We start from the raw sequence: 102,306 nt of genomic DNA on the forward strand, positions 1-102,306 counted from the left end.
AACAACATCAACAATAACAGGATAAACAAGAAAGCATTTCAAAAAATCCCGAATAAATATTCACAAGGTATAAAACATTGGATATACAAACATTGTTTGAATTTTACCCATGTCTTGGAAACTTATTGGGAGCATCACAAAACTATCAAATCGTCATGTTTCATGAAAATCTTGTGATTTGTTTTGCTTGAAATTGTTGTTTTATTAAAATAATTGATCAAAGGTCTTATTTTTGCGACTTTAATTTTATTATAATGTTTTGGTTTGTATATTTTACAACATAAAAAAAATAAAATAAATGTTTGTAAAAGTGAACAGACATAAAACGCATATATTTTAATACGTACCAATGCCAAATTCACAACATAATCTCTAAAAAACAATTTTTCTTTATAATTTACATGAATTTGTAGTACAGAACAGTTGCATCCTTCAAATGCCTAAATTAATCTACTCTTAAGTCAGCTTTAAACTGCTTAGAAGCTAAAAGCATATTACAAAAGCAAACTTACTTCTTTACGATCATGCTAAACTTTACTTCATAGATTGCGTTTTTAATGAAAATTACTTACTGGTATTAAATTATTCACCGGTATCAATGTGATCCTTCAACATATCGTTCATATAACAGTAAGAAAAGAAAAAAAAGAGTTTTTGTACATAACTCATTTATCATCGCAGTACCTAGTAGTTGCGTCGTTCGTTTATGTCAACTTGAAAATCGAGCATTCGTAACTGATAGTTCCATTCAAGAGGAAGTTGAAAATTTAAGTTTCATACTGCGAACTGAGAATAGTGAATGGCATGTTTCGTTGAAATTTGTTATATATGTGTAATTGATTCTAGCTTTGCAATTTTCTACATTAAGTTTATCAATGAAAAACGTTCCATAACATCACAGTGGACGACAATTTATTGAATCAGTTTGAAAGTTATAAAAAAAATCATTTCATTAGCAAATTGTGAAAATGTCCAAAGTAGCCCCTTTTTTGTCTTGAAGGACACGCTTTTTTCGCTATTCTAGCATTTTTGTTATTTCTTGATGGATTTGCCTCATATTTTGCACATTTGTTACGTACATATACAACTTAAATATAGGCAAAAATTATCAACATCTATCCATAATTCTAAGAGTTACAAATCCTCAAAGTTAAAGAATGTGGAAATAATGTCAAAAGAAGCCCCGTTTGACGGTAACTCAATCATTTATCGATAGATTTTCAATATTTTCCCACCAATCGGTCGGAAATGTATACAACAATTTCCTTGAATGGAGAAAACTATTGAATATCGACAATAAACTATTGAAAATTGGGAAAATGTCGACCCCTTTCTTACGCAACCAATCACGTGCACGTAATATTCCCTAATGTGTTTACCACATACTTGCTATAATCTCTTAATTCATCTCATACAATAATTGATTTATTACGAATAATTGACAATACGGCAATTTGAGGATGTTTCCGAGGACGCTGCTGCTGTGTCGTTGGAATGCAACATATTTTTTTTTTTCTATCTTTATTAACGAGATTTTTAGCCCTGGGCTAGTTTATCTCGGGACCAACGGCTTTACTTCCCTTCCGAAGGAAGTCGTCACTGAAATTTTTGTGACTATTTCGGGGATCGGATTCGATCCCAGGTCCTCGGCAATGCAATATATTGACGTTAACTACGTCTTACGGCAATATACTGGGTGTCAATTGAAAATCTATAATGTTGCGACCGTTACGATATTATGTTAGAGTTTGAACTAAAGGAAGGCTGCAACTGTGACAATCGACTAAAATTCAAATGCAGAAAATCACTTGGCGTAGTTAACGTCATGCGGTCGTGTCTTGTACACAACCCCCCCCCCCCCTGATTTTTTTCGATGGTAGAATTCTCACTTGCTCTCTTTTCATGTAATAATTCTGCCCCAGGTATGGATAGAATTAAGTTCAACTTGCTGAAAACCCTTCCAGACGTCACAAAGAGGCGCTTATTCAATGTATTCTTCGAGAGCAACATTGTTCCGGAAGATTATTGAGTTATTGCCATCCAAAAGCCAGGAAAGCCTGCGTCGGACTACAACTCGTACCGTCCTATTGCGATGTTGTCGTGTCTTCGAAAGTTGTTAGAGAAGATGATTCTCTTTCGACTGGACAAATGGATTGCATCGAATGGCCTTCTCTCAGATACTTAATTTGAATTCCACAGAGGCAAAGAAACGAGCGATTGTCTTGCGTTGCTTTCTACTGAAATTCAACTGGCCTACGCTCAAAAGGAACAAATGGGCTCAGTCTTTTTGGATATTAAGGGGGCTTTTGATGCAGTTTGCGTTGATGTCCTTTCAGACAAACTCCACGAGTGTGGACTTGCCCCGATTTTAAATAACTACTGGTACAATTTGTTGTCTAAGAAGCACATGTTTTTCTCACATGGAAATTCAACAACTTCTCGAATAAGTTACATGGTGACCAGGGCTCATATTTAAGCCCTCTTCTTTACAACTTTTACGTAAGAGAAATTGATGATTATCTCATGGAAAATTGCTCGCTAAGACAGCTTGCCGATGACGACGTTGTTTCTGTTACAGGACAAGAAGCGGACAGCCTGCAAGGACCATTGCAAGATACTCTGAATAATTTGTCCGTTTGGGCTGTGAAGCTGGGTATCGAATTCTCTCCGGAGAAAACCGAGTTAGTTGTCTTTTCTAGAAAGCGTGATCCGGCGCAGCTAGAATTTCAGTTTTTGGGTAAGGAACTGACTCAAGGTTTATCGCATATGTATTATGGGGTCTGGTTTGATTCTAAATGCACCTGGGGAAAACAAATAAGGTATCTGTATCAGAAGTGCAAGCAACAAATCAACTTCATGCGTACACTCACAGGAACATGGTGGGGAGCCCACCCGGATGATCTGATAAAGCTATATCGCACAACGATTCTGTCGGTTCTTGAATACGGTAGTTTTTGCTTCCAATCCGCCGCGAAAACTCACATCCTGAAGCTCCAGCGTATTCAGTATCGCTGTCTTCGGATCGCGTTAGGCTATATGAACTCGACTCATACCATGAGTTTAGAGGTATTAGCAGGAATACCTACTACCTTTATCAGAGCGGTTCGTGGAATTGTCGTTAAGGTTCCTCATCCGCTGTGAAGTGTTGAACCCGTTGGCAATTGAACATTTTGAGAAGCTAATCGAACGAAATCCTCAAACAAGATTTATGACATTGTACTACGCGTACATGACACTGGAGGTTCACCCCTCTTTGAATCTACCCAATTACGGTTGCTTCCCTGACTTCTCAAGTTGCGCTGTAGTTTTTGATCTGACCATGAGACAAGACATCCGTGGAATTCAAGACATTCGTTCGGAGCAAATACCAAAAATTTTTGCTAGCAAGTTCGGTCACATCACCTGCGACAGAAGGTTTTACACCGACGGGTCAAAAACAAATGATTCCACTGGATTTGGTATGTACATAGGGTAAGTGTACCAGTTATGGACATAGTGGTTCTCTATTTCGCCATACGCGATTATTTTAATGTCTTCAAATTTTGTTAATGTGTGTGTGCTGTAGTAGTTAGATTTAAGATATATCTTGATGTTAAAGCATCCAAAAAGATTTAAAATGTGAAAGTTATCAAAATGTCCCATATGGCCAAATAGGGAACCACTATGGCCATAACTGGTACACTTTCCCTATAACGAGTTTCATTGCGCCGCATATAAATTTCAGAACCCTTGCTCCGTATATGTTGCTGAATTAACGGCGATACATTACGCATTAAAGCGAATTGCCTCTCTTCACTCTGATCAACATTTCATTTTTGGGATAGCCTTAGCTCCATAGAGGCTATACGTTCAATGAGGCCGGTGAAGCACTCCCCGTATTTTCTAAGTGAAATACGATCTAAATTGAGTGCTCTATCGAATGATTCATATACTATCACCTTGGTTTTGGTCCCTTCACATTGCTCGGTCCCGGGCAATGAGAAAGCGGACTCGCTCGCCAAAGTGGGCGCTATGGAAGGTGATATTTTTGACCGACAAATTGCCTTCAATTAATTTTTCTCAGCTCTCGTCAACATGCATGGGTCAGCTGGCAACAAAAATGGAATACCAGAGAATTGGACAGGTGGTTACACTTTTATTCTCCCGTAGATATCGAAGAAGCCGTGGTTCACGAGGTGGACTTAAGTCGAGACTTTATTAAGGTAATATGTGGACTTAAGTCCAACCACTACTCTCTAGGCTCTCATTTCTATCGAATAGGGCTCACAGATAGCAATCACTGCAGCTGCGGTGCAGGTTACCAAGATATCAACCACGTAGTTTGAGAGTGCCTCGAATACGGTATTGCCAGATCTAATTTTTGTACATCCCTCAGGGCCCAAGGGAAACCAAAAAAGGAAGACATTAGAAATGTATTGGGTAAACTTGACCTTGTGTACATGAAGCTTTTGTACGATTTTTTGAAACTAGCTGACATCTGTGTTTGATTCCCTCGTCTGTTCGGACTACTTGTCCACCTTGTGTCCCCTTGAAGTTCGTCTTGTTGTATCGTTACAGGTTGTCATTGTCTACTCTACGTTCGACCAGCAGCATAGCAAACATGTCACAACTTGAAGCTGCTGAATATCAACGGAACGATCACATTGTCCTATCCCTTCCTTGAAATTATTGTTACCCCTAACCTCGACCAAACCGCGAGTTTTACGGTTCCCCAAAGCCAAAATAGTATATTAAGAAGATATCATGAAATTGTTAAAGCAATTAAAAGAAGTCGGCTCCGTAATGCCTTAATGAGCCTGATAAATATATGATTAAGTAATAAAAAATGCTTTTCTTGCAAGTAATTTCCCACGCATCGAGAAAGGCGATTACTTTTCTGTTGAAGTGCATATCTTATTAATTATTAAAAAAAAGAAAGCCTTTGGCGATGATGGAATTTTGTACATCCTCATCAAGAAACTTCCAGAGAGTAGCTTATCATTTTTAGTTGATATATTTAACAAATGTTTTAAGTTGGCATATTTTCCTGACAAATGGAAAAATGCCAAGGTTGTTTACCCATGAACAGTTCGGATTCCGCCATGGACATTCGACCACTCATCAGCTTTTACGTGTAACAAATTTGATTCGTTCCAACAAATCTGAAGGCTACGCTACTGGTTTTTCTCGTCTAGAAAAAACATTAGACGGTGTTTGGCATGACGGCTTGATTTTATAATTAAAAAACTTTAATTTTCCACCATACATTGTAAGAATTTAAAAGTTATCTGTCAAATCGTACACTTCAGGTTAATTATCAGAACCTCCAAGTCTGAAAGACTACCTGGAAGAGCTGGTGTTCCTCAAGGCAACATTTTGGGACCAATATTATACAATACTTTCACATCTGACTTACCTGAGTTACCTCAGGGATGCCAGAAATCTTTGTTTGCGGGTGACACAGGCTGGCGGAGAGGCCTGGAGGACAAGGACAAAGCTTGCTTGTCATCTGTAGTAGATTGCAAAATGAACTTAAGATATTTTTTCTTCATACTTGCAAAAATGAACGATTTATCCTAATGCATCCTAAACTCAACTTATAATATTTCCGCATAAACCTTTCCAGGCTAATTTAAAAAAAAATCGGTGGTTCTTACGAGTTCGAAAATACGTACTTTCCAGCACACCGTGTCATCCCGCTCGATTGCGAGTTTGCGAGGGACATTCCCAATCACCCTTCATTGAGAAGTCAGTCTATCCAAAGGCACGGGCCTGCTTGGACTTACTTTTTTTCTTTCGCCTTGAATCTTTCTCCTCGCGGTTCCATTCGCAGTGGTGTATTGCGTCTGACGTGCGTTCGTTTTTTGCTTCCATCACTTTACCTTTGGAACTTTGCTTTTGGTGAGTTTATGGCATGCAATCTCAGCAAGCGGGCGCGTGTTTTCCGAAAGTTGGTGACATCTCTCGGACAGTTTGATGGTCAAAGTTTAGCGAAGAAAAGAGCGCCTTCTTGGATGATTCTGTAATAATGGCAAAAGGTTGCTATATGTAATCTCACAGCAGATGATAGCAATAAATAAGGAAGTGTTCGTTGTTTATGTTCGTGAAGTGAATCAGACTCGGCGAGTTGACTTTTGACCCCGTTCGAATGCTTATCACGCAGTTTTCATAATCCGTGAAAAAAGGCACAACAGTGATAGACGTTTCCACTGATAAACACACTGTTTCAATTCCAAGAAATCGTCGTCGCAGCGAAAATATTGTAATTGAAGAAAATTGATTGATGACTCACATTGCTGAATGTTTACCAAGGAGGCGGTTGATTGATAAATGAACAGTTCATTCGGTTCTATTGAATTTACCGCGGTAGTCGGGTTGACTTTTCTGGGCTGGTAGTTGATTGCGAGTGTCTGGTACCAGAACAAGTCTTTTTGCAATTCCATTGTATATTAGGCCTACTTTTCCCACCAACAAAAACAGTATGCTATCTGAAAAGTATACTTTTCAGCACTGTTTCATAACTGTGCTGAAAAGTAGTACTTTACAGTTCTGTTTTGGAAGTTGGATTAAGTGCCTTCATAGAATTGCTTGAAATTTCTCAATGCCTTAGCCTGCAACTGTTGAACGAATCGAATTTGACTCAGGTGATAGATTTTGAGTGCTGAAAGTTATTATTTTTTTGGTCGATACAAAAAATGTTGTATGTAACTCGTTGAAAAACTCGATTTTTTCATACAGAATCCAAGAAAATAAAAAGAATTCAAACACGAATCAAGAGATAAGCGTATTCATTAGGATTTTTCAGAGAATTCAGCCAGACATTTCAGTAAGGATATTTCTAAGAGATTTTTTTATTACAACAAGTAAATATTAGTGCTGATATTACTCTATGTTTTTATGCTGTATTGTGACAGTAATTTCATAAGCAATTAATTTAAATTCTTACAAGCATCAATGCCAGTGAATCAAATTGTAGGCTTGTTAAAAATGAGACTTTTGAAATCTTGCAATAAAATAGATACTTACAATTAAATAGTAGCCAGTCATTCGAAAAGGAACCTGCTACCAGCCCTATTTCGCCCGTCAACAGAGTGAAATTCAGCCGCCTCATCATGTTTCAATTTGGCATGCAAATGAAGCTCAACGAATTTCAACGGACTAACCGAACCTCTTGGCCTATATTGTGCGCTAAACCGAGTCACTTTGCAGACGATTCCCGTTACTTACAACATCACGGCGGAAATCTTCTGCCTTCGCTCCCTCCTGTATGTCAACTTGAACCGGCTTTTTCCTCGTGTCCTCTTTCAACAGAAAACAAAACCTCGAACAAGCAGTGCGGCATAAAAAAAAAGCGTGAATCCATCAATAAAGTGCGCGCAAACCCATACCCGCGGGAACCGGTTGTCGCTCCATCACCCATCATCAAGTTAGCCATGACCTTGGCCAACGCCAGCGGCCCTTCGATGGCCGCTTGGCTTACACTTCTTCTCTGCTGCGGCACAATTCAGACACCGCCTACTTTGGCGGCAGCAGCAGCAGCGGCAGGTGAAAGCATCTTCGATAACATCATCAACCAGCTGATGTCGACGGCGGCCACGGCTCAAAACTATCTGGACGCCACCGCTGGACCACAGCAAAATGTCAGGGAACCATCGCTCGCTTCGGTGGACGTTTCGTCGTCGTTTCTGGGCAACGGATTGTCGACGATTGGCTCCTACGAGGAGAATACGCCGTTCTGGAATCCGTTCACCTGGCTGAAACCGAGGGCCGTTTCCATTCCGTACAATCCCGACACGGATTTGACTACGGTAAGTGGCATGAGAAGCTAGATTAACTCACGTTTCCATAGTGATCATCGATGACTTAAAAGCACTGTGTTAAGACAGCCCACTGTGACCATATTTGCATTTGCATTTGAATAATTGATTGCATGACGTGATTTAACAAATAGAACAACTTTCACTGGAAGCACTAAAAAATAATGGGTTTAATGATTCCATGTGTTTCTGGGATCATTGAACTTTTGAAATAAAAAAAAAATGATGTGAACAAACGTGTCAGTTTTAGTTTATCTCAATAAATCCCATTGGCGTAGCTAGGATTTTTTTCTGGAGGGGGCCTAGGGGGGGCCTAGCAAATACTTGTTTTACAGAAGTAATGTTGATCCCAAAAATCACGATTTACACAAATTTCGTAGTTTTGACAGATTTGTATTGATTTCATTAATTTGTTATTTTGTCTCATTTCGCGGCTCATCAGTAATATTTATAAATTTTAATTTTCGCTACGAAAAAGATTCGTTCACTGGATTATTAACCAGTCAAAAATCTTTCAAGAATTCTAACAAAAAATCTCACAAGGAATGTCCTTTGTGTTCCTTGCTTGAATTTTCAGGTATTCAACCATGTGCTTTGAAGAGATTTCTCTGAGAACGAAATTTCTTCATGAATAATGTTCGTCATTTTCAGTGCTTTCTCTAAGAACTTCTTTACCAGTATTCACTGAGTTCGTGCTGGGATTTCCACGGAAAATCATTCCCAGACTTTCTGATTTCACCAGAAAATTTTTCGAAGAATCTCTATCGAATTGCTTAAAAAATCTCTTGAAAAATTCTACCAGAGAATGCATTAGAAATTTTGTTAGTCATTTCTCCTTGAAGGTTCTCTAGATACTTAGTACGTATAAATTCCAATTGCTAGTTAAAGTATCCTCCTGTGTTCATCAATAGTTTGTTTAGGATTTTCAGGAATTTCTGAACATTTCTCAAAAAAATAGTACAAAAAAATCAAAGAGTCTAACCATAAACGTTTTCAAAAACACCAGCTGGGAATCATTTCACGAATTCTTCAGAGAGTTCGTCTACAGTTTTTCCAACTTTGCTTTTGAAGTTTCTTCTAAAGTTTCTCTACAGGATTGTTTGAAAAAGTCACAGCAAAAATTATCCAGACTTCCTACAAAAAAAACTAAATAATTCTTCCAGGTGGTACTTTAAGGATTGCTCGTAGTATTTCACAAGAATTTTGAAAGCACAGATAATTATTTTTTATGTTTTAACTAAAATCAAAGAGCAACATCTCGCGTTCCCTCAAAACACGAAAATATTAAACTAAGAAATGTTCAAACAATTCTAACATTCCTATAAAATTCCTAGCGGAATACGTTCAACTATTCTTTCAAAAACTCTCCCGCGAAAATACTCAAAGATTTCCCAAGTAATTTGTTCAGAGATTTCTTATAAATTATGTCATTAATTCCCTAACATTCTTCCAAAAAAATTACCAAAGATTAATCTAAGCTATTTTCCAGAGATTTTTTTTCTTGAAATCGTACTAACGATTTTTTTTGAAGAAATTTTTTACCAGATTTATTAAGATCTTGCAATTCTCTCTTTAACTTCTCAAAAAATTCTCCAGAAGTTTCATCTTGTATTCTTTCAAGTTTTATCAATTATTTTATTTTTTGCGCATGGTAATCTCAGGGTTCTTTCATAAATCACAATTAAAAATTTATCCACTCTCAATTTTTGGTTCAATAAACTAGTCCAGGAATATCTCAGTATATTTTAGGGATTATTTTATTGCGCAGTTCCCACCTTATTGGACCCCGCACTTCAGAAGTGCGGGCGGGTTCATAAGTGCGGAAACGTCAAACCCTTTGTTTTCGCCGTTGGCAGGCAGTGAATCGGTTTCGCGCCAACGAAAATTGTTTACGTTTTTGCAAAAGCATGTGCTCTCAGCATGGTTGCTAGTTTGTTTGTTTTATTTGTTTCACGAAAACTTGCTTGTCAAACATTTGTAAAAGTATGTCAGCCACTTGAAATAGGCTTGTTCGATTATAATCAATTGTGGCAATGATGCAGTCAAGTGCAAATCTGCATTTGAATAGAAAAACCAGTGTAATTTGTCGCGTAAATGTACATTTGAATTATTTTACCGTAATCCGTGAATTTCACCGTAATCTCAACAGCTGAACAGTTCGGTCAAATAAAACACCGTAATTCCGTCGAAATTTAACGTATTCCGGTGAAATTTTACAAAATACTGTAAAAATTTACCGTACTCCGTTAATTTATTTCACCAAACTTTTCAGCTGTTGAGAAAACGGTGAAATTGAAGGAATCCTGTAAAATAATTATAGTGTGTATGATGCACGTATTGATGTAGAGCCCATTTACCTACCTCTATAAATTCCAAGCCAACTTTTCTGAAGGGGTTATTATCGACTATTTTGACGTGAAAATGTAAGATTTTAATGAATTTAAATCTTAGTGGAAACTTTTGCATCACTTTGAACATTTGTTGAGGAATTCTTAATAGACTTTCAGAAATCAGGAACCATACGTATAAGAATCCTACAATTTAAAAAAAAAACTCCTATAATTTACCTTATTTTAGGTTCTATAAAATGTTCATTCATAAATTCCCTAAAGCGTTGTTGAAGCAGGTAGAACAATAGATGAGCAATGGTACACGGAAAAAAAATCCGTTGCCGGATTCATGAACAAAAAGTCATGATTTCATAAAATTTTATGTTTCATGATATCATGACTAAAAGTCATGAAATCGTGACTATTATGCAAGAATTCGTATGCTCAAGGCGTTACACAAATCTAACTGTCACTTTCTTCACTTTAGTTAACGTGTCTCATGGCGATCGATGATCTTTTCTTGTGAAATTATAAAAAAAAGTTGTGTTTTTGAGAAAAATTCAATTCTTCGGAATCTTGTCATCATATCGATGACATTCTTGGTGAAATTCTCGTGAGTTCCCACATTGTTTCACGGTACAATCAATGTACTTACTCAATCCTGACTTTGCAGAACCGGGCAATGTTCGACTTTGAGCGAAGATTTTAATTGTCAATCTCGTCGGCGATTTGAACTGTTCGGAAGCGATCCATTCCCGACGTCCTATAACAGAGCAGGTCACAAAAAGCCTTCGGCAGCCGGATGTTCCAGTTCCACATTCCACATCCGCAGAGTTGTTAAGGAGTGTTCCATGACTCATGCAATCCATCAGCCCAGGGAACATTTACCAATTCAATTGATGCTCGAAACAACATTTTGCATACAAACCTAGCCACCGAATGTTCGCGTTCCTGCTAAAGATGTCACACTCGTAAGGTTGACATTTGTGGAAAGTTTTAACGGTTTATTCGGCACAAAAGCAGTAACAATTTTAATCTTTATTTTATTTGTTTATCAATGGCAAATATAAACTGGGATCTTAATTGACGTATAATGTTTCGTTTTCATGAACTGAGTTCATGATTCAGGGATACTGCTTCATGATTTCATGACTCAACTTACCACTTTTCAGCACCAAAATTGGAATCATAAATGACAGGCATCTGAAAACATGAAAAGTGCTTCTATTTTCATGACCTGTGTTCATGATATCAGATTCTGCTTCATGATTTCATGACCGAAATTGCCACTTTTCGTATCAAAAATAGGAATCATTAATGACAGACGACTAAATCCATGAATAGTGCTTATGTTTCCATGAATTTTATTCATGGTTCCAGTATACATGCTTCATGATTTGAGGATTTTTATTGCCATTTTTTTTCGCTAAAAACAGAAAACGTAACGTACAGCAGGCGTTACGGTAAAATGCTTCATAATTTCATGACTTTTGGTCATGGTGTATTTTCATAACATGAAAACACACTTTCCTCCCGAAATCATGACTCTTTCTCCTGTTTTGGAGTGCCGCATTTTTACCCGTGTACAATGAGAGATAATTTATAATCTTTTCTCAAGAAGTAAGTTACAGGATTAAGAAGTTTCTCAAGAAAGTTCATTAGAATCTTCTTCAGAAATTATCCTTGAAATATATGCTTTTTTTCTAGAATTCTACCAGAAAGCTTCTAGAAATCCGCCTCGTATCACACACAAATTCAAAATATGGATTCTGGCAATAATTGGTAAAATTTTTAAAGTGTTTTAATGAAGATCAATACAAATATCTTTATGAATATCATAATAAACCTTTTCCCCTTCCCAGTGATTTTGCTTCATGTTTCCCAACAGATTCCTTTACCGCTATGCTTATTTCGGAAACAAAAGTACCCTCCAAGAAAATTTTTGTTTCCGAAATTAGTATTTAGCAACAAATTTCCTCTGGAGATACGAAGGCAAGAGACATTTCAAAAACCGTTTTCTTTCTAATTCTTGATTAATCCGGGGATTTAAAGCAAAATTTCTAAAAAAAACATAGCAAAATTTTTGAATTTGTGAAGTATTTTTGAAATATTTCCTAAGAAGTTTCGATGAACTTCGCGGGAGAATTTGTAATAAAAGGTTTGGGAAAACTCTTTTGAAGAAATTCACAGAAAAAAAAATTAATAGAACTTTCTGCGAAATATCTCTGTAAGGTACCGTGGGGCAAGTGGGTAATGGAATTCGCATAGTTGAGATTCTTCCAATTCTGGAGACTTAAAATTGAAACAAATGAGGTTGTGTATATTTTTTAGCTTGACTACCACCATATATAAGCAGCATGCTGAAATTGATTTTAATGAAAAATTAAAGAAAAAAATTCAGAAAAAGTTTTTGAAAAATGTCTCCTTACTTTTCACTTGCCCCAAAAGTGGGGCAAGTGAAAAGTTTACCGTTTTGAACAATAAATTCAAAAACAAACAGTTATATTCACGATTTCTATTAGCTTTAACACTTGTTAAGGCTTCCCAATGAACAATAACATAAGTAACATGTGAACAAAGAAAATGTTATTCTTTTCACTTCAATTTTCTTCTGTTCAGTTATGTTAGTTGAAATGATTCGACAACATTATAACTGCAACATTTCCAATGTTAGTTCTTACATTATAGGACAGCAATTGCATTTCTGCTCTGTAGAATTTCCGCCGCTCGTTATTTGTTTTTGAGATAGTCGGATATGACGTCGGATAACTCTTCGGGAGAAATCAAACGGAATCCTTCAATAACGTATTTAGGGTCTTTTTTATGTGGATAGACCTATACCCTATTTTTATGTTTTGAACTAGTTTTACATAGACATTCCACGAGATTTCCATGTGTTCTCTAATATTGCAACTTTTCAATCAACGTCTTCCTTTTAATTGGCTGCCCGAAGTAGACATATTGATATTGTAATGTTTGGCAACATCTTTTAGAGAATTTCCATGATTTCTAATAGCTTTTAACGCTTGAGTATAGTGTTTCTTGAATTATCAGCACGTTATGTTTTTCTATGATAATTGCGAACAATGTTTACTTATGGCTACTTAATGAGAAAACACAAATTCAATCTCTAATGATAAACTTTTCACTTGCCCCACCTGATAATAAAATTAACGGTGTTTAAATTTAGTTATTTTTAGGTCTACGTCAAATTAATTCTAAAACTTCTTTTATTGCAGTTTGAAACTGTCACAGAGGACAACTAAGAAGTGGTACAGGAAATTATTTTCCCCAATTTTTTTCCACTGAAAATATTAAAATAAGATTGTACGCTGCCAACTTGTTACGGAGTAACAGTTGACAGGTTAACAATTTTTCCCTCTATTATGCAATAATGGTTGAAAAATCTCAGAAATCTCTTACCTATCTTAATGTTCTCAATGGCCTCAAAGATTAACGCACGAGTTTAAAACGTTAATTCACATATTCATTAAAATATATCAATTGTTTTCACTTACCCCATTTACCCACTTGCCCCGCGGTACCTTATAAGATTTGACAGAAATAATGATTTTTTGGAATTTCGAGGAAAACTTGATATTATTGATTACATTCAGGTAAATCCGGGAACATTTCCGGAATCAATTTGCTGATAAAAAGTATAGAAGGAATGGATGTTCACCAAGATGAATTCACCTTGAAAGTATGAACAAGTCCCACAATATCATTTGACTAATTTCGAAAAGATTTGCATAGTTCTGAGGCCACTCTTAAATATTCCTCGAGGAATTTGTTTAAACTAAAATTCTACAAAGAAAATTGAAAGGTTTTTTTTTTTGAAAACTTTTGCTACAAATCTGTTAAAAATTAATCAAATAATTAATAAAATATTAAGTTTTCTTGGTAAAATATAGCAAATAACAATATATTAAGCAATAAATTTATTCATGCGAAAACACTTAAAAATTAAATCGAAATTAAAGAGAGCTGGAATAAAACACTATGATCGATTTTGTTACATTTTTGCACCAGGTTATGTTCATGCCATTCATCTAAAGAAAACTTGGCCATGCCGAAATTCCTTGAAAGTTAACCCTCATTTTCCAACGAAATTTCCCGCTATGTACTGTCTGAGAAATTCCTTTATAAGTTCTGTCTATTTTTTCAATTATTTTTTACGGACATTATACGAGTTAATGTTAATGTATGGATTGTTTTTTGTGAATTTTCATAAGGGATATCATCACCTCACACCTCGAGCAGGGTATCCTCCAAAAACATGAGAAAGTAGAATGCAGTGAATATGCTGCTTTATGCCGAAACAGCATTATTTAGAATATTCAGAAAAAAAAAACGATTTTTTGGAATCAAACTTCCGCTTTTTTGTATCATGGTAATTTTGCAACGGAGATGTTGAAAAATTGCGCTTATCGCATACAGCAAGAAGCTAGTTTTAACAATAACCAATCGATCGACAGCCGGACGATTAAGCTTTCAGTTGTCGCGCAATTCACCGAAGTCTGAATCGCCACGCTGATGCTATAAAAGACAAGCGAGGTTTTCTCACTATTGTGTTGTACAACATAAAACAATGTAACTAATGAAGAAATTTGTGTCTATTACAAGAGTCACGTAGGTACATTGATTCAGACGATTTTGCTTCATGTTATTATATATTTTTTATTGGCATCAAAAATTCTGGGGGGGGCCTGGATGATTCTGGAGGGGGCCAGGCCCCCCTGGCCCCCCCTGTTCCTACGCCAATGATAAATCCAATCAAAATCAGTATTGAATGTGAAAAAGCAATGGAATCAATGAGGATAAAAAAGTGTGCCGATAAGTTTCATCTATCGTCACTTGTAATGGTAAAAGATTTAGATGGATCATGTACATCCCGATTCAATGAAAATTGAATTTTTCAATAGAATTGTAAGAGGTTTTTAAATTATAACCGAGTGTCACAGGATTTTTAGATTTTTTTGTGTACCCAAGTAACATTTTCATAACCATCCGGTTTTACTTGTGTTTTATTATGCTTTTCATAAACGATAAACACTTTTCATGATTTCTGGTTTTGAAACAAACTACAAAATATATCAAAGGTAATTAGGAAACTATTTGAAAATGAAAGTTATTTGACTGGAGACAGATTTTATTTTATCATTCTAGTATCTGACTAACCTGGCTTGATGTGAACTTAAATACGGTCTTAGCTGTCAACAAGAAAAAAAAACTGAAAAGCTTCCTCATAGAGAAGCATTGAGGATTCTCCAGAGATAGCGCGGTAAATGGCTAGGCATGGCGTACCATTGGTACCAACTCCTATCCCTACCTCCTCGTGGTACTGGCCGGGGTACGAGTAACCCCCGGTGGGAACTTTGGTCGTATGCTGACAGGGAAGGGGTGGTTTGCTTTTGCTTTTGCTTTTGCAAACCTGGAGCGTCTGTACTCCATGTTAGGAGCGGCTCACAACAGCGTCTGTTCCCCATGTCAGGGGCGGCTGATCATCGGCCGAGTGCCAGAGAAGGACTCTAAGCTAAACTGCGCACTATGGCCCTCTGAACATTTAGGGGAATGGTCCTCCGGAAATCTAGGGGTTTGGTGTCAGGCCCTGCAAGCCAACCGTAAATATACATCAGCACAGGAACGTCTTTAGAGGAGAAGAATGCAGCGCGGGCTGCAATGCTGCAGCATGGTACGCGGCAAAACGTGGAACGATACAGACTGAAGCGGAAACAGCAAACCCGCCTATTCCGGGACAAAAAGCGCCGCCTGGAAGAGGTGGAATGCCAAGAGATGGAGTTGCTGTACCGTTCTCAAGAAACACGGAAGTTCTATCAGAAGCTCAACACATCCCGCAAAGGCTTCGTGCCGCGAGCTGAGATGTGCCGGGATAAGGATGGGAGCATCTTGACGGACGGACGCGAGGTGATCGAAAGGTGGAAGCAGCACTACGATGAACACCTGAATGGCACAGAGAACACTGGCACAGAAGGTCAGGACAACGAAGGCGATGTCTACGTCAGCACAGCGTACAGCGGAAACCAACCAGCTCCCACGATGGGGGAAGGTAAGGATGCCATTCAACAGCTCAAGAACAACAAGGCCGCTGCCAAGGAGCCGAACTAATCAAGATGGGCCCGAACAGGTTGGCCGCTTGTCTGCATCGGCTGATAGTCAGAATCTGTGAAACGGAACAACTACCGGAGGAGTGGAAGCAAGGCGTTATATGCCCTATCTACATAAAGGGCGACAAACTGGAGTGTAAAAATTATCGTGCAATCACCATCCTAAACGCCGCCTACAAAGTGCTATCCCAGATTCTCTTCCGTCGTCTATCACCTATAGCAAACGAGTTCGTGGGAAGTTATCAAGCAGGTTTCATCGACGGCTGCTCGACAACGGACCAGATCTTTTCCGTGCGGCAACATTTATTTAAGCAATCTTCCTGGGAATCATCTAAAACTTTCTCAAAGATCTAGAAGTTTCTTCGAAGATCTTTGCAGGTGTTCTCTCCTGCAATAGTTTATCGTGTACATCACCGTTGATCTTAGATTACTTTAGAATTTTTTTTTTCGGCATCTGTCGTAGATATCCTGAAGAAATCTTGGGAGGAATCTCTAAAGTATTTCCTGAAGGCATTGCCAGAGAAATTTTCAGTCGGAATCTTAAATAAATTCTTAACAAAATGTTTAGATAAAACTCTAAGAAATCCCCTGAAAGATCTCTGGAGTATCTAGGAGAGGCCTGTCCAACCTTTTTGAACCGCGGGACAAATCTTAGAAATGCACTCTATTGAGGGCCATTTTTAAGTGTACAAAGAATTCCATCATTTGCTAGAGAAGTTAGAAACAAGAAGATGCTGCTGAAGATCTTCGGGATTTTTCAAATTTACCTTCGGTAATATGTGATAAGCTTGCTCGAGATTATGTAAGGCTTTCTTTACTCAGTATTAAACCATAATGTAGCTCAGAATTCCTTTAAAAATGCTGCCTGGATTCTGTGAGATGTATTGCTTATGAGTTTTGCATTTAAAAAATCTTTCCCATTGTCTTTTTGTCTTCATGTTAAAGGTTTTACGCAGAGTTCTGTGAAAATTTTTCCAAGAATTGTTAGAAATTCTCCTAGATTCATGACATGCTTAGTCAGAATTATGTCCCAGTATCAGTAGAAATTACGGTAAGGAGTCTGTTAAGCCATACTAATGATTATCCAGCTTTTTACGCTAGCATGCCATAATATTTGAATCACCCCTTTTTGACATCTCTTGGCAACACTATAATTTTTTATAGTTGGATCACAGCATCCTTCGTGACGGAGCAAATTATTGTTGTTGACGAACGTGTTTCCAGGAGATCAAATCAAAAAGTGTTTCCTAAAAAAATCATATTATATTCTTAATTTTTATCCATATTATTTGATTTAATTCATATTTATATTAGGTGCCCGTTTTCAGAAATTGATTGATTCTATAATAATAAATCTTCGAGCTGATTCGCCAATGATCGAAGGAGTGAAGTATTATGCTCCACTAACACAAAAGACCATCTGAGCCTTGATGTAGCCTGGATCTGAGCCTGGATGGATAATTTTCATTAATAATCAAGAAAACTGATTTAATTTGTCTTTGACTAGCAGAACTGTTAATGTGAATAGGGACGAAAAACAGGTTATTCGTTATTCGTAACTTCGTGTGGGATCTAGTGCCATCCATTGTTACTAATAATGTTAGAATTTAATATTCATCTAGGAAGTTTGTGGGAATAGAAATAATATTGCGATCAGGGAGGACTTTCTTGGCCTTCACAAATGCGAGGAAGTTGGCGCTGAGGGTTTCGGTCGTTCGTTAAAGTAGAATAAGGTCGCAACAGCATAGCGCACGGCTGCTTGCCATGAACCTTAAAAATTGATAATACTTTCCTTGCTTAGAAAATGAAACCTGCAAAGCTATCAGTTTGTAGTGGGTTCAAGCAAAATTTTAGAACTTTAATTTCTCGATAGCCAATTAATTAGGTAGTGCCTTGCTTGCGTAGAAAAGCGCTCAATATTCATATTTGTATGTTTTCCGCAATCCACACCGAATAGTTCGACCATCCAAAAATTGTATGGGAACTCGTTCACACCAGGAAACTTTCAATGGATCCTAATCATTGGTTGCCTAAAATCATACGAAATAATTAAAAATTATAAGAAAATGGTTTATCTCAATATAAAAAGTTGAACACGAAAATAATTTTGTTGCAAAACACATCGGGTGAAAATTAATGACAGTTCAATCAACAACATAAAATCATTGCCTGCTAAGACTTAACTTTAAAATTTGTAGCCAAGAAATGCCAAAATTGAAACACCCCTTGTTGATTTATAGCTAGCGTAAAAAGCTGGATATGAAAATTTTGTTCAGTATTCTATGACAACATGTTCAAGGTTCTCGTGAAAAGTTATGAAACATTTATTTTGCACTTAACTATCCTAAAATGATAAGAAGCTCAATCCTCATGATATAAAATAAACTGAAAAGAATCGTTAACAATAGTAATTAAAAATTGAATTTATTTCTTTTGACATGTTCTGGGCCCTGTTCTAGGATATGGATTACGGAAAACCTTAGAACTTCGTAGTTAAATTTGCTGAAGAATTAAACCTGTTCCATATAATTTTAATATACACATACCTTTCTTTTTTCGTCTTCACTGAAAATAACCTTTGAATAGTTCGACATTATGAATATCGACGTACTTTTTTAATCTCCTACCAATATCTTTTCACAACGAGACAAAAATGCAAAACTATTTTCAAGTAAGAATTGTATTTCCCCTTCTTATCCATTGATCGCATCACCGACCGAAGGTGACCACGAGATCTCCATCCTTCCTCATTTATCAATACCCTTTCCATGATGATTGTGGAGATGCAGAAGTATGCTCGGTAATTACACACTAATATTCCTTCCCTATCCCATCTGACACCTGTAGCGTAGGGAATAAAACAGTTCTGATTCGGATTTATACTTTCACAAGAGTCACGTTTATTATGGACCTATGCACGTGTTCACTATTTGACGTTTGAGCGGTGCCGTGTTATTTACGTGACCATGGCAACGAGTGAATTCGGCACCGCTCAAACGTTAAATTAGTGAACTCGTGCACTGATCCATACTCAATCCTAGCTTGGCCTACTTGGTGAATTCTCATAATGACAGCCTACTACATCTTTCCCTTTTTCCAATATGACAAGATTTTCTTTTACATGTGTCAAGAATATAAAGAAGATGATATTTATAATCCAGTCTATAGGGAAAGTGTTCCAGTTATGGCCATAGTGGTTCCCTATTTGGCCATATGTGAAATTTCGATGACTTTCACATTTCTAATCTTTTTGAATGGTTTAACATTAAGATATATCCTATATCTAACTGCTAAAACACACAAAACTTTTCAAAATGTGGAGACATTCAAGTTATCACGTATAGCGAAATAGGGAACCACTATGGCCATAACTGGTACACCTACCCTACTATGCATTTGTTTTAATTGCTGATAACCCTATATTTCCATGTCATCTGTATCTATTTTAATCAAGCCATTTTTTTCGAGGTGGTTTCTTGATGCTTTGGATCTTCAAACAGGTTGATAATCCTGCGTGAACATCCGAGGGACCCATACTTCTTGTTTTGCATGTTCTGTTCCTCAGCTACGATCACCTGCATAATTAAAGAGCAAACATAATTTTTCGATCTATTTCTATATTTTATTTTATTCAACTTAGCCTTCAATCAGAGATTTCCTTTCCTTGTCATCATTAAATTGATATTCTTACCTTTTCTTTTGATTCGAAGTGTACAGAAATATGAATAGTGAAATCTAAAGCTCCTTTATTGTATACTTCTGTTAAAACCATTTTTTTACTCGATTGTATAAATTGTTCTTCCTCTTCACATTTTTCTTTTTTCAATATTGATTGTCTGAAATTAAATGTAATATTATTATTGATGTCCCTTATCGTAAACATTTTTGTCATGGTAGACTGGACTTTTAGATTGCAACAACCATACATATCCCTTTACCATTAAGCTAGATGGTCTGAAGGTGTACTTCCTACATATAATGGTAGACTGGATTGTCAAATGGACTAAGATTATTCTTCTTTATTTTTTCAGCTGAAACAATGAGTTTGCCGTTTGCTTATCCCTTTACCATTAACTAAGATGGGCCGAAACTTTCTAAGCTTCCTTCATCTCTTGGTAGACTGGACATTATGCCAAATGGACTAAGATTACACTTCTTCATTTGGTCTTTCAAAGGACTGGTATCTCGAAGATACCCTACGTTTCTGAGAATGGACTTGGACTCTTTATTCTCTTCGTTTCATATGGATAAGTTTCCAACACTTTTTTTCTTTCAAGAAGCGGACTGGATGATATGTGTTATTCCTAATGCTCTCTTCTTAACATGACCGAATTTCCACAATCTCCCTTCGTTCTTTTTCCAGAAATGGACCAGGATTGTTTCATCCTCTTTATTTCTTATGGAGAAGTAGACCAGAATCATTCATGATGTTCTCTTTACTCTCTATCTTTGACTAAGAGCGAACCGGACGATTTGTGTTATTCCTTCATTTCTTCTTAGAAATGGGCCGAATTTTCACAATCTCCCTACGTTCTTTCTACAGAAACGGACCAGGTTTTCTAACCTCTTCGTTTCTTATGGAGAAGTAGACCGGAATTACTTGAAGTATCCCCTTTACTCTCTACTGATCATAAATGAACTAAAATTCCTACACTTCACTTTAGAAGTGGACCGAATTTTATATCTTCCTGCCATCCATTTGTTAAAACGGGCCAGGATCCCCAGTATCTTTGTAGACTGATGTAACTTGATGATTGCTTTTCATTCTGCATATTTTATTCCAGCGACGGTTTTGCATTTATGTCGCTCAATTCTCTGAATAAATCGAACTTTCTCGATCTCTGAACTTATTTATACAGAATCGGACCAGGATACTCAATCCTCTTCGTTTCTTATTAAGATGTAAACCGGAATAACTCGACGTATTCTCTTTACTCTAAATCAGTCTTACCAAACATCCACAGATATAGTAACCATTGTTGAATATTAGCTCAATGTGTCAATTAATATTTGTAAGAACCATACACTGTTAAAAATAATTTTCATCACGTCATGTAAATGTAAATATACATTATATGCCACACTCAAATTATACGCATTAAATGTCACAAAAATTTACATGTTTTTTCGACACGGTTCGATGAGATGACATGACACTCTTATATCGATTTAAATTTTTAGAATTTAAGTAATCAAATTTGTAGAACTCTGACGGATCAAGAATTGACTAACTAAGAAAAGGAAAATTGAGCTAAACATGTAATATACCTTGAAAAGATTGATCGATCTTTTATTTTTATTTGTTTAATTTGAGTTCCTTACTTGATTTTGTATTGAGCATTTGAAATAAACTCTAACATTCGTACCAATTTAATTGTTTGAATTCAATATTTCAACAAGCTCCAGTTTAGTTATGACAAATTATTGCACTAAATACTTGTCACACTTGCTGGATTCTGTATAGAACTTCATGCACGAATGCCACGCTAGTGGTAAAATGTCACAAACAAACTAATAATAAGAATAATAATGAAATAACATGCAAGCGGTTAAAATCCACGAGAAACCAAGAGATGGCAACATCCATTGTTTTTGAATAGAAATTATTTAGCTGTAAGTTTAATCATTTGTAATAAGTATAATTGAACAGGTCAAAGTTGTTCGTATAGCCAACTCTTCCTTGCTCGATATTTCCCTAACTCGATTGAATGCGTGGTATCTTCAATGAATTGATATCTCTCAAACTCAATGCGATATGTATTAGTTAACTTTTCTCACTCGATGATCCCTTCAATATCGAGTAGAAGAGAGCTGACCGTTTTTCTCATTTGTTTCAATTTTGAGAATACAAAGAACTGAATTCTAGACTATATGTTTTTTTTTTTTTAATATTTAATAAGTCAAACTGATTAAGGCTCAAGAATCCATCATTCAATCATCAGCAATCATCAAAAATTGAAAACCAGTTTTTTCGTTCAAATTTCAATCGATCCTTATGAAAATCTATCATCATATTTCATATAGCAAGTGCAATGTAATGATAGATTTTCTTTAGCTTTGCTTCGACTTTGAGCAAAACAACTGGTTTTGAAAATTGGTAAAACGATGATGGTTATTTTCCTCCTAAATCCATCGTTTGAGACTTTATTGATAAAACAAGTTTTGTGTCTCCATAACAAATTGAAATAACTTATCTAGGTGGTTTCAAATACATTACTTAGATTTATTTTACTCATCATTCAACTCAAAACTCAATAGCCAAATCCACATTTTTTTCAATACGCAGCTTTTAATACAAGAAATATGTCTATATGTTTCAAGACATAAATACCAAAGGAATTGTAAAACCATTTTTTTAAACTACCATTGAAACTTTCAGTGATCTACATTTCTATAGAACAAATGTTTTCTTCTTAGCATTACGTCCTCACTGAGACAGAGCCTGCTTCTCAGCTTAGTGTTCTTATGAGCACTTCCACAGTTATTAACTGAGAGCTTTCTTTGCCAAACTTACCATTTACGCATTCGTGTATCGTGTGGCAAGTACGACGATACTCTATGCCCAGGGAAGTCAAGGAAATTTCCTTTACGAAAAGATCCTGGACCGCAAGCCATCTCTGGTGCTTTTTTCATATGAGCAGATTATTCATTTTTACAGCACAATCAGTTGTATATAATCACAGAAAGTGCATCATTTAGAATACCACCTGACTTCCATAAATGAAATTTCTTCAGAAGATTTGCAAATTTTACTTCTTTCCATTTCCTTTTCTTGACATTTTTCCAGCACTAAATTGTCCTCTGGCAACCGTCCATTTAGCCGATTGCTCACTTCATCCAAACACAACACTTGTTTTTGTTTTCTTGTCAAATTCTCTGTTTTTGCCGTGGTATTAAATTGCCGCAAAATTAGTGGCCTAAAGTCACCTTTATAGTCAATCAGAGACGAAAGGAAGAATTCCATGTTCCTTGCAGTTGCCCAAAATGTTATGGCAGCAAAATCTAGTATGCCGTTAAAAGTATGCTGCGACCTATTCGTCTATTCGTCTCTGATTACATCGTCAAAACAACGTTTCTAAAAAATGTTCTTGAAAAGAAGTTGTTTCAAATTGGCTTGTATGTTCAAAATCACTTAAACACTTTTCACTTAAATCAATAGATAGTTGATTATTTATCAATAGCTTTAACAATAGGTCATATATTTCAGTATTGAGTAGGGTAAATAAGCGTATAAATTCATTCTAATAATTATTGAGGTTTTATCTAGTTTCTTCAACAGATTATTTGATTCGTTCGAAAACCGTTAGTAATATCTGGAAAAGAGTACACTTGAGCTCATTTAGCAAAAATGAATAGTATACACATTTTTAAGACAAAAAAGTAGAGTACGTGTACTCTAAAATAAAGTACGTTTGGTAACCCTAATCATGCTCGTTTTCTAAAGTAAAAATAATCATTTTATGACTAAAACACTTGCAGCCGATTTGAATCGAACCAAGGACCATGCGATAGTCAAGCGCGAACGCTTGCCGCAAAACTATCATTAGGTATGGATTGAAGGGGAACAGAACGCACATCAAAAGCGTTCATGATTAGGTAATCAGTTGAGAAGCAAAACATTCGACACGCGAAAGTCAATTTTTCTTCAAACCTATGCGTCGGACAAAGTGCGCTACACATGGGCCGAAGTCCTGCCACCAATCTGATATAATGTCGAAGATTCCGACTTTCAACCAGAGTCGAAAACATCTGCACACGAATCCACCACAGCATCACCATTGAAAACGGGCAAAGCTGAATGAGATCTCCATCCGTAAAGTGCTTCTGAAAAGCGAAGAAAAAACCGTTTAACCTGGTCAATGTCTACATACCGAGTATGAATCGAAATAATGTTTCTTTTGTATGCAACCCTTTATAAGTTTTAAATGATCATTTGCCTATCGATACAAATGAACTTTTCATTCAATTCACTGCGGGTTGAAATAATTCTAATTATTGTTTTATTGATAGCCAGTTGAAATCTTTGGTTCCATAATTGATTGTTTTGATGGGTTTATTCACTTCACACAAAAAAAATCCTATAGGATTGACTTTGTACCATGTGCTCCATTACATTTGTACCGTTCTTTTCGCAACACTTCTTTTCTGACTTTATGAGTCATACACATACTACTAAAGCATAAATGATAAAGCAAGCAAAAGAGAGGGAGAGAGCGACGCTCTCTTCTCTTCACACATCGAAACGAAGTGCGCATCAGCCAGCGACAGCGTGTTTCTTTTTCAAAACCATTAAGAAGAAGAACACCAAGACGAAGCAGCCCCTTTTCGGCAGTGCGTGTTTTTGGCGCTTTTCTTTTTGCTGCCACCGCGCGAGGAACGTGAAAACAAACCAGCTGCGAGGAAGAAAAACGCCGGCTGCGACCAAATGATAAGGGGACGCCGATTCGTAAAAATTCACTAGCGTAGAATGGTGCTGCGGGGTGCAGTCGTTGCCGGCGACAGCGTTTAAGTTAGCTTTGCGCAGTGGCGATATCGTAACCAATGAGGTACAACCGAGGTGCGATTATTGCTAGTTGAAAACTAATACCAATACCCCGCCTTGAGGACGTGAAATACCGTCCGCTATGGCAATTTTTGACAGCCCCGAAAGGGGACATAATTCTTTAAACAAATTGTAGTTAAGAGCAAAGAGTAAACTCTTGCTTTTCTCTGCCGAACCTTCTATCTGAAGAATCGAAGGCTAAAAAATCATAATTGATTATGGTAACTATTCTCCAATGGCTCGAGATTGAATTATTTATAATAAAGTAAATAATGACAATGTTACTTTTGAATATAAATATTGTCGAAAATAAGAAATCTCTTATTGAAACAATAAAAATATATAAAATTATCAAGCTAACATATTTGACGCCGTCGTGAATACTCTTGTAATTTATAAAAGATAGCTTTTTATTTTAATATTAATATCTTTTTGATTGACATCAATCATGTATTGTTTGATATACAAACAATAGATCTTATTGATTTTCATTGTTTTCACGTCAATTTTTTTAATTACAAAGATTTTGTCTGCGTGTAAGAGAATACCATTATCGTTTACAAATTTTCAAAACCAGTTTCGTTCAAAAACGAAATATATATATGCTATATGTAGTGCAATGATAGATTTCCATGAGAATATCAATAAATTTGAACGAAACAACTGTTTTTTTTTTAATTTTTTGTGATAGAATGATGGTTTTTGAGTCTTAAATTACCGAATCCACGAAATTCTAACAGATTTTCAAATTAAATTTATCTTGAAGCATGCTCACTACACAAGTCTACAACAAGTTTCCATTCGTATAGCGAACCGCACTTTCGTTTCGAGTCACTGACGTTATCATCGAAGAACAAAATGACCTTCACCTTGTGGTAGTGAAATCAGCGCTACTTGGATGAAAGCCGTTCGGAAAACGGCAAAATGAAACTGGCTTGGTTGGGTTAGCTCAGCTCACATTCCCAAACATGCAATATTCTAATTAAAGTAAGCCTTTGCTAGAAGGAACGGTCAGTATGCTATCGTGTTAGATGGTATCGGGGCAACCTTGAGTGAAATGGTGCGATACACAACACGAGGCTGTAGGTTTATAGGTGTTATAGCCAATATCGTGTTCTCAATGTTGGACAGGCTCATGAAAGATAGGAAACATGTAAATTCCTTGCAAGGACAGTGTGGCGATTAGAAGGATAAAATAGGAGCCCATGGGTACTATACACTGAGGCAAAAAACTTAATAATTTCTTAAGAAATAATTATGATTTGGCACCACAACGATTATTGTTGAAATTTGTAAGTTTTACTTATGATTTTGGTGAAGAATTTCAGTAATTATTATTATTATTATTGTTTATTAACATAAAAATTTTGGAAGAGGGAAAAACCCCTTTGAGTGATTTCCATTTGAAATCTTTCTCAAAAAGGCACAAAAGCTCTTCATCTTTTCAAAAATACGTTACAAAAAACCAAAATATATAATTAAAGGCTCTTCCGGAGTAGATCCATAACGGAGCCAATGTCTTCCAGGTGAGGTCATCATAATTAAGGATCATCCAAATGTTTCACAGAGCCAATCAACGACACGAAAAAGTTCTGAACTTGTATAGCTGAAAAGAAGAGGAAAAAAGAAAACAAAACAGCAAGTATCAAACATGATAGGAAATTTCAATATGGGAAGATATTTATTTCCCAAAATATCACGAACAGACACAGGAATATCAAAACCTAATCTGATTATGTTGTCAAAGAATTGTTCTCGTGATCCTCTAAATCGATAACATTTAAAAACAATATGATCAATGTCTTCATAAGATTCATTGCATTCACAAATATTTGAATCTATAATGTTCATGCGGTATAAATAACTATTACAAATATAATGGTTGGACATCAATCTAGAGAGGGAACAAATAAAATTACGCCCAACATACAAATTTTTAAACCAAGGAACTAGCTTTACCTTCGGGTAAATAGAATAACAATAACGCCCTTGGATGCTCGTGTTCCATGAAAGTTGCCAATTATTCAAAGAATACTTTTTCAATTTTGTAAAATATTCAAAATAATAAATATCGCGATTGTAAGTTATACCACAAAAAACACCCATTTTTGCCAATAAATCAGCCTGTTCATTACCATAAATATTACAATGAGCTGGTACTCAAACAAATTTAATAACATATCCCCGAGAATATAAACGATGTAATAAGCTTTTAATTTGCAAAACAGTACGATGTGTTTTGAAATGAAAATTACTACAACTTAAAGCATTAAGACTACTAAGGCTATCAGAACATACCATATATATGTTAGGAGCGGAATTTTCAATTAAATTACAAGTAAAATACAGAGCAGTTAATTCAGCTGTTAAAATCGAACACGGAGATTCCAATTTATAAAAGTGAGCTAAATTGATGTTGAAAACTCCAAATCCTGCCATATTACCCACCAAAGATCCATCTGTAAAAAATATTTGATTTTGTTCCACTCCAATAAATTTTCGATCAAATAAAAATTTAGCCATACGAAAATGAGCATGACAAGGAATTTGTTTCAATTCTTCAAGTAAAGATAAATCAATACATGGGCGGAAGGTATGGACATCCATGCTATATTCATAAAAACCAGGCGTTGAAATTGGGATAATGGTTTCTCCAGAACAATATATGAATGATTGTAAAATTTTGTTAGTTGGATTAATTTCGAAAAGGGATTTTAACAGATCAATTATAGGATGATTATTTGAAAAACAATTTATTAAAAACTTACAATTTAGTTCGTGTAAGCGACTTCTTAGAGGAATAATGCCAGCAAGAACCTCAACAGATTTTGTATGGGTAGAATTCATTAATTTTAAACAAATTCGCAAACAACGAAACTGAATTTTTTCAAGCTTCGAAAAATATGTCTGAACAGCACTTCCAAAAGTAAAACAACCGTATTCCATAACTGAACGAATAGTTGTTTTATAAAGTGTAATCAAATCAGAGGGATGAGCACCCCACCATGTTCCAGTAATCGTACGAAGAAAATTGATTCTCTTTGAACAAATTTTTTGAATATATTGGATATGATTGTTCCATTTCAATTTATAATCAAACCATATACCAAGATATTTATAATCGAAAACTTGATCAATACAATGATTATTGAGAAATAATTCAATACTAACTGGAGAATGTTTCCGAGAAAATAAAATAAATTTTGTTTTTTGAGCTGAAAAGGTAAAACCATTATTATGTGCCCATGTATCAATATTATCCAAAGCAAGTTGCATAAAGTGACGAATAACTTCTCTATTCTTGCCAGTTATAGAAATGTTTTTATCATCAGCAAATTGAATGAAATAGCATCCATTTGGAATAATGGAAATTATGTCTCTGGTGAATAAATTGTATAGAAATGGGCTTAAACAAGAACCCTGTGGCAATCCAAAATAACTATAACGAATCATTCTAGAAAATCCGTTATGGTAAAAATGCATTATTTTGAAAGAAAACAAATTGCATAAGAAATTAGAAAGGATTATTGGAATTTTACAATCAATCATTTTATTAAAAAGCAAATCTATTAGACCAGAATCATATGCACCAGAAACATCAAGGAAGGTAGTAACTACATCTTGTTTTTTATTGAACGATAATTCAATATACGAAGCTAACAGACCAACACAATCACGAGTTCCACGACCTTTCCTAAATCCAAATTGTGAGGACGAAAGTACATTATTTTTCTCAGCCCATAATTCAAGACGATTAAGAATCATTCTTTCCATTAGCTTACGAAGACACGATAATAAGCTAATAGGTCTTCTACTATCTACTAAAGAAGGATTTTTATCAGGTTTTAGAATACTAACTACTTTAATAGAACGCCATTGTAATGGAAATATATTCTGAAAGAGGAATAAATTATATAAGGAAAGTAAATGTAATTTACCATCAACGGGTAAATTTTTCAACACAATAAATTTAATATTATCAATACCTGGAGCAGTGTTATTGGTAATAGATAGTGCCAAATCCATTTCCTCTATAGAAAATTCTTTACAAAGTTCAGGAAAATAATTATAACATTGTTGTTTTTTAAATGTGAGGGATCTAGGAACAAAATCAGGACAAATTTTAGAAGCGAATTGATCAATCCAATCTTCTGAATATTGCAGAACAGATGTAGAAGGTATATTGTAATTTCTCAAATTTCGAGCAACAGACCATAATTTAGATAAGGAAGTTTCAGGATCAAGATTTTCAATAAAATTTCTCCAATAATTTCGTTTTTTAAATTTAGTTACTCGAGTAAACTGAGCTTCAGTTTTGCAATAAAAAATATAATGCTCCCTTGATCCTGAACGCCTAAATTGTTGAAAAGCATTTGATTTATTTTTCAATGCAATCGTACAATCGTTATCCCACCAAAACGAAATATGTTTACTTTTCGCTGGTCCCAATTTTATTTGCTTACATTGTGATTTATATAAACATTCAATTAAAATTTGTGAAAAACTATCATAATTTTGAAGAGGTGAAAGCGAATAATCAAATTTATTCAAAGCAGAAGAAACCAAGTCAGAAAATTTATTCCAATTTACATTTTTCGTCAAATCATGCACATAAGGTTCTGGACTCAATTGCCCACGGAGAGGATTGTGCATGGAAATGTGAATGGGTAAATGATCACTACCATTAGGATCATCAATTATTTTCCAAGACGACTTCAAGTACAAACTATTTGAACAGGAATGACGAGCAGGAGGCACAGCAATCCTAGTAAATGATCCATCGTTCAAAATATTTAAGTTTAATTCGTCGATTAGGTCCATAATTAATGATCCTCTACCATCGGTCATATCACTGCCCCAAGCAAAATGATGAGCATTCAAGTCACCAAGAATGTAAAATGGAGAAGGAACAGAGTTTAAGATAGTTTTCAGTTCTTGTAGAGAAAATCTTGCTTGTGGAGGAATATATAAACAAATAATCGAAAATTCAATGTCATTATGTTTGACAGAAATAGAAACATTTTCAATTTGAGAATCCAATGAAAATTCTAAAAATTTTGTATTGAATATTTTCACGAATTCCAATCATGACCCCACCATATGAAATATTACGATCTTTGCGGATTATATTGAATGAAGGAATACTAAAATATTTAGTATCTACTAACCACGTTTCATTTAAACAGAATATATCAACATCACTGTTTGAAATTAAAGCTTTGAGTCGGTCAATTTTTGGAATAATACTTCGACAATTCCATTGCAAAATATTCAAATTTTGGTTATTTCTTTGAGCCATTAGAGACAAAACAAAGAACTAATGAGTGGTCCAAATGAATTTAGTTTTTCAAGAAAAGTGGCTAAAAATGGTAAAATTTTTTTAATCAGGTTTTTCCAAAAATCATTCAATTCCAAAAAATCGATAATATCTTCCAAAATGTTCAAAATGTTAGGTTCATAATTTTGATTCCTATTATTCTGAGAATTATTTTTATCATCAAATTTGTCAGAAGAAAAAACGGAAGTGCTTTTTTGGAAACCAGGAATGTTCTGATTTTTATTTGAAGAATTCATGGGAGGGAAATTTTTATCATAAGATGTTGAAGGTTGAGGTTCAAAAATGTGATTGTGATTGTTAGATTTATTGATTCTTTTTCTTTTTATTTTTTGTAAAACCTTATTTGTATTTGCTTAATTACTTGTTAATATTAAGATAAAATATAAAGTTTCCTAGTCCTATTAAGTTTTCTGGTGTTTCAATATGATAACTGAAGAAAATTCCTAACAGTTTGATTATATAATCTTTAGAAGCTTGGTTTATGTTTCTTAAGCAAGGATAAATAAATTCTTCTGGTTCTAATCTCATAAGGCTAGATTCCTGCAATAATATTTGTCTTCGTAGGTACCTCCAAATTCCTCTTGTGCTTTGGCACCGAAACAGCTTGTGCACCGTGGTTTCCACTTCTCCTGGACAAATTTCACAATAGGGATTATCTGAGACGCCTCGTTGAAACAGTAACTCTCTATGCTTGATCTTTTTGTGCATTATGGAGAACCAGTTTGCTCGTTGCGTTGATGTTAAATTTTTAGAGTGTAGATGTTTGAAAACGATTTTCCAGTTGCGTTGACTGCTCGATGTAAAACCTGGATCAGGTTTCATTTCCAAAAAGTGTAGATATATCCCCTTAGATGTTGGCGTACTGACTAGGCTATCCGGTAGTTGCGCTAGCTCTGTTTTCAAAACACTAATATGGTTAAACATAGGTGGTACTGTATTGTTTGAATTTTGTAACAGACTTGCAGCGAACGGAAGCAGGTGAGCCAAATTTAACATTCGATTTAAAAGAAGTGCCTTGGCTTTCGTTTCTGGACAGTGTAAGTTCAGACCACCTCTAGCTTTTGGAAGAATCAAATTTGCAAAAGCTATGCGCTGTAAAGTTTGGCCATGCCAGATAAATTTCCCTATTTCAGCTTTCAACTTCGTTGCGTATCCCTTTGTAAGGGGTATATTAGAAGCCATGTACCATATTTTGGAGTTGATATATGTATTTATAAGTATGATTTTTTGAATCAGATTCAGCTTCCTTGGGTGATGAAACCAAAGTCGTGTTCGCAATCCATTTAGAACAGACTGCCAGTTTAACTTTTGCGCTTGTTTGATATTGTCTCCGTATCGTACGCCAAGGATGTTGACAAAAGTCTCGATGTTTAACCATTCCGTATCTTCTGTGAGATTAACACTACCGATCATTACTGCTACAGTTTTTTGCTTGTTTAGTTTAGCACCAGAAGCTAGTCCGTAATCATTGAATATAGTAACAACTTGCATTACTGCTTGCTCATCGTCGAGAAACATCGATATATCATCCGCGTAGGCGTTCATCATAGCATTGGGAAAATTTCGTGAGATGGTATCTAGTAGAGGTTGCAAATATAGAACAAAAAGGTGCATAGACAGAGGGTCACCCTGTCTTACCGATCGAGTGATTTTTATCTCCTGAGTCAAGTGTCCATTAATCAAAATTTTTGAATAGGATTGATTCCAAATCGTACTGAGTAGGTTAATGAAACTCGGGTTGAAATTCATCTGATCCATAGTTTGTTTCAAAAACGTGTGGCTCACTCGATCAAATGCGTGGTCTAGATCGAAGGATACTAACAGCGAACTTCTACGAAAATGCTTCAGTTGACATATTTTATCGTAAATACGGCTTGTTGCTTCAAAAATAGTCCTTTTACCGTTCGAGCATTTCTGGTTATCTGACAAAACTAGTGGAAGGAGACAATTCATTCTCTGTTTTAGGATTCGCGCTAAGACTTTATAATCAAAGTTCAGGAGTGAAATTGGTCGGTATCCTCTCGCACTCTTGTCGCTCCCTTTCTTTTTAACGAGAACCAAGATGCCATTGAAGAAATCTTTCATCGCCTTGCCTTGTAGAACGTCATTGATGACATTGGTAAATTCGACACAAATTATTCGCCAGGTTTTCAGAAAAAACTCTTTCGGAAGCCCATCAGCGCCTGGTGACTTCCGAGATGAGCTTCCTTTGATGCCCGCGAGAATTTCATCCTGTGTTATTTCTCGCATCAGGTTTTCATTTGCTGTATTGTTTTGGGGGATTGACTTTGATGGCCTGAAGTCTATGGATGGCTCATCATCCACCGAGGAGTATAGGTTTTCAAAATACGTTCTGATTGACTCCTTGATTTGAGACTGATCGTGAATTTCAATTCCATTTTCTGTCAGTAACGTTGGGATAGACGTTTTTGATCTTTTCCCGTGAACCTGAGCTACATGGAACAAAGTCGTGGATTCGCCGGAGATGTACGTTTCGTTACATTTTTTAAAATTCATCGAGAAATTTCTTTGGAGACGAAGCATTTGTGCTTTGATGTGATGAATTTCTCCAACTTGCTGCGGATTTCCGTGGTAGTTATCATAAGCCTCTTTCAAAAACCTACGATACAATTCTATTGCGTCTCTGAATTCTCGATATACGGTTGAGGTTTTCCATTTCAGAAAGGAAATTATTTTAGGTTTTGTATGCAACATCCACCATTCTACCCATGAGCTATAGTTGCTTCTCGCTCGAACCCAGTAAACCCATTTTCTGGAGAGCTCGTTTAAAATTTCGGAGTCATCGAGAATATGCGGTTGAAGGCGCCACATGCCACGCCCTGATGGCGTTCCTAAGTGGGGCATCACAATGCGTACGATATATGCTTTGTGATCCGAGAACGATGTGGCTGCAAAATGTGCTGTCCGTAGCTGGAGTTTCATTGTATTTGAAATTAGCAATCGATCGATACGTGATGCTGTATTCGATCTGATAAATGAGAACTCGATCCGCTGTCCATTTAATGCTTCCCAAGTATCCGCTAAGTTTGCTGAATTCATTAGTCGCTTGCACATTGGGCTTATATTACTGCAGCCAGTTGCATCTTTTGGATTGACCACTGCATTGAAATCACCACCAAGCACCACACTCTCCGTGGAATGATGGAGATAGTGTGCAACGGAAGAATTGAAAAAGTCCTCCCTTGCTGTTCTCTGTGCCGCACCAGAGGGAGCATAGATATTTAAAAATGTTATAGGCCCAATCCTTAGTGAAATTATTCGGTTGTCTAGGCTTTTTTCAATATTATGTACATTGAACTGATCCCTGACTACTATAGCTGTACCTCGCTGGTCGGCATCAACATTGAATATAACCGTATATCCTGGCATGCTGAACTGTTCACTTTGCACTTCTTGTAAAAAAATAATATCTAGCTCAGATGAAAATATGAACGATCTTAATGCGTCTAGTTTCGTCTGATTCGAAATGTTGCAAACATTGATTGTTGCAATTTTATAACTGAACATTTGCATCACCCTAATATTTTGAGGAGTCCCACCTTATAGAGCGCTCTTGTGTACGTTCCCTGTCTCTGATAGTCACTAATACTGGCACGGTACATATCAGCTGCTCAGGAATTGGATTCATCGTCATCGCAATGTTTTTGTTTTGGACATTGTTTTCGCTCACCTGATTCGCATGAATGGCACTATTAGTTTCGATACAGACCCTCAGTGATGAAGACGTCGTTTGGATTTCGAATGTAAACTCGCAGTAGTATATCTCTGGGTGTGTCGTCGGTTGTGTTTCTATAAGAAGTGAGTTTTCTTCTAGTGCGGCAGTATCTACATTAGCTTCGGTAGGACATATACTAGGGCTTACCTTACTAGGAATGTAGCCCTCGCTGACAGTATATGATCCATTTCCATTCCCTCCTTCGTTGAAAAAGTTGTGTGACTTTCTTTTTTGTGGGATTGTGAGGCATTCATTAACGAGTTCATTGAGTGATTTATGTTGGTGGTAGGTGATTTCCGGTGATGTACTTCCAAGGTTGCAGAATAGCAGTGGTGAGCAGTATAGTAGCCTGACAATCAAATCCAGTGGTAAAGTGAAGTGCGATAGCCATTCCATGTTGTGGCTTCTCCAAGTGATCCGTCGTGTACAGCATAAAAAGGGTATTGCTACGGGGAGTGTTAAATTTTCTAGAGCGGCAGCATCTACATTTGCTTCGGTAGGACATATACTAGGGCTTACCTCACAGAGAGAATAGCCCTCGCTGACAGTAGTTTGTCCGTTATTAATGTTGACTTTTGATTGTGGTGTTTTCGATGCAGAAAAGTGAGATGATGTTGGCCAGTGCTGTGATTCCTGGGTATTATGCGGAGCGGCTCCACGGTGACGATATGTTGATGTGAAGAAGTGTGGAATTTGCTTGAGATTTGTGGCAGTATCTACTTCGGCAGGACATATACTAAGGCTTACCTCACAGTAGGAAAAGCCCTCGTCGTTCGTGATGTCCGCCAAGGATGGTAGGTTGTGTCTCCAAACGAGTGAATATCGTAATATTGTGAATGATAAAGTTGAAAGTTTCTTGAGATTGGTGGCAGTATCGGATTGTGCTTCGGCAAGACATATACCCATTATAAAGCTTACCGGGAAGAAGAATTGTGTGTCCTACTCCTGCTCTTGCGCTTTATTTCGAGAAAAGGTGTTTCGGGATTTTCGGTGGGTTGTTGAGATCGATGTCGTTTTGGTGCATTTAGTGCTTCCTCGCTGTCATCAGAGATAACGAAGTCAGCTGTGGGGTCTTGGTTTTCTGATGTTGCTTTGTTACTTGGTGGTGATGTTGTTCTGCTCGATTTAGCTGCTTGAGTGCATGCAGGTGGAAAACGGGAAAGGGATGACGGTCTGCTTTGGGCTTTCGTGGACGATCTCATTACGCGATCTGTTGGTGGAGTAACGAGATTTGTGTTCGTTACGTCATTCATCTCTTCATCTGACGTTTGCACATCGATCTCATTTTCGGTGCTAGGTGTATTTGAAGATGGCTGTGGGACATTTGTTTGTACGTTCGATGACGATGGTGGGATTATTCCTTGCACCACTTGGGCTGCCGTAAGACGACTGTTAATGTCTTGGCCTTGTTCTTTGCGTGCCTCGTTACAGGTACGACCGATGTGAAGCGGTCTTACGCAATACCTACAGGTGCGAATCTGATTGCGGTAAGTAATATACGCTGTGTGGGTGGTCATCGGTATGTAGGATGGAATTGGCTTTCGAATCCTCATTCGCACCAGCCGGACGCCGGTTGACAAACCAGGCCAAAAGTTTTTCCACACCTCTTCTTGTGTTGATACAACCTCGCCGTATGGAGCTAGGTGTTTGGCGATCATTTCCGTAGAGAAGTAGGACGGCAAATCAGCTATCCTAACCTCAATTGCGTTGTCATAGGGAACTATTGGTATTGCATACTCCTTGTTGTTCTGCTCAACAGTATGCTTCGAACTTTGCTCGGATACTAGCTCTTCCACGTATGCTTGGGACTTTAGTTCGATTATGACTCGGGCTTTAGTCATGCTGGGTTGAATGCAATTGACTTTCGACATGTCTAGCTGGATTTTCTTACTGATGAGCTCGTGAACTTTCTCTAGCTTGGGGCGGATTGGCATTCCGCTGAAATCCAGGTAAACGGAGTCCTTGCGGTAGTCGTCCATAGTGGAATGACCAGACCCCCACAGGGCCTAACACTTTTTGCGTAAAGCCTTTAGGACTTCGTCCGCCGGCACTATCACCTCGATTGTTTTCACTTAGCGATAATCTCGAAAACGTCTGACCGACACGAAAGCTAAATGTCAACTTAAATGTTAGGTTCATAATTTTGATTCCTATTATTCTGAGAATTATTTTTATCATCAAATTTGTCAGAAAAAAAAACGGAAGTGCTTTTTTGGAAACCAGGAATGTTCTGATTTTTATTTGAAGAATTCATGGGAGGGAAATTTTTATCATAAGATGTTGAAGGTTGAGGTTCAAAAATGTGATTGTGATTGTTAGATTTATTGATTCTTTTTCTTTTTATAGGAGGCTTATAAACAAAATTATTTGTTTCCTCTTTTGAATTCTCATTGCAATTATTTTCAGATAAAGGTTCGAAAATATTATGAGAAGGAATACCATCGGAAGTTTTAATAATATCGGAATAAGATAATTTATTTTTTTTTTTATTTTCAAATTGAATTGTTGTTGATGTGCAATATATACTGAACACTCCTTCAACAAATTATGTTTTTTTCCACAATAAATACAACCATCTGAATTTTTTTTACACTCGGATGAAGTATGAACTCCACCACATTTGGAACATTTTGGTTTATTTGAACAAAATTGCGATGTGTGTCCAAAAAGAAGACAACGATCACAATGCATAATTTTGGGAAAAAATAGTCTAACATGAAATTTTACATTATCAATAACAACATAATCAGGAAGAACAGATCCTGAAAATGTTATTTTGATACAATTAGAATGTGTATAAAATGATTCTTTATCTGAAAAAGTTAATTTAGATAAACGAACACATTCTAAAATTTTTACTGGAAAAATTGCCTGATTTTTGAAAACTCCAGAACCGTGATTTACAATATCATCACATTCTAGAGCCTCATCGTAAATAATATCATTAATTTCACATGAGTCACTTGGAGCGTAAACTCGATATGAATTAAAAAATAATTTGGACTCTAATAATGCATTAGCGTCTTCTCGAGATCCAAAAACTACCCGCAATTTATCAAGGGAAATTTTTTTGATTTCTTTAACAGATTTATACAATTTATAAATCTCTGAAGAAATCAAAAGGACATTGATTGGCTTTTCTTTTTTTTCGAAAAAATACTACGAAGGGGCCCAGAAAGGTAGTGGGATAAGTTTTAACACGAATGTGTTTAACAATATAAGCTTCTTTAGAAATACTATCTTCAACAGAAACTGCCTCCCCGTCAGTCTCCATAATGGAAAAATGACGGGGATAATAAACAATAGATTACACCAGTATAAAAAATAGAAACAAAACAACAGAAACAAATAAAATAATACTTAACGAGTACAAACAACTTCGGAAGCACCAACAACAGCATTCGAAACACGTCAACGACTGGAATCACCAACAGTCAAGGTTTTCCAGTGAGCCAAACTCCAGGGACGGAAAAAAGGTGGAAACTTGAATTCAAATAACTTGAACAGCAACTCTTCAAGCAACCACACCGGGAAAATCCTTAAACCAACTCGTCAAAATCGGAAATCGAAGCCTCGGAAAATTATTATCTGAAACGGGAAAAAAAATTGACAAGCGAAGAAAAAAACCTTTTAGCCAGGTCACGGCCTACTTACCGAGTATGAGAATTTCAGTAATGAATTTCATAAGTCAATCAATGAAATTCGGTAATAAACGCGATGGTATTAACTCAAATCGTATTATCAATCGATAATGTTGTTCGCCTTTTATTTCAGGCGTGCACAAAAATTGACATGTTTTGATAACATGTGATCTGTTTTCGATTAACTTGTAGTCAACATCGAAAGCGGAGTAGTTCTTCTAGCGATTGCTATGATAAATATTTCAAGTAATTGTTGTTAAAGAATTCAAAGCTCTCACTTATGAAACTTATGATCCCATTTTCGAAATTTTTAAGCGTGCAATGAAACCATAATTTGGCTGGTTCATAAGTCTTGATTTATGGAAAACCTAAGTATTTTTGCCTCAGTGTATATATAGTATGTGTATTCCAGTTATGCTTGGATGGTCATCACTTTGTTACGGTTAATTATACGGGTGTGCCATTAGAAGGGTGTGTGACTATTTTCTTTTTCAAAAACGATATTTCATGGCACAGCAATGGTGTAAAATCGACCAGCTAGTCACGCTAATCGTATCTAGTTGGGTTCGACTTCAGATCCTCCTAGACCATTCATGCAATAGAGGAGAATCGCATCACGATATCTATATGGCTATACATTAGAACTTTCGTTTTATGTGTTATGTGTTATTTATGTGTATATCATCTGATATACACTGTGGTGGGTTCCTCAGATGGTTCCGTCCTGGGAGGGAGAAACCATTACAAAATTTCTGTACGTCATAGTGAGCCGAGATTCCGCTGTCACGAACTGTCACTGTGAGCCCAGATCTCAAACATTTGACTCACATGAAAAAAGCGCGTAACTGATTAAAACACATTTTCGTATTTCTTCAAAAGTGATAAAAATCGAATGAAAATCAATTCATGCACATAACGCAAGTAATGTCACGTGAGCACCATTTAATCTGATTGATCATAAAGCATTGAAAAACACATCGTTCTACTTTTTCCAATGAAAATGAATATTACAAGTGGAATCTCTAAAGGAATTCCTGCTGATCAAGTATTGATGATTTTTTTGCAGTATTTCTCTTGAAATCTTTGAAGGCTTTCTGATGGAATTCTTGGAGGAATTGTTGGTGGAATCCCTGGAGGAACCACGGTGCTCCCCTGACCGTTATTATCAGAAAAACATCTCCATCAAATCTGTGCTCACCAGTCGTTTTCTATAGCTAAGCTGCATGTCTGGACAAAATTTTAAAAAAATCGTAGGGCCCGTTTTGAAGTTACGCCCTTTTGATTATATAAGACCACTAATTCAAAAGAAATTTGAGATATTTAAACGAGTTTTCATTGGCCGTGATTATCAGATGTAATCTACCATCGAAATTTGAATCAAAGTTGGTTTATTTAGTTATTTTGAACCTTTTGGTGGAGTTTTGAATGAGAAGATAGACGAAATTTTGAGTTACGTCCTTTTGGAAGCGTAACCATTGAAAACACTAATTTCCAATAGATTAATTAGGCATTTTTTAAGCAGGCATTCCGTTAAGCTTGTTCAAATGTTTTCAATGTCACATTGCACTTACATGTCGCCAAAGTCTTTCACAACTGATTATTTTTTTAAAGGCTCAAGCGCTGTTTGGCATTACGGAGCCATTTTTGTGTCATTGTTATTTTTCATAAAATATTGTTATGATTGTCAACTCAGGTCCGTCGCACTCGGGCTCAGATTGGGTACCACTTCTAGTACTGCATTTGGTCCCTCGGTAGTGTAAAAGGTACCCAAGTTTGACAGATCGCAGTACACTTTGAACGGCATTCTAGATTACCTTATGAGCCCTAAAATTTTGGGCAACTGCAAGGGACGTGGGGGTCTTTAATTTGTCTTTGGTCAACTTGCTACCTTGGGCCTTCCTTAGCCGAGTGGTTAGAGCCCGCGGCTACAAAGCAAAGCCATGTTGAAGGTGTCTGGGTTCGATTCCCGCTCAGTCCAGGATCTTTTTGTAATGGAAATTTCCTCGACTTCCTTGGGCTAGAGTATGATCGTACCCGCCACACGATATACGAATGCGAAAATGGCAACTTTGTCAAAGAAAGCTCTCAGTTAATAACTGTGGCAGTGCTCATTGAACACTGAGCTGAGAAGCAGGCTCTGTCCTAGTAGGGACGCAATGCCGAGAAGAAGCTACCTTCTTGGCTATTCCGACTAATTTTGTACTGCCCCAGAACATAAACTTCAATCACAGACAAACAGACGTAACACTTAGAACAAATCTCGATCAAAATCATAGTCACGAGGACATGTGCGCCCAATGCTAAAATTATTGTATTTGGCCGACGGGCCAACAGATGGCGGTAGTGTGCAAACGTCAAACGCGAACAAAAACGATGCGAGCACTGCGGGTGGCGGATTGGCCACCTACCATATTTTTGAATCGACCGTTAAAAAGGTGGTCGATGGACAACGATGAGAGTGTGACGTCTGTTTGTCTGTGCTTCAATTGCTGAGTAATGTCACATAACATCACTGAAAATAATCCACACGTTCGAACCATGTTCTTTTCAACGTGGATCTGTCGTGTCAAATGGCAAGGTGAAATAACGTGTAAAACTTGTAATTCTGTTAAGGTTTGACTTTGGTTCGATAGCAAAGGCTTTTACATACAATTTCAACGTGTTTTACAATGGCGATATCAATCACTAGTAGAACTAGTTTGCCAAACATCACAAGGACTTCCATTTGCCATCCACGCGTGACATGTTTATTGACATGTTAGTTTTTGGGAAGTCGTGCGCCCGTAATAGGTGCCTGGTATCAGAAAATCAAGAAATCGCTAATAATTTCTACAGCAAACTTTACAATAAATTGTAAATTAACGTGTTTTACGTTTGAATTCGGATTGCCGATAGCAACTGGTTTTACACCATCGATTGATGTGCTTTACAATTAGTGAAAATTCACGTGTGAAACACATTGATCGAGCTTGTACAATATTTTCAGTGATAAGTGGAACTCGAGCTCATAAAGTGGCACCCACTTTAATCAATGAGAATATATACCGAGGTGAGGAAGAAGACATTTAGTGTGCGTGACATCCGTGTACGGTGCAAAATGTTTCACAACTACAAACAAGCAAGCTCCCATAAGAAGTCGTGGAAATTAGTGACGTAGTTATTTTTGTTTACATTTTTTCTCTTTACTAATACATAGCCATTGCTTCTTCTTCCACTCCTTAGTATATATTCTCATTGCACTTTAATATTTGCATGCTGGTATAAGGACATCGAAATGTCAAAAGAGTTATACCACCAATACATTAATCCACATTGCACATTGGGCCAGACCGCAAAATTAGATGAAAAAAAATTGACTATGAACATGATTTTTTAGAACAAAAATGGCTTAAGCAAAAATGTTACATATGATGAGGACTACATTTTGACATTAAGTGACATAAGGGTGGTCCAACAAAATACGAAAATATTTTTGCCAACTTTTATGCTCTGCGATTTAACGCTTTAAAGTGTTTTATCAAGTTAATCTCTGTTTAATTTTGAACAACTTTGCCGAAGACGCCAATCTTGTAAGTCTACTGCAGCCGTTGCTATGGCGTTTCCAATGATGCAGGGTAGGGTGGTCAATGAAAGATTGATATTTTGTCCATAACTTTTTATTTCCAATTCTATCAAAATTACGCATTCTACAAAGATCTAGAACTAGTTGAAACGCGTATTTTGGGGAAAGAGTTAAGTTATTATATTCATTCGTGTATGAAATATGATCATTTTTATTTAAAAAATCATATTTTTCGAACGTCAATATCGCAAAAAGGGGGAACAACGGGGATGCAATTTGCACAGGATCTGCAAGGTATAACTTGGAGGTTCAAATGGTATATTGTATCACTGGAGAATATTTGAGGATTTACCTCAAATATTTGTATGGCGAAATACATCTAACGAATAATTTCTCCAAATTGGAAACTATTTTCGAAAAAATATAAGGTACCGATTGCACGAGAAATTTGAAGTTAGATGCCTTTCCCCATACAAAATAAAACGAGGAAACTTCTGCTGATCAACTATGGACAAGAGCGAAGCAGGTAATCCATCCACATATATCACCGATATATGTCATCAAATTCCCATGGAGTGGAAGTCAATTGAAACTGAAATTTATTGTGATTGAACCTATTTTATACCCTGGAGGTAGTAATGACTTTCTAGTTCGATGTCAAATAAACCAGCTTAGATTATCGGAATATGTGGCAGAATAATCACAGTGATTGACAATGGAAACAAAATGTTGTTCCATACTTTTGCGAAAAACTTACAATAAAAGGAGGTATATTAATATCTCCTTTGATAGGCCTATTCACATGACGTTCCAAAACAGCTGATCAGAAAGTTCTTTGACAGTTCTTCTATGAAAATGACAGCCTCGTGTATGCACCGGTCCTCCACCGATGTAAACAAATGCATAGACGGACCTGTCACATGAAAAGGCCAATTGTAAGATTTTCGGGGCCTCCATAGCCGAGTGGTTAGAGTCCGCGGCTAAAAACCAAAGCCATGCTGAGGCATGGCAACTTTGGCAAAGAAAGCTCTCAGTTAATAACTGTGGAAGTGCTCATAAGAACACTAAACTGATAAGCAGGCTATGTCCCAGTAGGGACGTAATGCCAAGAAGAAGAAGAAGAAGGAGGAGGAGAAGAAGAAAAAGAAGAAGAATGTTTAGAACTTTGCCGTAATGTTCAATATTTCAACTAATATCATGAAATTGTAAAAACTATTTGTTTTCACATCAAAATTTTACAGTATAATTCCAATATTCTCCAGAGATACCATATACCATTTGAACCTCTAAGTTATACCTTTCAAATCCTGCACAAATTGCATCCCGTTTTTCTCCCTTTTGAAGATATTGAAGTTTGAAAATATTGTTTATTGGAATAAAAATGGTCATGTCCCATAAACGAATAAATAGAATCTTTTAAATCTTTCACCAAAATACACGTTTTAGTTAGTTCTAGATCTTCGTAGAAGGCGTAATTTTGATAGAATTTGGAATAAAAAGTTATGAGCAATATATAAATTTTTCATGTGTAACGTTTGTCCCTGTTACGGCAGTCTACGGCTTAAGCGCCACCTCCCAAATTAGAAGGACCGAAGACTGTGATCAAATCCCGGCATGAGATTCCTCTACTCAAGGCAGGTTATAGTTATTCCAGTATACAAACTTTACTAATTTGAACGAACCAACTAAGCAAATTCAATCGCGTTACAAACTCACCAACGCAATACGCCTCCTACACAACCGATCAGGAAGTGTGTCTCGGCTAAAATAAAACCAACTCGTTAAATTGTCACAAGCTCAAGCGCGCGAGAAAGAAAGGAGTTCAACTAAATTTGAAGTAATTAATTGAAAACAATATATTTCACGAAAAAACAATGAAATTTAATGAAAACTTTTTTTGAGTTTCACAAGTTTCTGCTTATTTTCAAAATTTGCAGTTACTAAACTTTATTTGACTGGCGCCTATGCTCAGTACTTGTGACGTCACGGAAACAAATCTTATTAACAGTTTTCTATTTTAGGTAAGCTCTCTCTCTAGCTAGAGAACAATTTCTTCGTGCACATAAAAGTTTTTCTGACCTGATTACGCCGACCAAGGTCCCACGTCGTCCTCGTAGTAGCCGGATGCGATTCTACTCACCGATCGACGACCTCACCGACTTGCGAAGCGAAGACCGAATCTGTCCCGTGTGTGCGACAGCCCTCAGGGTAAAGATGTCCCCGGAAAGGTGAAGTCCTGAGCCTTAGAACGTGGCTCAAAGCGCACAACTTGACGTCACGGGACACACGAAGCACTAGTGTGGCTTGAAGGTGATTCGATGCTCTTCTGCTCAATTCCCACGTGTCTCGACTAACGGTCGAGCAGTTCGAATGGTTCGCCTCGATGAACGGTATTCGTAGTTCGGTAGTAGGGACACTTAAGTTGGAACGGTCCACGATCACTTTATGGCACGGGTAGGCAGCTAACCGGCAGAATCTGGGGTCGAGAAAGGCGGAACGAAGCCACGTGGTCGGGATCGCGTAAAGACCGATCAGGATCTACCAGAAACGGGCTTAGGTATTCCGTTTAAACCGCCCAATACTGACTGCCCTCGTTGTTGGGCTATGCCTAAACAACGTGGTATTTTAGAACAACTCACTTCTTCACAACTGGTCACATTAGAGCTCACCTGATTCAAGTCACACACTAAGGCACAGTGTGGACTACTGCCTATTTGTTCACCAACAAAAACTACCCGAACTCAAAAAAAGGTAAATCCTCTGTAATTCAAATTTCAAATTAGAATTTATCACAAGATTTAAATTTAATCGCGGATTTACTTCGAATTTAGCTATAAAAATTTAAACGATATTTTCCAATATCGATTATTTGAAACTCGAATTCACTTGTTCGAATCGAACTGTTCACTTTGAGAACTCCACTTGAAATGATGGCCGATCGCGTTCGGATTGGTATATTATTTAAAACTAAGACGCAATTTCCCTCACGATGGTGTACTGAGAGCGTACAACGTAATTTTTGAATGGATATCGTGATAATACAGAAAATAGCTCTCTGTTCCGTTCAAATATTCTCTACTGCGCAATTAAATTATGGAATTTTCCACTTGAACCGAGTTTCGAGCAGATCAATGTAAACCGCCTGAATGTAGATTCACTCATTTTCATAGGTACTATGGATTTTTTTCATATCGATTTGAATCACAGTTACCGCTTGTTTTTCACAGGTGGCGTATTAGGAAAAGCTTTTTAATCTTGTACTACACGATAACACGTTAAACAAAAGTGATTCAAAATGCTAAGAATAAATATTAAAGGCATTACAACGTACGAACAATTTAAAATGGGACTGGTACGGAATGATCGTTTCACATGGACCACTCTACCCTGCATCATTGAAAACGCAACGCCATAGCAACGGCTAGTAGGCTTACAAGATTGGCGTCTTCGGCAAAGTTGTTCAAAATTAAACAAAGATCAACTTGATAGAACACTTAAAAGCGTTAAATTGCAAAGCATAAAGGTTGGCAAAAATATTTCCGTATTTTGTTGGACCACCCTTATGTCACTAAATGTCAAAATGTTGTCCTCATCATATGAAACATTTTGCCTAAGCCATTTTTGTTCTAAAAAATCATCTTCATAATCAAAAAATTTTTCATCTAATTTTGCGGTCTGGCCCAATTTTACATTGTATTGAAATGAACCAAAGATAACATATATCCAGAGTGACAACGAATATTGTATTTTTTAGGTGAATGAATGGAAGGATTTTGGAAAGCAAAAGCTTTTTAACGTTATGAAACAGGAAATTTTTTGATAGGCAATAATGTTTCCAAAATGATCACATCTGTTGTTATGAAACCTGAATATTAAATGACAAAAAAAATAAATACATTTAATGAAAATATAAACATGTTTATCTTCAGACATTGCTTCCCAACATTGTCGACCGTCCCCCGATCTTAATGCATGTAATCTTTGCAGCAACTGGACTACTGCTCGAATCGTATGTGTTTTGTTTACTATTGGTAATGACAGTTTGATGTCTTTTATACTAGATATATTACTGGCCAGCAGCTGGAAGTGGGTACAACTTTTCAACTCGCTTTCACTTCTGAGTTCCACATATGTTATGTGGTACACTGAAAATATTCTACAAGCTCGATCAATGTGTTTCACACGTGAATTTTCACTAATTGTAAAGCACATCAATCGATGGTGTAAAACCAGTTGCTATCGGCAATCCGAATTCAAACGTAAAACACGTTAATTTACAATTTATTGTAAAGTTTGCTGTAGAAATTATTAGCGATTTCTTGATTTTCTGATACCAGGCACCTATTACGGGCGCACGACTTCCCAAAAACTAACATGTCAATAAACATGTCACGCGTGGATGGCAAATGGAAGTCCTTGTGATGTTTGGCAAACTAGTTCTACTAGTGATTGATATCGCCATTGTAAAACACGTTGAAATTGTATGTAAAAGCCTTTGCTATCGAACCAAAGTCAAACCTTAACAGAATTACAAGTTTTACACGTTATTTCACCTTGCCATTTGACACGACAGATCCACGTTGAAAAGAACATGGTTCGAACGTGTGGATTATTTTCAGTGTAATGTACTATTGGCCAAACTACACTGAAATAAATTGAACAAGTTATTCTATCAGAAATTTCATATAAGCTATAGCTTCTGCGCTACACGTACATTCCAAAAACACTCCTATACACTGAGGCAAAAATACTTAGGTTTTCCATAAATCAAGACTTATGAACCAGCCAAATTATGGTTTCATTGCACGCTTAAACATTTCGAAAATGGGATCATAAGTTTCATAAGTGAGAGCTTTGAATTCTTTAACAACAATTACTTGAAATAATTATTATAGCAATCGCTAGAAGAACTACTCCGCTTTCGATGTTGGCTACAAGTTAATCGAAAACAGATCACATGTTGTCAAAACATGTCAATTTTTGAGCACGCCTGAAATAAAAGGCGAACAACATTATTGATTGATAATACGATTTGAATCAATACCATAGCGTTTATTACCAAATTTCATTGATTGACTTATGAAAATCATTTCTGAAATTCTTCACCAAAATCATAAGTAAAACTTACAAATTTCAACAATAATCGTTGTGGCGCCAAATCATAATTATTCCTTAAGAAATTATTAAGTTTTTTTGCCTCAGTGTACTCATCATTCGTTAAGCTATTAGAATACAACAAGGGTCAAATAAACATTGAAGATGCTGGGTTCATACATGTATCATATGCCGCAAGCATTTACCTGGTATATGCTTCGCATTTAAATTTTCCAAACAGACTGCCTCGTTAAATGTTATATGCTGGTATGCGCTGTAAAAAATATGATCGAGATGTCAGTAGGAAAAATGGAGCGTTTGTACGTAAAGTTGTGTTATACATTCATAACTTCTTTTAAAAGGTGATTAAATCATTAAAATACAAGGAAATTTGAGACAGCTAATATTTAGAAATCTATTTCCTAGATTCGTAACTTTTTCTAAATTGGAAGACAAGTACAAACGACATAAAACATCAAATCCAGTAGAAGTTTTTTCAAAGGTAAATATTTTATCAGTAGTTCGGATAATAGACGGAATTCTAATAAAACACATTTTATTCCTCCACGATAGATTCGAGATTTTTCTTCCGGTCGGCAAAGCCAATTGAACATCACACTAGTTTCCTTGGAAGAGATTTACCATATCAGCGAAAGTGTCTCCCATGCCAAGCTATGGCAAAACATCTTCTTCTTATTGGCATTGCGTCCTCACTAGGACAGAACCTGCTTCTCAGCTTAGTGTTCTAATGAGTACATCCACAGTTATTAACTGAGAGTATATCGTGTGGCAGGAACGATGATACTCTATGCCCCAGGGAAGTCAAGGAAATTTCCATTATGAAGAGATCCTGGACTGACCGGGAATCGCATTGCTTTGCTTTGTAGCCGCGGACTCTAACCACTCGGCTAAGGAAGGCCCCATGGCAAAACATGCTTTTTATTATATAATTATATATGTAAATAAAATTGGTGTGAATGTTGAAATAAAAATAATAAAACTTGAATATGCAGTAAAAACACCTTGTTATTAATATTTGTTACATTAAGGTGAAGATGAATCGAAGCCAAACCTAAAATTTTCAAGAGCACGGATCTGGAGAACCGATTACCCGTTTGAGCTGAAAACTTAATCGATTGGTCACCACCAGCGAGTGACCAATCGATTAAGTTTTCAGCTTAAACGGATGTTTGGTTCTCCAGATCCGTGCTCTTGAAAATTTGAGGTTTGGCTTCGATTCATCTTCACCTTAATAAAACAAATTGCATTTGCATATAATCAATCCGCCGGGCTTCATTTGAATATATTGCGTTTTCATATAAAACCTGTACACACCTTTCTTCTGCAGATATTAAATGGTTGGCATATAATACTATCATGCTCCTTCCAGCACCTCATCATATGCGTTGCATATAACTTGAAGTTACCTCTTCCGCCCTCAAGTTAATACTATATGAAAATCCAATAGTGCAAAAATATATGCGTAACATATAGTGTTTACTATAAGAGTTAGCTCAGTGTATAGAACTCTACACTGAGGCAAAAAAACTTAATAGTTTCTTAAGGAATAATTATGATTTGGCGCCACAACGATTATTGTTGAAATTTTTAAGTTTTACTTATGATTTTGGTGAAGAATTTCAGTAATGAATTTCATAAGTCAATCAATGAAATTCGGTAATAAACGCAATGATAATCACTCAAATCGAATTATCAATCGATAATATTGTTCGCCTTTTATTTCAGGCGTGCACAAAAATTAACATGTTTTGATAACATGTGAACTGTTTTCGATTAACTTGTAGTCAACATCGAAAGCGGAGTAGTTCTTCTAGCGATTGCTATGATAAATATTTCAAGTAATTGTTGTTAAAGAATTCAAAGCTCTCACTTATGAAACTTATGATCCCATTTTCGAAATTTATAAGCGTGCAATGAAACCATAATTTGGCTGGTTCATAAGTCTTGATTTATGGAAAACCTAAGTATTTTTGCCTCAGTGTAGACCACTGTCAATACTTTTGTGATATTTTGTAGCATACATTACTACATTTAGATTTTTCGCAAATCTACAATTTCACCTTCAGGTTTCTTGGTCTTTTTGATTACACAAACTCGTAAGAACTCTGGATAAATACAATAGTGAAAGCAGTGAAAGAATTGTATAAAGCAATCAATCCATTCTCATGCTAACTCGTGAAGAAAAAGACTCAGTACTTAAAAAGAGCTTGACAAAAGTAAGAAACATGCGTTTTTATTTGGTTTCATTGAATTCAAAATCATACCACTTTCAAAGCTTTATGTTACATGTCTCCCTTGAAAATCAAAACTCTTTTGAGAAGATTCTATACCTTAACCCGAATTTCATTAACCCGAGTGTCATCACCCTGAACGAAGTATTACGTACGAAGTATTAATCACGAATATATAATTACCTTGCATGGCATTGTCCCGTGGTAATGGAATTCGAAGTAATGCCATTCTAGAAACTGGAACATGCGGAGATGGTCTTAAGGTATTCGGAGTAATGGAATCCAAAGTTAAGGGGTATAATTTTAAGAAGATATATAAAAAATGGTAAAAACAGAGTTGTTCATGGATTTTACATAAATTCCAGTTTTTGTCTGAGGCCCTGTTGATAATCTGCTGGTCTACCTACCAGAATATGGTTTCAATCCTACACAAACTGAAGATTTCCATGTAAACTTTTGTTTGTTTTTCGATCGCAGATTGTGCTTGTGAAGTAAAGACTCACAAGCTGCTATGACTCATTACAAACGAAAAAAAAATATTTGGTAGCTTCACAAAGTTTTCCAAACTGGCAGAGACAAACATTTAAAATTAAGCTATTTACAGACAGTTTTGAACTCCATTAAACACATTAATAACGGATGTTCTAAACTTTGTATTGTTTTTTTTTTTCCATTTTGTATCGCTGCATTCTGCGTTGTTAATTTAATTTTATTCCATACTCTGCTACCCAAAACCGAAAACATAACTCGTATCTTCGCTTCGATATACAACAGGTAGCAATCAATTGCATGTAAAATAATCTGAATCGTGAGTACATGGGCTCACCAAACTAGCCAGAATATTGTGTTACAAGAACCAATTTGGTTACATGATGAAATTAGCTCCGTAATGCCTTAACACACTTGAGCCTATGGAAAATCAGTTGGTTGTGGAATGCTTTGGCGACATATAAGCGCATATATGTGCCATTTAAAACATTTGAATATGCTCAAAGTTATAAGAATGCCTAACCAATCTATTTAAAATTAGTGTTTTCAATGGTTACGCCTCCAAAAGGGCGTAACCCCAATTTTTTTTTATTTCTCATTCAAAACTCCTCCCAGAAGTTACAAATAACTATATAAACCAACTTTGATTCAAATTTTCATATTATATTTATTCTGATAAGCACGGCCAATGAAAACTCGTTTAAATATCTCATATTTCCATTGAATTAGTGGACTTACACATTCAAAAGGGCGTAACTTCAAAACGGGCCCTACGATTTTTTTTTAAATTTTGCCCAGACATGCTACTTAGCTATAGAAAACGACTGGTGAGCACAGATTTGATGGAGATTTTTTTCTGATAATAACGGTTAGGGGAGCACCGTGGGAACTTGATGAATCCTTGGATAAATTGTGGGTGGTATCTGTATAGAAATGCTTGAAGTTTCACTGTAGGAATTCTTAAATGAATCTTTGGAGAATTTTTTGGTGGAATTCTTCAAGGAAGCATTGGATGAACCACTGGAGAAATCCCTTGGGAAGTATTTGTATAGATCCCTGGAGAAATCTGTTGAAAAATTGCTAGAAAGAATCGCTGAAGGAATTCCTGGTGGATTTTCTGATGTAACTCCTTGAGGAATTTGAGGAGGTGTCATAGGAGCAAGCCCTGGTGAAATCCTTGGGAGAATTTCTGGTGATGATTTTTTTGAGAAATCCCTTGAGAAGAATCTGATAGAATTCGTAATGCGATTCCTGGGTAACGCGTGATAGAATCCTTGGGATTTTTTTTGGACAGATCTTTGAAGGAATCAGTGGTTGAAATCCACAATAATTTGTAGAGGAACCTCCAAAGGAATCCTTGGAAAAATGCCACCTGAAGGTATGCCTGAAGAATGTTCCCCGGAGAATTTTCTGGTTGAATCTGTGGATAAATTTCTAAAGCAATTATCGATAAAATTCGTGGTAGAATCCCAGGAAGAGCTTTTGGCGGAATCCTTAGCATAGCTTTTTGATTTCTGGGAAAACTTCAAAGCAGAATAACTAGAGGAAACGACTTAAAGATTCTGGATAGAATGTTTGAAAAAAAATCCCTCGGCCATTCCCATATCAATGACTGCTCAGAATACTTCCCGAAAGAGACCCGTCATGATTTCTGAATTTTGCTGGAATATTTCGTACGAATTATATCTGGAATTCCTCTTAACTATTTATTTCTTCCGGTACTTAAATGTTGAATATTCTTCTTTTCCTTACTGCGATTATTGCCAGAAAATTGCGAAAAGATTCTCCCTCACAGCCACAGCATTCGAAAAAGTCATAATCACATATTGACAAGTCTAAAAACATGCGAAGAAATATCGTGTTGCTGCAACCAACCTTGACAGTCGGTCAAACGGTTGTATCAACATAAGTCGGTTTGACCAACTTGGGGGCGGAGTCAATGTTGGTCAAACCGTCTGAGCGTCTGTGGGCTGCATTAAGTGCCTCAAGAACATCAGTTCGAGCCTAGATCGCGCAACAAGAAATGGACTTCGATAAAGAGCATAGAAAGATAGAAAAGTACAAAAAAAACCTTTTTTTTCTACTAAAGTGCTATAAAATTTGGACATCTTCAGTGAGGAAAGAACAGACTTGATACCGATTTTTACGCCTTATTGATTACTTCGGTCGTTTTTCTTTCCAACAATCTTTAAGCAAGTCAAACGATTCCAACTTTTACATTACCGACGTTTCCGCACATATATCACCTTCTTCAAGGATCTAGAATCAGCAAAATGCAACAAAATGCAGTCTCTAAAACCTTGACGAAGGCAAAATATACGCCGCAATGATGGAGATGGAAAACCATATAAAGAGAGATAAAACTTCAAAAAGAGAAAAAAAGAACTTATGCTCAATATAAAAAGATCAGAAAGCTTCTGTTCAGAAAATTCATTCTTCCATCCTATATTTCTCCGGCATTGCATTATTATACCGATTCATCAAATCCATCACTCGATTGTACAGCAAACTCTTCGCTCCCGTAGCGTAGATAAAATCCAGATGATTCCACTGCTTCTCCGGAACCCGAAGCAACCGTGTCCCATTGCCGAGCTGCCGATAGAGCAGACGAACGTCCGAAACCGCCGCCAACCAGTCATTGTCTCCGTAGTGAAGAAACACCGGCGCCGTAATCCTCTTCAGAGGATAGCTGGGTGGCGTACTGGATCCGTAGTTCATCACGTTACCCACCACGCCGTGGTCGAACTGTCGGAAACGCCCACTGTTGATCCCTTGGGCGTAGTGAGCCAACTGCTTGACGGAAGCCCCTGCCGGAGTGTGCTGCACAATGGTCGGCAGCAGGGTTCGGTTCAGTTGGGCCGAATCGTATCCACAGATCAGGAAGATCACATTGACGCACACTTCCTGGAGAGTCGAGGTGTCTTCACAAGCCTTCTGGCCTCCGGCAATCATCATCTTGTGGCTGGGAAGAAGCTCGTTGACGCCCAACATACGCATGGTCCACTGAAACGACATCCAAGACCACAAGGCTAAGGTTCTTGTATAACAGGTACTTCTTTGGGTACATGCCTTCAGCTCTATTGGCGTAACCAGGGATCTTTTGGAGGATTATGAACAGCGGTGATGCCCATGCCGGGCTCATATAATGATACTCTACCAAGATTCAAGTTCAACGACTGTTTCAAGTTGTCCTAGTTTTATAACTACTTGAGGTAAAAGTCTTCAGATAAGGAAGAATAGCGAGTAGCGTTTCAGTACCTTGCATACTAGAATACGGGCTCATATAGTTAAATGGTAACCTGAAAACCTTAAATTTTGTTTAACATAATTGTAGGAGAGTGAAAACCTTGTTGATTTATCATCATGATTACTGGTTAAGTTTGTTGAGCCGAAGACCTTGGCTCAACGGAGTTTTTGGATAACCCTAAAAAGTCGTTGATTTCCAAATATGATAGAATATGTTTGTTTGAGTCTGCTTGAGTATGAACCGAAAGATCTCTGGTTACGTGTAGAGATACAAAGGCCTTCATTTACAATGACAAGTGATCGGTTGAAGACTCACCTCAATCTGAGTGGAGAATGGTGCTATCGCCCGTATGAAAGGAGACTTCATTTGACCCATGAACGCAATCGGGGCCAACGCCTGCATCGAAAGAATTTTGGAGTTGTATTCCGGCTTCATTGACGCCATCACGAAGAATGCCGTAGTCCCCTGCGAATGTCCCACGTAGTGTAGCGTCTTTTGGCCGGTCTTCTTCAGAACGTAATCGATCATTGCCGGAAGGTCGTACAGGCCTATTTCGTGCCAGCTGAAGTCCCAGAACTGCGGTTGGGCCGGGTCCAACGAGACGTGCTTCCGGGAGATGGTGTTGCCTCGGAAGTTTCCCATCCACACGTCGTAGCCTGCTGTGACCAGCGAGTGAGCTAGCGATTTACCGGGACCCAGGATGACCCAATCGGCTGACGAGGCTATGAGGCCATGCTGCAGGAACGCTACCGGAGAGTTGGTATTGTTCGCGGGAATGCGGAACATGGTCAGGACGTACCCATCGGACGTTACTGCTCGGTGTTTTTCGACTGGAAGACCCATTCGTTTTACAAGTTGTTCCGTGCCGGCCAGGGCACGTTGGATGGCCCCGGCTGTGATCAGGAGAGTTGTTAGTGATGCCGTCAGCATAGGTGGAATGATTTCCTGTGGATGGTTGGTAGCAATAATGAGTTGGGATTAGGGATTTTAGGGGTCCAAATCTCCGTCAAAAATAACTTCTAAATTTTATTCCTGGGATATCTGCTAACATTCTTCCAGACATTCCTGAGTTTTCTGAAATTTCCAAGGCAAACACTGAAAATATCAAGGAATTTCTCACGAACACGTCCAGGATTTCGCCTGGGATTTGTGAAAATGTCTCTTGTTTGACTTTAGACGACGAGATTTGGGTTTTCAATTAGGAATTCTGAATGGGAATTTCTGATCGTTGGTGATTCTGGACCTTGGAGATTTTCAAGATGTACCCGAGTCGCCTTCACAAGTTCCACACGCAATCATAATGTAATTATTCCAGGAGTTCCTCCTTGAATCCTTACAGGAATTCGTGGTAGAATTTCTCGCTGAGTGCTTCGAAAGATTCCGAAAGTTGTTCATAAGCCCAGTAGATTAATATTTGGACAACTCTTTTAATGTTCATCAAAGCGTAGATTATGGTTGCTTCTCCAGTATCGCGAGATCAGCTGTACTTAAACAAGTAACCAACCAAATGACTACATGGGACTAACACCCATCCTCAGTGTATTAGTGCTGACGACCTTCTATTTTAGGCAATAACGGTGCCTGCTACGTCAGAATGCAGACCAATGAGAGAAAAGATGAAAAATGTTGCATTTAGATCTAGCTCACCATAGACATAATATAGCCCTGCATCTACGCCGGTTCATGCGGGAAGGTATAGGGGTGAGGTGATTTTTATGGCGTAAGAAAAGGCATGCTATGATGATGAAAGAATGTAAACGTTTCTTGTTCGTGTCTGGTTCTAGCGATTGCTATAAACGGATAGTATTTTAGTGTATAGATCAAGTGTGGAAGATAGAAGCAAGTAAAAGATACAACTACAAAGTACGAGAAAAGAGACGGGCCTGGGATTGAACCCATGACCTTCTGCTTAGGAAGTAGGAGCGGTAATCATTATACCACCAATCCCGTCCTCTTTGGAGATATTCCAGGTCCACCTAAGATTTATTCAGTAGTTCTAACTGACATTTGTTAGAGAATTGTTGTCCTGATAAGGAACAAGGAACCATTTTGAGGATGTCCCTGAGAGTTCCACCAAGGATACTTCCACGACTCCCGTTCAGTTATTTTTACAGGACTGCCTTTTTTTTACAGAACTCCTCCCGAGATTTCTTCAGGACCTTCGCTCAACATGCCATCAGGACTTTCTCTTAGGATGCCTCCAGAGATCCTTATTTGAAGTTCTGCAGGACTTTCTCTGGGGGTTCTTATAAAACTTTCATCAATCTGATTCCACAAAGTATTCGTACAGAGATTCCAGTGGATTATTAATGTGTGCACCATTTTATCGAACGCGCATTTCATTCATGTCTTCGCCATTACTGATACAAGCCGCCTTCGAAGCGCTTTATTTGCATTCGAAATTTGAGCATGCAGATACTCATCACAGGATTCCTTCAAATAATTTTCTCGGAATTTCTCTAAAACTCATCGTCAAGATATCATTGAAAATTTCTTCAAGTACCTCCCAGGATTGTTCACAAAATTTATGAAATTACTCTAGAATTCATCAATTGATTCTGTCAGGGATTCTAAAAGAATTTAATTCACCAATTTATTTAAGGGATTCTTTCAAGATTCCTTTAGAAGTTCATCCTAAGATTCGATTAACAATTCTCCGTGCTCTGGAACTATTTTTAAAACACTTTTGAAATTAGTATGGAAATCACTTTTGAATCACCCTTCGACAAATTTTACTTCGGTACGAACTGTTATTTTGTAAATTGGAATGTCATTGAGTGGGCGGATTGAACTATTTTTTAATCTTTTGTAATATGAAAATGTAGTTATTGAAGCGCGATATAATCGCGTTATACTTAGAAAAATGTGCTCTTTTGATCAAGCTTCAAAAACTGTGAATTTTTCATCACTCAACAACCCAATTTACATTAAAATCTTGTTTTTATCTAACAACACGAAATAGCATGTTCTATAAAAAAAATTAAAATAAAAAAGAGCATGTTCTTGAAATTACTTAAGCAATTGCTCCCGCTTAAATAACGACTATAACATATTTAAACTTTAATTTAAAAAAGTGGGTCCAAATAAGAACCTTGACACTTTTGATCATGTTTGACGTTGAAAAAAATCTCAAAAACCGTGAAAAAATATATTTTTGGTAACTACCGAAAAGCTAAACATTAATAGTTTGCAATTGGATTAAATGGAGTCGTGAGTTCGATTCTCACTGAGAAGACGTGTAACTTTTTCGCAAAATTTCACATCAATTTGTCCAATTAATCCAATTGCAAACTATGGGGCTCTGCACAAAAATCAGTCCCTCTCTTTCACTCTTCCATGAAATCAGTAAACAACAAGGCCAGTAAACGTCAAAATCACATACAAAATCAAAACAGTGCCGAGCCCCATACACGCAGCGAACTGGACTATCGAATTTCATAGATTTTGCCTTATGAAAAGTGGAACGATTCGGGCCTATTGATCGCAAGGTTCTTGGTTCGATTCCAGGTTGCTGCGAAAAGGTTTTTTCTTTTCAAATTCTGGTTTCATAAGGCAAATCTATGAATTTCAATCCGATTTCTTGTGGCGAATTTTCATAAGGGGTTCCTGTGAAGCTCAGAATCGTTGTTGACAAGCGGGAGCACCACGAAGAACCTTGCATTCCATTCTGACATTACTATAGGAGTGAGGCGTCGAAGTTGTGCCATGCCTACTAGATCGTTTGATGTCCGATTCGATGCTACATTCTCGGAGTTCTTTCAACAGGCTTTTGATTGTCAACCATCATAACAGGGTTGGAAGACAAGATCAATGACAATGTTCATTCAGTACCACACATCCTCCCTCTTTTCAGGAAAGAAAAGTTTTAAGTGATGAGTTTTCACATCGTTTTCGTCATCACGAAAGCTTTCAGGAATTCAGGATGTATATTTCACATCGCTAAGAACTTCACCGATGTATACTGTTTCATATTTCAACTGTTCACTTGTACATGCGACTTTGAAACATTTTTCCGCTGTAGGATACCCACGCAATCAGAACGGCGTTGAAATTATTGATAGGTTGAATGTCGTTCCATACATTAGAAACGGAAAGCTAATTATATGAAATGACATATCTAAGATGAATTTTGGACAAAATATTGCTATTAATAAACTGACATATATGCGTTCAACAGAGTAGCATCAGTGTTTGACTTTCATCTTGTTGTACATTCAATCCACCGTACTTTCACGGAAATACTCACTCAAAGACTTGTTTGACTGTTGTTACTTGTTTTGATATAACATATCTACTAAGTTACTAGCCATCATTGGGCTTACATATCTTATTCTATAGATACAGTCGCGCATGCATGTGAACATCACTTTTATTAGGAACCAATTTGTGACCACCAGTCGCGGTAGCAAGTGTACACCACCATTGCATAGAACAAATATACGACCACCAGTCGAGCTTACAACATCAATAATACTTGCTAGGAACAAGTATACGACCACCAGTCGAGTTAACAACATCAATAGCAGTTACTATGAACAAGTATGCGACCGCCAGTCGCGGTAGTAAGTATACACCACCATTGCTTAGAACAAATATGCGACCTCCAGTCGCGCTAGAAATATCAATAACATTGATTGCTAGGAACAAGTATGCGACTACCTGTCGAGTTAATAACATATTCATTGCAACCATCTGTCGCGTTAAAGACAACCAAATACCAAACCAAATGCAACCACCAATCGCGGCAATGATACTTTTTTAATTGCATACACCAATTGTGTTAAGGGCATTTTTTCGTAGCAACCACCAGTCGCGTTAAGGATATTTTTTTCAAACATGTTATTATTTTTTTTTAACATGGCATTTATTTAGAAATAATAATGAATTAAGTAGATTTGAATAGTTTGGATCTCACCGGTTATCGACACAAAATTCACAAATTTCACCGATTCAGTATGCTTCACACTTAACTTATTCGTTAAACATTAGGGGATACACAATGTAGAAAACAATCATGTGCATTATAGGTCAAATTTGACCAAAACATCGATAATACTGAATCGATTAAAATTCGATTCGTCGTTTGTATCGATTTTATTCAAATCGATTAGATTTCTTCACTCGTAAGCAAATTTACAAGAACAACGACTCAAAATAAGATCAAATCCCTTGTATTAGAAATTCATGTTGTTTCAACATCAAAAAATCGATTAATTGGAACGAAAAATCTACTTTTGGAACAACACCGCCCATGGTTAGGAATATTTGCACACACTTACATTCATTTTTCACTCTATTTTATTTTATTGAAATTATTTTGTTTTTATTTGAAAGAAGGAGAGATAAGATATAGAAATGTGTAAATCATCACAGAAGAAACAATGAAATGATCACATACAACCAAAGCGAAGTTTTATTATTATTTATATAGAAATTTGCACAGTTGATAAATGTTACGGGAGTTTTTTTTTTTTCGATTGAAGTTACTAATTGATAAGTTATACAAATTGATTAATATTCATGAAAACCACTAATAACTTTAACACTTCACTTCTCTTTTGCAAAATCACATTATTATATAAATTATACGATATTTTTTTACACGTTTTGAACGGATATGTTCAATTGACTTCTGCAAAAAAAAATAGTTCAGTTCCTAACGTTATTCTTTTTTCCGTTCAACCTATGCAGAAAACAGGTCCCTGATAAAAGCAGAATGCGCACTTCATAACTTAGATGAATCAGCTCGAAATGATCATAATCTTTGAATCGGATAAAATAGATGAAACACTTTCTATTACATTCAAATATTTCCATCGAAGCAATCTGTTTGAATTCAAATGCAAAACAAAATATTCACTTCAAAGCCTGCATCGCGCAACTCAAATAGTTGAGGTGATGCTGGTGTTCAATAAGAGCAACAACAAGAACAGAGAGAAACATTGCTGCTTCAGCGAGTAGTGAAGCGGCTAATGCATATTAATGTCATATTTCCTCTTCAATCAGTTTTCTATTATTCATAGAAAATACCACATTGCTGTTTACTTACAGATGCCTTTCTATCAGATTCAAACTTCACTCCACAATCACTCTGAATACATATTTTCACACGCGGTTTAAGAAGCACTCGACACAAACACATTTCCTAGGGGACACTCCCGCTTGCTATCGAATCCAGGCTCTCCAGGAAAAACGAAAATTTATTTAAAACTCCTGGAAGGATCGCCAAATGTGAAGCTCAGAATCGTTGTTGGCAAGCGGGAGCACCACGAAGAACCTTGCATTCCATTCTGACATTACTATAGGAGTGAGGCGTCGAAGTTGTGCCATGCCTACTAGATCGTTTGATGTCCGATCCGATGTTACATTCTCGAAGTTCTTTCAACAGGCATTTGATTGTCAACCATCATAACAGGGTTGGAAGACAAGATCTATGACAATGTTCATTCAGTACCACACAGTTCCTATGTTTATCGATAGTCCATTTGCCTGAGTGTATGTAATGTTTAGCTTTTTCGGTAGTTGTTAAACTTCCACTCGGCTGGTTAGTCGTAAACCACGATTCATAATTAAAAACAAGTATGTTTTTGGTCTTAAACCAACGAGAAACATTTAAAAATTGAGTAAACATGTTTCTAACCTAAACTTAAGCGTTTGGTACTAAAATTGGAACAGGGCTTTAGAACCCTATTAATTCTGGGATTACTCATGAAATTCTATCAGCGAATTCCCCACAAACTGATGTCGTGATTCATTCTTAGGTTCTTCTTAGGTTTCCGTCATTCTTCCAGAAATTTCATCGTGAGTGGCGTATCGGGTGACCAGAACATTTAGGTTGGAATTCCGCCACAGGTGGCACTGTAAATTTCAACGTTTTTGTTTGACGATTTTCAAATATGATGTCTTTGACAAAGTTGTGAATTATCGAAATTAAAAATTGGTTTATTCACCAACTCCCTATCTGGTAACCCTACCAAAATACAAATATACAGTCAACTCTCCCTTACTCGATATTCCGTATCTCGATATCGAGTTAGAGAACCATAGTAAAAGATGGTTTTCATGGCTACCTCGATGCTCCCTTCGATCGCACTTGCACTGGATTCGTGTTCTGTATCTCGATACCTCCCTAACTCGATGGTCCCTTCAATATCGGGTTATGGAGAGTCGGCTGTATTAAAAAATCAACTTCAAAATATCGGTTTATTCGAAAAATTTTAAGATTCATAGTTAAGATGGTATCAATGTACAACGAAATGATGTAAATAATCGGAATACACAACTTTGTGAAATTGAATAGGATTCTAAAATGCAAACAGGAAGAAAAATTGTCAATTATTAGTAAAAAAAAACAATAATTTTTCATGGTTTTGGTGTTATCAGGGAGGCAAACGGGTGCAGATTAAAGCCTTCGGGTTCAAATTACATTATAATCAGTTGCATATTGTTCAGTAAAAGCATTATCACCTGTATTCATGAGTATCTAAACGAGGAAACTTGAATATGATAAACCACTTTTATAAGCTAAAAATGACCTATCTGCTCTTCTATGCACTTTAGAACCCCATAGTGCTTGTTTTTAATTATGAATCGTGATTTACGGCTAACCAGCCGAGTGGAAGTTTAACAACTACAGAAAAGCTAAACATTACACATATTTTGTCGTTTGAGAACTACACAATAGAAATCTCAGCTACCACGTCGGTGGAGAGTGATGTGAGGCATTTCACTATTTAAACAATAATGCGCTCTCGGGCTAGGCATTGGATATATAAAGAAAGCGTTGTGTTTGGATGGGCATCTAATTCTTCCGAAAGTGTACCTTTAGCGAAAAAGGACCACGTTATTATTGAGCTGAAATCGAATTCAGGTTAACTTCTGCGTCCATGAGTCCTCTCATGGCGTAGGGGTAACGCGCCCTAACTAAAGATCAGGGAGTCGTGAGTTCGATTCTCACTGAGAAGACGTGTAACTTTTCAGAAAAACTTCACATCAATTTGTCCATTTAATCCAATTGCAAAATATATGTAATGTATAGCTTTTCGGTAGTTGTTAAACCCCATAGTGTCCAAGAAAGCGTTGTTTTTCAATTATTAACTTCATTTTATGCAACATTATACACATAAAAAAAAGAAAATAGGGTCCTAAAGCCCTGGCTCAATTTTAGTACCAAACGCTTAAGTTTAGGGCAGAAACACATGTTTACTCAATTTTAAAATGATTTTCATTAGTTTAAGTACAAAAAACATTTTTTTATGATTTTTGAGATTTTGTCACACCCTTTGGTTTAAACTCAAATGTTGGGTATATTTTGTTTTCCGTGTCCCTTCCGAAATGTCAGATAGGAACAACCCCAGTGTTAAAACTATATGCCCTGTGGCATTTTTGTCGAAAAAGTGAATGTCAAACAAGATCACAAGTGTCAAGGTTCATATTTGGAACCATTTTTAAAATTGAAGTTTAAAAATATTATAGCCGTTATTTGAGCTGGAAAACTTGCTAAAGTAGTTGCAATAACATGCTCTTTCGTATTATTAAATATAAACAAGAATTCATTAAACATTTTTAATATATAAATAAAAGTAATGTTCTATATAACAGCCCATTACTTTTTCAAAGACAATGGGATTCTAAATGGTATGAAAAAGCGATATGTAGCCTCATGGATACTCATGGATACAGATAAAACCATTCCAATATGCAATTGGTTATATCATATTTTGACTCAGGGAGCTTTTTTCTGCATCCATTTGACTCTGTAATGACAATAAAACCATAAAACATATTTTTTTTAATCAAATCTTATTTTTATTGTTTGTATTTTAGAACCCTATTCACTTCCACAAAGATGTCTATTTCGATTGTTTACATCATTTTGCAGAACATTGTTACCCTCAAATACTTTAAATTTTGAAAATTTGGAATCTGGAAAATAAGCATTGATGACCGTAAAATTCGTAGTTGCTACTCCGTGATTGACCAGGATACTCGAAGTTACAAAAGGAACCAAGAGATGTAGCTTGGGAATAGCCTTCCATCTTCAACACTTACGAGAACTCCAAACATCATAAAGTCAATAACGGCGCCGGCCACGTCCTTACGGTCATCGGATTTCGTTAAAATCCATTGCCCAGTTCACTCCTTATCATCTGGTGAGCATTTTGCTCGAAATACTGTTTCGTGCAATAAGACCTGCATGTAAGAGACGTACCAGCCAAGGGCTGAAAGTCTCGTTAATAAAGACAATTCATTCATTCAATAAGACCTGCAGATGGCGGAAGTGTGAAGCGTCAAATTTGAAGAAAAACGATGCGCGCGACTCTGTTTGTGAGGTTTGGATTATGACGAATTTGAGATAAACGTTAAATGAGTGGTCAATGGAAATTTCGTCAGTTTTACGTCTGTTTGTATGTGCTTTTAGTGTCGAACCATTCAAATGTTTTTTTTTTTATTATGATAAAAAGTATCGGGTTACTACTATGATGTAAAACATGTGGACAATGTGGCACAGTGACGAACTGTTCATATTGTGTCAAATCATTTCTTATAAGTCAGATATCTACCGTTGTCATGATAAAAACACGTTTCATAATATATTGTACACTCAAAATAGAAGCAAGAAACGAGCTCACCAAATTGGTCGTCCATCCTTGACTGAGTAACCGTAATCTACTTTAATCAGCATGCTCATTGCACAAAAAATCACTCCGGTAATGCGAAAACCCTAGCTCGACTGTTTGGACCATTGAGAAGCACTCAGAACGCGTGCAAAATAAAACAAAAACAAAAAAAATTTATCGACGACGAAAAATAAACGAATTTTCTGCTTGGGCCTCATCGAAGCACTGCCCAGCAGAAGACGTGTAGAATAAACTGGAAAAAAACTTCCACACCTACGAGAATAACGAACTTTCTGCTTGGGCTTCAACGAGGCACTGCCCAACAGAACACTTAAGTTTTGAAAATATAAAAAAACACATATTTTGAATTGTTGCATTTAGTTCTAGGCTATTTTAGCCTAAAGAATTATAATGTTGTAAGGTTCTGAAGTTTACATGTACACAACGAACACTTGGCAAATGTACAAATTAAAATTGGAACTGCGAAAAGAAACCACGTGCTCCGGTGGGTATCCAACCCACGACTTAAATATCTTGGAGGCAATTAAACCGATTTGTATGTTTTTTTTATTTTCAAAGGAGCTCCTTATCACCTGATATTGTATACCAAAAATGGTGCAAACACATCAAGAAACAAAAAAAGGATATAGTGGTTTGGACTTTCTTTGTGAAGTACGGCAGGGTTTCCTGATACAATTCATCAAGAAGATGCCTTAAAGAATTTTTCCATAAATTTTTACTGAAGGCAGTTTTTCCATGTTTCTTTAAAAAAATCCCTGCAAAAATTTATATAATTCCTTGAGTGTAAAACTTGCTAAGTGCAAAAAGCCACTGGAGACAATAAAGTGCCAATGCACGCTGCAGAACAGAACGCAAAATCAAAACAAAACAGTGGGACTAGGAGTTCAAATTAAAAGTGAACCGTCCATATTAGCGGGGTTGCACAGTATTATGAATTCTTCTTTAGGCTCTTTAGGAGTTTTCTCCCAAGATTCCTTTAAGAATTCCTCCTGGGATTCCACCAAAATTTCTTCCAATATACCCATAGAAATACATCATGAGGATACTCTTCTCATTACTCTGTAAAAATAAGTTTTTTAGAATTTTCTCGTAATACCTCGGGATTTTTTTTCCGGAATTTGTAAAATAAAATCTAGCAGAATTAGATTTCTCTGTAGAAAATCCTTCAAGTGCTCTGCAGTAATTCCTTCAAGGATTACCTCAAAATTTCGTCCAATGCTTCCTTGAAATATTCCCCTAACGATTCTTTTAAAGATTCCTCTAAAACTTGCACCCTTGATTCAACAAAATTTCCCGGATTTCCCCCATAACTTTTTAAAAGGACCTATTTAACATTTGCATACAGATTCTTTATGACCAAAAACGCCATTATGCACTTTCAGACCGCCGTTTTGAACCTCGCATTATTTTTGAGAAGGGCGTATCGGAAAATGCATGGCAAATCTTTAAAAAACTGTAACTCGAAAACGGTTTGTCCGATCGATTTGAGATCTTCTACAAAGTTGTAGGTATTTCATAGGACTATATGGAGAAAAATATGCACGGTAAAAAAAAGTTACAGATTATTTTTTATTTCAAAAACAATATTTTAAAATCGATTTTCTCCAGAAACGCAGTTTCGATTTTTTTTTATTTTTGGATATGTTTTAGAGGACAACTTATGTGATTTATTGCACAATGTTTCAAAATGGAAGAATTATGGACAAAAAAGTAATGATTTTTTAAAAAATTATAGATTTTGAAAAAAAAAATCGAAATAGAGGAAAACAATAATTTTTTATGTGATTATTTGAAAGTACAGAAAAATGGCAATCGAAAAGTACTTAAGTAAATTTTTTCTAGATTGCATCAATTTCGAGATATACTCATATTTATATAAAATTTTCAAAAAAAAAAAAAAAAAGGGCCTTTTCAAGCATATTTCGTGTTTCTCCATTCCAGAAAAAAAATATTTTGATTGAGCGAATCGTAGCTGAATCGTTTATCGTTTGATCAAAACATTTATGCTTAAGTATTGAAAAAAGAGTGCACGGTAAAAAATATAAACGATATTTTCAAATGAAAATTTGAAGCTAATAGTTCTTAAAAACCGCAACATTGATGTTTTTATTTTTTGGATATATTTTGCGGTTGTTGTAGGTATTGTTTAGGACTATTTGTAAAAAAATATGCACGGTAAAATATAATGACAGATTTTTTCTATGATAATGCATCTGTGATTTTTATTATTTTTGGACATGTTTTAGGGGACAACTTATGTGATTTATTGCACAATGTTTCATAATGGAAGAATTACGGACAAAAAAGTTATAATTTTATAAAATATTACAAATTGTGAAAAAAAATCGAAATACAGGAAAACAATATTTTTTTATGTGTTTATTTGGTAGTACAGAAAATGCATTGGAAGAGTACTTAAGTAAAATTTTTCTAGGTTGCATCAATGTCGAGATATACTCATACTTATATAAAATTTTCAAATAAAAAAAAAGAAAAATAGGCCCTTTTCAAACATGTTTCGTGTTTCTCCATTCCGGAAAATTTTATCTTGATTTCAACAACACAAACCAAGTCAAGTCAAGTACACAACACTGAAGACGGCTTTACAGTTGAAGTAGAAATACGCGTATCTGTCGAAGGATACAATAGTAGAATTAAAAGGAACAGTACTACTCATCTTTTTGTATATTTACAGGCATTCTACTAAACAGGCTCCACAAGGGTTTTCATCACTTTTGCCTGTGTTAGTAGGTATGATGAACAAACACGTTTTTCCCATACCCATACATTTGGACATGATAAATGAATAAAAGAAAAACGATGCTTTTTTTTTAAAACGTACTTCATGGGTACAAAAATAATACGCTATGGTGTCAAGTTTTATCACTGAAGCAAAACAAAAAAAAAAAAAAAACAAAAAATAAAATAAAAAATAAATATAAACAAAAAAAAACAAACTCCTTCTCCATGGTTGTACGATCTTGCCGCGCGATGACAGGGCTTTACCCATTAGCCGGGCTTAGCCCTGGGGAGCAAAGGTACACCGTTGTGATAGAATCACATTTTTAATGCCACGTTTAGATTTACCGTGTATATCTCGGGAGTGATGCATCTCAGCTAAATTTTACTTGAGTATTTTTCGATAGAATTTTTTCATATTTAAAAATATATAGTTATTATTCTGTACTCAAAAAAACGCACCAAAAATATCGTTTTACATAAATTCGTTTTATTTATTTTGTTAAATAATTTATTTTATCCAAAAATATTCCGTTTTGAGGCATTGTGGAAGAAATTACAAACAATATGCTGCAAAACATATCCAAAAATTAAAAACATCAATTTTGCGGTTTTTAAGAACAATGAACTTCAAATTTTCATTTGAAAATTTCCTTTATATTTTTTTACCGTGCATACTTTTTTAAATACTTTAGTATATAGGTTTTTATCAAACAATAAACAATTCAGCTACGATTCACTCAATCAAAATTAAATATTTCTGGAATGGAGAAACACGAAATATGTTTGAAAAGGGCCTATCTTACTTTTTTTATTTGAAAATTTTATATAAATACAGTGATACCTCCATGAGTCGATGTTCCATGACTCGATATCGACTCATGAAACCATACAAGTGTAGACATGCGAAAGGTTCACTTTATTCAACAAACTTTGGATGGTTCGCCACTGTAAGTGTCGGCATAAGAATAAGAGTGTTCTATGATGTCCCAACCAATCGAGTTTTTAGTTTCTTTTCAAATGAGTAAAATATAATAACACATGCTTTCGTCCTGACAGCTGTAGGAATGTTACATTTAGGTATTTTTTCAACAAACTTTGAATGGTTCGTCACCTCAAGTGTCGGCATAATTTTCCTCTACATAGAAATTGTTCATATCAAATGAAAATATTATATTTACGTATAAGCATGTATATATCCCACAAATCATTGTTTATCATGGTCTAATCGCTTATCAAAGTTTATCCTACACTGAGGCAAAAATACTTAGGTTTTCCATAAATCAAGACTTATGAACCAGCCAAATTATGGTTTCATTGCACGCTTAAACATTTCGAAAATGGGATCATAAGTTTCATAAGTGAGAGCTTTGAATTCTTTAACAAGAATTACTTGAAATGATTATCATAGCAATCGCTAGAAGAACTACTCCGCTTTCGATGTTGGCTACAAGTTAATCGGAAACAGATCACATGTTATCAAAACATGTCAATTTTTGTGCACGCCAGAAATAAAAGGCGAACAACATTATCGATTGATAAAACGATTTGAGTAAATACCATTGCGTTTATTTCCGAATTTCATTGTTTGACTTATGAAATTTATATCTGAAATTCTTCACCAAAATCATAAGTAAAACTTAAAAATTTCAATAATAATCGTTGTGGCGCCAAATCATAATTATTCCTTAAGAAATTATTAAGTTTTTTTGCCTCAGTGTATGCCTGATCAAAACCACCTATTTGTACACTTACATCACTCGGATTCCTACTGAAAGATGATTCTCACTCCAGCAAAGTCCAGAACGCCACTCATGTCACGTGGACTGCGAAAGCTCATCTAAAACATTCAATCGCGTTAAATATGATCTCTAAATTACCCGAACATCGTTCATGTCACATTACCATCGCCACTGTAGATTTAATTAGCAACTAACGTTGCGTGACCACCAACCTTCCATTGAACCTACTCGCCTGCTTCGATCCATTGACAAATTGATACGAGCTCGCTTTCATTCAACCTTCATCTTTCTCTCTTGCAGCCGGAAATCGCAGTACGCCATGGTTACTGGGCCGAGTCGCACACGATTAAAACAAGCGACGGCTACCTGCTCACATTGCATCGGATTCCATGCGGTCGGGTAGGATGCGCAGGGTCTAGCGGGGGCAAGGGTTCGGGACAGCCGGTCTTTCTCCAGCATGGCCTACTGTCCAGTTCGGCCGATTGGCTTCTGAGCGGGCCGGATAAGGCGTTGGCGTTCATCTTGGCCGACGCCGGGTACGATGTGTGGCTTGGTAATGCTAGGGGCAATACCTACTCGAGGAAGCACGTCTCGATGAGTAGCGACGAGACGGCCTTTTGGGACTTCAGCTGGCACGAGATGGCCCTGTATGACATCCCGGCGGAGATTGATTTCGTTTATGGAATGAGAGGTAAGTATAGCCCGGGTCTTTGTAATGATGCAATTCCCTATAATAGCCCTTTTCATTTCCAGAACTGGAACAAAACGACACCCGGCGAAACCTGCTGTACATTGGCCACTCGATGGGTACGACCATGGCCTTCGTGATGCTGGCCAACATGCCGGAGTACAACGACAAGATACAGGCGGTGTTCGCCATGGCGCCGGTGGCGTTCATGGGTCACGTGAAGAGTCCCATCCGGCTGTTGGCGCCCTTTTCGCACGATATCGAGGTAAGTCCGTTGAAGCGCTGAAGATCGCATCCATCAGGAAACTCATCTTCTCGCCATTGTCGTCCATTTCGCACACACACGCCGCACGTCAGATGGCACTAAACCAGTTCCCCACTCTTCATGCTCCCAATTGGGTAGACGGGGTTGCGACCGATATCCTCAAGCGATGGTCGTTGCGTCTTTTGGTGAGTTTTGCCCCCGAATCAGCGAAAATCCAACGCATAACACCAACCTGTACATAGAACAACTTCTGTCAATCCATGCTCTAATGACTACGCTCTAACGCCTCTCTTCAATTGGGATCAGGAAGACCTTTCGGTTATTGAAAACGTATCTACCAAGTCGCCGCACTAACACAATTTCCCCTTCCCATCTCTCCCAGATGATCCTGAAGTTCTTCGGGGGTAACGAGTTCATGCCGCAGAACAAGATCATCCGCTACCTGGCTAAGTACGGCTGTGAGTTGACCGAAGCGGAGAAGTATATCTGCGAGAATACCGTATTCGTCCTGTGCGGGTTCGACAAGGAGCAATACAACGCCACGCTGATGCCGGTAATCTTCGGCCATACTCCGGCGGGTACTTCAACCAAGACGGTAGTCCACTACGCCCAGGAGATCCACGACAGCGGCAACTTCCAGCAGTTCGACTACGGCGAGGCGGAGAATCAACGGCGGTACGGACAGCCGCAACCTCCCAGTTACAGCCTAGATCGGATCAGCACTCCAGTGGCGTTGTTCTATGCTAACAACGATTGGCTGGCGGGACCGGTGGACGTGGCCAATCTGTTCAACCGGCTGACGAAGACCTCGATCGGTATGTTCAAGGTGCCGAACGATAACTTCAACCACGTGGACTTCCTTTGGGGCAATGACGCCCCGGAGGTGGTCTACAAGCAGCTGATGATGTTGATGAAGAGGTACAAATAGGGTAGGACAGGTGGTATGTTAATACATAAGTAGATCTAAGGATGGAAAACGTGGCATTTAACCCCCGACATGACAAATTCGATGCTTTAATATTTTGTTATACTTTTAGGCGATAGAGTAGTTGAACTCCAGATGGCGATGAGTTGTACACCTGCTTATATACAAACGATTATTTGTAGACTTTGGAGCTTGATTATTTCATCCGAAAATCCTGGAAAGTAACACCATTTAGTTCATTTAGTTATTAGTTGTTAAACAGAAAAATGGTAAATGCTGTTAGCTGAAATGCCGTTTGGTCCAAATCTTGTTGTACTTGATCGAGCCACCTTACTCGCTGTGCTCGTCTTCTTGTACCAACCGGACCATCTTTGCAGGGTTGTTGTCCGGTAGTCTTGCAACATGACCTGCCCAAAGCACCCTTCCGGCTTTTGCCACCTTCTGGATACAGGGTTCGCCGTAGAGCTCGTGGTTCATTCTCCGTCACCGTTATCCTGCACACCGCCAAAGATGGTCCTAAGCACCCATTGCTTGAACTCTTCAATTGTTTGCAAGTCCTCTTCCAGCATGGTCCATGCTTATGGCCATAGAGGACCAACGGTCTTATTAGCGTTTTGTACATGGTACATTTGGCGCGGGGGTAAATCTTTCTCGATCGCAGCTTCTTATGGAGTCCATTGTAGGCGTGACTTCAACATATGCTGCGTCTCCGCATTTCAAGACTAATGTTGTTATCAGCCGTCACAACTATTGAACTTCTTCTGGACGCTCATGTGCACTTCGTTGCTCTACGACGACTCGTTCTCCGCTGCTGCTGTTGGAGCTCTCCTGGTTGACCAGTTGGATGCCGAGGTCGGTCCATCGATTCCGGTTGGAGGATGACTTCCGGTTCACTGGCGCCACGACGACCCAAAACTGGTTTGTGACGATCGATGCTTCTCTGCCTAGTCCCCGGTAGTGGATATATCGGCGGAAGATCTCCCGAACCGATGCTAACCGGGCTGATGCCGAGGTCGGTCCTGCGATTCTGGTGGAGGGAAACTTCTGGTTCACAGTCCCGACGACTTTTTGCCGGAGCTGTTTCGCGAATTACTCAGCTAGACCCCGGCGGTGGACTCAGCCTACTCCGACTCGACGTTGGTCGGCCAAGTGCCAGGGTCGGTTCTGCAATTCCGGTTGGAGGATGACTTCCGGTTTGCAGGCGATCGACGACTTTTAACCGATACTACGCAACGCCCGATCTACTCGGTCTAGTCCCCGACGGAGGATCTAGCCTACTCCGATCGCGACCCGGAGCTCTCTGGTCCTCACGCCATCTCCTTTGCAGCAACGACACAATCGCTGTTATTCCTCTGTTCACCGCATTCCAAGTGCTTTCATGCTGGCACATGTTCTGCACGATGTTGTCCGGATTTAGGACGCTGGCGGTTCTGGCATCATCTCGTGTTGATATTTGGGCAGGCCGGACAATGTGGAGACTCTGCGTGGCCGAATCTGTGCAGATATTTCCGGAAGCATCCATGGCCTGACAAAAACTGAGTCAGGAAGAAGTTAACTTCTCCATGTTTTCTAGACGTCCACACTGACACGTTAGGAATCAGTCTGTGCGTCCACCTTCCTTTCTCCGAGTTATTCCACATCGCCATTGTATCCATTCTGATGGTATTCCTCACATTCCTTGTGTCCCTTTGGTGTGTCCTCAGCCAGAGTGATGCAGATGGGAACCATTCCGGCGATAACGCACACTGCCTCCGACGATATAGTGCAGTAGGCACTCACCCCTTGTATAGCCATGAGCCAGAACGTACCTGCCAGCTTCTCTCGGTTACGTTTGGTTCCCAACGCTGCAGCCCAAGCCGGGACTCCGTACCTAAGTATAGACGATGATACGGTCGCCAGAAGACACCTCATACTGCTTCTTGGTCCTCCAATGTTGGGCATGATCCTAGCTACGGTGTTAGCTGCTTTCGCTGCTATTTCGTAGGCATAGTCTACGTGGCTGTTGAAGTTTAGCTTGTCGTTGGCCATTACTCCAAGGTGCTTTAGAGAGCGCTTAGATGAGATTGCGTGTCCTCCGACGTTGTTCTCGAGCTGTTGAACCGCATTGCCATCGTACATCATGTTCCATTGTGATGGACCAAGTATGGATCCTTGTGGAACTCCCGCCGTGACTTCAATTGACATCCGCCCCTGTTTTGTGTCGTAAACTAGTACTCGGTTCTGAAAGTAACTTTGCAGAACTTTACACAGATATCCGGGAACTCGCATTCTGTGAAGGGCTGCGGCGATTGCCTGCCAACTGGCACTGTTGAACGCGTTCTTGACGTCTATTGTTACCACTGCACAGTATCGATTGCCCCTCCTCTTCTGCTTGGATGCTTTCTCCGCGCACGCGATGACTGCCCGAATAGCATCTACCGTCGAAGTATTTTTAGATCGTTTGTAGATCGTCAGCCTGCCGAGTATGCAGCAGCAGTGCGCATTGGGTAACGTTCCAATGTCAATTCGCATTAGAAAAGGCCCCAGAAGGATGCAAGTAGCCTCGGTCAGGCTGCCTGTTGACGCAGCGAAAAAGGCCCTCAAAACCGGCAAGATCAAAGTCGGCTGGTCGGTTTGTCCGATTAGTGTGTCTGAGCGTTATCAGCTGGTAGCGTGCTTTAAGTGTCTCGGGTTTGGTCATATTGCACGGTTCTGCAATGGGCCAGACAGAAGCAAACTGTGTAGAAGGTGTGGAGAAGAAGGCCATAAGGCGCAAGACTGCCAGAAATCACCGAAATGTCTGATCTGTGCTAACAACGGAGACAACAAACACGTCACAGGAGGCCCAAGATGTCCGTTCTTTAAACAAGCGTCTGCAAACATGTCACAGTGGAGATAGCGCAAATAAACTTGAACCACTGTGAGGTTGCTCAGCATTTGCTGGGGCAGTCCGTAGCGGAAATGAAGTGTGACGTAGCTATCATTTCTGAGCCATATCGAATCCCACCTACAGATGGGAATTGGGTAGCAGATACAAGTAAAACAGCGGCAATTTGGACGGTTGGAAGATACCCCTTTCAGGAAGTGGTGGAATGCGCAGAAGAAGGCTTCGTAATCGCCAAAGTTGATGGTGTGTACATCTGTAGTTGCTACGCACCTCCGCGATGGCCGTTAGAAGAATTCAACCGTATGCTAGACAGATTAACGGAAGAGCTTACCGATCGTAGACCATTCGTCATAGCCGGCGACTTCAATGCTTGGGCGATCGAGTGGGGAAGCCGCCTCACTAACGCAAGAGGATGCAGTCTTTTAGAAGCATTAGCAAAGCTAGATGTTCATCTAGCCAACGAAGGTACCATCAGCACATTTCGTCGGGAGGGCAGAGAGTCCATCATCGATCTCACTTTCTGCAGCCCGGGGCTAGCAAGACACATGAACAGGAGAGTGTGCGAAGAGTATACCGGTAGAGACCATCAGATTATCCGGTATCGCATCGGGGGCAGGTTCCAGCCAGTATATTGCGAAAGTCAGACAGACGTACGAAGGTGGAAAATGGCGGACTTCAAGAAGGACGTGTTCGTCGAAGCGCTTAGACTTGAACACATCACTTTGAACCTCAGTGCAGACGAGTTAACGGCAGCACTAACTCGTGCGTGCGATGTAACCATGCCGAGAGTTGGGAAACCAGCTAACGGTCGCCGTCCAGCCTACTGGTGGAACTCGACCATTGCCGATCTACGTAGGAGTTGCCTACGAGCCAGAAGAAGGATGCAGCGGGCTTGCAACAACGCTGAAAGAGAGGAACGGAGGTTAATCTACAGAGCAGCAAGATCCGCACTTAAAAGCGAAATCAGGCTTAGCAAAAAAGCTTGTCTTCAAGAACTCTGCGACAAAGCAAACGCGAATCCGTGGGGCGACGCGTACAGAGTAGCCATGGCGAGGTTAAAAGGACCAACCATGCCACCGGAAAAGTACCCGGAGAGAATGAAAGTTATTATTGACGGACTGTTCCCGCAGCGCACGATGCCACAACCTGGCCGCCCACTCCTTACGGAATGCAGGATGGAGACTACGAAGAATCTCGAGTAACAAATGAGGAGTTGATCGGAGTGGCGAAAGCCTTAAATACAAAGAAGGCCCCAGGACCAGACGGAATCCCAAATCTGGCTCTGAAAACAGCGATCCTCGAGAACCCCGATATGTTCAGGACCACATTACAGAACTGCATTGGCAGCTTTCCAGACTCCTGGAAGCGATAAAAGTTGGTGTTGCTGCCCAAGCCGGATAAACCGCTTGGCGAATCTTCTGCGTATAGGCCGATATGCTTGCTGGATACGTCCAGCAAACTGCTCGCGAGAATAATCCTGAACAGGCTTACGAAGCATGCGGAGAACGAGAACGGGCGGTCGAATATGCAGTTCGGCTTCCGGAAAGGAAGGTCTACTGTGGACGCCATCCAAACTGTTGTGGAAACCATGGAGGCAGCTCAGAAGCAGAAAAGGAGAGGAAACCGTTATTGTGCGGTGATCACACTAGATGTGAAGAACGCTTTCAACTGCGCTAGCTGGAAAGCAATCGCCGATTCGTTGCATAGCATGAGAATACCTGAGTACATATGCCGGATTCTGAAGAGCTATTTTCAGAACCGGTTACTGATATACGAAACAGACCAAGGAGTAAAAAGTATTCAAATTACGGCGGGCGTTCCTCAGGGCTCGGCCCGACTCTGTGGAATATTATGTACGATGGTGTCTTTAAATTGAATCTTCTCAGGGGCGTGAAGATTGTTGGCTTCGCGGACGACGTGGTGCTATTGGTAGTCGGTGAATCAAGAGAGGAGGTGGAGGTACTCGCCACCGAGACGATCGAGACTGTAGAAGATTGGATGCGGGACAAAAAGCTGGCGATAGCTCACCACAAAACTGAAGTGGTTATGATAAGCAATCGTAAGGTTGTGCAGCAGGCAAAAATCACGGTTGGTGATTGCATCATCGACTCGAAGCGAGAAGTTAAGCATCTGGGGGTGATGATTGATGATCGACTTAACTTCAACAAACGTATCGACTATGTATGTGAAAAAGCAGCGAAGGCGATAGGGGCATTATCCCGGATCATGGAAAATGACTCTGCGATTAAAAGCAGCAAGAAGCGGCTGCTAGCGAGCATCACAACATCGATCATCAGATATGCAGGTCCAGCATGGGTGACTGCACTGAAGACCGAAAGGAACCGATCGTGTCTGAGCAGTACGTATAGGTTGATGGCTATGCGGGTTTCAAGTTCGTACCGCACCATTTCATCGGAGGCAGTCTGTGTGATAGCAGGGATGATACCTATCAGCCTTCTTCTCGAGGAAGATCGCGAGTGCTACACGGACCGCCACACAAGAGGAGTCCGAGAAAGAGAACGTGCTGACACCATCAGAAAATGGCAACATCAGTGGGATCATGCTACGACTGGCAGATGGACACATCGTCTTATCCCAAGTCTGTCGATGTGGATAAGAAGACCATATGGTGAAGTAAATTTTCACCTGACGCAGTTTTTGTCTGGACATGGTTGTTTCAGACAATATCTGCACAGATTCGGTCACACAAGTTCGGCATCCTGTCCCGAATGCAGCAACACGGAGGAAACTGCGGAACATATATTTTTTGCATGCCCGCGGTTCGGCCTGGAACGAGAGGAGATGAAAGCCATTCTTGGTGAAGATGTAAACGTTGACAATGTCATCCAACGGATGTGCAACGACGCGGATAAATGGAATGCGGTGAACAGGATAGTAACGCAGATAATGTCGGCACTACAGTGGAAGTGGAGAGTAGAGCAGCGACATGAAGCGTAAAGATCAGTGCTTGGCTTCAGGTCGTCGGAGCGCCAACGAACCGGAAGCCATTCTCCAACCGGAATTGTCGGACCTACTTCGGCACTTGAATGTCAGCCTGACGAAGAAAGAAGAAGAAGAAGAAGAAGAAGAAGAAATTAGTGCGGTATGGCCTTGGGTCGTCGGGGCGCCGATGAACCGAAAGTTATCCCCCAACCGGAATCGTCGGACCGACCTCGGCACCTGACAAGCCAGCCGACGAAGAATGAAGAGGAGCTTCGGGTATGTAGGGCACCCACAGTGCGGACGTCATCCCCAAACCGGAACTGTCGGACCACCTCTGCAACCCGGAGACGAAGACTGCGCGTGAAATTTCCCTTGCGATATCTGCCGGTAGACGGGGCCCCACAGTGCGGCAGTTTTCCCCCACGGGAACTAGTGGACAACCTCCGTCGCCGGGGGGAGACAGGAGGACCAAAGAGAACGAGAGGGAGTCAGCCTAAGAAAGCAAGAAACAGAAGCGGAGAGCTAAAAGTATGGCGGCGTTAAAAATTTGAAGCCCCCGTTTCCCGAAGTAATACCATGAGGTAGTTCCGGGGGACACATAGGCTTCTTTCCAAAAGCCGACTATATGTGGTGTGATTGAGTTTTTTCCCCTTTTTTTTCCTCTTTCTCAACAACTCAAGCGAGCCGGAGTAGTTATAGAAGACATACGAATGAGAACCACAGAGCCAAATCCCAATCGGCGCCAAGACAGCCGTGGATGTTGAATGTTTCTAGCTTTTGCTAGAAGTGCGAGAAATCTATAAAAAAAGCCTGCCGAGTATCCAGCAAGCATATTGGTCTGGGAAGCAGCCTTCCGCTAAACATTTCTGCAACGCTGTCCTGAATATGTCTGGGAACGCCAAGATTGCTGCCCTTAGCGCTACGTTAGGGATATCAACTGGTCCGTCAATCCTTTCGCAACCGTTATCAGCTCGGCGTTAGACACTTGGATACCGGCATTTTCTTCATCTACGGCAGCGTACGGTGTGGGCGGCCACGCGGTGGGAGCATGCGTAGGAAAGAGACCGTCCACTATTTCCTTCAGTTTGTCGCGGCTGCACTCGTCTTCTGCCTCTTAAGCAGGCTGCACGAAATGTGCTGAGTCTGTCGTTCCACCAGTATGCAGGTCGCCGCTGATTCCTTGGCTCCAATTTTCTCGGCAAAGGGTGATGTGCTAGTATCCATCGTATTAAGGTTTGATCAGTTAGAACCTGCAATTTTCGCAGTATTGCAGTGAATGATCCTGATACAAACCGATGCCAAACAATTCTTTCCCAAAACGGCTTTCGTTTTGTACAATAAGATGTTGATAAACCTTGATCGTCTTTTTGGTAATAATGAAATGAAATCGCATCTTGCCGTATTCTCAATTCGTCATATCGTTTTCATTTCTGTCGCAATCAGTTTCCAGATTCGTGTCACACCTTACGGCACACTGTGAGATAGTGAGTTTTTATTCGCAGTATGACGGATTGAACTTTGTTTACATTCTCAATTTTTCGCGGTCGTTGAGGGAATTCATAAAATTACTTTTACGGCGTGTGGTTGGAATGAAATCCTTCGGTGAAAAAGGTTTTTATAGTGGAAAAGTGCCCGGCGAAGCAAAATACACTAGTTTTATTGCATTTTTGGTGAACAAGTGTACGAACCATAACCGCTTATACAAAATTACACTTGGAAAATGAATCTATGTTGCAGGTAAGTTGAAATATCCACCGCAGTGGAACATTTTAAGTTTGATACGACGAACAATAGCGCTTACGACGAAGTAGTATGCAACCCTATATTACGTTCAACCGTTGCTCCCTATATGACTGATAACAGTCCCCATACTTCTTCAATCAAATCGTGATAAGGCTCAACCCACTATAGATGAAGCTTTGTAGATTCGAAACATTGTTCTGCATCCCTAGTGGCGTGGGTGCCGGGGAAGTAAAAGTTCTGTTCTCCGTAAGGCGTACCAGTAGTTGGGGTGAATGTACCCTTAGTAGATAGTTCGCTATGGTCGCACTAGTGGCTTTTTACGGTCGTTTTGATATAAGCCATAGCAATTGTTTTGACAACAAAGCTCAGAAACTATTCATCTAAGTGCCATCGATTTAAAGCGTTCGGATGGCTTAAAAATAAGAACTCTGGTTATGCTATTGATTTGATATACATATTTGTTCTTAGCTGATCAACTATTAGTTCACCGACCCTAGGTATTTGAAAGCCAATAGTAATTAAACGAAATGACAAAAGGGGAAGATGATTCAGCTCATTAGTGTCGTCTTCTACCAGGGCGAAATGAACAAAACGGAGCAATTGCTCACTGCCAAGAGTTAGTTAATTGATAAGGTGCTCAGTCGCTATCTGTCGAAGGCTGACCATCTGAAGGAATTCCATCGGATCAGTTCACTCATTAGGATGACATAGTCTCAGGAGACAAAGCAGGCGAAGAGGCAAGGATGATTTTTCCCGAAACACAGCATCGAAGACACCCAAAAACCGGAAGCTAATTGTTTGTCTAACTTTGGGCGCTTGGAAGGAAGGCATAGAATCCTGACGATCCACTTTCCTTATGTGGGGGAGAAAGTTTTGCACCAATACCGTGCAAGATGTGGGAAAGCAAGGGGGAAGGATGACGACGTGACTCCCACACCCGATTAATTAATTCCTTTTTTCTTTCGACGAGTACGAACCGTTTCATTTATACATGCTCCTGATGTTTATGTTCTTTTCCTTCGGTTAGATTTATGTACAAATAACACGCCTTATTGAAAGTACACTACTATCGTAAAATTGTGTCTGAAACCAAAAATAAACTCAATTTCGGGAGATTAAAGTGATCCGAATTATAAAAATATGCTATCGATTTTTTTTATAACAAAAATGCTCTTATGCTTCTGGTCTCTATTGCGCTATAATTGATCTGTATTTTTCTCTAAAGCTTCTAATCCCATTCTATAATTTTCTTTATAAATTTTAATTACTCTGTCGATGTACTTTTAAAATCTTTTAGCAATTTGTTTTAACCGCGAGACAAAAATGCAAAACCAGTTTTGAGTAAGTCATTATCCATGGAATCCAAACGAGACGCTCAAATCTTAATTCTACCTGTGGTGATTGTAAAGATTTAGAGGTATTTTCGGTTATACACACTAACACTCCTTCCCCATCCTAACTAAATGTAGAACTTGACCGATGCCGTTATTTATCAATTTATAAGACCTACCTTGCTCTCTGTCAAGATCCTATACTGGAAATATTCCTTAGAATCACTATCGCGCTCAATATATCTCTATATTGCTCTTTACATCACTCTCTATTACTTTCATTCACTTTCTATCGCTACTCTCTATCGGTATATACCGCAGTTCATCGCTTTTATACTGCTTTCAATTGATATCGGTCAGTATCTGTTGTTTCCTACTGCTCTCGATCGTGCTCTATTACTTTGAATTAATTTCTTTCAATCTATATTGCTTTCTATCATTCTATTACTCATTTCCGCTTTCTGTTATTTCTCTAGTAATAATTTGTCTAACTAATGTTCCTTTCCGATCCCAATGACCATAAAGACATGGCCGGCGGTTTATTGAATTGGCACACACTACGTATCGAACGGTCATCATTGCTCATGCTCAAGCTGTATATCGCTCTTTTGGTTACTCTTTCAGTGGCTTTCCACGTTTCCGTCACCTTGATCTCACTGAATCAGATTTTCAGTCACCCTCATCTCATCTCTCCTCTATACCGTTTTCTTTCGCTCTTTTCAATACTCTTCTAAAAAGTATGATAAACTTTTTGTATATTCTTTATAATTATGTTTTATATAACTTTTTATTGTTCTCTATCGCTCTACTTCTGTCTTCATCTGTCTTTCCATCTCTTTCGATGGTTCTCTGCAATTATCTATTGTAGTGTCGGAGATACATAATGAAAACACGTCTGTACTTCAGAACTACGACCAAATCAAGAAGGCATTTTATTCAATGTCTACTACGATCTACAATTATTCAATCTATCCCGTACACATGGCAAATCATCTTTCACTATCGTCATCATCTATCATCTATCACTAAATATTGAGATGGAGGAAAAGTATTATTTTTTTCAGCCCAAAATTCAAGACGATTTAATATCATTCTCTCCATTAATTTACGAAGACATGATAATAAGCTAATTGGTCTTCTACTATTGACTAATGATGGATCTTTACCAGGTTTAATGATACTAACTACTTTAATGAACCGCCATTCAGTAGGAAATACGTTCTGTAAAAAAAATTCATTATATACAGAAAGTAAATATAATTTCCCTTCTAAAGGTAAATTTTTCAAAATAATAAATTTTATGTTGTCAATACCAGGAGCAGTATTTTTGGTACTTGACAAAGCTAAATCCATTTCTTCAATCGAAAATTTAGCACAAAGTTCAGGAAAATAATTGTATGATGTCTTATTTTTAAAAGGAATATAACGAGGTACAAAATCAGGACAAATTTTAGAAGCAAATTGACTAATCCAATCTTCCGAATATTCTGAAATGATTGGAGAAGAGGCATCAAAATTTCTCAAATTTCGTGCTGCAGTCCATAATGTTGATAATGAAGTCTGAGAGTCAAGATTTTCGATGAAAGTTCTCCAATAATTTCTTTTCTTATATTTGATAGTTCTAGTGAATTGTGCCTCAGCTTTACAATATAAGAAATAATGATCTCTAGATCCAGAACGACGAAAATTTTTGAAGGCATTAGATTTATGTTTTAGAGCTATACTACAATCATTGTCCCACCAAAGAGTTGGATTATGTTTTTTTATGCGGACTGTAATTATTTGTTTTTAGTTGAGATTTAGATGAACAGTCGATTAATAACTTTGAAAAAATATCATAATTATTGATTGGAGAAAGTGAATTATCATAATTAATTAAGGCAAAAGAAATTAAATCAGAAAATTTGGACCAGTCAACATTTTTTGTCAAATCAGGAATAATGGATTCATTGGAAAATTTCTTACGGATGGGATTTTGAATTTCAATTATTATTGGTAAATGATCACTTCCGTTAGGATCAACAATAGTATTCCAAACAGTTTTAATTGATAAATTATTTGAACATAGAGATAAATCAATACACGAATGACAAGCAGGTGGTATAGCAATCCTAGTAAAAGATCCATCATTAAGTATATTTAGATTTAATTCATCAATTAAATCCATTACTAAGAAACCTCTACCATCAGTTTTATCACTACCCCATGCTAAATTATGTGCATTTAAATCTCCAAGTATGTAAAAAGGAGGTGGGATATTTTCTAAAACTGATTTAATATCATTTACTGAAAATTTCACATTGGGAGGAATGTATATACAAACAATTGAAAATTGTAAATCATTATATTTTACTAAAACAGCAACACATTCAATTTGTGTCGGAATGCGAAATGATTTTGAATCTTCTAACCATGTTTCATTGAGACAAAAAATGTCAAAATTATGATTAGTAATCAATGCTTTCAGTCTGTCAGTTTTTGGAATGATACTACGACAGTTCCACTGTAAAATTTTCAAATTATTAAAATTAAATTTAGCCATTACAAGGCAAAAAAGGAACTGATGAGGGGTCCAAATGAGTTTAACTTTTCAAGAATAGAAGCTAAAAATGGTAAAAACTTTTTAATTATTTTTTTCCAAAAGTCACTCAAACCTAAAAACTCTAATATATCTTCCAAAATGCTCAAAATAGAATTTTCGGATTTATTACTAGAATTAGTGTTATTTGTATCATCATTATTATTTTTAGTGTATTCATTATCTTTCTTGAAACCAGGTATATTTTGAGAAGATTTAGTTTTACCTAAAGGGGGAAAATTAATATCGAAAGACGTTGATGGCTGAGGATCATGATTTTGATATGACTTGTGAATCCTTTTTCTTTTATTGGGAGGTTTATAAATGAAGTTGTTTTCCTCATGATTTAGATCATTATCATCAATACTAGATAAAGGTTCAAAAATATTAGGAGAACTAAAATTTTCAGAAGATTTAGTCACATCTGAATATGATAATTTACTTTTATTTTTGATAGATTGATTAAATTTTTGTTGATGAGCAATATGAACAGAACATTCTTTTAATGAATTATGTTTTACCCTGCAATAAAAACAAACATCAGAAATTTTTTCACAATCTGAGGATGAATGATTTTCATTACATTTTGAGCATTTAGGTTTGTTAGAGCAAAAGTTAGCTGTATGTCCAAAAAGAAGGCATCGATTACAATGCATTATTTTTGGAAAATAAAGCCTCACATGAAATTTAACATTATCAATTATAACATAATCTGGTAAAATTGACCCTTCAAATGTAATTTTAATACAATTAGAATGGGTATAAAAAGAATCCTTGTCAGTAAAAGTTAATTTAGAATTTTAACTGACGAAATTGATTTATTTTGAAAAGATCCTAAGCCATGATTCAAAATATCTTCACAGTTTAGGTCTTCATCATAAATTACGCCGCTTATTTCACATGAATCTGAAGGGGCATAAACTCTATATAAATTAAAAAATAATTTAGATTCCAATAAAGAGTTGGCATCTTCACGGGATCCAAATATAACCCTAAGTTTGTCAAGAGAATTTTTTTTAATTTCCTTGACAGACTTATAAGTTTTATAAATTTCTGAAGAAATTAATAAAACATTAATTGGTTTATCCTTTTTACGGAAATAAACAACAAAAGGACCAAGAAATGTTGAAGGATATGTTTTAATTCGAAACGATTTATCTGATGAACTCGATTCCTTGAGAACCGAATTTTCTGCAGATTTGTCTCCATCCCCGTCAGTCTCCATAATAGGAAAACGACGGGGGTGAAAATAAAGAACTATGTATAAGAATTAAATTACGATAGAAAAGACATTAACAAATAAAAATTATACTTAACGAACACCAATCCACTAGAATTAGATGGACAAAACCAGCACCAGCAGGAAATCAACGTAATATTCCACTTCTTTCTTCTCCTCCTGAGTCACCGGGCACCAAAATCGTCGAGTACCAGAATCGTCGAACACCAAAATCGTCGGGCACCAGAATAATCGGTCTATTGATTGTCACATCAGCTGCTACGGAAAACTTCTGTTTTGATGACTATTCGATCCTTCCCTTCTTTCTCCAGATTAGCTCTCCTACATACGGAAATTACTGCTTCAAATCCAATTCTTCAATTCTTCAGAGATCACCTGAAAAACAGAAAAAAAATTGACAAGCGCAGAAAAAATCCACCAACCTTTGTCAAGGCCTACTTACCGAGTATCAAGGCCCCTGACTTCTAGTTCTTGATTATAATAATGCATACAGTTTCTGTAATTGTGATAGCACGAACAAGTACGTGCCAGTAAATAATGTATATACTTTACTTTCTGTGGCCCACATATGCACCATATGCTCATATACATGGTCAAGCGTATTATTTTAGAATGTATGATCAAGTTGCTAAGCTGATCTCCATGGCGCGCAGTTGCCGATAGCTTCTCTCATTCCAGAATAGTCATTCCAAAAACAACAAACAGTTGCTTTCCGTGACACTCAGTTTCTACTCAGCATTTGCACACAGTTGCTTTTCTGGTTGAGAATAGCCGACCGAGAACAGCGCAAAATGCATCTTCATAGTTCATAATTGTCGATCAAAAATGGCATACAATTGCTTTCCCAAATATATAGTTGTCGCACATTCAGTAGCACACAGTTTCTATTGCACTCTAGAAAGTTAACAACAATCGTAAAATAGCACACAGTTGCTCTCCATGGCACAGATTAGCTGATCTAACATAGCACACAGTTGCTCTCCATAATTTTCTATCATCGTTCAAAAAAAAAAGCACACAGTTGCTCTCCATAATCTTCAATCATCGTTCAGAAAATAGCACACAGTTGCTCTCCATAGTCTTCAATTATCGATCAAATTAGCATACAGTTGCGCTCTATAGTCTTTCATAATTGTTTTAAAAATTACACACAGTTGCCGATCAAATATAGCAAACAGTTACTCTATACGTCATGTAGTTTTTGATCAATAGAAATACTCAGTTGCTCACATCAATGTTCATAAAGTTGATTCGTATTATATTTGGGGCTGTTCGGGGCACGTCAGGAGTTAATCATCAATGTTAACTTCCTTTTTCCGATCAGCCAATATAGCCGCGTAGTGTCGGTAGCGGTTTTTTTCAACTGGCTAAGAATTAACACTACGGACTGCCTGTTCCGGTGGTAAAAGTCCACCTAACAGGTGACCCCTAATTCATGCGGCTTTAAGCTTACCGTGCCTAAGAATGAATGGTTAGGGGGGTCTAAATAAAACCTAACCGCAAACGGAGCCTGTGGAGTATTAGAGCGCTCTCTACAGTATTATGCTCTTCCTGTTCTACCCGGAGCAATGGTGCAGGTGACCTTGTGTTTCTCCGAGATAATCGGCTTCCCTTCTTCAGTCTCAAGCCTGAGGCTTAATAAGGGTGGGATTATTAATATGTTGTAATTTAGATTAAATTTTCACCTTAATGGTCTCGCATTATACGTTTTACACAGTGTATTCTGTGATTTTCGCCTTTGGCGACTTTTAAGAGATACCGATCTGGTTTTTTCGCTGCTGGTCTTTCGTGCTGAGATTGCGAAAAGCTTAATCCTGCCTAGTTTGGGTAGTGGCTATGGTTAGGATAGCTTAGTTAGACCAATCTTCAGCATAAAATATCAGCAACGATGATTCTTTGTAGACTCATGCAAATGGTACAGCTCAAGTGGCGCTAGTTAAAAATCTTACTTTTGTGAACTTTTATCTAGATAACCTTGTGGACCCAGTTTTCGCTACTTTCAGAAACATGAAATGGTAAACTCACGTCACGGTGTCTTTGTGGAGTAACTTTATTACAAAAAAATAGGTAAGTCTGAAATTTCGAACTAAAAACAATTAGACTTTGCTCTTTCATTTGCGACCAAAATCAAAAAAATCGGTCGGGGGGTCCGGAACATTTTTTTTTATTTTGTGTGAAGTATTCATGGATATGTGTTTTTGTACCGACACACATAGCGTTGAACATAGATACGAGACAAACTGCAAGATCAAATCAATTGAACACCTTGGCTTGGAAGGTAAAGTTGTTCTTGCTCAAAAGAGCTGTAATAAGCATATATGACATATGATATACGCATAATTGCAAAACTATCTCAAACGTCATTTTAGTTATTGTCCACGAAAAACCTTGAAAATCGTACTTAAATTGGTCATAATGATGTAAGAAGTTATTAGGAAATATTTTTAATAGGTGAAGATGCATCGATATCAAACCTCGAATTTTCAAGAGCTTGTTTGTAGATTTGTGTATTGAGAACCTGACAACCTTTTGCGTTGAACATTTTATTGATTAGTCGCCACCAGCGAGTGACCAGTGAGTTACCGTTTGTCTGCTTCTCTAGACTTGTGCTATTGAAAATTCGAGGTTTGGCTTCTATGTATATTCACCATTAAAACCATTGGTAACTGAGTGTGTAGCTCGTTGTTATTAAGCAGATAAACCAGGGCTGCCCAACGTACGGCCCGCGGGCCGCATCCGGCCCGCGACCTCATTTTGTGCGGCCCGCGGAGGGTTCGAAGAATTGTCTCATATTTGGCCCAATCCGAAGTTAGAACTTACCAAGATTATGAAGCTTTCAATTCAGTTTTGACCTAATATTTGACCCGGTAAATATTTTAATTGTTTTATTTTGTTAATCTTCTTTTTATTTATGAATGATTTAAATTTAATATCTAATTCTGGGCATTCTTCTTCTTCTTCTTTCTGGCGTTACGTCCCCACTGGGACAGAGCCTGCTACTCAGCTTAGTGTTCTTATGAGCACTTTCACAGTTATTAACTGAGAGCTTACTATGCCAATGACCATTTTTGCATGCGTATATCGTGTGGCAGGTACGAAGATACTCTATGCCCTGGGAAGTCGAGAAAATTTCCAACCCGAAAAGATCCTCGACCGGTGGGATTCGAACCCACGACCCTCAGCTTGGTCTTGCTGAATAGCTGCGCGTTTACCGCTACGGCTATCTGGGCATTCCAAGAATGATTTTACCATGACTTCCTTCGACATTCGAAACAAGTCTGTACAAAACTTATTGACAAAAGGCTAAATTTTCATGAATAATTCCACTAAATCATATGCTAATATTCTCACGGAATCCTGGGAAAATTACATTGGTGTGATCCACGCAAAATCCTTGGCAGAATAACCAGAATAACTAAAAGACAGGCTTTTCTAGAATACGATTTTTTATGAATTCTGGATACAACTTTCACGGATAACATTGGCAATAATTTCCACTAGGATACCATAGATTTCTAACCAGGATTTTAAACGAGTTCAGTACGTTATTTTCTAAAATCCTGGGCAAGATTTTCAAACCATTGTGTAAATTTTTTACAGAATCGTAAGCGAATTAGTAATAGAATTTTGAACAGTTTTTTTTTGAAATACTGGCTAGCATTCTCAAACATATCAAGGTAGCATTTCGAAATGATTATTTGGTTTGATTTTGAAAGAATTGTAGACACGATTCTTGTCAGAGCCTGGACATTCTGACCAAGATTTTTGTTAAAAATTTAACAGGATTTTAGACATTCCGAGTCATTGTAATAATACTAGTTTGGATTCTGTTCTTACATAATTCGGAGTAATTTTTATAAATCCTAGGAATTATCCAAAATTTCTGAGATAGAATCTTCAAAATGTTCTGGTCTAGATTATCACACGATCAGGATAATTAGCAGCAGTTACCTGTCTTTCGATTTCTTCAAAAGAAATTTGCTTCATTCTATGATTTTTCGTCATATTCCACGAACTTCATTTTCTTCATGTGAATGTTGGTGCATTTAAAAATGTGGCCCGTGGCACAAAATTGTTCCAGCCATTTGGCCCGCGGTTCAAATAGGTTGGGCAGGCCTGAGATAAACGGACCAAAATAAAAACTGTCATCGCTGGGAGACAGAGGAGGATCTTCTCTTCCTCGTAGCATTGTGAAATAAAGTGTAAATCCATTCGTTTGCTCAGTAATAACAAGCTATGGCTTTTAGGACGAGATCATAAATTATGCGAGATTTCTCTTTTTACTCGTAGGGGATGGTGCACAAATAATATCACGCTAAATTTCAATTTTTTCGACCCCCTCCCCCCCTTTGTCACACTTTCTGTATGAGTCCTCCGATAATTTTGTAAGGCTCGTCACGCATGGCTTAACCACCTCCCCCCCTTGGAGCGTGACGTAATTTGTGCATGACCCCTAGATACAAAAGTGACTTATCCGCCTTTCAAACAACACAATTTCAGTTATTCGAATTAACTAGTAGAGGGCTTCGCATGTGATAAACCTTGTTATAAGGCATGTAATATACTTGCCCCATGGTGCTGAAAAATACGCTAATTTGGATGGTATTTGAGAAGTTTCAAATCTTATATTTTTTATGTTATTTTCTAAATGGCACAGTGCTAAAACTAACAAACTTAAACTTAACTAAACTAAAGAAACTAACATCATGAGGCTAGAATGGGTTTGAGATTTTTGTACTTGTTTGCAGTACTATAACCCCATATTAACCCCTCTACCGGCAGCTTCACTTTTTCAAAATATTCAAATCGCGATAACTTTTTTGTTTCTCAATATTTTTGAAAAAAATTTCCACAACTTCTCAAAAAACTCTCTTATTTTCAGAATCTGTATCGGTTTTGAGAATTGGTCATCTATATTCGGAGATATTCCAAAATTCCTTGGGGGACCGACGCATAGCCATAACTCTCGTAATTATCTCTGGCTACAGATTTTTTCTCATGTTCGGTTATTCGCTTTTCAAAACTAAACTTTGATGAAAGTCTATTGTAAAGAAATTAAACAAATCGGTGTAACTGTTTTTGAGCAATGAGCTTTTATGTTTTTGGTACCACTCTAGCCGTAACGAGATCTTGAAAACTTCTTAAAACATCATATTGAAATTTTAAATGGGAAGTGTCGGTCCCCCAAGGAACACCGAAATATTTTAAAACCAGTTGACCAATGGTCAATATCGACATAGATTCCAAAAGTAGAAGAGTTTTTTGAGAAGTTGTGAAAAAATGGTGGAAAAATATAGAGAAACAAAAAAGTTATCGCGATTCAAATATATTTTTTGCTGAAAAAATGAAGCTGCCGGTAGAGGGGTTAAGCTAAATAATAGCAAACAAACTCATGAATATCTCTTCTGCTATCTGTCGAATTGAATTTCTCTCTTCAGCAAATTTCTTTATTATGGTTTGAAGAATGAGCTTTTACAATGGGATAATAAGTTTGTACTTACATTACAGTACAAGCGTGTTTGGAACATACCTCAAAATTTCTTCATAGTAATTTCCATATAAACCTACATTGTCTTTGGGCCACCTTAAATCACCACCTAGAAAGCTGCGAGTTTCACAGAACACTATTTTTATAGTAAGGATAGTAAGGAACATATGTGAGATTGAATTCTCAAACAATTTTTAATTTTGAACCGCCCAATGTACATAAACACATAGATAGGCAAATTCAAACATATGTGCAAGTCTCTCGAAATCAAACAAAAAAAAATTACTCTGGACCCCCCGACCGATTATTTTGGTTTTAGCAGCAAATGAACGCGAGAAACCTAGACTTTATTGTGGAGAAGTTTCAGACTTACCTATTTTTTTGTAATAAACTTGTTCTACGAAACACACCGTGCACGTAACATGCCTCGTGCATGCGTGCTCGTAAATAGCGCAGACGTTGCTACACTCATTTCTGAGTTAACAACCAGAGATGTATGTGATATCACAATTGATATTTCTGTTCATATATTATATATTCAATAGGAAATACGTCTTTCGTTTTGTGGTGTATGGATGATTTCAAACGAGTTGTCGTTCACTGCCTATGAAAAGGCCTTCTGCTGATTGTGGGCAGTGATGCTGATACTCATCACATCATCTGGAGCAGCTCGGATATCAATTTGAGAAGCTCCAGTCTGATGGAATGCTTATGTAGTTCAAATCTTGGATTACTTATTGTAGGAACCTTCATGGTATCTGCTAGAGAAGAAGTGTTAGACATAATGCTTCGCTCGAACAGAATCAGTCACGAGTTGACGAATTGACATGTATCAGATGATGAATCATTATCTGATCATCGCTACATCTCAATATGAACATATGAATGTAAATTTGCAGACTTTGCATTTGTTATACTCCACAAACTGGGAATTGGTTGTGACCAAATACCATGGATTCTCTGCGTCCATTGGAAATCCTAGTGATTTGGATGTTTCCACTTCCGGTGAATTGGGACACAATTGTCCTTGCTTCGAGTGATCTCACAATTGCTTGTCACTTTGCTTATAGGAAATGTTCCTCACAAGTCCCTTCGCAGGACGAGTGGACGTCTGGCTATTTGTAAAGGAATATGTCAGATAGTCAGACTGCCTTTAAAGCTCTTGCTTCGACCAACTCAGGGTCTAAGCTTGTTATCGCACGTCGAACTCAATTTGAGGAACTGAATTCAGTGAACTCTGTAAACCTTGTATGGGTCCTTGCTATTCTTCCATTGCTTGGAATGAATTGGCTTATGAATTAGCTCGCAATGGAGCATCGCATGACTTCATTGGCCCTCAGGCAGCTATTCCAATTTCGAAGTGCTGTGTGAAGCTCCAGAAATTCTTGGGCGGCAACTCAGCACAAGCAATATTGGAATAATTTGGAGTCTTGTCGTCAAACAAAATTGTACATTACTGAGGTAATGAGCTATAGGCTCTCTTTACGCTCTTGCGTTTTGCAGTGCCCTTTTTAGGGCGCTGTTCGAACCCATTGTGGTATGGAGCTACATGCTCTCAATTCGCTTATGCAATTTTCCCTCTTCAAGGGACCCCACTCCTATTTCCTCCCATCTTTCCCTTTCCTTTCCTCTCCCATCGGGTAGATGATGAAATAGGCTCAATTATGGCGATGGCACAAATCTCCCAAATGGCGGGGAACGTGCCTCTGGAGCCGGCCTTCTGATGCCTGATACTCTATACGTCATGTAGTTGTCGATCAATAGAAATACTCAGTTGCTCACATCAATGTTTATAAAGTTGATTCGTATTATAACACACAACTTTTCAAAAGCCTCAATCACCGAATAATAAATAGAAAACCATTGACATACACTACAGGCAAATACATAAAAGAACTCAATATAAAACCTTAAATTTGTCTCCATAACTTGCAGTCATTTTCACCTGCATATTTTTGCCAGCAATACATCAAGCTCCTGTTTTTTTCGCTCAAAGTTCTCTAAACATATTTAATAATAATATGCATAACACGATTTATAAACATGAACTTCCTTGATTATTAACCCCTCTACCGGCAGCTTCATTTTTTACCGCAAAATAAATATTCACATCGTTATAACTTTTTTGTTTTTCAATATTTTTGCACCATTTTTTCACAAGTTCTCAAACAACTCTTCTGTGTCGATATTAATTATTGGTGATCTGGTTTTGAAGATATTCCGATGTTCCTTGGGGGACCGACATTTTCCATATAAAATGTCTTTGGCGGCCATTTTGTTTTGATCAATTTACCAAAAAAATAAAAAAAATAAAATGTGGGCTGTATAATGCCAGGTAATAAGGAGCTTCTCTGAAAAAATAATTTAAATCGGTTCAGTATTCTTGGAGATATCTGAAAATTACGATATGATGTTTTTTGAAGTATTTAAGATCTTTATTTGGCCAGCGTGGTTCCAGAAACCTAAATGGTCATTACTTAAATTCTAGTTACGGGTCGGTCCCCCAAGGAATTTTGGAATATCTTCAAAACCAGATGACCAATGATCAATATCGATACAGATCCTAAAACTAGAAGAGTTTTTTGAGAACTTGTGAAAAATGGTGCAAAAATATTGAAAAACAAAAAAGTTATAACGATAATTATAATTTGAATTTTGCGGTAAAAATTAATCTGCCGGTAATCGAACCTTCATTACATTAGCATTAATTATTCTCTCTGACTTATCAGTTTAGAAGTTCCATTGTCATTAACAATTGTAGTTTACAATTGCTTAACAGTTCTAGATTGCATTAGTATTTCTTAAACCCAAATAACATATTCGTTCTATGATGGTTTTGGCATTTATTGATAATGTCAGAAATCCAATATTTCTCGTAAAAATGATTTCAGCGCTTCCAAATTTTATTTGTTTAGTAAATAATCGGCCTAAACCTCATTCATGAAAATACATGACTGATTATATCTCACCTCCACATATTCCATGGCATGTTATCGCTTAGTTAACTTTTGAATTGATCCCAACGTTCAAAAACTATGGAAAGTTTAAATAACAAAAAAACATCATCAACGTTAGTAATAGTGTCAATATCATACAAATGGAACATTATCTACCAGTTTACTCTCTTATTCAAAAGTTCCGGAACTAATAATTGTCAACACCACATATTTGTTCTTTTTTCACAAAAAATTTAATGTTTTTTTATTCCAATTTTAGCTAAACATAAAACACGATCTTTTTTATGCTTTTCATTTTCTTAGCTTAGCTTAGCTTAGACTGACTGCACATATCAATGGTTGCTATTCCGTGATTGACCGAAGTCAGTGAAAATGCACAAAGAATCAACTAGAAGTTCGGCTGGGATTGGCCATAATCTTCTTCAGTGTGCATAATTCAGTGCCTCTATTTATACATGGTCAATAACGGCGCCGGCCACGTCCTTACAGTCAGGTGGGATTGGGGGAAGGACTGTTAGTGTGTAATCTTTGCTATTTGGAGACCGTGTTTGCCTCTGCATCTCCACAAAGGTTACTGGGAGGGATGTTTGTTAATGGGAAGGATCGTTGGGTCACAGGATTCACTTTGATAAGCGATTGGACCATGATAAATTATTATTTGTGAGATATAAACATGCTTATATGTAAATATAATATTTTCATTTGATATGAACAATATCTATGTAGAGAAAAAATATGCCGACACTTGAGGTGACGAACCTTTCAAAGTTTGTTGAATAAAGTGAACCTTTTGGAAGTCTACACTTGAAGTGTCGAACCATACAAAGTTTTTTTTTTAATTACAAAAATAAAGGTAAGAAGAAAAAAGTGTTTTTAATAAAAAAAAATTAGGCAGAAATAATTTGTGAATCAGAGTTTATGTCGACACTCACAGTGACGAACCATTCATATTTTTTGAAAAATCATATTTACGTCTCACCGTTTTAACGATTAAAGGTGCAGTCATACATATTTTATAGATTAGAAACAATAGCATGAAACGAGCTCACCAATTGATCCGTCATCCTTGAGCAACAACAATCCCCTTTCAGCGTCACTCGTTTGCTTAGTTATATAAAAGCACTCAGAGAAAATAGGCGCGCAACCCGTGAGGGAAAACAACTGACGACTGCTTGAGCTTTCTTGACGCACTCCCCAAAAGCAAGCGTCAATGTCGGAAGATCAAAAAGAACTAATCGAAAGCGGCACTTTTTCACTTTACTCGATCGACGCGGCACCTTTTCACTTTACTCGATCGACGCGCGACATGTTTGATCCTGCCCTCATCACCGGCCCCCGCAGAAGCAAGCGTCAAGGTCGGAAGATCAAACACAACTCAATTTTTTTCATGCTTTTCATTTTGAAGAAAAACACCCGAAAGATGTAGAATTCGCTTTTCTACTCAAGGATAAACCACCGAGGGGGTAATCTAACATTGAAACAAATTATTAAATTATTCAGTACAATTTCGCAAGCTCACAAACATTCACCATACCTCACATTATATCGTCGAGGAACGAAGATAGAACTATTAGTAGTAGAACGCTAATGGCGTTGTTGTCACAAAACTGACTTTAATTATTATTACCTTAAATTATGGATTTCCATTGTTTGTTCAATACCATGTCGTTGTTTTGGTTTCTTAAATTAATCTGACACTTTGAGGTCCGGTACTCAAGCTGTCAGTTCGTGGCAAACTAGATGTTGGTAACACGAACAGCAGCGACATTAGCATTCTTAGGTTAATGCTTCTACTGGAACGAACTATTACATACATCGCAGCAATCATTGCTTTTACAAACATAAAAATGTGACACGCGATCTCGACGTTTTCAACATTGCTGTTTAACCCCATCTCACTCCATTACATGGTGGAAAAACTATTCTTTTAGTTTGTATAGAATTTTTGGAAGGAAACCTCTGTTACAAATCTTTCAAAATTCAGCATCCACACCATTATCGCCAAACAGAGACGCCGTTACGGCCACCCACCGCGCTGTCACCGAGCCGGATCTCTCCCAGCAATTCTTCTAAACTAACACCTACCTTCTTTCGTTGTCCAACGGTGGACGCCAACAATTCTTACCAATTTCCAATATCAGTAACATCAAAATACAATCACATTAGTTCACTAACTGTTCAATATTCCAACTACACCAATCTCAATATCCTAATTTAAACCTCGTCGCCAAAATGTAGTGTCGGAGGTACATATTGAAAACACGTCTGTACTTCAGAATTACGACCAAAACAAGAAGGCATTTTATTCAATGTCTACTACGATCTACAATTATTCAATCTATCCCGTACACATGGCAAATCATCTTTCACTATCGTACATCTATTATTCTCTATCAATCATTAAATCTTTCTATTGTTCTTTATATATTCAACTTTGTTCTCCTACATTCTTTATAGTTCTCTTTCGCACTCTTGACTGATCTCTTTGTCACTTTTAAGCAATTTTTTACTGTCTATTGTTGTCTATCGCTCTCTATTACTCATTTTTACCTCTCTATTTCACACGAAATTTTCAGCGGCTGTTCGTAAATCGATTCGTACAACGTGATTTTTCCTTTTGCAATCTGCAACAGATTTATCCAAAACTAGCAGTCCCGGCAGTCTTTGTACTGTTTCCAAACGTCATTCGTTGAGAAATGCACCCTTCGCCACATCGTAGTATCTAGATCAATGTTAGTTTATTTCTGTCAATTTACACCGTACAATGCAACATTTTGAATTTCCACAATTTTTCAAGTTTTCCACTGAATTTTTTTAACTTTCTTCAGCGCACGAACATATCGGAGACCTGAAAGAATGCAATAGTGAAAGAATTATGTGAATCCTTTGACCAGTTTCCGAGTCAACTTGTGACATACGAACATCATCCTATTTTTAGTAAATAAAATAAAATAAAAATAAATAGATAAATGATGCCTTCGGCACCCTGAGGGTATTTTCGGCAGCACTAACTTATCGTCCTTGTTAAGATTATTCTACGGAACAAGAGTTACCTTCAATGTACTCAATATATTCCTTGAACTATAATCTTCCATGTAAACCTCATTTTCACAAAAATATGATATAACATGGGTTTTATCATTGAATGGAATAAATGTTTACGAAATTATCGTCATTCGTGAGCTGCCGAATAAAACAATACAAGAACAGCTTAAGAAAAACTCACCACTTTGAAAGGTCCAAATCTCCGCTCCAATACCAAGTTGTCACACAAGCTACGCACAGATCACTCATGCACTATTAAACTCTTGATTTGTCTATAAAGCATTCAAAAATACTGAACTTTCATGCTTTAAATCACAAATTAAAATTAATGCACTTTGCTTTCCTCGGCAATCACTTTATATTACGGGAATAGGTTGCCAGAAAACCAATTTCCATTTGCGGTGTATTTTTTTATTCACAATTTAAATTCATTGAAAAAATCGAACAAAACTAATTAATGCATTGGAATTAGGCAACAAAGCATGCATTGGTAATAATTGAGCCATATCAATATGTTCCTTATCTGAAGATTGTAGCGCATAAACTTCAATGTACTGAGAAACATATAAAATATACGTCTTTCAATAGGTAAACTATTTTGGCAACAATCCTGTTGTTCTACAGGCAATCAGAGGATGATGTTTTTGTGTCGAGTCATACGTGCATTGATTTGCAAAGGGCCTATTCTGATTTTCTCATACACTGAGAATAATATGAACGTAAAAAAATTGTAAAAATAGCCTGTAGAATTTTCAATTTCGCGTTACCTTTTAGCGATTTTTTGCGCTTAGACACTAGGGTGCGGCTTATTTTCCAAATGTTCTCAAAACCAAAAATTCGTGTGCTCTTATGAATTCAAATCATATTAGAAGAGAAACCGCAAAGTTTGAGCCAAAAATATTAAGATTTATATATTTATTTATTCACCGTCTTTGACTACAGGTCACACAGACGGAAATTTTATTATTATGTACTTTACTTAAATTCTATCTCTTATCCTATTAACAATTTAGGGGTGGCGCATGCGTCTTGAAGGTGAATTTTTAAGTTATAAAAAATGGCCTTCAGTGAAGTCACCATAACTTCGGTTATTTCTCACCAATTTCAAAACTTTTAGCATCATTATTTTCAAAATTAAATTTATGAAAACTTTGTAGAACATCAAATTTGTCTTAAATCGAAACAAATCTTTGTTAAAAGTAGTTTTCTCGAAATTTTTCTTCATTTTACTAGAAAATTCATACAGCGGGGATTCGCTGGTTGGAACACGACTGCCTCAGGAGCGCAAAATGTCACAAAATACACATATACAAACACATTTGTTCTATATATGGAGACTTCATTGAGAGGTACTTAGACGTCAAAGTCAGTTTGACAACTTCTCTTGACATTCGAGTGCTTTTAGTTGGATTTTTTTTCCAACCAGCGAGCATCCAACCATCGAGTCATCCCATGTAGCGGACCCCCAACGAGCGAATCCCCACTGTATTTGTTTGACCATAAGTTCATAAATACTCAACCTATTTCAAATATTTGCACAGTCGAAGCTTGTTATAACGACATGGCAAGGGAGCGTCGTAATAGAGAAATGTCGTTATAGAGAATAGTGATAACATTAAAATCTTTTTCAAGGGACCAAAAAATGTCGCTATAGAGAGCTTTTGTCGCTTTTAAAGTGGTCGTTATAACGAGCTTCGACTGTACATGTTTTTTGAAGCAAATAATAGCTGTTTCCATACTGTTAATGCAACATATGTTTCTAAAATATGGTTTTGGCTTAGTTTTGTAACATGATTTTTTAAAGAAAACATCGAATTGCTTTGGATTATTTATGTTGTTTTCGCCAAAAATTACATATTTTCTATAAAACTTGTGTTTTATAAAGCATTTTGTTTTAATTATGAGATGAATAGTGCATATATTTTTTTAACATAAGCAAAAATATTATTGTTTCAAAATTATTTAAAAATTGTTGACAAGTCCTTTTCAAAGGTTTATCAAATGAGGAAAACCAGTTTCAGCTTTAAAATATTGTTCAACTGACAGAAATTAAAAAAAAAACTGACGTTTTTCGTTAAGAAATCATGGTTTTGTGCAGTTTTTGCTGAATAACTTGGTCAAATCATTTTTTAGTGAAATGTGTCGAATGGAAAGTATGTAATAAATTAAGTAAGCTTCTAAAACATGCAAAAATATTTGGAATCGGTTGAGTATTCATGAAGTTATGGTCAAAGAAAGATATTATTTTAGTAAAATGAGGAAACATTTGGAGTAAACTACTTTTTATTGAAACTAGTTTTGATTTTACACAAATTTGATATTCTACAAAGTTTTCATAAATTTAGTTTTTAAGATGATGGTGCTGAAAGTTTCAAAATTGGTTAGAAATTACCGAAGTTATGGTGACTTCCCTGAAGGACATTTTGTATAATTTGAAAATTTACCTTCAAGACGCTTGCCCCCCTCTAAATCTTAATATTTTTGGCTCAAACTTTGAGGTTTCTCTTCTTATATGATTCGAATTCATAAGAGTGCAAGAATTTTTGGTTTTGAAAGGTTTTGGAAGATAAGCCGGCACCCTAATAAATAGTAGTGTGAGTAGCGAATAGGGGCATTCATGTAACCCATTCAAACGCAACTCTGAAATTCAAGTAATCACTAATCCGATAATCGTGTTCCGTGGATTTTTTTTGCAGAGCACAATATTATGAATCAATTAACCATGACGTCACGCTGCAACTTCTAGGCTGGATTCGCACTTGCTGCAAGACCATGACATGGCAATTTTTACAGCCGAAATGCTGCCATAGTGAGATTGAATACAAAAAATATTTGATAAAATAAATTAAAACGAAATTAGGCAGCGTCCATTTATGACATAACGTTAAAATGTACAATTTTCGACCAACGGTATTTGCATGAAAAAAATAAATTTTATGTTTGAGCCGCAACGTTTGAGTCTACTCCCCTTTCCCCTAGAGCGTTACGTATTTTGTGGACGGTGCCTTAGTCTGCATAAATTTAGTGGCGATGTGTATTCAATTTGACTCTCTGCTATTTTATTTATAACTGCAATTCTGTTCTCAGTGTAGTCTGTATTTTAGTGCATTGGCCCTTTCAACGAGTAGAACAAAATGAGTGACGTTTAATTTCAGGATTTGTCAACAAATACGAAATGTTACCAATACATAAACTAGTTTTTGCGAAGTTTTGGATTGCCGAAGTGAACATTTTTGTTGCCGACAATAGTAATTGCATTGCCGATAAAAGAACAAGTGCCTCGTGACTTTGGTGAAGAAAAATAGAAGATTAAGAGAATAAAATAGTGTTTTGTGTATAATAATTAACAAATGAAGAGTGCTCAAGTGTAGTTAAGGTGTCTGCTGCTAATTGTTGTGCTCCATTGCCCTCTTAAAGTTCAGCTGCTTAGGCTGCCGACAATACGTAAGTTCTCCTAGATAATAATGTATTCAAGCAGTTTTATCAGTTTTTGTTTATCAGGATTTTCAAAAAAATCCAAAACGTTCTTACGAATTCTTAATTGATATTTTAAAGTTAGTCAAAGCATATAGGTTCTCAGAGGTATTTAGAGGTTTGGAGAATGTTGGAGGTTCTCAAGGGCTTTTTGAGTGTTCAGAAGAAGCTACTATGGAATTCTCTGGTTCCGTTTCCAGAGGTTCTCATGATTGTTTAAAAATAAAGTCCAGTGATTCCCAAGAGGGTTTAGCAGAACAGAGTGAAATAGAGTAGAGTAAAGTAGCTCAAAAATGCTTGATTCGAGCCTTTGACTGCAATATGAAACAAGGTTTTGTAGCTTTTTCAAACATTTCCTTTTGCGTAGCTAAGAATGCTGTTTCGCTCAAGTAATGTTTGAAAAGGTCAAGAAATTTCCTACAAAGAGTTCCATTTGAAATGACATTTCTTCTCAACTGCGTACTGTGATCAGAGAAATGCAATTATCTGGGCCAATATATTATGAACCGTATTTTTAACATGACAACAGTGGACACGGTACTTAAATGAATTGATTTAACAAAATATCAACAGTTTGACATAGACTCTTGCACATAAACATTTATAACCCAATACTTTTACTTTTACACCCGATTCTGTTTTTGCACGGGAGCTGCGTACCGTACAAAAAAAGTTTTCAGTTCAAAATTTCAAAAACCGTGTAAAAATAGTAACACCATTGCTCGACGTTTCATGCAAAAATAAGGTTTTGGCGGAAAAAATATGTATGGAAACGTTTTTTGCACGGCTGTGTAAAAAAAACATCCGTGCAAAACAGAATTGGGTGTTCTTGATTTTTATCGTTACAAAAAAATAACCTTTGAATGGTTTGATGCCAAGAGTATCGACTTATCGTATGTCCACATTGTCTTTGGAGTACTGATAGGTGATTTTTTGAACTGAAATTGCGTGAATTCTGTCACTTACCATGGTGAGTCCTGATCGTGTAGCAGAGAAGAGATAAATTCTCTGCTGATTTTCTCCAGAAATTCTTTAGGGGGGTTTGTCAGAGAATTTGAAACAGGACTTTCTCCAGGGAAGCTCTTTGGAGATTGCACCAGGAATTTCTCGCGGGAAGCTCCTTTGGAGATTGCAGCCAGAAATTTCTCTGGAGATTTTCTCCAGGAAGTCCTCTGGGAATTCAAGGATCCTCCGGAATATCCCTCAACATTTAACTCCGAGGATTTTTCTCCAGGAATTATTTTCAGGCATTCATCCGGGGATTTATGGCAGGAAATACCTCCGGGTTTGCTGCAGGAATTTCTTCGGGGATTCCTCCGGAATTTCTTCGGGTATGTACTTCTTTAGAAATTTCTCCGAGATTTTCGTCCAGAAGTTTCCACCGGAGTTTTCCAAGAGCTCTCCGGGGATTTCCTCTGGGAATTTCGTCTAGAAGTTCCTTAGAGGAATTTCTCCAAGAAATTCCTTCGAAGACTTTAATCCGAAGATTTCTTCCAGGAATAATCTGCGGATTTACACCAGGATTTTTCTCCAGGAATTCCTCAAGAGTTTCAGCAATTCCTCTGGGGATTGGTCAAGGATTTCTCTGGGGATTCGTCCAAGCAATTCATTAGGAAACTTTTGAGGTTTTTCTCCAGAAATTCTTTGGGGATTTTTTTGCAGAGAATTTTTTCCGGAGACATCCTTCAGGATTTTTCTCTTGGTATTTAAACCAGGAATTTTTACGGGGATTTTGCAAGAATTAGCTGGATTTCGCAGGAATTCCTCGGGAATTCAAGGATTCCTCTGACGTATATCCCAGAAACTCCTCCGGGAATTTTCTCCAGAAATTTCTCAGGGGATTGTCAATAGCTATTACTCCGGTAGATTTCGTGCAGAATATCTTCGGGGATTCCAGGATTGTTTCTGGGATTTCTCCAAGAAGCATCTCCGAGGATTTTTCTACCGCAACTCCTCCAGGAATTCTTCTGGAATTTCGTCAGAAATAGGGTCCTAAAGCCATGTCCCAATTTTTAGTGCCAAACGCTTAAGTTTAGGCCAAGAAACACATATTTACACAATTTTTTTAATTGTTTTCCGGTAGTTTTTAGTCAAAAAACATTTTTTATATTTAATTTTAGATTTTGTCACACCCCTTGGCTTAAACTCAAAATTTGGGTGTATTTTGTTTTCCGTGTCCCCTTCGAAAAGTCAGATAGGAAACAACCCAGTGTTAAAACTAAAAGCCGTGGTGTTTGGTCAACTAACGCGAACGTCAACACAGATCTCAAGTGTCAAGGTTCATTTGTGGACCCAATGTTTAAATTGAAGTTTAAATATGATGTAGCCGTTAGTTGAGCGGGAAAAAATGCTAAAGTAGTTGCAGTAACATGCTCTTTCGTGTTATGAATAAAACCAAGATTCATTAAACATTTTAGGACCCGTCCAGAAACTCCTCTGGCGATCTGCACCAGTATTCCTCCGGAGATTTTCTTCAGATATTTCTCCGGAATTTTTTCCAAAAATTCTTCCGGGATTTTCCTCTAAGAACCGAGATTTCCCTCAAGGAAATACCTCGAGGATTTTAATCAGAAATCTCACCGAAGATTTTTTCATCGATCTCCTCCGGGGAACCCCCAATAATTCTTCCGGGATTACTCCTGAATTTCTGCGAGAATTTTCAAATAAGCAATTCTCCGAGAATTTCAAGGGTTCCTCCGGATATTCCTCAAAGACCTGCTCGGGAATTTTCTAATAGTAATTCTCCGGGGATTTCCCACAGAATTCTCTACGCTTTCCTCTAGGGATTGTTCTAGAATTTCCTTCAAGATCACCTTCGGAGATTGGTCGAGGAATTCCTCCGTGGATTCCTCCAGAAACTCTCTGGCACTTTGCTCCACGAATTCGTCCGAGATTTTCTACAGGAATTCCTCAGGAGATTTCATTCAGAAATTCTTCCGGCGATTTCGTCCAGAAATTCATTAATAAATTCCTCTGAGGATTTTCTCCAGAAACTCTTTCGAGTTTTTTTCAAAGAATTTTCCAGAGATTTCCTTCCAGGATGTTCTTTGGAGTTTTACAACAGGAGTTGCTCCGGAGATTTCTTCCAGGAATGCCCCGGTGATTTCTTCCAGAACTCTTCGAAAATATCCCTCCAGGAATAATCGGGGATTTCCTGTCAAGGTTTCCTTTGGGGATTCATCTAATAATTTCTGCGGGGACGTTTCTTCCATAATTAATCCGGAGATTTCTCCAAGAGTTTCTCTTTAGGATCACAAGGATTTACACTTGGCCGAGGATTTTCCTCAACGATTTCTTTCCAGAAATTCCTCCCGGAGGTATCTCCAAGAATCCTCCGGTAATTCTTTTGGAGGTCCACCAGGAATTCCTTCGAATTTCCTCTTCATTTCTCCAGAAATTTCTCCCAGATTTCGTCAGCTATTACTCCGGAGTTCCTCTAACAAACACCTCCAGAGTTCCCTCCCATGAATTAATCCGTAGTTCCTCCAGGATTTTTTTTTGTTTGAGATTAAACTAGGATTTTGTCCAGAATTCCACTGTACAGGGTGGCCAGTGGAAAAGTCAATTCAAATTCCCCGTTTTCTCTCCGGTTTTTTCCCGGAATTTCAAAAATATTCCCGGTTTAATGATATGGTAAGAAACATTATTGCGATTTTTTTACCATTTCAAAACGACTTTTAAGTAATGAGTTTTTGGTCATAACCTAAACTTACTTATACTGTTCTGCTAAATTCCAGTTTGATCTATGAAACGATATTTTTACGACGGTCATTTTAAGTAATCGTGGAATTTGTTATGAAAAAGTTCAGTGTAAAAAAAAGTTAGACCCCTGTTTATATGATGGGATCGAGTCAATCTTTTGAAATGAATGACAGTTTAAATTTTCAACATTTCGTTCCATGGTCATCAGCATAGAATTTTTGTAATGTTCTATCCCCAACAAATCTAGAACATTTTCTCAGGGCAAATTATTTGTGATAAAAAAAATAACAGTCATAATTCTGAAAGAATTAGAATTTTGACTATATTTTACCAAGCCCAAACAAGAAGCGATGGCAAATCTTCAAATAATATCATAGGTTGTAAATAGAGTTTTCAAAATTTCCCCGGATTTGATTTCCCGGGAAACGGGAAATAAATATTTGCCATTTTCCCGGAAATCCCGGGATCCCAGGAGAAATTTTCAAAAACGTGAAAATAAAGCTTTTTTTTTATATTTGTATTTTTGTTAATATATTTTATACCAGTAAACTTGTATGGTACTAAATTCTCTTTTTGTGTTAATTTATTTTGTTTCTCAAAAAATCTATTGATTTTGTTGTGTACGCTAGGCTTCAGAACAACACAAATTATGATATTGAGTCCATGGGAGATTATTCTTGACAATCGTAGAAGTTCAAATTATACTGTAACAGGACGGACTCGATTACCGGAATTCGATTATCGGAGTTTGTTTTTGATATTTTATTTTTGAGATTTTATGCATGAATTTGAGATAATTTGGTATTGCAATATACAATATGAATGTTTTGCAGCTTGGATGTAGGTAAGAAAGGGCTTTGAAAAAAAAAGGTTTTTGTATGCCGGTCAAAATAATTTCTTCCCAAGACCCCTAATGTTCCTAGAAAATAAATTCTGGCTACGCCACTGCATTATATAAATAAAACAAGAAAAAAAGAAAATAATTAAATTCTTTTAATGTATATTTCCATTTTTCTTTTAGTGACTCGATTATAAGGAAGATTATGTTATCCGAAGTGAAAAAAATCGATACAAAGGATAATCGAGTCCGACCGAACCAACATTAAATCAAATCTTCAAGCACTAGAATAATAACCAACTAGAGTCTAACGATGGGAAAATGTGAACGGTTAAATCCATGAAAACTTTATGAGCGTTCTCATAATCAGATGATCCTCGAAAAAATCCTGTATTGTGTATAGCATATAATCTATTTGAAAAAAAAAAAAAACATATCGTCAAAGAGTTATTCATTTTATGAACAACTATTTGATTACAAAAAAACACAAAATAATATACAAAATGGAAGTATAACTAGTGATTCTAGTAAGGTCATTGGTAAAATGATATGAAAAGTAATTAAACGTAGTTTTGGTTTGAAATGGATGGTTAATCCTTTTAAATAGAACTACCCTTGAAAATACAGAAATCCCGGGAAATACGGAAATCCCGGAAAACAGGAAAATCATTTCCCGGGAAACGGAATCCCGGGAAATGTTTCCCGGGATTGAAAACTCTAGTTGTAAACGCATTTAATTTGATAGTAGTGAATTGCAAGCTTGCTTAGAGAAATTTATAACATCCAAACATTGTAGTTTTAACATAAAATGCTTCATGAAGCTATAATGAAAAACTTTTCGCAAAAGATGTTTTTTTCATTAAAAAGTTTTTTATTTACTGGATTAGAGCAATTATTTGACTAACTAGGGATTCGAAATTCAGACGCTTTTGTAAAAATCCACTAAAGTATAGATCGTGCTGGTTGAAACATTAATTTGGTATGCAAAATTTCCCGGAGCTAATTGAAATTCCCGTATATTTCCCCGGTTTTCTCCCGGTGATTCGAAATTCCCGGGCTTTTTCCCGTTTTTCCCGATTTCCCGGTGCGCTGGTCACCCTGACTGTAGCTCCCCCAGCACTCTTCCGTTGCTTCAGCAATTTCTCAGGAGTTCCTCCTGGAGCTTTGGAGAAACTACGGAGGATATGCTGGATAAAATCCAAAATAAATGCTGAAAGAACTCCGGAGGAATTTTGTAGAGCAACTCAGGAGGAATTACCGAAGAAGCTTCGAAGGAATTCCAGGAGAAACTCTAAAGGAATACCTGTAGGAACTCTGGGCAAAATCCTAGAGAATATCCAAAGGAAATCTGGAGGAACTACGAAGCAATTTTGCAGGAACCCAGGAGGCGTTGCTGGAGAAACTCCGGATGTATTTCTGGAGGAACTCCGGGGGAATTGCTTGACGAACTCCAGAGAAATTTTTGAAGCAATTCCCAGCGTTGGGAATGAACTCGGGAGGAACTTTCCAGAAATTCCAGAAGAATCGCTGTAGGAACTCTTCTGGAAGAAATCTAGAAGAATTTTCCTGTAGAAATCCGGAGGACGTTCCGAGGAATCGCTGGATGAGATCCAGAAGAATTGCCGGAGGAAATGCGGAAGAATTAATTTCTCATAGGATTAAAGAAAAACTGGAGGAACTCTGGAGGAATTCCAGGAGGAAGTATAGATAAATTCCCGGAGAAACTTTTGAGAATTTCCTGAGGAACTCTGGACAAACTCCTGGAGGAATGTAGTGAATTTTTCGAAACAACTTCAGAAGAACTCCAGAGTATTCCGAGGAACTACAGTGAAACCCCATAAGTGGATGTTCCATTATCGATATCGACACATGGAATCAGCGGTAAAGTAAAGTCAAACTAAAACAAAAGCGATGCAAGCGGCCAACGAGGTGGCTCGGTCGCCAAA

General features: G+C 37.5%; 2 protein-coding genes across 4 annotated transcripts; one reads left to right on the forward strand and one right to left on the reverse strand.

The window, feature by feature from the left end:
- The first annotated feature begins 5,736 nt into the window (after positions 1-5,736).
- On the forward strand, positions 5,737-68,338 carry LOC5576151 (lipase 3). 2 transcript variants are annotated; one of them, XM_001662450.2, is made up of 5 exons: positions 5,737-5,880; positions 7,291-7,787; positions 66,578-66,968; positions 67,031-67,230; positions 67,613-68,268. In XM_001662450.2, exons 2-5 carry the CDS (start codon positions 7,413-7,415, stop codon positions 68,156-68,158), a joined length of 1,512 nt encoding a protein of 503 aa, XP_001662500.1. In that variant the 5' UTR covers positions 5,737-5,880; positions 7,291-7,412; the 3' UTR covers positions 68,159-68,268. The 2 variants fall into 2 exon arrangements, with proteins under 2 accessions (XP_001662500.1, XP_021694068.1); XM_021838376.1 differs by lacking the exon at positions 5,737-5,880 and adding an exon at positions 5,896-6,017 and having other exon boundaries at positions 67,613-68,338.
- On the reverse strand, positions 51,324-66,570 carry LOC5576146 (lipase 3). 2 transcript variants are annotated; one of them, XM_021838377.1, is made up of 3 exons: positions 66,291-66,570; positions 52,471-53,100; positions 51,324-51,911 (listed from the first exon to the last, which is right to left on the reverse strand). In XM_021838377.1, exons 2-3 carry the CDS (start codon positions 53,083-53,085, stop codon positions 51,339-51,341), a joined length of 1,188 nt encoding a protein of 395 aa, XP_021694069.1. In that variant the 5' UTR covers positions 53,086-53,100; positions 66,291-66,570; the 3' UTR covers positions 51,324-51,338. The 2 variants fall into 2 exon arrangements, with proteins under 2 accessions (XP_021694069.1, XP_001662499.1); XM_001662449.2 differs by lacking the exon at positions 66,291-66,570 and having other exon boundaries at positions 52,471-53,672.
- Positions 68,339-102,306: the final 33,968 nt, after the last annotated feature.

Source organism: Aedes aegypti, chromosome 1, assembly GCF_002204515.2.
Source record: "Aedes aegypti strain LVP_AGWG chromosome 1, AaegL5.0 Primary Assembly, whole genome shotgun sequence".
NCBI lineage: Eukaryota > Metazoa > Arthropoda > Insecta > Diptera > Culicidae > Aedes > Aedes aegypti.

Coding starts and splice junctions, on each gene's coding strand:
- LOC5576151 (XM_021838376.1), top strand. Junction 7,788..66,577: donor CCGACACGGATTTGACTACG/GTAAGTGGCATG, acceptor TCTCTCTTGCAG/CCGGAAATCGCAGTACGCCA. Junction 67,231..67,612: donor CCTTTTCGCACGATATCGAG/GTAAGTCCGTTG, acceptor CATCTCTCCCAG/ATGATCCTGAAGTTCTTCGG.
- LOC5576146 (XM_021838377.1), bottom strand. CDS start 53,085: ATGCTGACGGCATCACTAACAACTCTCCTGATCACAGCCGGGGCCATC. Junction 51,912..52,470: donor CATTCTCCACTCAGATTGAG/GTGAGTCTTCAA, acceptor ATGTCGTTTCAG/TGGACCATGCGTATGTTGGG.